We start from the raw sequence: 109,374 nt of genomic DNA on the forward strand, positions 1-109,374 counted from the left end.
TTTTTTTTTTTTGGAAGAATAAGTTAGAGTTGATGCCTATATAAAGTTGTGGAGTCGGTACAAGATTTTAAACTATTGCTAGTGTTCTTCGTGCTAGTTTATAGGTTATATTTTACTCCTAAAATTTATGTATTTGTACTTAGTATAACATAAATTTACTAAGGTTAAAAATGAAATATAAAGGGGTTCTTAACCCCTTTTTACAGATAGATCACGTGTATTGTGTTTACAGTAGAAAACTAGATAGGACAGCTACTATATTATCAACAAATTAAAACGACCTCTTTTGTACATATGAAATTACTTTGACACTGTTTGTAAGATCTAGGATAGCTACTATATTATCAACAAATTAAAACAACCTCTTTTGTACATATGAAATTATTTTGACACTATTTGTAAGATCTAACAAGATAATAAATGATGTAACATTTATTGTTCCTTTCGATGGTGATGTCAATGTAATTAGCCTACACAAGCAACTCCTAACAACATGTGACACCAAATCGTTTTCTAGAAATAATATTAACCATCGCCTTGAGTGAAAATGCAAATAGGTATTTATTGTTCCTTTTGAATGGCATTTTGTTTTGTTTAGATCCTCTTGATTTATAGTGGCCGATTCAGTTAGATCTATCCTTGAAGATTTAGGTACGTTCCATGAACATAGATGACATGTCATAGTCTTGAGATAATAGATTGAGTCGTTTGAATTGAACCAAATCCTTCTTTTTTTCTTGTATACACGAGTTTAGCGTACATAGTCACAATTTCTCAAAATAATGAAGTATTTTCATATGTTAAAGAGAGTTAAGGATCTATCCAATAGAGCCTTGCCAGGTATCATGATTGATGACCCATAAGAACTGCCTTTAATTTCTTTTTACAGCAGAGACCAGAAAAGAAGCATTCACCTTTATTAATTTTCACAGGGATCATGTAAAAAGAATCTGAAAAGATTGATAAAAAAAAGAAAAAAAAAAGTGATGGATGAAAAAGAGGAGGACAGAATATATTGGCCTTTTCTTTCACGGCAGCTTACGGAAAGAATTCTCTCTTGTTTGACTTGACGAGCCTTTTGGAAAACAACACTTTGTTTTGGCTTGTGATTGACAGACATTGAATTTAAAATAAAGAAGCCATAGTAAAAGAATAACTAGGCATGCAATATATCCTCAATCACTGCCTCGTTTGCTTGTAGAGATCCGGGTTTTGTGTCCCCATGATCTGAGGCATTGGTCCCCACCATGGTGGATTATCTGCTCAACGGGATAGGCAAAAGATAGGGAAGAAATTACGAGGAAATAGTGAATTCTCTTTTGATGTCATCTTGAGCACTTGCTTACATGAAAAACAAAAGAGAAAATGGGGATTTCTCTTTGATGTCATCAAGTCTGTTTGGTAAGTATTCTGTTTTTGGGAATAATGTCTATTCACAAATAGTTTTTTTTTTTCTAATTTTGTTCCTTAAACGAGGTTCCGAGTATTTGAACGTGTTTAGTAACGTACAAAATTTATATTCTCGAAAAAGAAAAAAATAAGAATGTGTTTGGTACGACTTTTAAATTTTTTTCTGTGATATAGAATTTCTTTTAACTTTTTAATAATTATGTGAGGTTTTATTTTCTTTTCTTTTTTTCTTCTCTTCTTCCTCCTCCTCTAGCCGGCAACCTCACTAGCATCGGAGGAGCCTCATTGGACCTCGTCTCTGGTCAATTGCCAGACATCGCCAAGCGTGACAACCGACTAGAGGAGGAGGAAGAAGAAGAAAAAATGAAAAGAAGAAAAGAAGAGAGAGAGAGAGAGAGAGAGAAGAAGAAGAAGGGAAAATGCCTTGATTTTAGGATTGTTTTTGGGAATAAAGAAGTAACTTGTTTCAACTTCTTAATTCTAATCCAAATCTATTCCCAAGAATTGACATTATTAAACGAATTTATGTTCTTTTGTTCTCCGGAACAAAAGAATAGAGATAGCAAAGAATTGTTCAGTTACCAAATAGATCCTTACGCACATATTTACTTGAAAAACTTAAATATTTACTAGAAAATCTTTTTAAAAAAAATTATCTATATATGATTGTACTAGAATTAAACTTAGTTACAATTTGTCATATCATTTCATAAGCTATTTTAAATAAATGTTTTTTGGGTTGGAATTTAATAAAGATTTTTAATGCACCTAACATTATCAAAGTTTTCCTCGTCATATAGTTGATTGTTTTGAAAAACAAGGAAAAATTCTTCCAACCATTGATGCCTCCACTGGATCGGTAACAGCAACTGCACCACCAGCACCACCACTAGCACTGGCACCACCAGCGCCACGTCTATCACTGACTGTATGGAGCTTGATTCTGCATTTGGGAGAGAATGAAAGTGGTGGTGGTGACCAAGTGACGAAGGTTTAGGCGAAGAGTGGGAGGGCGTATTATCCGTCTGGTCAGAGTTTTCATATGTGCCTATTTTTTGCTAAAGGAGGAGGAACTTTAGGTTGATGAAAAACATGGCCTAACTTATGATATTGCAATTTAGTATATGCAGCATGCTGCAAATCAATCTTTTTATCTTCTTTTTTGGGTGACCGATGAACTACTGGAGCCCCCTTTCGCTTACGTTAATTGGAGTCACACGACCCTCCGGTGCTCGGTATGCTCGGTAGCACTATCGGGCCTCACGACAATTGCTATTTAGACGTAAAATCTCGGAGGAGACTAACCAAGCATCCCATCGCTAGGGCCCCACTAAATCGCGATAACAGCACGGGGATTCGAACTCTCAACCGCAGCGTTGCAAGAGAGGACGAACACCAACATGGCTACCCACGGGTGGGTGTTGCAAATCAATCTTTCATGTCCAACAAATTCAAAGTTTGTAGATTTTCCGGCTCATCTATCTCAATCGACAATAAAGTAAAAGATTGCCTTTAGAATCTGATTAGCTAGAAAAAAGAATCATGCCCTTTAGACTATTTAAGCATTAATTCCTGAAAGTATATATCTCGTCAATTATGCATTCAATTAGAGACCAAATTACAAATAATGACGCCCTTGTTTTCCATTGTCCCCTTCTGAAAAAGAAAGAGGACATCGCCGAGGCACAAGTATATCCTTGTCCAGTTGTAAATTCATAACTCTGTCCAAGATCAATCGCCATCACGACCCTTGGCCCGGTGTTGAATAAAGCAAGCATTCCTTTTCTTACTTTATTTTTTCCTTTATAATTGGCAAATGAAATAAGCATCTTTGTAGGTGAAGATATCTAACTGGAGAAGATTCATATCTGAAAATTTATATATTTTAAATCTTTTTTTTTAAATTCATCTTTCTCCTTTTCTGAGATGAGCGGATCGTGATTGAAAGCATTATTTCAGCTTTATGTCTGTGGGAAAGCAGGTGGTGGGATAGACATCTTTTCACATTGGGAACGGTGAAGAAAGCAAGCATGCTTAATCACAACAACGCTCGACGATTAAGAAGGGTTCGACGCCGCCTGTCATTTCATTCCTAGTCTGTGGGTTTGGGAGAATTTCGCAAAGCAACTTTAATAATTCCCAAGGGAAAGCATTTCGCAAAGCAATCGAGAGTAGAGTCCAAAGTTCCGGTGCTTTTTTGTAGATTTTCTCATAGATGACTGTATTGAATTCGGCGATGAATTTGGGTGTCACGCGTGGTTTTGTTAATATGGTACACTTTCTTAGTACGTAGCTTATCGTTTTCCCTTCCGCAAACTGCGGCTTCCATTTGTTTTTCTTCAGATTACCTAAGTTCTTGTCGTTAAGTTCGTTTGACTATAGAATTGCATATGCATACACATTGAACTGACGTGTGTCAACCTCAATGATGGTTGCTAGCAGAAAAACAAATGGTGGGCGTGATAAGAAAGGTGCGACGTGTTTTTAGATTATTCCTCAATAATTTGCTGGAAAAATAAACTTGCAAAAGTATTCTTATTCACTCTCTCCCGGACTTTTTGCATATGCATGTTAGTTTTGTTGCAATGCAATTTATACTTCTTATCGATAGGATGGCACAGGGTCTTGCTCCTTGATGAGCAAGTGGGGGTGGTGCTCTGGTGGGGGTTGCACTAAACAGCGTCCTTAGGCCGTCAGAGGACTTTTATAATTTGAGCCAATATTTTATTGGTAGTTTGAGTTTGAACCCATAAATAGTTATTTGAGTGGCCTAGAGTCTATATATAATATATTTCTCTTGTAATTAAGAATTGTAATAGAGATGTGAGATGTGCTAATTAAAGTGAAATCTTCTATTGGATATAGCTCTTGTTTAATAATGATCTGAGATAAATCTTGTATCTCAATTTCTCTTTCTCGCTTTGATTCTCTATTTCGTTGTATTTGTGCGCCTAATCCTAACAAGTTTGACAATCGAGATGATGGACGGTTTGTGAATACAATTTTTCTAATGTACATTGAGACAAATTTTATAGGGTTTGATTTTCTCTCACTGATAATCATATTTCTTAATAGCATATATTTTGGGAGACATGAAGCGAAAGCTTTTTCATTTTAAGTTTTAGTGTCCATTTTCGGTTGGTTTTGAGTTAGCAAATGCCAAAAAAATAGGATTGAACTTAGGGGTGAGCATGGTTTTAAGGTAGAATCTACAATCGAAGAACCTAAGCGGTGAGAACCTATTTGGTTCTAGGTTTCAAGGTATGTAGGGTATTTTTCATATTCCAAAACTTGGGGAACTTGTTTCAATGGTTAGGTTCTAGATTCTAGGTAATAAGAACTTGGAACCCGAAACAAGTTTTTGTGTTTTTCTTGATCTATATCTTCATGAGATCCTATGGTGTTCGATGTTATTTGATGATGAATGTGTAATTTGGAACCATTAATTTGAGCTTCCATTTTATAATTGAAATTTTTATTTATTAATGTTTTATATTCTTCATGTGTATGAATATAAGTTGAAGTCAGTAGATTATAATAGTAAGTAGTGGTCATTAAAGGTAATAATTCATTACAATCATTTAATTAATAATACAGGTGGAACCTATGTAGAACCTGGAACGATTTTGGAACTTGTGACATGATAGATTTGAGGTTTTAGGATATGTAAGATATGTTTTAGATTCCAAAAAATAAGGAAACTATTCTATTGGATAGGCTCTAGGTTCTAGTTAGAACCTATACGGAACTTAAAATCGTTAATTACTAAATGAACTCATGTTATTATACTTAATTTCTACTGCAAAAAAAAAAAAAAAAAAGCCCCCAAATTGCGGAGACAAATTGCATTTAGAAATGTTTTGCGAGGTTAGACATACATGGAAGGTTTGTTCATCATCCCACATCGTAAGAGTGTAAGATATTAGATTAGTTCAAAAACTAAGAAAATAAAATAAAATGAAAATCCAAGTAATTCAAATGAAAATTAATAAGTGATAATCTAATGGGAGAAAAGTTGGTTAGTCTTGTTAGTTTAGGTTGATAATCTTTAAAAGAGTTAGTAAATATAAGAGGTGCTAACTAATACATTAAAATTGTTGCTCTATAGAATAGTTGGTATATTAGAAAAAGAAATTAAAAATCGATGAGTCATTTAAATAAAAGTTGATAACCCCAAGAATAATTCGCATTTAATCTTACAAGTTGATCGAAAAATTGACAAAAAATGATAAATCACTCTTTTTCTTTTTTTTTTTTTTTTTGTCTAAAGAAAACTATATTCATTACTCAATAAGATGCATTAAAAGTATATAGACTTCATAATAAAGCAAATTGAAGTAGAGCAAAGCCCAAAATACTTGTTGCAACTTACCTTTTTTGTTGGAGGGGAAAAGATATAAGTTTAGGGGTATTGCCTTAAAAATAAGTCTACGACCCTTGATTAGGCGTGGGCTCTTTCAAGCCCATATCTTGCGATATGTTTAGGTGTTCAATTATAACTTCAATTGATGGTATGAGGACTTTCTAATGAGAAATCACTACTAGTCTATTATAGTTGGTTAAAACCAAGTGAGGCATTGGAAATATACCTTACTTTCTATGCAACCAAGGAATGTAGAGTCAGTGATTTGACTACACTAATTAATCAACTAGTGCCATTTTGGTATCTAACCTTATTTATTTCAAGAAGATGTTTGTCTGATAGTTTGGATTGATTTTAAACTTATCAATTAAAATTCGAGGTGATCATATCGATGCATAGTCATTAAAAATATAATGAACAAACAAGGAAGCATGAAAAATAATTGCAAGAAAAAACGAAAATCTAATGCTAAGAAATAAGGAAAATGCCAATCCTAACTAGGTTAAAGGGAAACCACAATCAACATATTGAAAGTACACAATCAAGTAGTAATCAAAATAGAAATGTGCAAACAACGATCTAACATTTGTTTCTAAGAACATTCTAGTCCTAGTATAAAGCTTTAAGAGCTTGTTCAATTTTAAGCACAATTTTTTATCGATGATTTTTGCACATTTTAATAGAAACTTACTCTAAAAATAATTTTTAATTTTTTTCTCTAATTTTAGAAAAAATAATTAATTTTTAATTCAAAAACAAGGACCTAGATCGCAAGGCCATCAGCCAGATTGGGCCTGATACGTGGGCCTAGTACAGCCCCAAAATCAAACCCAATTTAGAAGGAATTAAAATAAAACAAGCCTGGCCCAAGATTGCAAGATAAACCCACCTTCCCATGTGAGCCCCAAATTCTAGTTGAGCCCACACATGATCGGCCCATTTGACCAAGCCCAAGTTACTAACTATTTTAAGAACTAAACCTTGAGTAACCAAGCTGGTCTGGACACAAACAAGCCTGACCGGCTAGACTAGCACCGCTCGACTCGGATCTAGCCTGGCCTACCTGGCTCACGGTCTCCCTCTACTATGTAGCTTCACTGCCACAACAGAGACAGCCGTGGCCCGTGGCAATGGATGCCGCTCCTCTCCATCAGGCCAAAGGCGATTCACGGCATTGCCTCAGCCAAGCCGAGTTGAGCGCTCAGCCCTTGCCTGGCCGACGACGCTCCGATGATGACGGCTGCAACGGGATATTCAAGGGACACCCCTAAATCGCAAGATCCGTGGCTTCCACGAAGTGTCACGATAGTGGCCGTTGATTGGGGAACACTAGCCACCTCGGCGGCGATGCCCCGGCCTAAGTTGCCATCCTTGATTGACCTCGACACACAACTAGCCAAGGACACCCCCTCAATCGAGTGCAAACATAGTGAGAGAGGTGGCGGGGGCATGGCAAAACAACCGCCACCGTGCTAAACATCACTGGGATGCCTTGATCGGACGACGTTGACTCAACGTCGTCCAAAACAAAGAAAACAAAATGAGATCTCATTGTGACATTACCTAGCATTTGTCTCTAAGAATATCAAAACCCTATTGTAAAGCCCTAAAAGCTTGTATAATTTTGAGCACATTTTTTTATCAGAGATTTTCATAAATTTTAAGAGAAAACTCCTTAAAAATAAGTTTAAAGCTTTTTCCTAATTTTAAGAAAATATTTTTTTTAGATTTTTTTTTAAATAAACATTATTACTATTATTGCAATTGCTTCTAATGCCTATATGCTATGCAATATAATGAAAATTATTTTTTTAGAGTTAAAATTAATCCCTAATTATCTATGTAATTAGTGAATGATTAAACAAATCGTTAACTAGTGGGTTTTGTCTCGTGGTCACCATTCTCGTATGGAAAATGAGAAGTGGAAAGTTTGATTCCCCATCTTCTTAGGGGGCTAGGGGTGTAATTTCAAGTGTGGGGTTCGACTCTTGCTTTACAAAAAGAGGTAAGGTAAAAGTTTATGAGTGAGTTGATAGTTACAAAAAAAAAAAAAAAGTTGCCAAAATTTAGGTGTCAAGCAAAATAATTGGCGATCGATCACTAGATCTCGTAAGGACATTTAGTTTCGGGTGTGGGGTTCGACTCCCGCTCTATAAAAATAGACAAGACAAAAGTTTTTTAGTGAGTTGATAGTTAGAATAGGACAAAAAAAAGTAGCCAAAATTTAGGTGTTTAGAAAATAATTGGCGATCGATCACTAGATCTCGTATCTTCATCAGCGATGAGCACAGTCCAAAAATTCCTCCTTTAGGAACTACGGTATTGTCAGTTGGCAACGCGCACTTAACTTTAGCTTCATCTAAATCATTGTAGTATGGAGGCTGAATGAACATGGATTTAACATTTGGGATAGCGAATCTCGGGGTTCAACAAAACAGTAGGGTTTCTACGATCACCATTGAAGTTGGAGGTAAAGAACTTATACATGAATAGAACATAGAAACATCGAATTCTCAAAAGCATATTTATTATACTCCTAGATTTAGATTAGGAGAGAATGACCCGCAAATTTAAAATTAGATCATGATAGTTCAAACTCTCAAATCTAGAATTAGATTGAGAGAAGAGAGCTCCTGGGATATTTGATTTCAACCCATGAATTTAAGCATAATACAAAGAATCAGAATATAAATAGAGCTATTAGCAAATTCTGATTGCCCATCTACACAAAATTAAACAAATAATGGCTATAATAATTATAATAATAGAATCATTGCATCCCCTCCTAGCTAAGATGGATGAACTTAGACCCTTGAATTTTGTTTTATTTTTTGTATGTGTTGGATATTTCGGCTTGTTAGTGAAGTGAATCAGGTGTACAAAGAACTGATAAAGAAGGCTTTCTCTTCAGAGCGGCATGAACATGTTGTGCCGATACTTGTGTCGCTTTGACTCTGTTGTCGAATTCGAATCCGCGAGGAAATTCTTGTACCACTTGGCCGATTGCCTCGGCGTCCTCTTCAGCGTGTCGAAGTCGACGTGGTAGAGCCCGAAACGGATCGTGTAGCCATCCAGCCATTCGAAGTTGTCCAGTAGGGACCATATGAAGTATCCTCGCACGTCGGCTCCTTTTCTGGATGTACAGACACAAAGACAAGTTAAATACAGCAAAGTTACGACGCATATTAAGCTAAAAACAGAGCTAACTAAACACCAGATGATGTCAAACTGGATAGGAATCCTGAACTAAATTACGTTACCTCATTGCATTGACTAGAGCCGACAGGTAGCTCTTAAAGTACTCGACCCTTTTCGTGTCGTTAAGTGAATCGGCAATGGGAGCATTCGATTGAGCATATCCTAAATCACGTCATATGCAAGAAAATGAGTTGATATTGGGTTCAACGACGGGCACTGAACAAAAAAAATCATGGAAACTGGAGAAGGTGTTATCAGGATAATCTCAGGAATTATCATGATAATCCCAAACTCACGGAATCTGTAAGTCAACAACGCACCATTTTCCGTGATGAACATAGGGGTGTTGTTGTATCTTTCCTTGACGTACATCACAGCCATCTCCAACGCACTTGGAACAACGTAAAAATAGGACACTGCAGTCTGTTTAGGAAAAGGATGTGAAAGATTCAATATACTTGAGCAAACTAAGCATCTTTCTTTCTTTCTTTCTTTTCGACCCTTCACATACCAAGTCCATTGTCTATTTTACCAGGAAACAATTCTTGTTGATCACTGAGGCAATATTTCCGAGTCTTAATTGTTTGAGCGAGAGACAAGAGGCCGAATTCTTAAGCAGAAAACAGGATCACACTCTGTACTCTATTAATTTATCTTACCGTGTCTCCGATAAGAGTCCCGTCTTTTTCTCCGGTGACATAAACCATCGATTCCCCAAGAGAATAAGCAGAAGTGCAAGGAGAGAACATACAATCCTTAGCATAAGCAGCTGTGTATTGGTTTATTCCAATAAAATCCAATTTATTCGACAGCTTCTTCCTTTCTTCTGCTGAAAATACAGGCAGTCTTGCGCCAATAATCTGATGCATCTCAGGAGGGTAATCACCATACATGATGGGGTCGAGGAACCTGTATTATCGATGTAATTATTTGAAGTAAATTATCAGTGAAATAAGGAAAAATTATGGAAAAGCAGTGCATTAGCTATAGTTAGTATGATCACAGTTTAATTCACAGACCATGCAATCTGGAAAGCTAAAGCCCGTTCGGCCGCCAGTTTGTCAGCTGGAGTGTTGGTGAGGGGCACGTAATACGGCGCAGATATTACAATCCCTATCATACCTCCTTGTTTTGCCTAACTCGTGTAAGAAAAAGGAACAAATAAAATCAACATCGTTATTAACATTGTGTCAATTCTAATGGAATTGACAGTTTTCCCTGAACTCTGTGCTGCCTTTAAGAGAAACATTTAGTGCATGACAATTAGAACAAGTGCGAAGAAAACACACCTGATACTTATTTCTGTATATTTCGACTGCAGCCGCATGAGACAACACTACGTTATGAGTGGCAATGTAGGGTTCCATGAACGAGTCTCCGGTAGAGCAATTGCCTACCGGATAAGAACAATGGCCCGGAGGGTATGTACCCTCGAAATAAGCATAGTATGTGAACATATTCGGCTCATTAATCGTCGTCCAATACTTTACTCTGTCACCAAACGCTTCAAAGCAGACCTCTGCAAAGTGTGCGAAATCTAGCCTGCAACAAAATTACATACACGAGAAAAGTAGATATATAGATTTACTCGATATATAGATTCCAATGATATAGACACTACAGCATTATCTCCGTGAGAGATAGTGTGGTAAGATGCTTACTGTATTTCGGAACTCAGCCAAGAGCCGTAGCGATCTTCGAGAACTTGAGGATGTTCATAGTGATTCAGGGTAACAAATGGCTCGATACCTTATTAAAAGGGGAAAAAATGTCAATTGTAGGTAGTGAATTCTGAGTGCAGCAATTTTTACGCAGACAGCAAAAAAAACAAGGGGATTGCAGACTATACCTTTCTGCAAAAGGGCATCAATGAGGTTGTTATAGAAATTAATACCATCGGGGTTTGTCTCACCATATCTTCCTTCTGATGTCCAAAAAATTCATTGGTTATAAAATATCAAGATAATATGAAAATGACCATGTATGCAGAGCGAGTTTCTAAGAAAATATGGAGAAGAAAAAATGCTGTATAAAGAGCTTACGGGGGAGGACTCTAGACCAAGATATGGAAAATCTGTATGAATTCACTCCAAGGTCCTCCATCGACTCCACATCTTCCTGCAACATCAGATATTATTGGAAATCGAATTGAAGGATATAACGATTAGATTGGAATTCAAACGACAGCAACTGTATTCAAGATATAAACATATTCGTTATATTTGATTAGATATGTAAATATTGTTTCTCCAGGGTGGCCTAATTTCGTCTAGAGAAGTTTGATAACACGTTGATCGAGCAGCTGACGAAGGTTTTCTGAGATACATCATTCGAAAAGAGGAAGATTCATTACCATGAATAGGTGATAATGATCATCGGCTACATCGGCATTGCTTCCATCTTCTACCTTCCCTGCTAAGTAAAGCAATGTTTACTTGTTGGCAAGAAGCAATTGATGAGAGTAATATTGACGCTAGATACACCAAGACTGGTTTACTAAAATTTTCTCAACAAAAAAAAAAAAAAAGTAATAGGATATGCTCTTCAATAAAGTTCACTCATCGATTTCATTTTGACACACATATCATATGTTTTAGCGAAGTTTCTTTATAATTGTACGTAATCTAGCTACCTTTCCCAGCACTTTTTGGATCTAATCAGAACTATACTTTTCCTATTGAGAACGTTTCTTTTCCTTAATCCGTTTTAATTAAGGAATTAATGCAATGTGCACGAGGTAATCCTGCACTGGATGCACGTGAAACCCTAATACGCCAATGCCATCATCAACCTAGGAAATCCATGGCATGCTTGAGCTAACACGGCTTAGTTGGAAGACGAGTCACGTGTCAACTACCACTCTCCTTCACGATTGCTTTGACTACCGTTACTTCTAGTCGACACCTAATGAAAACATGCATAATAATATTATGATAAATTAATAATAGAAGCCGGTGGAATTGGAGTGGCAGACAAAGAGGACCAACCAGCTTTTACTCCGACAAAAAAGCGAAAAATAATTTATAAATTGAGAAAGTCCATAGTTTCTTTCTCTATGGTGTATGCGTACTAAACAATTACTAAATACTAATACTTTCATTTTCTTAATTAATATTCTCGATGCTTAAAAGAGTAGAAAGTGCTTTTTCAAAATCGTGCTAGATGTCTGAACAATCGTACTCAGCAACAGTTTCAGTGCCTAATCGACACATCGATGGGTTTATGAATGATCGGTTTCTATATGTTCGACATTACTTAAGATAAATTGTGTGTAACAACATTATTAACAATGTCAAACATATATTTGTTATGAATACATACCTGGGATGTGTGTGTATACATCCCAATTGCTCAAACTTTTATTTCCGGTCAAGTAGGCTCCTTCAATCTGGGAACAAATAGTGCAAAACGTATTTGTCAATTATCAAATACAACTTATTAATAGTATCTCTCTCAATAACATTGGGAAAATTCATAAATTCAGAATTTTTTTTTCTCAATGGAATGTTTTATAGGACACTAACATATTTTATCTCCTTCTCAACAATGTAGAAACCCTTGCACATAATCTCCATCTTGAATAAATAAGATCTAGACTTTGTCTTTGCCACCAAATGTAATTTAAGACCAAAACCACATACAATTCCTCATCTGAGTGCAAAAATATCCTACTAGGTCAATGCCCGGATAATAATAGATCAAACTATATATGGGAGAGTAGAGAAAAGAAGAGATGAGCAAAGTCAACAGTCAAAGATTTGACCAACTCTTGGCACTTTAAAAAAACCCAAAGGGAGAAGATGAAACTCACTGTATACCCTTATCGATGACAAATGTCACCACTTACATATTTATTAATTTTGAAATTCAAAAACCAAATTGGAATTAATCTTGAGATTCTATACACCAGCTCAGCTTGGAACATGACAAGAGGATAGAGAATCTCTGTATACGACAAAGCTCATCAAGGTCGAATCCCATATTACTGCGTGAACTCGTTCCATCGGATCAAGTTCGTCGTGTTTCAAGAACCTGTAAAACTCGTATCGACATGCAAATAAAAGAGCATCCCTATCGCCCGTAGAACGAGCCTATACAATACTTTTTTTCTTTTCTTAACCTGCAATGCGAGGGTTTAAGCCATCATGCCCAGAACAGACGTCTTTGTCCTTAACGTGTGGATCGACACCGTAACAAAAACCATTGGTCCTACAAGCGAAAACAGTACAAGCTATATGGACGAAGAAGACATTGCTGCACGATGCTCTCAGCGTCGATGACATATAGGATGCCGAAGGAGCAGCTATTTGTCCTTCGAGAGAAAACAGTACAAACTATATGCACGAAGAAGGCATTGATGTACGGTGCACTCGACGTCAACGAACATAGAAGACGACCAAGGAGCAGGCATTACCTGAAAAGAAGAGGTGGTGGTTCCGAACAAGAATGATGGAGGGAACTGGCTTCTGTCGACGCCATGGCAACCCACAAGCAAACAGAGAAGGACGAAGGAAACGCAGGCGGAAGCTTTGACTGCTCTTTCCCTCATCCTTTTCCCCTAGAACACGTACCGTTTCTGTCTAAACCAAGACGAAGAAGCAATGGGAAAAAAAAAGGGAAGGAAAATTTTGCATGGACCGTTTGTGGAGACAAATGGGGTTTTTATAGGGAACGGTCCTCGACGATTTGGGAATTTTCTTTTCGTTTTCTTAGGAAAACGATCATTTGTTGGGCGTTGAATCGTCGAAGTTGCGTTCAAAGTTAAGCAGCTTTGACATTAACCCACTGATGAGCACTCCAAAATGCTGATGTGGATTGAGGAAAATTCGTCCCCATTTGCTTATCCTTTTCCGCAAAGCAGTTTAGTTAAGATAATTATCATTTTGTGCGCTATGATAAAATAATAGTTTCATGATTACAGAGCCGGATGATGCTGATTGCCTAATCTAAGACGTCGGAAACGTGAGAAGTTTTTATTGTTCGTCTTGTTTCTGGCATAATTTAAGGGAACTTGATACCCCCAGAAACGAGGAAAAACAGATTTTAAGGAATAAATGAATCGAAGAATTGGATCTATGTCCAACTTATGGAACTTACTAAGAAACGGTGTCTTGTTTTGGATCGGACCTAGTGGCATATGAAATATTGAAAGATAGAGCCAGTTATATCAAAGTAGTTCTGTTAAAAAAGTCGATATCGGAGAACAATATAAGTTTTGTAGGTGGCTTTTGTCCATGTGCGGCTAGTTTGCATTTTCATGACACATCTCTTTCATTGATTAGTTTCAATCCACACATCTCTTTCGTGTGGATTGAAACTAATCTATCGAGGAATTTTCCTACCTTAGGACTATATCTTAGACTATTACAATTATGGCCGTCTCTTACTAGACTTTAGTGCCGGCTCTCATGTCATTACCTTAATTTTTTCAGTATTAGGCATGTGTCAGCCCTTATATATAATCTTATAAATTTGCGATTTTTTGCTTTGCATCGAATTAAACCGCACACCTTACTGCTTGTACAAGTCCCCATCGGTACCTTTAATTTTCATTCTCGCGGACGTGCTCTTAGAATATAGCCAATGCGCCAAAGTATGGAAGGGATCAGACTCGACACTCGATTCCAATGCTGAGTTAGAACCCGTGGCACGACCGTTGATTAAGAAAATTCAGACTGTCAAATTCTGTGTCAACTTCGAACTCTCGGTTATACATAAGTTTGTGAATTGTCCAATGGTTGAGTGAAAATGGCTGAAAAGGCAGGGATTTCCATGAAGTGAGATTCAGTGCTGCTTTTTCTGAAGTGTGATATGGTCATGAGTCAGAGTTCATCCACACAGAGAGAGAGAGAGAGAGAGAGAGAGAGAGAGAGAGAGAGAGAGAGAGAGAGAGAGAGACTGGTAGTTATTACCGGTAGCTATATAGTTGGAGAATTGTTGGCCGCTGTGTTATCAACATTTGGACTCGGTCGAGTGGGCGCCTTTCGTTGAACGCAAGTCTTTGATCAATTTTTGACTTCTTTCTTTCCTAATTTTTTCAGTGAGTTAAAAGATCAGAGTAAGATTATTGTCTTGACCGCGGATGCATCACTTACAATTTCACACGATTGGTGTTTATTGGAGTCATTTTGAAAGTTATTAGCAGAATGTGATCAAATATGACCAACCCAACGACATCAATATTGCTCATCGAAAATCGATTTTTCCCTCGGTTGAGGGAGGACCAAGTAATGTCCAAATAAAATAGGACTAAAGTCTTAATGTGACCGTGCGAGCATAAGGTAGGTCTGATATGTTGTCAATTCCCATAAGTTGTATATCGAAATTTTGGATTACTCATATGGATTTAATTGAATATTGTTCTATCAGAGCGCCTATTAATAACTTGTGTTAGAAATATTGAACACAGCTTGTGTTCTTAAATAATTGATAATGAACTTTCGTGAGGGACATGTCCTATATCACTTTCTCCTTTTAATTTGAAGCAAGTTTCATTCTTTATTCGTCAAATGTGATTCTCAATCGTGCTATGATATCTCTCCATGCTTTATTTTGCATAATTTAGTCAATAATGTACGACCCCAAAAGCAAAAGATAAAATATATATATATATATATATATATATATATATATATATATATATATATATATATATATATATATATATATATCAATCTATGGTCTTTTCACTTGCCAAACACGTTGATTACAATCAGTAGATTATGGCCAAAAGTTTATAGTTGAGTGTGAAGTTCAAATTCATAGAACATGATATGGCAATTGGACAGATATCAATTTTGTATTATCGATGTGATTTGTGTGGGAAGAAATATACATTATGCACTCTATTTGTTTCGCGAAAAATAAATTATTTGAATAATATTTTTTTAAATGATTACTTATCTTATTTTGAAAAATGAACAAATAAAAAATATTTTCATCGTTAATGAAAATGTTTAGACATAAATTGTTGTCAATTTCATTGGCTAACTATTTTAAGTGATGCGAGTAGTGATTTTTAATAAAATATTTCTCGAATTATTCATATTTTCGTGAAACAAACAGAGCTTCGATCGATCACACCACGTTAATTTAACAATGCAAATGTCAAATTCATGGAAAATGCGTTTGGATTTTCTATTATCGATGTGATTCGCGTGAGGGAGAACGGTACGCATGGTTCTTGCTGTCAATCACACGCCGATGGGGTCTAGCAATTGAAAACGGGCACCCAGCGAGAGGACAAGAACAGGCGATGCGCGATATCATCGAGAGAGGGATAATTCAGCAAAAGAGAACCGACGACTAATCGACATGGGGATGACAAGACTACCTTTTTAACTAGGACGATTTATTATGGATTGCATCCAATTTTCCACGAGATCGCACTGGCAGATAACTTTTAGTTGACTAAAAAAATTTATTTTGGATCGCAGCAACACGAGGGAAAAAATCAATTAGGCCTCGACCGGTCCAAGATATAAAGTAAATCGCTTGCTCAGGCGCGTTCGATTTGTGCTATAGGCTTTTTGTCTCCTGATTGAGTCTGATTCTAGATGGTGTAAATACATATATTGGAGGGGAAGAAATGTACGTCATGTTAAGTATTATATATATTGCACTTGTAACTAAAGGTTGATATAAAACATTCGCACGACTCCATCTATATATATATGTATACAAAACCCGACACTTAACTCAAGTTATACCTAAGTTTTTTGGATATTCGAAAGTGGCTTCAACAGCGGCCAACAACAATGAACCGGACAAGAAGTTGAGGGGCTTGGCGATGAGGTTCTCCCAAACGTGGAGAGCCTACGAGAAGAGCCAATCGAGATGGAGGTCTTGGTCTCAGATTCCGAGTCAAAGTCCTCCTCCTTGGGAAGCGCATGGGGGATACCCTCCGGGCATGCCGAGCGGCAGCGTTGCTGCGAGTGCCGCCAAGCGCCGTCTCGCCTCCTCGGATAGATCCTCATCGTTACGGTATCTAGTGGCATCTATCCGGAGCTGCCGGGAGAACCCGCCTCTGAGGTCCCAACTGAGCATCTTGAGCGGCGGTAATGGCCAGATATCATCGAGTGCCGCTGCCAAGCTCGCCGGATGATGACGACATCATGTCGTCATCGGAGAAGGTCCTGCTGCTCCAAAGTTCCGGTTATTATTACCAGAACCCGGGATGTTATTATTCCCTACAGGTTGAAAATTTCATTCATCATCTTAGAAATGAGCTCATCAGAGTATATGCCGCCATGGGCTTCTTATGGTTATGGTCTTCGCTCAGAGAATTATTCCTCAGAAATTGATAATTTGGTGGATCACGTCAATGAGAATTGGGTTGTGATGCGAGTTGTGTCAGTTGCCATTTGATTTTTAGTGAAGTGCATGATGAACTAAGGACATAATATATTTCTAGTTCTTTTTAATTAGTATAGCTAGAGACATATGGTTTATTCATTTTGGATTTCACTTTTTTTAGTTATATTGATTTGAGCAATTCCTCTACTTTGAGGTACTAGGGCTTGAAATTGATGTGTTTGATGGACATGGCTGTGCAAACAGAGTTTGTTTGATGAGATTAAAAATGCACACTTGGGAGATTCGCATATGTTCTTCATTTTGAAAGTTAAATAATATTTTTATTGGGACCCCAAAAGTATTTTTTTGGCATTCTCAATTTGCCTTTGATGTCCCAGAAGCTATTTAGGCTGCGCATGGTAACTTTCCCCAGCCCAACAATTTCTATTCTTTTGTTCCCCGGAACAAAAAAAGAATAGAAACCCGTTTAATAATGACAAGTTGGTTTTTTGTTCCCGGGAATAGAAAATTAGCCCGGGAATGCTTTTGGAACAGAAACGAGAAGTAAAAAAAAGTTACTTCTCGTTCCCGGCCAAGAATTCCCAGGAACAAAAATAAGAAACAAATTGGGCAACCCTAATTTCACTTTCGTGATTTCCATTTTCACCTCTCCCTTTGTCCGCTTGCCTCTCTTCGATCTCATCTCCAGTCGCCTCTCTCCGGTCTTGTTGCCGCCGGTCTCGTTGCCGCCGATCTTGTCGTCGCCGATCCCGTCGTCGCCTGGTCCGTCGTCGTGGTCTCGTACTCCGATTGGGTCGCTCTCTTCGAGCTGGTTGCGTCCCCCCGTCACCTCCGCCTCTCTTCGGTGCCGCCAATCCCGTCCTCTCGGTCACGGCGCGACACTCCGGTTGGGTCGCCTCTCCGAGCCAATTGCGTCCAATCCCGTCGCCTCCGCCTCTCTTCGGTGCCGTCAATCCCGTCGTCTCTGGTCGCGACGCGACACTCCGGTTGGGTCGCCTCTCTCCGAGCCGGTTGCGTTCAGTCTCGTCGCGTCCGCCTCTCTTCGGTGCCGTCAATCCCTTCGTCTCTAGCCGCAACACAACACTCCAATTGGGTCGCCTCTCTCCGAGCCGGTTGCGTCCAGTCCCGTCGCCTCCGCCTCTCTTCGGTGCCGTCAATCCTGTCGTCTCTGGTTGCGACGAGGGTGATTGTGATCTTAATGAGGATTGTTGTATTCTTCTGGGGAAGACAGAACTGGCCTTGAAAACAGAGGCCCTTACTGCAGGATCTAATATAAGAACGCTGCATTCTCTCTCCCTGTGGTGAAAACAGAGAACCCTTCTTTGCAATTTGCGAAAGAGAGGTACCGTTCGGAGATCCCCATTTCTTGTGAGGTTTTCTTGTGATGTCATGAGCTTGTCCGTGGCTTTGTCGTGAGGAATTTTTTTTTTTTTTTTTTTTTTTTTGATTGGTTCGACCTTTGTTGAGATGGTCTCGTTTATATTGAAGGAGTGATTGTAATTGTATATCAGGTTGCGTTGTTAAGGGCTGTGATTGGTTTGAATGAATTGAAAGCCCTTAATTTTTTTCAGCTCGTCTGCGGTGTTATTTTTTTGTCGAATTCTCTTGGGTTGATGGTGCAATGTTTTCTGGGTTTTGACTGATCGAGGGTCTGCTATTTTTCAATGTGTAAAAATGTAGTGCAGGCGGGCGGATTAATGATGAGGATCTATACGACATCACCTTCACTTCGTTGGATTATATTGTATCAATTAGCGAGAAGTTAATTTGATTTGGTCAATTATCGAAGACATAGCATTGAGTTAGATATGTCGAGCTGCCTCGATTACAACCTTTTTGCTCACATCTCTAATGATAAAGTGTTTTGTGTGTGTGTGTATTTTTTTCTTTTTGGTGGGGCGGGAGGGTGAGCTATTGTGAAATCCTTACACCGAGTGGTGTGATTTGCATTGGTGGTTCCGCATACTTCCGAGACTTCGCATATCATATATCATATGACTATTCACTATAAGAAAGGCCAGAGCCGAGAGTTGTAGAATTCTCGAGTGGACTTGTGCTTATCTTTTGTCGATTTGCTAATAATTTGTTCTCGAGTCGGTTGGTCATATATGGTTTGTTGCTTTGATTACTTCTCATTGTACATGTTCTAGTTTTTCTGAAGTTTAATCTGCCACCTGCAGTGCCATCGCCTTCGATCGCCTCTCTCCAATCCCACTGCCTGCAATCTCGTCGCCTTTGGTCAAGTTTCTCCGGCTCGCATCGCCTCTGGTCGCGTCGCCTCGTGGTCGTCTTGCCCTAAATCAGGTTTGTTGCTTTAATTCTTTCTCATTATACCCGTTCTAGTGGTGATTCTGCTATTTTTCTGAACTTGAATCGTGTCGCCCGTCGCGTTGCCTCGTTTGTGCTCGCTTCTCTCACGTTGCTTCCCCGTGCTTGTGTTGCCCTTGATCAATGGAGGGAGAGTGGATACCTGGACCTAATGGTTCGGGATATGCATGTTAAATGAAGGAAAGCTTCATTTCTTGGATGTAGATAAGCATGTTGCGCCTTATGCACATATATTTACTGAATTTTATGGTTGATTTAGATTGAATAAGGCCTATGCGATCTGTCTCTCTCTCTTTTGATATGATGCTCGCTCTTTCGTATTTTCCCTATCAATTGCATACCTGAAACTCTGTTGTAATCTGTCAATCTTTGCTGAAGTATTGATTACTAGAACAATATGTTTAGTTTATTATTTTTATATGCCCGATTCTATTTGTCATTGATGCTTATGTGAAGCTTTATGTACTTCATCAAACTTTTTGTGGCAATTTTCTGATCAAGAAATATCTCATAGATTCAAAGTTATATCTATCTGATTCGTTCATGAACTAGCAAGGGATGCCCAACCTTACAAAACTATAAAGCAAAGGGGATGAATGCTTATAAACGAGAGCACCTTAATGAGGATGCCGCCTTATGTGCTGATAATTGCTTTGATTTTTTATTTAACGCAAGTTTGCAATGCTCATTGTCTTTCTTGTTGGAGTATATCATGGAGGAATTAGAAAGTATTTCTGAGATTCTTTTTCCTAACTTCTAGTCTCGCATCAAGTAGGAAAGCAAAGAGGTAGTTAGTCTGTTATATGTAGACAACCTTCTGCTCATCAATGTAATCATGTTTTCGTTAATTTGAAGCTCATTCCTAGTTGATTCCTTTCTTGTACCTCGATCCTTCGTTATTGCTGTTAGTAATGAGTAAAGTGAATCACTGCTGTAATTTGTTGTTATCATGTGTGATTAGTTTGCCTATTAAAGCTTATTGTTGTATCACTTCCGTCCTCACTAATGGCTTTGTGGTTCAATTATCTCGGTCCTTTTTGTTTGAATCTTGGTTATGAGTCTAGAGATATTGGTTGTCTTCTGGTGTGATGTTGTATTAAGCTTTCCTTGCTTGTCCTTCTCTTTAATTGTGTTTTCGTATGATGAGGATTCAAGTAATAATAGTAAAGCTGGTTATCTTGATATGATGTTACTGGTGCAAACAAATGATTTAGTCATGCTTGGTGAGGAACTGATTTTTTGCTGGATGTTATGTTTAGAGTCACGGATTGAGCTTAGGATTCGACTTTAGATTCACACAATATGCTTAGATCTAGTGATTGATGATGTTATTGGATGATTTTTTTTGTGGATTTACGATCAATGATCATAAACTTAAGGTTGATTGAGCTTGATTTGTATTACTCTGCAATTTCGTATCTTTGTGATGGACTTACTGTTTTGGCTGAAACAAAGTGCTAGATGAATTTTTTTGACCTCGAGCCTTTCTAGACATAAAAATACACTTCTAAAGCTTCGATTTGATATGTTGTACCCCATAATGGATGTCGTTTGGTTGCTGAAAAACACATTTGAAATCTGTCAATTCTGCAGTAGTTTCAGCTTGATTTGTGTTTACTGATCTTGCTGTTTTCCTGTTTTGCTAGTTCTGTTTTGCTGATTTTGTTGGTTCTTTGTTTACTGATCTTGCTATTTTCCTGTTTTGCTAGTTCTGTTTTGCTGATTTTGTTGGTTCTTTGTTTACTGATCTTGCTGTTTTCCTTTCTTGTACAGGAATTTTGCCCTTTATGGAGATCCGGATTATCCACTTGGATCTACGTAAGACGAGGTTGTAGATGATGCATCACATGATGAGGCGGCTGAGATAAACATGATCAGGAAAAATATTGCAAATATGATAGCAAGGGATCACAATATGCAAGAAATTCCATGACTTTTTATTTCCGACTTTTGTGACGTGCTTTTTTTTTTTTTTGGTGAAAACTTTTGCGATGAGTTTGTAAACTATTATGAATACATTTCTATTAATAGTATTAAGGTCATCCAATTCTATCTCTATGAGCATAAATGCCATTGAATGTATCATAAATATGGACAAATAGAAGAGAAGCAAATGGTAAGCTATTGTATAGTTGACACTTCAAGACCTACAAACTGAAGCTTGTATGCTAGTCAAGAAAGAAAAAAAAGCAAAAGAGGAGAAGAAAAACACCTCTCTATATCAAAATTACCCAAAACCTTATAACGACATCAAGGTAATTCGGAAGAAGCAAGGTAAAAATTAACGTCAAGATGGAATGCATCGACAGTTCAAAATGCAAGAGATCGAGGTTTTTACTAAGTGTTTTAGGAGTATACTATGAACTAAATGCATAATGACAATAAAGCCACACCATGCATGCACCATTCCAACAGTTGAAAATTTCCAACCCCAACCCGACATCTATGTCAAGATTAGAAGAGACTAAAATCCCTAAGCCACGCATGCACTAGAATTACAATTTTTTTTTTAAAGAGTAAAAACTTAGTCTCAAGGAAATGAGCATAAATTAATTTGGCTGACAATATCACGTGTGCTTTTTTTGCAATATTTGCTATACCAAACATTAAAATTCGCAAAAAGAAAATATATTATTGAGAATTATAGTTCAAAACATTAGTTTGTGAATACTGATTCCCACAAAGCGCTACATAAATTCAATACGCTATAAAACATATGTAAAGATCCTCACACATAGATATAAAATAATAGCTCACGTTCCATTACAATACCACCTATGTTACAAGCATATTCGACTACAATGCTTACACCTAATCAAATGTATTATTAATCTAGTAATATTTTGATCTTGCCAATTTTTATGTAATATCTAATTTATTCATTTTTTCTTATTTTTAATTTTAAAAATAAAATAAAATTTGGAATAGAAATTTTGTGCAGTTATCAAACGTGTTTTCGTTCTTTTTCTATTCTAGAAATAGAAATTTTGTACAGTTATCAAACGTGTTTCTGTTATTTTTTTGTTCTAGAAATATAAATTTTGTACAGTTATCAAACGGGTTTTTTGCTCGAAATTGTTCCCGTAATGAATAGAAATAGAAAAGAACTGTTTCTGAAAAAAATTGTTCCCCAGCCAAGAAATGTTGTCATGCGCAGCCTTAAAGGGTCCATCGGTAACAGAATGCATTTAACAACTACCCCTACGGGGTATGCTTGATTCGTAGAAAACGAAAAAAGAAAATAATCGTAGTATTGCTTTAAAAAATAACCAATGAAAAGTATTTTCATTGTCAACCGTTCATTGATTTTCTAGAGATTAAGGGTGCGCATGACAAAATTTCTGTTTCTTGATTTCTCTGTTTCTCTGTTCCTCGGAACAGGTTTGGAATAGAAATCTATTTGGTAACGCGATTTGATTTCTCTATTTCTGAAACAGATTTCTATTCCAGAAATAGAGAAATTAAAGAAATCATAAGTTGAAATTTTTAACTTCTCAGTTTCTGAAATAGAAATCAGAAATTGAAATCAAACCATATAAAAGAATCTTGCGCTTTCTTGCTAACTTAATTAACTCATAACCACAATTTCACAAATTATTGCTAATTTTATTTTTCTTATTTTACTCGTGTTTTTTTTTTGCATTTTTTTTATAATTTCCTTTTTAGGATGAAAAGCAATCGAATGGGTCCCCAATTTTCAAAAAATGACCAAAGTTCTTACATGCTTACTTAAAAACAATAGGGCTCTTTCCTCCTAGAAAATGCACGTGCATGGCCAGTTGAAGAAAAAGTACTTACATAATAGATGAATGAAAAACATGCCTAGAAATTTAACGTTATTTTTTTACAGATTCAAAATTCTTGCAAAATCAAAATAATTAGATTGTTACACAATCTTGAATTTTAATTCGAAGGCAAGAGATTCAAGAGAATCTCTCTCTTTGCTATGCAAGGGTTATTAAAGGTTCATTGAGCAACAATAAAGAAATTATGGATGATCAATTGGACTGATTCAATTCAAGAATCAAAATAGACCGACCTTCCCCCGATTGGTTCCTAACCATAAACGTTACTTTAAGGTAGAATTCTCATATATTCCTTTACACCATTAATTTTATTTTGTTGATAATCTTGTATATACTAGTTTTTGATAAAATGACAATGCTGTATATGCGTCATTGATGGCACCTATATTCATGTTTCCGCAGTACTTGTCTGAACCTACGTAGGATGAGCTTGCGAACGATACAATGATCGAGGAGGGAAACCAAATAAATACGCTTAGGAAAACAATTGTTAATAAAATGGCAAAGGATAATAATATGCCGGAAATTCCATGAAATTGTATTTTCAACTTTTGTAATGTATTAGTATTATTTCGACTATTATTTTGTATTTAAGGATTTCTTATGTTGTTATCTAATCAATTTATATTCCTAGAAATAGAAATTTTGTTCTATTATCAAACGGATTTCTATTTTAGAAATAGAAATTTTGAATTGTTATCAAACGGATTTCTTTGCTTAGAAACTTGTCTGGGGAATATAAATTAAGAAATTGATTTCAGGCCAGAAATCAATTTTTGTTTCAGAAATTTTATCATGCGCAGCCTAATTTTACTACCCTAGAATCGCAGCGGCATGCTGTCACCTGATCCCACAGAGTCAGCAACCAGCCTTTGAATCCCTGACGTTCGATTGTCTTGTTTCGCCCTATAAGAACTTTTGGTTGCCCAAATTTGCCCTCTTTTCTTTCGAAATATGTTCAGTTTCCACCCAACCTTCCGAAAATTACTGTAATCTCCCCCAGTAATTTTTATTGGGTCTAAATCTCCCCTTGTAATTGAGTGAAGTAAAGTAAACTCGTAATTGTAATTAAGAGAAATCCAATTGTAACGAATGAGGTTGTTGGCAATGGTAGCTCTTAGTGTTCACTCAGCCACTTTCATCTAAGGAAATATCCATTAATGATAACTAGGCTTGTAAAATGAGTGGATCAAGTTGGGTTTAGGTTGGGTCGAAAATGGTTCAACTCTAATTGACCCATTTAACACATATTGATCCGTTTTAACACAATACAATTTTAATGATTCATACCGCATTTAACTTCAACCCTAACCCAACTCATAGTTAACCTGCTTTAAACTTTTCATGTGAACATATAATTTGCATTAAATTTTATTTCAAATTAAAAAAACAAACAAAATAAAAATATGTTAAGAAATAAAATACATGACATAGTTGAGCTTTTGAAAGGCAATTATGTTTTGTCTAAGGACAAACATCACAACGAGTCATATGGTTGTTGTTCAAAGTGGGACCACTGTTTAAATCAAATCTAGTCTCGAATTGGGCAAATGACCAATAGCCTCACATTATATATATCAAAATTTAAGGTACAAGGAATGGTGAACCAAATTCAAAGTTACAAATCCCATGCATAGCATTGCAAATATCATCTAAATTCATGTGGAATCAAGTATGTGCATAACACATGTATAGCACCTGTGAATGAAAGAACTATTACTACATTAAGACCTTTATTTATAGATAACTAGTCGCAAAATCGTACTTCGCAGGAATACACGTATTAAGAAGCTAGTGAAGAATCCGCGTGAAGTGAGCTTGTAGGTCCACGTTCCAATCTGAGCTCCTATAAATTTAAATAGTCTATATAGGTAGATATGTGTATTTTGCAATCTTTCTAAATAAGGCATTAGATACATCCACAGATAAGTATACTATCCAATTTCCAATTTGGGAAACATAAGTAATTGTTTATGTATATTCCTTCATCACCAAATTCGTCGTGCCGACCCAACCTTGAAAGCCCTGTTTGCGGGTGTGTTGTGGCTAATCAAGAAGGCGCGTAATTTGCTTGTCTTCCAAGATCAGAAGCCCCGTCCTAGCTTGTTCACAGACGATGCAACCACAATGAACTCCCTCTATGAGAAATGGCACTTGGGTAAGAAAGGAAATGGAACAGAGAAAGGTTCGCTACCGCACTAGTGGATTCCTTTGCTGGAGAAGTCCCTCAAACTCAATGTGGGCAGCTCGTTGGGTGTAGGGCTTCACTGGTCAGGTCGGTCGCAGGAATCCTCAGAAACTCCCGTGGACTCTTCGAGAAAGGCCAATCAAGTTGTGGATTGGATTCAAGACTAGTTCTTTTTCTATTTCTTGGCTTTCATTATCCCTTATTCCCTTTAGTTGATTTTATGTTCAGATTTTGGAAATTCATGAAATGCAGCTTCTCATGAGTATCGCAAGTTGTTATTTTCTGACCAAAAAATTCACTCGATCGCCTTCATCTAACTATATAATAATCTATTGTGTAATAGTATATATTACATAATCCATAATGTATACAGAAATTCCAATAATGATACTAGCACATCTTTTAAACTTCTAGATACTATATTTCAACAAACTTTGAATCTCCTAGGTATGTCTCTACGCATATTTACATTATGCTGGGAATCGCTATAGTTGCCATTTAATTTTTAGGGAAGTGTATGATGAACTAGGGACATAATATTTATTGTTTTTTTTTTATATATATAATTAATAGAGCTAAGGACAAGTAGTTCATAACTTTTGGATTTCCTCCCAAATAGGAAAGTCATTGGTTTGCTGTTTTGTTTAGTTATAGATATTTCTTATTTTGGTTACCGGTTTTTACTCTAAGGTATTAGGGCTTGATATTAATAGTTGTGCAAGGAGATTCCTTTGCTGAGATTAAATTCTATATGTTTTTCATTTTGTAATTTACATAATATTTTGGTCCTCAATGTCGTTGCTCGCTGCCGGCTAATTATTTTTTGATGAAATTGCTCATGACTAGGCCTTGTATTCCCCAAATGCGCCCTCGACACAAACATTGCTTTCTTTGTGCTAACAAATAGGGTTTGTTGGAATTAGGGTTCCGAATTTGGAACCACCAATTAGGTCTAACCATTGAATATTTGATAGTAGATATGTCGTCTTTGGCAGTAAGCCTTTGATAAACTTCCCTTTCAATTGAGAGCATCTTTGATATGGTTGGGTTGATTATACAGCATAATTGTGAAATTGCACTTAAGATCATGAGGAAGAAGAATTGTAGGCACAATCCACGGATATACACTGTATTTGCAGTCCAAACCAAAAAGTTGACTTACCGATATCGAATCGCCTTATAGCGCATTTGAATATAGTATGGCAATGACAGATGGGACGTTGATGATCATGGGGAGGTGAGAAAGCGGTATACTTGGGGAAAAGAAAGCAATGGTATAATTGGAAAGAGAGAGAGAGGCAGGAGAGTATCCTCAAGAATCGGAAAGAAGCGTGCTTTGAATTTCCCTTATTTAAGCTATATAATTGGAAAGCACATGTTGGGACATGGATGTGGACATCCAACGGACCAAATTATTGAAAGAAAAAATTGGAAAAATTTATGATTCTTTTGATGTGTCAACAAACACCAACATGAATTAAGATCAAATGAGTGAATAATGGAAATAGTTTAGATTTTGAAAAGCAATACAAACTAAGATCAAATGAGTGAATACAAGAAATAGTTGAGCTTTTGAAAGATAATTAAATTTGTTTTATTCCTAGACAGATATCACAACGAGTCATATAATTGTCGTTCACATTAGGGACAAATCGTTGAAATCAAATGTAGTCTTGAATTGGGCAAATGACATACAATCTAATATTAGGTATATTGAAATGTAACATATAAGGAATGGTGACCCAAATTCAAAGTTACAAATCACTCGCATAACATTGCAAATATCATATAAGAGCGCGTTTGGTAACGATTTTATTTCTGGGAGCAGATTCTGATAAAAAATGATTATTTTTTATTCTGTTCCCGGGAACAATTTCTAAGCATTTTAAGCCGTTTGGTAACTGTCCAAAATTTGCGATTCTAGAATAGAATTGTGTTTGGTACCGTGCTCATTAATTCTATTCCAAATCAATTTCTTTTAATTTTTAAATATTTTTTCTTCTTTTTTTCCTTTCTTTCTCATGTTCTTCTTCTTCCGGTGGTCGGTGGCCGGTTTGGCGACCGACAAGGGATGGCGACGAGGCCGCCAACCTCAACGGAGTGTCACCGGCCCTCGTTAGCCAAGCCTCGCCAGTGGCCAGGCCGGCAAATAGGCAAGCCTCGACAAGGTGGGGCAAGGCCCACCTGGCCACCACCGAGCCAAGTCGGTGGCTCGGCTTCGGGCTTTGCTTTGGCGAGCTTGCCAGACCGGTTGCCGGTGACCGGCGGCGGACGGCGGCAGACAGCAACCGTGAGATGGCGGTCAATGAAGAATAAGAAAAGAGAAGAAGAATAAGAGAAAATGGAAGAAGAAGAGTTGGTTTTAATTCTTAAATTTGTTCCCGTAAACAAGAATCAACGAGAAATTTCGAACCCCTTCCCCTACCTGGGTTGAGGGGCATGGCGCGAACCATCTTTTTTTTTATTTATTTTTAAATTTTTGATTCTATTCCAAATCTACTTCCGGAACAAAAAAATAGAAATTTGTTCTCAAGAACAAAAATTTTATCAAACGCGATTCTGTTCCAAAACTCATCTCGAGAACAAAAAATCAGAATCAGACACTATTTGGATGGTTAGTGGCCACCATTGAAAACAGTGATATCTTCTTTTTTGTTAAGTTCTTTCTTTCCTAAAAAAAATCCATCTTGGATGGGGCATGTGCTATGCACATGTTTAGAACTAGTACTACATTAAGCCCTTTATTCATAGATAACAAGTACAGAGCTACACTTTGCACGGATATTGCACTTGTTAAGAAACTAGTGAAAAATGCACTCAAAAGTAAGTTAGTAGGGTCCACATTCGAATTTGAGCACCTGCAGATTTTAATAGTTTACATGGGCAGATACATGTATTTTGCAGGTCATTATATACATCCACAAACAAAAGAAAGATGGACTTAAATAATCTAATATATTGCCTACGGATTATTACTTCAATCTCACTTGTAACAGCAATTGCGCGAGAAAACCTCTTAAGTAATACAAAATAGAAATCCTAATCGTGGATGTGGGCGTCGCCCTTCCTAGAAATACTCCGAGGGCATTCCATGGAGGTTGGTGACCATCATCCAAATTGCAATTTGTAAGTATGAAGCTTCCGTGATAACGTAGATTTGCTTTACATGGGGCCTCTTTTTTTTACCCTTTTAAGAAGGAACAAGACGGCGGGGCATAGCAGAAGTATTTACCTTGTCGCATGTCCATTATATCACTTAGAGAATATAAAATTATAGGAATAATATTTTTGGAGTGGAAAGCTATGAAATAATTAGTTTCGTAAATCCTCACAGGTAGGGCAATTTGGTTGGAGTATCAGGGGATTTTCGGTACTGTTCTAGAAGGACCACTTTCATAGGTCAAAACTCCAAACTTAACTAGTTCGTGAAGCTTGTAAGGTGATTATAAGCCTTCTAGTAATCAAATCTCTGAACTGATGCACTTGGATTATTGGAAAAAAAGGAAATAAATTGCATTGTATCATCGATTAATTGGGTGGACAAGAGACGTGATTCTCTTGAAAAAACCAAACAACATTTCATCATATTATCCTTATATTTCACGGGACATGCCACATTTTATCATTTTTTTTATAGAACAGGGAACGGAGTGACCTAAGATATTTTAACTAAAAAACTTAAGTATAATAGGTTGCAAGATTGACTTTCATGATTCAATATTTAAAAATAAAAAGAAAAATAAAAAACCTATTATATGTACTTTGGTTTAGTAAAATAAAACATGGGAGTTGCTGGCTTTGGGCTTTATTCGGATGGGCCTGCTTAGCTTGTGTTGGTCTTTTGGAACCGCACGCCCACCAGTCACACCTTTAGACCGATATCAATGAGAAGCCAGTGTTAGAAAAATCACATCTAAGGATTATTGTGCTATGAATTATTTAATATTTTTAGTTGACTTATAATTAAATGGGTCAAGTTTTTTGAGCAATTATGGATACTTTGGGTTTGGGCTATCTCCCTTTCTCTGAGGTGAATCGAGAAAAAAGTTCAATGATTATTTTGATAGAGAAAGTTAATTCAATAGAGTGGCTATTAATTATAACCGATGAGATGATAATGATACGTTTATCGTAGTATAAACCTCAAAGAGAGCATACTCAACTAAGGGGCATGGGTAGAGATGCAAATTGGGTGGGTAGTGTCGGATACCTTAGAAAAAAGGTCCAGAGAGAGAGAGGACATAAAATTATAAATTCTTGGACAATTTTACTAAAGTGAGGATGTAAATATATCATCAAATAAGAGTTAAAAAAAATTCAATTTTTGTTTCGGGTATTTTCTTTTTCTTTTTGAGATGAGTAATCCTTATTTTTTTTGTTGGCATTAAGCCCGGTTTTCTGTGAAGATCATATTTTAAATTTTAGTAAAGAAAAAAAAGACAAAAAGTTGAGTGATTAAAAAAAAAAGAAGATAAAAAAATCCTTGTCTCCCGCCACCGATTAACTAACATGTGGTTCAAAACTTAACCAACACAAAAACGCCCCTCACCATCATCAAATATCCTCTGCCCCCCCCATCTCCTTCTTCAACCTCACTCCCATCTTCTCTGCAACACCCCTCTGCTCTGCTCTCTCTCTCTCTCTCTCTCTCTAATGTCTTCTTCTTCTTCTTCATCTCCATCCTACTCTCTCAACCCCACCACACTCTCTCTCCACTCCAAACCCCACCACCACCACCTCCACCCATCCTCCCTCACCTTCCCGGCCTCCAAGCCCTCTCCTCCCTGCCTCTTCCCCCGGGCCCACCGCCACCTCCGCGTCCTCTCCGCGTCCCCCGGCGGCGGCCCCGGCTACGGCCTCGAGGAGTCCCGCTGGCTCCGGGAGGAGCAGCGCTGGCTGCGCGAGGAGCAGCGCTGGCTCCGCGAGGAGCAGAGGTGGGCCCGCGACCGGGAGTCCCTCCTCGGCGAGATCGCCAGGCTGAAGCTCCGGGTTCAGGCCCTGGAGCGTGAGGTCGAGATCCCGGGCGGCGATCCGACAGGGGAGGCGGCGAGCGCGGCCGCGCTGTTGCGGGTGCTGAGGGATAGGAGTTTGATCGCGGAGAGCGGGTCGAGCGCGAGTCCGATGGTGTTGGAGGAGAAAAAGGAGGAGGAGAAGGAGATCGTAGTGGAGGAGAAAGTCGTCGGGGTTTCGAAAGGCGAAACTAAAGAAGAACAGAATCGGAGTGAGAAGAAGAAGATGATGGCCAAGACTACGAGGAGGGCATTGAGAGTGGGAGCTGAAGGAGATGAGGTTCAAGCGATGCAGGTCTGCTTGCAACCCCTAATTTACAAATGTTGCTTGAAAGGCGAGTTTTTTGCAATTATAGATTTCCTCTTTGTTCTTACATTTGATTGTTTGGGAGTGCTGAATAAGGATTATGAGTTAGACTGAAGATTATACGTGAGAAGTGTATTGTCTTACCCGTAGATGATGTAAACTACTTGCGACTCCATAGGTCATTAATCTTTGGGCGATTAGCGAATTGATTACCGAGGGTTGATCTGCAATCTTTGGATTATGTCCGCAAGGATCACCAAGTCACTGATCCGGTGACGTCCCAGAATATGAAAAGTTTGATGTGGGAATGGGTCGGTGCAGTTTTTCAGATTTATCGATTCTGAGTGAAATGAACTGATAGTTAGTACCACCAGTTAAGCGGATGGAAGTTATGGCAGTTCTAAGGTACTCGTAGGTTGAATGACTTTTCGAGTGGTGTGTCTGCTAGGAAAACGAGTTTAGCTTTTGCCGTTTCACGTGCAAGTCAAAAAGATTCGTTAACATGCCAAGTAGAACATGTTACATTAGGGGACATTAACGTGAATTGAAATGCTATGGAATTGGGTAGATGCAATTTTCTTTGGGAGATTCATTTTTGAGCCGAAAAACTGAATGTAACCCTGCTAGTTTGATTCAGACTCAATTTAAAGCTTATGGTTGGTTATCTAAAAGAAAACCAATACCAGAAGAAGAACAGGTAACATGGTCTATATTCGACAAGGAGGGGTAAGTGAGGACCATGGCCATGGAATTCTTCTTCTCTTCCATTGTCAGACTCTCCATTTCTGTGCTGTATCTTTCCACTGAATTGCCAGCCTGTCTTCTTCTGATAGTAATGATTCTCTCAAAAAATGCTTCGTTCTGACAGGAAGCACTTCAGAGGTTGGGATTTTACTCTGGTGAGGAGGATATGGAGTTTTCCAGCTTCTCCACTGGGACTGAGCGAGCTGTGAAAACTTGGCAAGTAAGTTGCGAGATCCAAATGTTTGCTCTAGTTCAACTCAAATCAGTCTAATTTCTTTCTCTGTTCATTCCCATCCTCGATAAAATGATGCTGCTTCACAGGCCTCAGTAGGTGCTAAAGAAGATGGGATAATGACGGTTGAACTTTTGGGAAGGCTGTACTTCGGGGAAGAAGTAAGAACACTTTCTACTCCGTGCCTTTAATTTCAATCTTTGATCATACCATTTTTGAACTTCAAAGTTTCTCACCGCAGCTGGTTATTGTGAAAATTACAAAATTGGAAAGCAGCTAGAGAAAATTAACTATAAAATAGCCAAAGTCCTAGCTTCAATATAAATTGTTCAGTGAGTATTGGCTAAGCGTGTTGCTGCTCTCCAGGATGGTGCAAATGGAGTTGCAGCTTTATCAGTGACTGAAATGTCGGAAATTCAGCAGACGGTTGTTAAACAAAGTGATTCAGAAGTTGAAGTATCTCAACATCGAGTCTTTCTACTTGGTGAGAACCGATGGGAGGAACCCAGAAGACTCGATGGCAGAAATAGACAAGTTAGTGAAAGCAAGAGTGGCGACACGACGACAAAGTGCCTCGCTTGTAGAGGAGAGGGTCACATAATGTGCACAGGTATCACTTGCGGTATCCCTCTTCCAATGTTATCCCTCTTAATCCCCTACATAGATGATCAAACAGGTGCTTGAAAATGGAGAACAATTGAACCATGCTTCTGCTTTAGAGCTTTCTTTCAGTTTGGAACTTGCGACTCTTCTGAATTAGAAACAGAGGTGTAAGCCATGCTAGCTTCAGTACCGCTCATATCCTAAGCAGTTTGCAGTATTTTTACCACTGAATTCATGCTGTTTAGAACACAAAAGTCTCATGAATGGAAGTGGCAGAAGAGAAAATAGTCATTGTTGAGAAAATTCTGTTAAGGAGATTCATTATTACTTGTGGAGCCTGGCAATGATCGATTAGAAGTTCTTAATTCTGGGCAAAAGTTGAGTTGAATGCGTGTTGGGACAGAAGCAAATTACGCCAAAAATCGCAACTGCAGATTCTACCAAATAGCAGCAAAACCTGCCAAAAAACAGATTGGAATGGGTGTTGAGATCTGACCTTGAATATGGGTTCGCTTATCCTCTATCCAACATTTTGTTCGAAATCGCTAGCTGTTATAAGTCACTCAAGTTTCTACTAGAAGTTGCAGTCTTAGTAACACGTTCTTATTACTTGCAGAATGCGATGGGACAGGGGAGCCAAACATCGAACCACAGGTAAAATGAGGAATGGATGTTTTTCGCTTATTTTACATTGTTGTGTGTGCAGCTTTCTGAGATCAAACTTACTGAGTTTTTTGCATGCAGTTCATGGAATGGATAGAGGAGGGAGCAACATGCCCTTATTGCGAAGGCCTCGGTCATACAATTTGTGATGTATGCAAGGGGAAAGCTGTGGTTTAGGCAGCATATACACAATTTTGTTCAGTCCTTTCAGTTATATAGAGCATCTTTTATATAGATGTATAGCTCCTGCACAGCAACAATCACTACCTACGGTAGACAGTATCATTTGTTGAACTCAATTTGAGGCTTGGCTCTGCGCTACATGACTGCTTCTAAGCCTAACATCAAGCTGTGATGAAGTCATTTTCAGGCTTCGACATAGAATTCTTCGGGCACATCGTGACGTCCTGTTTTTGACTAATCGTTGAGCTTGAACCTTCTCTGAACCAGGAAAAACAAAAGGGAGAAAATCTTTCTGAAAGTAGGATCAGAAGATGTTGATCCTTGAACAGGAGCTAAGGTTTCAGATGAATGAGCATCCTTGAACAGTTGCACTATAGATTGAGCTTTGGGGAAAAATTGTTGATAAGAAATGTGCATCATTTATGAGATAAAATAAGTAGAACCGATCCTAGTAATGCCTCAAGTATATGATTGAGACATAAATAATTCAGAAAGCTAAAATTGCAAGAGAGGAATCGTGTTCTTCTACATAGATTTCATGATTCTTTCAAGCAAGATGAATGCAAAATATGGATAATCAACTAAGTCATTGGTGCCCATGCTCGAATTGTGGTGCTTGGGCTCAAGCTCGCAGAGGTCAAGCAAGACCCCAATGCTCATGTCTAAATTCCCAACGCATGGGCTTTATTGAAAATTAATCCAGAAAAAGCAAACTGTTTGTTGTAATCAGAACATCAATGTAAAGAAGATGTATTATCCTTCATTTTACAAATCTTGAAGAATAAGAAAATAAGATATAACATAAAATTAGAGGTGAGGTACAGATATCCGAATCTCCTTTAAGGCAATTAGTTTCTGCTAATGGTACCCCGTAAATTCATGAACTATGCCTCCCAAGATACAACATCTTGAGTCTATTTGGATTAGCACTATGCAAGTAGGGCTCGGTCGAACCATTCAATTGAACTAACACACCAGAAAAATCAAAAGAGTAGAAAGGATATCAGAGCTCTTTTGGAATTGAACTGGGAAAACCAAAAAACCAAAAAACTCTTTTGAAGCTTTATGCTCCCATCTATTTATAGAGATTTTTCACATCTATTTATAGAGATTTTTAGTTTATGTATAGAAGAGATACATGAATTCAATAGATGCATGTATTCACGAAATTCATGAATCAAAAGACACGTGAATTCAAGAAATTCGTGAATTCAATAAATATATGAACTAAAAGATACATGAATGTAGGAAATTCATTAATTCAATAGATACATTGACAGAAAAGTTTAGGAAATTCAATAGATATGTGAACATAAATAACATATTTTAATTTATTGGTTTTCGTTGATCCATTAACCATAATTATAACAAACTTAGGTCAATTGAGGTTAGGCTCGGGTCGAGTTATCCATAGATTTCTCCAAATTCAGACACTAGAGTTTAACCCTTTTAAAAAAAAAAAATCATTTTGTTTGTAGCTTTGTTTTCATAACAAGTGCTAATCTTGATCTCTTTGTGAACAAAATAGTCATCTCTATTCTACAGTCTAGAATTGAACATCAAAAAATTGTAAGTAAACCTGATCAATAGGAGAGTAGCCACTAAGTGCACTCATATGCCTCGTCTGAATTTTTTTAGGCCTGCTGCTGAGCATGTCTTAATTGAAAAGAGATTTTAAAATATATTCTAATGAATTTTACTTTGATATCTAATATTTATCAGCACTAATTGGATAATAGGCCCAATTTTCTAATATACTAGAGGAACATTAATAAAGTAATACAATGAAAAAACACAATTCCTAGAGTTCTTTTTTTGTTTATTTTTATTTCTCTAAATTTTTTAGCTGACAATTTATAAATAACAACAAAAAAAGACCAGGCTTGAACTGCCCACGTTTCCACAGAGACGAGCCTAGACACCCGTGAAACCTGCATGCAAAGCTTGGACAATAGGGGTGTCAAAACCGAACTGTGTACCTGAATCATAACACGACCTGACCTGATTAAAAAATTTCGATTCAAGTTTTGTTTTTGTTTGATTAAATGATTATAATGGGTAGTATACTTGTTTCAATTCAATGCAGGTCATGATTTGAATCGAATCGAAACACTAACCCAAAAAAAGAGACGATCATAAGCATAGGAAAAAGAAAAAACCTGTATATCATGCGAGTTGTGTTTTTATATAAATGAATACTCGAAACCTGATTTTGATCCGTGATTTTGGTTCGTGCTCTATTTGGATTTTGTGTTTGGTCATTTATGAAGACAAACACTTCATGTTTTGGGTTTGGGTCGAGTAAGCTGGAAACCTACCCCGATTCGATCCAACTCGACCCGTTGACAGCCCTACGGTGGATGGACGTTCGAGCCCGCCTAGGTCCGCTCGAGCCCGCCTATGTCTAGCCCGCGAGCCACCTTCTTACAATTGCAAAATATCGAAAAAAAGATTTATTTTAATCGAAGAAAAGGAATTTTTTTTTTTAAAAAAAGGCAAATTTACCGTGTCTCGTTTTAATCAGAAGGATCAAAAGACTCTCCGTGGGGATTCCGTTAGGGCACCAGAGCTACGCCGCCGGCTCCGCTCCCACCTCGGCCCCCCCTCTCTCTCTCTCTCTCGGCTTCAGATTCGGCCCGCCGCCGGCGACGGGCAGCGGCGGCGCCGACCTCCGACGGAGCGGTAATCCTCCATCCGGCGGTTGATTTCTCCTTCCCGCCGAGCTTCGATGTGCATTTCTCTTTTCAACTCGATTCGGTCGATATGAGCATGGTTCGAAATCGGTTGTCGATTTCGCATTTTATCTGCGGTTGGATTTTCGGAGTACGCGATCCCAATGTGGGTGTTACTCTGGGTTTTTCCCCGTGGATCGAATGCAAGTGATAAGCTTTTTTGCTGATTTGATTTTGACGGAGCAGCTGGGGAACTAGCGAATTCCCGTTCCTTTTTTTTTTCAACTTTTGTTACGGGATTTGGGTCCCGGAAAATGCGCTATCAAAAAAGATTACAGTGGAAATAGAGCTGAAGTGGGTTGAGCGCATAAAATTTATGAGGATAGATAATAGTTGAAGACGAGTAAAGAGCGAAAATTGTTGGAGACGTTTTTTTTTGGGTGGAATTTTTCATTTTGGAACATCATTGATGTCGGTTGATGTCGTGAGATACTACCATTGGACTTGCTTTTCGCACATTGGTGTTTTACAATGAGTTTGCATTTGGGGGCAATCGTGCCCCCTTGGCCCCTTATGTTGTATCTGTCCATGGCTGTACTGGGTATGTCTTGTAAAATACTGTAGTCATCGAATTTGTATAATGTTGTGGTGGCGAGTGATATTAGTTGGAACTTTCTGGTACGTTGAGTGAGGAATATAGTTTCCACGATACTTGATATCTCTCTCAGTTTTTCTGTTTTGAAATTTGCAGGCGAAGTGTAGGTTTGGCTTTGGGTTGATAGCGGATGCATTTTAGGTGTGGCTTTGATTGTTATGTTGACGTATTGAGGAATTGTGTCTCGAGGGGCAATTGATGCCTGCATTTTGGTTGTATGAGAACATGGAATGGAGCAGTGCTGATCCTGAGGAATTTCTCTTAAGTGAGCACGTATATGATGGATAATCTGGGGAGAGGAGAGGAGGTTGATGAATTTCAGTTCAGAGGATGTTCTGACAGAGATGCTGTAGATGCCCACTGTTGGGAGATATAAAGAGAGACTATACCATGGCTGTAAGTTAACCTCTGAAAACTTTTATATTCTTCTCCTAGATAGCTTCCATTACAATTCTAGCACTCATTTTTCTCCTTACTAAGCTGATTTGTAAATTTCTAAAGTTGTCAATTCTTTTTCAGTTATTGGTTGCCCGTGGAGATCCATTTTTAGCACCTCTGTTGTCCTCCCATGTTTTCCTTCTCCAATTCATGGACAGTATCCTTGACTGTGTCAAGCGCAATGTTGCTGATATCCTCTTCTCCAAAACCTATATTCATCCTCACCCACGGTAAAAGCTTTATTTGTGTGTGGCTTTATCTGTAACAGATAAATGTTAACTAAATGAGATTTGTCATTCTCATCATGCTGCATGTTGAGCTTGCTAAACTCATTTCACTTTGTTGTTATCTACGGTGTAAAGAATTTGTGAGCAAAATGGCCTTGCTTTGCCTCTTGAAGATGCTGTGGAAACTCAGCAAAACTGGATGGCAAGAGAAGATTGCTTACCAGGGGAGGATAATTTTAAGAACAACAGGAACCCAAAGGAAGTTTACAATGTTTTGGATGGACTGCTGAAAGGCAATTTGGAGCGTCTAAAATCAATGAGGTTTGGTACATGAATTACAAGTTGTTGATGTTGAGGCTTTTGTGTGCTGATCAACTTCCTCTAGAATGAGTTCCCCCACTGGAAATATGTGCTTTGATTGCATCAGGTGTTGCTTAGTTTATGCTTTTTTTGCCCTTGCAAAACTGAGTCACAGGCATGAGCTTCTAGTTTCTTTCCTTTGCCATTTTTCATTGCTTTTATAAGGGAAATTCAATAGATTCTATAAAAACAATAATGCCATTCTGCCAATGATTGTGGTTTTGTAATGTGATCATTCTGTATACGTGTCTGTTACAGAGAATATGAGGCATCCTTGTGTAGGGGTAAAAAGGTCCTTAACTTTCTAGGACCATATATGATCAGGTTTAGCAGAGAAAAAAGATATATAGGTAATTGTGTGTGCGACATCATGAATTGGTGAGTCCTTTGAATCTCTCTTCATTCATCTCTGAATCTGCCCGCTTCAAGGTTGATTTATAAGTTGGTTTCCTATGTTTATTGTGGACATCATTTGTTTCCTAGAATTTGATGACTCAGTTGTTATGAGTTACAATGGACGATGCTTCTCCTGTCTCAATGTATCACTTTGTAAGCATGTCAATGTGCTTGTCATTGTATACTGACAAGAAATGTCCATTTAAGGAAGGTTGGGTATTGTATTGGTAATTGTGAGTTCTTAGCGATGTTTAGCTTTGTCTGATCTGATATTCAAATTATTGATGATTATCATGCTGAATATATCTATTTGGGCTACTGCAGTCAATGGACTTCTGTCAGGTCGTTGTAGTCAGTGATATAATTCCTTTCACACTATTTTTTTTTTAATAATGATTTTCTTTCTCGAAATTTGCAGGGAGAGCACAGACGTGGCAGGCATGGTTGATGGTGGGTACAATTTAGTGGCCAATCATGAGGATCATGAAGGTATATTAAGGAATTTGTGTTCAGAGGGTAAGCTGGGGGCTGCATTATGGTTGCGTGAGAAAATGATACAACGTGGTGCTGTTCCTGATGTAGTTTCTCATAATTATCTTCTGGGTGGATTGTGTCGAAGTGGTAACTTAGAGGAGGCAGGTTTTCTTTTTGCGGATATGTTGAAAATGGGACCTTCTCCCAATACTGTATCCTTCAACAGTTACATCATGGGCTATTGCCGTTCTAATAACGTGGATGGTGCTCTTTATCTCTTGTCTTCTATGGTGAGTTGTGGTGTTCAGCCAAATCGTGTAACCCGTAACATACTTGTGCATGCTTTGTGCAAGAGGGGTCTTTTGGAGGAAGCGAGGAAGCTTCTTGGTCAGTTAGTTAATGAGGATAATGACAAGGCAACCTCGGATTTAGTCGCATCAACTATACTGATGGATGGTTATTTTAAGAATGGTAATGTTCTTGAGGCAGTATGTATATGGGACAAGATATCTCAGGAGAAAAATAAGATGGATGTGATTGCTTACAATTCTTTTATCCATGGACTTAATTCAAATGGGGACATGAGGAGTGCGATTGGTGCATTTTGTCAAATGCTGAAAAAAGGTTTCCATCCTGATGTTTTTACTTACAATACTCTTTTAAGAGGATTCTACGAGGGAGGAAAATTGTGTGAGGCGTCCCACGTCCACAGCATTATGTTACTGATGGGAGTTGCTCCGGATCTGATCACTTATAAAATAATTATCCGAGGCTTATGTGCTCATGGAGATGTTGAGAAAGCATATGAGTTCCTTAAGCTTATGTTAGAGAAGTCGATGGTGCCTGATCCATCCATATGGAATTGTGTTATTCATTGTTATGGAAGATGCGGTGATCTTGGTAGAGCGCTATTTGTTAGGGATCAGATGTTGGCATTTGGCATTGTGCCAAATGTTTTTACTTATAATGCATTAATAGATGCACAAGTAAAGAGGGAAAATCTTTCTGATGCTTACCTGCTCAAGCAAGAGATGCAACAAAATGGGCTTTTCGCTGATGTGGTTACTTACAATTTGTTGATAGGTGCTGCTTGTAACTTAGGCCGGACGCCTTTTGCACTTTGGTTATACGATGAAATGCTGACAAGGGGGTGTGAACCGGACATTATAACCTATACTGAACTAATTAGGGCTTACTGTGTGAGAGGTGACTTGAACAAGGCAGAAAGGCTTTTTGAGAAGATACAAAAATCTGGAATACCAATTAATCATGTTCCCCTGAAGATCCTTGTTAATGGATACTGCAAAATGGGGCAGCTTAATCTGGCTTTTAACCTCTATAAGAAGTGGCTGTCGAACTGGAACTAACTTCCCACTTTTTATGTTAGAGAAGTTGGTATTCTTGCCACATGCAACTGCAATTTCTCTTGGGCATTATTCATGACAGTGGCTGTTTCCACATGTAGTGGCTGTGTACTGCACATCAGCTTGATCCAAGGTGCGTTTATCTTGTATTGTTTCGAAAGTTTATTGAATTTTTTCACTCCATGCCTGTAATTGCGAGAATGTTTTGAGGATTGTTATTATCTGGCTTAAAGATTTGAGGGTTGCCACTTTTTTTCTATCATTCTTTTCAGTTGTTTGATAGGATGATTTCGACTCCTGCAAATTTCTTTACAAGCTTATAGAATTCAGGACCTTGAAAAAACAATGGCTTTCTCAATTTACTATTAAAGAATCTCCAAAAGTGTAGTTACAGGTTTTCTAGACATACAATTATGAGACGATAAATTCATGTCATACAATGAACCCTAGTGAGTGTGGTCATTGACCATTGACCAATATTTCATCTTTCTTTATTTTTCCCCCTAATCCCCCTTTCTAAGAGTAAATCATTGTTAGATTTTTGCTAAGCGTTTCATTTTAGCAAAAGAGCACTTTTTGCTGTTTCTGTTCATTTCTCCTTGTGAGTCGTTTCTTTCCTTTTTTAAATTTCATTAATGTTGCTTCATCAGTTCTCTTGCTTCTTGATTGGAATGCCTAAGTGGTCGTTCGTGTTTTTGACATGGTCCACTGGATCAGTTTAAATTTCCGCTTCACAGTTCTGTTTTGGAGGTATAATTCTCAGTTAATAAGAACTTCTGTCTGTCATGTATGAAGCTAAGCATTCAATTATGGTTCATCAGGATTTTGGATACCATGACTGGGTGCCAGGAAGGACTTAACCATCAAGTCAAGAAGCAGTTACAAAAAATATCTAAAAGGGATTCCTCCTTTAGTTTGTCCATGCACAATGTTATCATCATATCGAATCAAACTTTCCCACAGGATATCGTATGCAACATGGTATTGGTATGCTATCTGGTTGGGTTGGCCTCCTTTTGAAATGGTGCGTACTGTGTAAGAAAATCACGAGTTACAGAAGCAAATTGCCGATTGAGCTAGTGCTGTCATTTAGAAGACATATGACGGCCTATAGTGTATGTCACCTGACTCTTGCTAAGTGTTTATAATCTTATCGCTTGCGAATTTGGCTATTCGTTGGCACTTCTAACTTCAACTAAATACATGTCATATTTCTGCAGAAAGTTTCATGCTGCAAGAACAATATAATGCTGCATAGGGAATGCATCTAGCTACAAGTTCACATTTGTGGGAGTGGAGTGTCATCCCAAAAGACAAAAAAAATAAGGTAAAAATTGTGGTCTTGATTTTGGATTGTTATGTGTAAACTTGATTTCTGTGGAGTAAATTGAAACGCTATTATGTCATCCTACTTCTTATTGGAGTACAGGTTTTATTTAGATCACTATATGTAGCAGTTGCTGCTTGGTGACATGTTCTATTTACATGCAGAATTTGATGGAACTTGGGGAGCCATACATTGAAATACAGTGCATGGTGAGTTGATCGTTTGATGTTGCATTGTTCTTTTCATTTTGTCACTATATGCAGTTGGGAGTCCTTTCAGTAGAGCACCTTTTATGCTTATTCCGTGTGCGCAATATTTTTATTTTTAGCAATTAATAAGCATCAATGTCAAGTCTTATTTAATCTACTAAATTACTTTGTTTTCTGTGAATATCGTCCTCGAACTCACTTTTTGTGTAATTCAATACTCTTTTACTTAATGTAATTCAATAATTAATTTTTCTTGTCAAAATGTTGATGTCACATAATTGATGTCTTGTGCCACCACATACACACAAACACACATAGGTGCTCTCAAGTCACACACACCGCTGTTCCAAGCTCTTGCTCTTCATCTCTCTCACATCACCATTTTTCGATTTCTTCAATTTGTGGTCAGGTTTCCTCTGATTTCACTGGATTGTTGGTTTTTCCAGGAATGTTTGTGTGGGTGCTGAGAGACAGGCTAGCTGCACGTTTTGGTGCTACAGACCTGCTTGTCTAGGTGGATGCACAGGCTGTTGTTCAGGCTTTCAACAATGTTGACTTATCAAAACACTTTCATAGACAGTACTTTGTGTCCTTGCAGGGCCTTGCGGATGCTTATTCTGGAGATGAGCTTGTGCCATCGCAGCTGCATGGTGTATATGTGCGAGGACGTGCTGGCTAAACACGGGTGAGAACAGAAAGAAGAGCTTCTTATCTTCTGGACACCGCTGGACTTCATTGAGGAGACCTATTCCTCTGATGGGCTTGAGTTACTATCTCTGGTCACTGTAACAAAGCCAGTCATGGTATGATTTAGATCGCTCAGTTTTGCCAGTGTTTTGTCTTCTAGACTTATTATTAGAGAGACTTCTCAATGTACTAGCATGGTTTCTGAAGCTGCTGTATTAGGGGCTATCGAGCAAAAACATTTGTAGCAGGGACTACCTGACAGCTATTGCACGTTTGTAGTTCATTGCAGCTAGTACATGCACATAATTTATCGATATATATGACTATATGATGCATTGGCATTTGATGTTATCCGCCCCTAAGAGGATTTTACCAGGGAGCTAGCAGCACTTGTCTGAGACCTCTCCAAAGCTTTTAACAAAATTAAATGTGTAAGCTTTGTTGTATCGGTGACTCTTAGTAAATGTCTGGTAGAGAGTATGCTTGTTTCAGCTGAAGTAACATGAAAAAAAAATACTTTTTTCGCTTTTCCACCACCATTTTAAATTATTGTTCAAATTTTTAAAAAAATGGGTTGAAAAGATATGTGAATTTATGTGTCAACATTTGCATTTTGTGGAAGTGTCATTATTTAAGATTTAAAAGAAGATAAAAAGCACATCGCTAAATTTTGATTAAACAGAAAAAAAAAGTACAAGTAATTCAGAAGGATTGTTCCTATATGCATTGATAACTTTTGTAAAAGAAATTACAGAAATTATTCGTTCCATATGGCGAATGTCCCATAATATATTGGACTTTTCTTTTTTTTAATATGTAAATGCAAATGTAGGCTAATGAAGTGCATATCCTAAATGTAAAATCAAATATCCCAAATTATATCCAGTGTAATGTATTTATTCTAAATTTTTTTTCCATGACATCAAAAATTTCAAACCTATACATATGTGATATTTATCTTTTGTCAATAAATAGCTAAAAATCCGCTTATTTGGAAGCCAAAAAGTCAACTGTGTTGACACAAATTATATTTTGGTTGAAAAATCATCTGATAGAATATTAGCTAGAATATTAGCGAATTATAAATGCATCACATAAATAACGAGTTTCGGATTTTTACGTCACAAGAAAAAGACAGGAATATTGGCAAATTATAAATACGTCATATAAATAAAAGTTTGGAATTATTATGTCATAAGAAAAAATTTAAGATAAATGTGTCAGATTAGGTACACTTTGGAGTTTTTATGTTAAAAAATATGTTCAAAATAAATGTGTCACAGCGAGTATAGTGTAGAAGTTTTTGATGGATTTTTCCCTATTGATTATTATATTCCTAATTATACTAGTGAGTAGGGACTACTTGTTACATAATTGCTTAGGTAACCAACTACTCAACTTTTTCTCGATAGTAAAATTTGCAGTGGGTTCATCGGTTTTTAGTTAGTAACTATATTTAGAATGTGTTTGTTTGTTTCATGAAATATTAATTTTTGAAAAATATATTCCTAAAATGATATATATAATATATATAAAAAAAATATATATATATTTTTTTTTTTTTTTTTCGGAGAAACCATTTTGGCCGACAGCCGTCACGTAAACCCCCAGGTGTCGCTAGCGGGGAAACCACCACCTCAACGCCACACTTAACTCACCACACAGCGCTTCAACCTCCTTGCTTCGCAGGGCTTTGAACCTTGGCCTCCTCAGTGGAGGACAAAGGATCTACTATCTACGCTGTAACGGCCGGTGGTTAAAATAATCGCTTTTGTCCTTTACAAAAACGAACAAAAATCAATAAATGAAAAATATCTTTATTGTCCATAAAAATATTTAGAATGTTGTTTGATTAATTATTTCAAACGAAATAAGCAATCATTTTCAGGATAATATTTTTCAAATCATTCATTTCCTGTGTAACAAATAGATCAATATTTTCATTTCCTGCATAACAGATAGATCAATATTTACTTTTTTTTATGAGAGGATTAGAGAAATAGCATATCTCCATTTGTTATGACTTGGCATCAAATTTGTGTACTTGCCTACATGGTGAAACTTCAAAAGTATCTATGGAGAAGTCACCAATGATTTTACATTTTGAACAGACGAAGGGGGTAATGCTGCATAAAAATTTGTAATAATGACCCTTGTCAAGGAGAATTGAAGAAAGGATCAAGCACATTGCATCAAGAAAGGATGGAAGTGTGATTTTAGTCCTAAGTACCGTTGTTGATGCAATTTGATCCTTCGATGCGAATCTTCTTTTTCGATTTGTGCAATCCAATTCTTTTTGCCAATAGTTAACTGAAATGTGGTGCTGAGGAGGCGCTTAAAGGTCATGATCAGCTGCAATGTATGTCTAAATCTGACTTGTTTTCAATCAAAGGTCATGCAAGTTCATGTGAGGAGCTAGCAAGTCAGATGTGGGCTAAACGTGGGAGGAACAATATTTGTTCTTACGTATTCAATCATCTAACTTTCATTGTTTCAGTCATTGATGCCAAAGGAGGAGGAATATGCCTTTTGCAATTTGGATTTCTACTTTGTATATATAGTTGTCCTAGAACACTCAAAATACATAAACTTGTTTGAGTTTAAGATGGGGTATTACATCCCTGGGAATGTCAGATAAACAATAAGAAGCCCCTGGTCATGGAGTCCTGTCAAAATTTCCCCCTGAGAACACACTGTCAATGAAAACATGTACGAATTGCTTGCCAAATGTGCCGACTAGAATCGAGCCTTGATATGTTTGTATGAACCTCAACTTGTCATGTGCATATGAAGATTGGAGCCATCAATCGCCTAAGTCGGCGAAAAAGTTGTTGGCATTGCCAACATCATTTCCTTTGCCTGAATGCTTCTTCTTGTTCCCTGCAACAGGTTGTAAATTCCTCCGTTAGATATCAAACCCAAGAATAGTGTGTCATCATGGGCTCTTTTTTTTTTTTTTTTTTTTTTTGGGGGGGTGTGGGGTTGGGAGGGAAGACGAGAATCATAAAGGAGCATTCGGTATCTTCTGAGGCACCTATTCATACAGGTAATTCAGGTAATTATCATCAAGAATATAAACTTTTTCAGCACGATTTACTAGATACGATGAAGGAACGCTCAATCCAGTAAAGACTATCAATATGCAGTATGCACCCGGTGCCACAAGCATAAAAATATCCAAGCAATAGATACCTTTGCTAGAATCGGGAGGATTCGCATCCACATCCATCTCATCGCTATCACTGTCGTCTATGGCTGCTTGACTTGATGGAGAATCTTCAGACCCTAGTATGTCATTCAAATCCCAGAGCTGCAAGAAAGATTAGGAGAATGATGACTGCCCAATAAACTGCCTAGTGAGAAAGATTAGGAGAATGATGATTGCCTAATAAACTGATAAGGGAAGACGGAAAATTTACTGTAAGTAGGTACATCTCCAAATCATTCCTCCACTACCTTTTGAGCAAATGTACACTCCTATTTTCCTCACACACATGCAGTCTTCCATATGCCTATAGAAACGCAGAAACACACACACATGCATGCGCCCACACATGCACCGGGCAGTACACCCCCACTAACAACGCACAACTGCTTATGCACGAGCACATGCATGGGGAGAGAAAGAGATTTTTTTTTTTTTTTTTGGAGGAGGGGGGGAGAGAGAGAGAGAGAGATCTACACACCTTCAATGTCTGATCATGCGATATGCTGCCAAGAAACTTTTTATCATGAGAGAAGGCTACAAAATGCAGACAAAAAATGACACGGTGAACAAGCTCGCAGAGAAATAAGTAAAACAAATGTGGAAAGAGTCACTATCTAAAGAAGCATTGCTAGAATTCCTTAAAATTCCAACATGTTTTGCCAATTGCAAAACGACTAGAAATAAACTGAGAAATCTTTTCTGTGTAGTTTTACAAAGATCACATTTGGAGTGATTCTGATGTTCATAGACAAATATCTGTGCACTGCAGGGCTGCATCATTACCAAGGCGCTCAATAGGATGATCTGAATGCTCTGCAATCGGTTGGATGATTCTGTTGGGTAATATTCCTATCAGACTACAGATGAATGGGACAAAAACACCAGATCAGAATGCAGCGTGACGTAAGAAGGGTGCAAAATAAGTATCAATTGCCTGCCAAGTGTTCTCCAACTACACTAGCATTCTCACCTGATGAGTCCGTTCTCAGTTCCTGCAATGATCCTATCCTCATCAAGCTGACAATTATGACGTTAAGACATTAGACAAGTGCAACCCCGCTTGCTTCAGAATCTTATAATGTTCAGAATTTAACCACTCACCTTCAGCAACGCATCAACTGAGCTGGGGGAGAGATCCACAAAGCGATCACTTAAATCAAAAAAGTAACCCATCATCAATTATGCTTTCACTTACATATAAATCCTGTAGACATACAAATTTCCAAATGTAATAGCAAAATTACTACCTGCAATCCTTGAAGAATCCCCATGAATATAGTAATAATGTTCCACTTTGTGTTCCACAAACAACTTTCCTTCCATTCTGGCAAACCATATTAGGATCAGCGTGGTTGACAACAGTGCAGAATCTTGTATTGAGGGTCATTTCTGTTGTAATTACCTGCCTATATTGCATATGGAAAGGGAAAATATGCAGGCATGCGTGTGCAGTGATACTGGCAGTGCAGTCAAGTAGATAACATTTTACAGTATAAGTTTCCAAGCAAGAATAATGGCTCAGATAGCACATTTCTCTTAAAGATAATGGCTACAATAGGTTCGCACGCAGGCACTCAAAATCCCCCACCGCCAACTGAATACAGGTTTCACCTTATAAATGGTATAACGTATTAATCAGGAGTATGGGAGCAAAACCCAAAGTGATGTGTGCTGAAACATGAGAATGGAAGGGAATGAATTCAAATTCCATTCTTTGGGTAATGTCACAAGAATCAGTATATGCTGCTGGCAGTCAAGTGTTGATATCTACCTTCATAATGACAACAGATAGTAACTCATCTTCAGAGAACTCGGACCGAGTTTGGACCTGTTGTTCAGACAGAATAAATTAGCATATTACAGAATGCAAGCCAATGGGAAGCAAAAGAAGCAGCACTAAAATAATGCTTGTTTACAAAACTTTTAGGAAAGTGAGAAGCTTACTTTATTACTTCGAAGATTGCAAACAGATAGAGTCCCATCTCCACTAAGTAACATGAAAAAACAAAGATAATGCCATTATGCTTTAGGAAGCGCTGTCACATGTGTGACTAGGACGGACAGTCTATCTTCAAAGACAGTCAAAGTCCATCTCCAAGCAATATTAACGTAGACAAGCAATAAAAAAAATCCCAGCCATTGCCAAATACATTGCATTGAAAGAACCACCTTGTGACAACAAGTTTCATGGAATCAGATGCAAATGTCATGTCCGATATGAAATCTTCATGGGCACTAAATGTGTTGCAGCAAGAACGTTGTCTGGTGTCCCAAACCTACAACCAAGTGATCCATCGAAATGTTGGTAATAATAAGCTAGAGCTAACACTAGACACTATAATTTTGAAGCATGCGCTTCTAGGACGTGATAGCTACAAATATGCCAATTCTGAAGTAGGACACACTATTCTTATGTTACTTATTTATTCTCATCACTGTTTCTTAAGGGCACTTTTCCACAAGAGGCTTGAACAAAAGTAAATCAACAGAAAAACGATGGAGAAGGAAGCTTAACAATCAAAATATATGCATTTATGGAAGAGAAAAGCTTTCCTTGATTCTAAAATTTATAACTCAGACTATGGCACTCTACATGAAGCCCAATAATCAGCACCTTCCTGCATAGCTCTGGTAAAACTGTACAAGAAATTTGAATCAAAGAGAACATTGAAGGGACAATCAGAGCATAAGCACCTTGATGCACCCATTATCATCTCCCGTGGCAATAGTAGACTCCGTCAAATTGACCAACCTATTGACAGCAGCCCTGGTCCCCAAAGTTAAAAACTTTCAGCATCAACTCATGCAGAACAGGGACATGGACAAGGACAGAAGGAAGCACAAACACACACACTCACTCGTGAGCATTTTCAACTCGAGCGACGACGGATCCTGTCTCCACATCCGTTGCGAGAATCGAGCAATCCGGAGAACCGGTCAGAATCGCTGATTGCATGCCGCATCGCACAATGCAAACGGTGAGACTAAAATTCAGAACAGCTATTCTCTTTCTTAAACCCCCCCCAAAAAAAAAAAAAAAAACCTCCTTCAGGTAAAGAGAAGGAAATTCAAGCAAAAGCATCCACCTTTCCCATCGTTGATAAACCGAACAGCCCGACAAGACTCGCCGTGCGCTCGCACTTCCAGCAACCTAATCGCAGAACATTCGAAAACCTCAATCCACCATTAAAAGACAGGCACGAATTGCAAAATTCCTACAGAAATCGCAGCGAAAAGAACACGGCTTTTTACTTTTCCGGCGAGGAGCCGTCGCCGTAGCGGTACCTGCAAACATCGGAAAAACCGAGTCAGAAACGGCGCGAATTCGATACGCTCGAGAGCCGGAACTGAAATTACGAGTCGGGAGCCCCGAAGGTCGGAGGAGGCGTTTACAGGAGGAGGTCGCCGGTGATGAGGCCGGAGGCGACGAGCTGCTCCGATGGATGAAAATCGACGTCGAATGCGAGGTTTCCGAGATCGATCTCCATGCTTTCCTCCTTTCCTTTGCTCTACAGAGCAATTGATCTTGCCTTTCTGCTGATTGCTGCTAAACCCTAAACCCTCAGGGGAGAGATGATGAAAGAAGATATTTTTTTTTTTTTTGAGATAATAACATAAATAGGTGCCTAAACTTTGGTTTAATATGCGATATCGCCTTTAGATTTTTTAATTTGCGACAAAAACTTTTCCTTTTAATTTGTTAAATTAACCTAAACTGTTAATAAATGTTCGATTTAATCCTTATCCATCTTTTCACTGGTGTAATTTTCGCATAATTTAAAGATTTAATTAAATATTTACCAATAATTTAATAATCATATTAAATAAATTAAAAGTGTAACAAAATTGCATATTAAGCCAACTTATAAGATCACATTAAATAAATTAAAAATTTAGAAATAATATTATACATTATAGAAAGTTTAAAATCATAGGCGAGGCCCATTTTTGGTGTCTTTTTCATTGTTATTATACTCTTTCCTTATATGACTAATATTACTTTTGTATACTTGAGTTCTATGGAAAATTGCTTTTTGGTCGTAGTTATGGTGCGCATAAAATAAATTTACAGCATACGAAAAACTATTAAATGAAATTTTATTTATATAGCCATAAATAAGATATATAAATATGAACGTGGGGAGATTGATGTCTAAATTTGAGAAATATGACTAAATTTGATTTAGTGGTCATGTGTAAAAAGTTAACTTATCAAGGTTCATTTTTAGCATGAGATCCAAGGTGTAGCATTTTATGAGATCTAAAGAAATGAAGAGATTCATGATATATTTAGTATTTGTAATATATAATGATACACCCCCTATCTTGATACGTTCATTAATATTTAATTTAGCGTTAATATCACAAAAAAACTCCAAATTATACCTATTATGACACAAATACCTTGAACTTAAGTCATAAACTTATCTATTATGACACATATACCCAACCTTTTTTTGTGTCGTAAAAAGCCTTGAATTTTTACGTCACACACGTATAAATTTGGATTCTTTCGTGACAAGATAAATTTAAGATTTTTGGTGACACAATGAGTATAATTTGAAGTGGTATTTAGCCTTCAACTTTATGATAAATACAAGTCCTTGTTAGTTAGACTAGTATTATCTCCCTACGTTACCTTCCTAAAGACTCTTTACAAGTTCATCTCTATCCATTTAAGAATGTCAATAAGCTTTGTCATCGTGGCTATAGGCTATCGGTGCTCAATTCAAGCAACTGCGGAGTCCATTCGAGGAGTTGTCCTTTGAAGTTTTAGCACTTCCTGTGCAACTCAAAAAGAAAAAAAAAAAAAACCTAACGAGGAACTTGACCATCACTCAAACATGTTCAGCACCTTCGCCATGCCAATGCATCTTTCGCATCATCACTGTCAGTCAGTGTTCCCAAATCGACTCCACGCCCGTCATGTAATCGAACATGTTATAAACGAGCCGATCAGCAGCCATTACTGCTTAATGCTTTAGGACAGTGGAGTCAACTACATGTGAAAGGTATACAAGCACGCCATTCCTGGACTTGATGGAATGAGCACCGTAACCAAAAGATGAAGGAACCAATGGAGTACAGTGTTAGCTGGAGATCTTAACATTCCTCCAACTTGGCAAAGTCAAAAATTCAAGAAAAGGTTACATTTGAGAATCTCACTTTTTATTGTCTTCAGTTCTCAATCACCGGTCCCGGTAATCAAGAAAAAGAACGAACCCAATTTGTCATCAATCTCCCATTTGGGACATGGAATGGGAATCCGTACCATATGTCGTGCTTAATTTACACTACCAGGTCGAATCCAATCTTAGTAGTTCCAAGGGGAAGACCGCCTGCGACATACCTCCAGCAAATTCTTCCACTTGAAGAGAGTTAGAGGAAGCAAGCACGCTATACATGCTCTTTTCCTTTGCGGATAAACTCATAATAGATCATTGGCAGGAACAGTGAAAAACGGAGTTCCCAAAGCAACTTGCCTTCTTCACGACTTGGCAGGGTTGGCAGGGTCTCAAAGGAGCAGAAGGAATGTGCATCCTGTCCATTGTAATAATTGTAGGAGCCTCGAGAATGGCCTTGCGTGGGTTCAAAGCCCATTGCATGCTCCAGATGGAAAGCGGCCTCATATACATTAGTGATCGGAAGTGACCGTCCATTGTCCAACCCTCTGGTGTCTGGAACCAATACCTGTTCACAGAGAAAAAACTATCGAGTTACTATACATTACATCGGAAAGAGCACTTGCCTAGTAGTAGAGTCACGAGAAGAATGATGGGCACATATAAAAGCATACAATTTTCCATACTCTGAATCAATAAGCTGTCCACAGTTAAAATTCCAACAATGATACCTGCTCCATGTTAGGATCTCCTAGATCTATTAACAAGAGAGATTGTGAGGTCAAAGTAGACCTCACAAAAAATGAATTTCCCATTTCCATACCCTATCTTGTTCAAGTTTCTGGTGGAATCATCGCAAGAAAAGACAAAAGTCTGGTAGCAACATTGTTGTATAATGTTTATTTAAGAAACTAGAAACATCAACTAGCTATTTATAAAGAAACATCAACTAACTAGAAACATCAACTAGCATCATTGCATGCACGTAAATATGCAAACTTCCTTTCCTTCATTTCTTCTTTTTTTTATTCTTTTGTGATGAGTGCCTTTTAACATTTCTCTGCAAGGATATTAAGATAATAGTCATAAACAAAATCTTCCAAGCTATCTTCTTCCCTCCATTAATGAAGTGGTTGAAGGTCTGTTTGCTCTAAGGGCATAATCTGAAGAGACAAGAATCCCAAATAATATCTACACACAAGGTAAACCATCACATCATGGAGAACAAAACACATCCCGCGAATCCATTTTAGAAAGTGTAATGACGATGAAACTCCACCAACCTCTTCAATCAAAGGCTAGAAACCAAGCAATTAACTTGACAAACAAAAAAACTACACCGAACACAAAGAAAACCTCCGGATATGACTACTTTATTCAAAATGAGAGAGCAAGGAATTACCCATATCCTTCTTCAGACCAGCCAGCAGTGAAAATTCCTTCAGCAGTGCCAAATGCTTCGTCTTTCATTCCAGCGAGGATCATTGTAGCTGCCACAGCATAAGTTACACCAGTCCATACTTCTCGCGACTGCATGCATGTCTCATCCACTTTTCCGTTGGGATTCATTCCATTCACTGCACCCATCCTTCCACCCTTCACTTTCATGACGTTAAAATCATATACCTTCTGTAGACTGCTTCTTATTTTACATTCATCAAAAAGCGGAGGCAACCCAGATGAGGCAGTGTACCATTGCCCTGCAAGCTGATCCGCTTGTATAGATTTACTATTACTACTTGACCCGCTGTCATAATTAAAATATGAACCATTCCATAGCTTTTCTTCGAATACAGGCTTAGCCCTCAAAAAAGTGCTTTTGCACCAATCAGCGAACTCCTTGTCTCCCAGCTGAAGGGCCATGGCACCTGCAGCTTGAAGTGCAGCAAGCCACAGACCACCACAGTACGCACTAACACCATGAACCGTCCAGGCATCATATGTTTGATCTGGAAATCCATCATTTTCAATAAGACCATCATCGTCCCGATCAAACTGTGTCATGTACTCCATAGCAGCACGAACAGATGGCCATACATCTACACCAAAGGACATGTCTCCTGTCGCTGAGAAATCTCTATATACTTGAAGCACGAATTTTGGGTTCAGATCCTTCCACTTGCTTGTGTCATGAATGTTATAGGCATTCATTTCATGCCATGGATCATGTGTTCCAAGATCATGAGGAACTGCACCTCTAGCCTTACGAATTCCCGACTTCCCCTCGGCAAGAAATTTCACTTTTCTTCCATCCTCACATAAGACCGCTTTAGCAAAATCACGTTGAATGCTAAGTTCAATTTTGGGAAACAGCTCAAGAAGGGCAAAAGATGCATAAAAGTGTACATCATACGTACACCACATAATGTATTCGACCCCTTCCAAGTACAAGAACCTACCAACGTCATCCATTTCAGTGTGCACTTCATGCACTGTTGACAAATGAGAAGAATTCCGAGAATCATCCACATTCCATGGGGTCATTGACATATCTTCCCCTGATAATTGAGGGAAAGTTTTTGTTTCACTTTCAACGCTGAAAGTATGCTCTACTCCCCTTTCTCCACAGTTCAATTTGGCTTCAACTACTGATTTATCTCCTTTTTCCATCTTCCTTGCTGGATGATGATCAACCGTCATGCCTTCACTTGGCAATGAGTCTAAAATAGTTGCAAAGAAACCATATCATTGTTCAGGCCAAAGTGGAATTATAAGAGAGTTTTTACTTTTATAAGTTAGTTATTCATATGCAAGAGCATGAATTAAAACATTCCCAAAAAGGACCAAATTGGAATTATAAGTTAGTTATTCAGGCCAAAGTGGAATTATAAGAGAGTTTTTACTTTTATAAGTTAGTTATTCATATGCAAGAGCATGAATTAAAACATTCCCAAAAAGGACCAAATTGCTTCTTTTCATTTGTTTAATACTCAAAAAGAGAACAAGAACCTTCAAGACAATATGCTATCACGAGTCTGATTTACTTGTTTTCATCTCTTTGTATTATCTTATTTTCCTTTATTCCTGCCCATGAGTGTTCTGTATGCATCTGTTTGTGTCAGCAAGTTAATTCTGCGTGTGCGCGTGTCCGTGTCTGTGCGTGTGTGGAGGTGCATGCATGCATGTTTTTCTTCTTCTTTTTGAGGGGAAGGGAGGGATTAGGGAGATGGAGATGAGGGGTGTTTCCATTTAAGAAGTGTAGAATACCAATCCAAACCGTTCCACCAGCAACCAAGAAGTAAAGCTCGTTGAATAGAGTAAACTTGTACCTGCAAAGAACAAAAAGATGTTTGGATACAGGGCTGACAAAAATCAGAATGCTTGTGCATAACCAGATATAATCATTTCTAGAGTCATTTTCTAATAGGTGAGTCATGCTGTGCTCCAGCCTATCCATATTGCAGCCTCAGCCTATCCATATTGCAGCCTCAGTGGAGTCATCACCAAATAATCCAGCTTCTATTAAGATGCACATAATTTTCGGTTCAGTGATGCCCAAAATTAAATTGATGATATCCTTTACAAGCAATGGTTCAATAACTTCAACTACCTATAGGTCCTTCAAAATTCAAAGACCTATCATAAAAGTCTTGATGAGAATTAAGCATCTGTTTACACTAAATCTATCATTCTGTCAGGTCCACCTTACAGCCTGAGTGAAGTGCTTGTAATTTGCTCACACAAGCAATCTCAAGGAACGCAATGCATGATAAGCAGAGCTTCTCATCCCACTAACATGGTGCATTGCCCAGGCAAGATGCTTGACAAATGACACATATATACACGAAATAATGAGTTACCATTCTGGAAGCTTATCGTCCTTAAGAATAGGATCTTGCCATTTTTCAATCTCTTCTTCCCATCGTTTATAATCTGACAAAGCAAAATTAAAAGGTTAGGATGAACCAAAAAAACAAAAGACCTTAACTTGAAATCTCAGTCCTAAAGGTCTCTATGCACAGTGACATACATCAAACACATATAAGAATTAGGAACCCTCCTTTACAAGTTCCAATATACAAATTGCAAAGGAGAAATTTTCACCAAGTCCTAAACCAACTGCCTAAAAAGGAGTGCAGAAACCCGAAAAGTGATTTGACAAACCAAGAAAATAAGGGAAAAGAATTGAAGAAACACAAGTGAAGAGGAGATTACTTGTTAATGCATCATGAACCAAGTTCACAGAAGCTCTTTCTGACGTCCCATAAAATTTAGTGTACCTCCTGTAAAATTGCAAAGCATGTCCATTAAGGAAATCCAACAAACTAACAAGAGTAGTAAAACATTCAACCTAGATGCTTGTATTCCATGACCAAAAATTTTCACACATCACACTCAGTTAGCCCCTCCAAGAAACATGAAACAACAATGAAAGGTGGGTACTATGGGCACACAGAACACACCATGCTTCTTTTATTAGATTGCCCTATCTTACCAAAAAGCAAATGCACATAATTTTCAATAAAGTTTCTATTATCATATAATTAAATACATAGATCATTGAATGACATAACATTTCAATATATTTCTTGCAGTTATATCATGTATCTTTCCCCCTTTCCCCTGGATACCAACAGAACCAATGGTATCCGAGTTAATTTATACTAGCAAATGAGCACATGCATTGCGTGTGCACGGAACTGAAATTCAAAAGATTAAGCAAAATCACTTTGTTAAGAAATATTAAAATCATTCATTGATGGAAAGAAATAACTGATGAAAAAACAAAAATTCAAAGAAATTGAGAAAACATTTTAAGATTCAAAATCTCTTACGGAGGTTATTATAAGATAGAATGAACCATGTGAGAGATAAAATATAATTATCAATTTACGCATTTGTCCATTGACACAATATTTATCAGATAAGTAATTAAGAATATTTGAGAAAAAAAATGACTGAGATTTTAAAAATAAGAGGTTCTCTTTGCTTTATGTAGGCAGCATATACAGACGAAAATCAATTCTTCATTTAGAAGCTAATTACTAGACACGACTTGTTTTCCAAAACATTAAGATTTACATGGTTGTAATTGAATCCGTGAAGTATTTCCTATCCAGCTTGAGGCTAATTTCGGATATGCTAATTTTTCCACTATATTATTATTAAAAGGGTCTTATTAGCTAGTTTCCTCAGGACATTGGTTAAGCATGCTTAATAACGGATGTGTTGATTTCAAAGCATTGCCTACACAGGACATGTGAAAAGCAATATTTTGAGAACTGCAAAAATAATCAAGTTACTGTAAAAGTATTCCAGTGGTACTCATTAACAAAATCCTTATTACAACAAATAAATGTCCATATCTCGCACCCATTTCAGAGCTATGCAAATTCTGATTCCAAGTACCATATGGATAATATGTACTCTATATGTGTTTGGATCAACTATTTGAGCCTCAATCCAGATCTCACCCCAGATACGTCCGCTCTCGCACGCACATGTGCACAGAGAGAAAGAGAGAGAGAGAGAGAGAGAGAGAGAGAGAGAGAGAGAGAGAGAGAGAGACCTATTATAGGAGCTTCCCTTAAGGAATTTTACTATTGGAGAAGACCAAGCAAGACCGAACACAACAGTGCACTTCCCATGGGGTTCCACCCATGCAGTGGCTGACACTGCAGCACAAATTGTTTCTCCTGGTGATGATGGCGTGCTTTTCCCAGAATTGAAGTTCTCCCTATCGAATTGACCATCCTTGAGGCACAACCAAATGAAAAGACAATAACTTAGTGTGAGGAGATTTTGACACTGCTTCACACAATTGGAGAAACCAGTTATCTTAAAATTCTCTAGTTTGATAATATCAGACATGAAAGTCAACCTTTGGCAGAAGACAAAATAGAAGTTGTAAATTTTGAATCACGGCTGCAAAAAGGGTGCAATGAATCCAATCAAACATGCAAAGGAAGAGAAAATGTATGTCCAGTCCAAAAATATAGCTCCCAATACAAATAAGAACACTTACTTGAGCCATAGTATCCCACATGTCCTTTGCAGTGATAGAGCTTTCTTGAGAAAGCCCAAAGCAGGGCAAAACAGTTACATTCACATTTTGAGTTTCACAGGCAGCTATTGAAAAAGTCACAGGTGGGCTCCCTTTTGCAGTCCTGGAGCAAGTGCTTAAGCCTCAGTAACACGTGCAGTTGTCTTTAAAAAGAAGGAAAGAGGAAGGACAAAGCCAATGACGACACAGAATACAGTAAGAACTCCCATCTCCACCTCTGACATGGTTTTAATGACTTGCCTGTGATGCAGAAGTACACCAGAAACTCCATCTTCTCCACTAGCGAAAAAAAAGATGAGTCCATAGAGTACATATCAGCACATGCTGCAGAAGAAAAAACTAAGTGCGTAGAACTAGATACTCACATAAAGGGTTCATTTTCATGATCTCCTGACATGTGTGAGACCCCTCCAACTGAGTTCTGTAGAAGAAAAAGATGCATCCTGACTTAAACAGAAAAAAGGCTTACTGAATTTCTCAAACAGAAATAAATGCCTACCGCCCATGTAAAGAGAAGGCTGACTTTTGCCCTTTCCTTTCCAGTGTTGACCAACTAAAACAAAAATAATAGCTAAAATGAGCAAACAAATAATGGCAGTGGACCAATAAATTATTTGGCTGACACATATCATATTCAAAATAAGGAATTTCAGAGATGGCAGGATCAGCAATAAGGCAGACAAGAACGTATTGAACAGCCCAACAATCTATCTCAAACCAAATGTGCATTGTTCCCTCAGTTCCTACCACTGTATAAGCTCATTCTACCGGTAACTTAAAAAATTGATCTCCCACCGAGCTCTATTTTAACCGACCATAGAGGATCTCCTATACGTAATAAAAGCTGAAAAATGTCCACGATAGAATCCATAAAAGTTGTCAGTTGCATTGTGAAATTTGCAGCTTCTTTGATAGATTCAAGGGAGAATAAGAGTCTCCCCACTTCCGGCTAAAGGAGAGCTTTCTCTGTTTCTAATACTAGGAATGATTGACAAAAAAAAAAAAAACCCTCAGGGTTGATTGGTGAAAACTTACATGGTTTACACCTATTCCAAAACACTAAATTTTAGCTCGGTCGATCATGCTAGATAGACTGCCCACCAAGTCAGGATGATTAAATGAAATCTTGGCTGCAATATGGAGTTGCAATATGGAGTTTGCTCTATGTTTACGATACCCGAAGCAAAAATCATCGGTTAGCAGAATCGCAAGTTTCGATTGAAGTATGAGATTGATTTTAGCTAATTTTAACATCTCAAAGTCACCTGCGACTCGTATTTGTTATTTTATATGGGTTAACCATCATTTAAAAGAAATTGTGTTCAGAGTTAGCTGTGAAAATACATGAAAGGACTTTTGGTGCTGCCAGAAAAAGGAACTTTGTGTAATCAAGTTTAGGAGGGGGGGAAAAACTGTACCGTGTAAACAAATACTGCAGCAGGAAGACTGCTATCTCTATAATTATGAGGTACAAATGGTGATATCTGCCGGCAAGACACCTTCAAATCTGGGTCTGGCTCACCTGATAAATAAGTACTTCAGTATGACTAAGAAAGAAATGCACCTTTGGAGAAAGATGCAAATCATTAGCTGAATTTTCCAAACCAAATGACAAAAACAACGAACCATCATAAACCGTCCATGCTCTAGGAAATAGAGCATGGTATGTTGAACGCTGACCGCCTCAGATTCCAACCCCATGATGATATACCTTGATCGTTGTTTTTCCTGCAAGATCAACAATGCTAATTATTGGGCCGAAAATAAAAACATAACACACAACCCTCCAACACCTATTAATGATTCTCTATCCAATCTACCTCATGCGTATGTTGATATACCTTCATATAACCAGGAAAACACTTCATCAATTTGCATTAGACAAGAAACCAGTCTTCTTGGTTTATGAATTTAAAAGCAGAATATTAGTCTCCTGCTACAGCCTAGCATACTAAACAGAATGACAGCCAAGAAAACCAGCAATCCTTTGGAAGTAGATATATGATAGCATAGTCAAAGAAACAAAAACAAAAGATAGAATCCCATCCTTCAATCAAGAAACATTAATGTCCTGCCCAAGCTAGTTTATCTTTTCAAAGAATGTGATTAGCAATTATACGATGGAGTGCCAGAAAGTTTCACATACAATTCATAAATTTTTTCTCGGAAATATAGGAGTGCTAGCTTGTCAGGAGAATATCCCATTCTTATTCTCTTTTATTGCTTTCCTTTGGTCCATGCCTCCACAACCAATACTATAAATGTGACAAAACAGTTATAAATGGTGGGCAGGATTTCACATTAACAACATAAAGGGCCTCGTGAGTTCTTCACTACAGGACAAGCAGTAAGATCATCAGAAAAGATTCAAATGCAAAAGTTTTTCATCTCACCCTAGCCCTTCGTGCTGGCCTGGAGCCAAGACTGATGCATAACTTTTATTTCCCCCATCCCGAGATATGAAAATCTGTAGAACCCCAATAACCAAATTATCCAACAGAAGTTCAAACATCAAGAGGGATGACTTCATAATTTAAACATCTGAAATATTTGGATTATCTAAATTGCATTATATCATCAGCTGTAAACTCACTCTTTAAAATCAGTTACATCATCAAATATAAAACCAAAAAGCATACGATAGGTTTATATACTATTTGAAGAGCAGAGCTTTACAGAGAACTGATTAGCCATGACAGGTGAAGCTTCATGTGTACCAGGAATTATTTGCCACTGCCTGAACTCGCCTCTAAACCCTCTGGATATGCTACCACTTCTGCAAAATAAACCCAATGAGATAAAAAGATAGAGCAGTTCTATGAAGGGATGAAAAGATCATGCTTTACGAAGAACATACCCCATCCCTCCTAGAGGAACCCCTTGAGATGCAGATGGCTTGCAACTCCCTCGCGTGAAAGGATCAATAGGTGCTTTCTGCACATGGCGTATAGAATATCAACAAGCAAATTGCAATGTCACAACTTACTACAGAGAATTGATATCTCATAGATAAAAAAGGAAATTGCTTTAGCTAGAAGGGAAAGTACCCTTCCATGGGATGCCTCTTCTCTAACATAAGACCATAGGCGTACGCCCAGTCGAACCTACAAATTTAGGAGATCAAAAAATCATGAAAGATGAAAAAGGCCAGCTATAGAATCCAAGGAAAAGAAAGGTAAGAAAAGCGCATGCGGAGATACACGGCATCACGAAGAAATAGACACAAGAAACAAATGTAAGAATGATAGAAGATGTACCATTTGTACAGCCTCCCTAAAGGTGATGCTGAACTCTTTGAGAATATTCGCATGACTGTCTAATCTTCTTCTCCATGCTTGCTCCGGAGGAGCAGCACTATCGAAGTCAAACTGTGAAACGCCCCATCAAAATTCATCAGTAAAAGGAAAGCCCAAGATCGAGCACCCTGACTCCTCAGCAAACAAACAATACCCAGAAAAGAAAAAAGAACACAAGTTCAAAGAAACTTCGGATTATGCATGAAAGACAGGAACTTCTGAAATAAGATCCATGATACGCTCATCACGCGCTTCAACGGAAGTACAATGCCGAACAAATACCCATCTTCCTAATGATCAACTGCTTGCTGAAGGTGATACAAGCGAATAAAAAGCTATCAAGTTACGGCACTCGATCCCTGCCACTTCACTCGAATCGTCGCCGGAACAGAATGCCGAATTCCCCCAAGCAAAGAAAAATCAGCAAAAACAAGAGCGCACGGTTCCATCAACAGGTAAAGAGGGGACACTCGCCTGCTGCAGAGTCGATCTGTTGATGTACTCTTCCGGCGGCCACGAGTGCTTCCGGTAATGGAACAAGCTCCCGCCCATCATCTCGACCAAATAAAGCAACTCGCACTCCCCACCCGAGAAAACCACCGCCCCACCCACCGCACCACCGCCGCCGCCGCCGCGAACGAGCTCTGGAAAGAAAAAACCCGAGCTCGATTCAGCTGCCGCCGCCGCTCACCACCGAAGCAGAACACGACCGGCGCCGGCCATTCCCCTCCCGCCGCGCCGGAACCTTCACTATCCTCTTCGCCGCCGGTCGGAAGAATCGCCGGGATCGGAGGTGGAGGAGAGTCCAATCCGCGGAAATATCAGCCGGGAATCGGCAAAGATCGTCCGACAAAAATGGAAGTTATAGAGAGAGAGAGAGAGAGAGAGAGAGAGAGTTTGATCGGGTCGGAGCGCGGCCGCAACTAAATGGAGCGACGGTGGTGGTGGGGGAGTGCGTGGAAGGGAGCCGGCCGCCTCCCTGGGACTCCCCAGCACCCGTGTCCGTTGGGCGCCTCCCAGCTCGCCACGTGGCGCAGTGCAAAAAGGCGAACCCGGTTCCCCCACCCTTGTGCTTTGGTCTCCAGCCATCAGTTCTAGAGTAGATAAGTTCGGAAGGGAAAGTAGTTTCCGGTTTTGGAATTTGTAACTTACCATATTTATCATCGAATCTCTCCTATTTTCCAGTCCAATTGGAGGATTTACTCAAAACTTATCTTTTGTTCTTTTATTTGTTTCATTTTTCACAGTAAAATAATATGAGTGATAAAACGATTTAAAGAAAAGTACGAATGAAGACGGGTCAAAAGCGAATATGGCAAACCCTGACCGATAGAGAGTCGTGAAGCGTCTGAATGTGATTGAACAGATCAAAGAAAAATAGAGATTAAAGAAGAAAAATTGGAATTTTTAAACTTTAAGAATCCGGTTCCAAATTCAGTCCGATCAGTTTGATTTCGAGATGGCTCTGCTAAAAAAATACAGAGCGCATCGGATGTGAAAGATCGAATAGTGATGCGCCGTTGTCCGACTCTCCCGACCGAACGAGTCCGTAGAACGAGTCCCATACCGGAAGTATCGGGTTGCTTTCGAGTTAGTTAATGGGAGACAGGGATTGATCGATGGCGGGGAAAAAGAGGGGCGTCTGCGCAAAATGGCAGAAATGCAGGGCCTCGCGAGTGGAGCCTCGTTGTAAGGTCGCTTTAATGCGAGAGGGACATTTGTGCAAAATGGCAGAAATGTAGGGACTCGCGAGTCAAGCGCCATTATGAGGTCGCTTTATTTGACTCGTCCTCATCCGAAGATCGTGGGGGAGGGCGCGCATTGCAAAAATGAAAAATGTGAAGGCGACGGGGCTTTTTGACTTTTCTTGCCGCTCCATTAGGTCAGTGGAAATTGCAAATGAGGTCGGCCATTTCCCTTTTTTAATTTTTTTTTTAATTTCTGAATTTCTCTTTTCCAATGTGCGTTTTCTTTTTTTCTTCTCTTTTTTTTTTTTTTTCTAACTTTTTCTTTTGATGGAAGGTTAAGGTCAAAAGAAAAACCTTTTGCAAACATGAAAAGCTGCTTCAAATCGGAAAATCGAATTAACTCGGATTATATGCTCTTTTGAGTTGGATTTGCGTATCTGATCGAATCTCTCGACTTGCGGTGGATCCCTTACCAATGAGCTCTTTATTTCGTGTTGGATCAAGACTGTACCGCATCGATGATGTCGTGTATTATGCATGCCTCAGTGACATAGCCTTAGCTTTTACTAGCCATTCTATTCCGCAAAATGATATTCGAAATGGGTTTTATAGGATGATCTTCTAGATTTTGTTGTGATATGTTTTTTTTTTCTTTTTTTGTCCGCTGCTCATGCGTTAAGAAAGTCCAAGTTAGACCTTCGAGAAAGCTCCTCTTTGTACATCTTCTAGTCGTGCTCGGTCCAAATTGCTGAAAATTCTTCATCACCTCGTTCATTGCTCTGTAAGGTCTTCTCCCTTCTAGAAGCGAAAGCGCTTGAACATTACCGACATCATCAATGCACTATTTCTAGTCCTTTGGTTTTGCCAAGTTCACCGAAACACGGCGATCCCCTCGAGTCGATTCATGATTGCAGAGTCAACATGACTGCTTACTTGTCTTCTATGTGATTGCGAGTTCAATTTATGTCGTGAGTGAGCATATGGACGGCTTATGTCGCGTTGTTTGGCCACTAGCATCTTGGTGGGTTGTGACGATAAATCTGTCAATCTTTGACTTTTGAATGGCAGTTGATACAAGATAAGTATGACTCAATTTGAAGATCTTGTAGCGAGTATGTGATCTTATATGGTGCCGTCCAAGAGGAGTCACTAGTGTTGGTCGCCTCTCCTCGCCCTTTTACTCATGAAAAGGAAGAACCCTTCTACCCCTTCTTGAACTTTAGCATCATAACACAATTGACCCCGGAACTTTTTAAAGTTACATATTATCCTTCTCGACCTCGATAGCGTTACAAAATGGCTCTTCAACTTTGAAAGTCAAAATTTAATTCCCCCAAACTCTGAATTCCGTTGCGGTAGTCAACTAGCGTGTTTCCATAGTCGTAAATTGTCATTTCAAAATGAACTAACTCAAATGTTTGACCAAAATAAGCTACATGGTCAATGACCTCAAAAAGAGAGAGAGAGAAAAAGGATTGATGGTTGACTAAATGAATTTTTGGTCAAGGTAAATGAATAATTCTACTTTTAAGGAACATTAAGCGGTTCTTCTAGACGAAATAAACTAGCGATTATAACAAAAACCAAAATTAACGGAAGTAATCTGTAATTTTTCAAAATTCCAAGGCTACGGCGTAACATTGCTAAAAATGATGGAATAATCTGTAATTTTCCTAAATCATTGAGTAGTTACGCAACTGTGTCAAAGTTGATGGTCTGAAACACCTTGAAATTCGACAAAATTATAATTGATACCCCTGCAATTTATGAATATTACTCCAGCATCCCCTAATAGAGCTTTGAAGCTCAGATGAGGAAATGAGGATGTGCCACGACAACATGTGGCAATCTTGACAATTTGATTTTACAGTATAAGTTTATCAGAAATAATGACAATGATGATGTTGATGATAGCAATTGATGTACTTCATGATTAAGTAAATATCAATAAAGCTTGCACTAGTTCTTAATTTTCAAATGCAAAAGCAGATAAAAAAATGTTGACGTCAATCTTTGGTACAAAGTTAAGTCACTTGACTAGTTTATCATATCACCTTTGCTTGCCGACTGGATTAAGAAACCAACCATAATGAAAGAGAATCTTGCCATAAAATAAAAATAAAACCAGCATAGTGTATATAGAATAAAAAAAAAAAAGGGACTCCTCGTATTTGTATACAAATGGATCGAACAAGTAAGATGCCTCGAAACTCTTGGATAACTTTAGTTAGAACAAGTTAACATATTAGTTGTGTCTACCTGACTTTACACTTCGACTCGTTAAATAGTCCAAGAATTATAAATTTGTATAATAATTTATACCTTCAATATATTATAAGTGTTGTGCAGAGCAATCCACCTAAGGAACATGTCCGTACTGAATTTTCAAAGATATATATATACACACACAAAATAAGCATGCCACGTTCGGACCGACGTAAATTCGATAAGATCCGATGACGATGCAACCCGATTATAATATAAAGGGGCGAACCGTCGGCATTAGAAAGGCCGGTGGGGATGAGCAATTGAGGTTCATTTCGGACCACCATTCGGATGGAAATATATGAATTTATTTTATTATTAGCCTCTGCTTAGATGGGTATTTTTTTTCTCTTTAAAAAAAAAAAAAGAGAAAAGATGTCAATAATTGAGCACGCCAACGAGGAAAAACAGCATCGCCTGCCTTTTTTGAGTAGTTTTTCCAACTAAGTCGGCTTGTCTTTTGGTGGGCATTCAAGCAAAGTGATCGGTTTCTTTTGCTCCTACTCTGTCCTTAGTCGGCGAGGTGTGCATCTTGTCCTAAAGCGCTTGCGTGCCCTAGTCCACCCTATGATAAGTCCTTGTTCTTTGTTTTAATAATGGATTGGAATCCTCTTGCATTTCGCACTCTTTACGGTCGGGTCACAATATCCCCTCAAATTTGAATACATCAATGATAAGAAAATCGAACATGCATCGTGAGTTGGGGCGTCGCCAAATCTGATGTCGTCGAGCCTAGGCTTGGCCTCGGGCGATGTTGTGAAGTTGCCACCTCAATGATGGCGAGGTCATAACCCCATCGATCCCTCCTCTCCTCTGTCCTCGACTAGGTAAAAGGAGGAGAGGCATCGGGCCTCATACGCCCCTAAAGGCTTGGCGATGATGTTGGGACGGTCGCAACCTCAATTGCTGCGGCGAGGCAATGGCCATCGGGTCGCGACGATGGGGAGGAGAGAGAGCACGACTGCTAATGGCAACCAAATCGACGGCGACCCAAGTTAGCAACTTGGGACAAGATGTGATGACCGCAACCGATGGGAGGCGGCGCTGGCGGTGGAGAGAGAGAGAGAGGTCCAAAGAGTGTTTGGCAAATTGATATTTTGATGCAAATTTCTCAAACAGAAAGGAATGTTTTGAACTAGGGAGTAACTTTACCAGATAGAATTACCCCTGAATGTAGATGATCTCGTTTCTTTAATACAATATCTTCGAAACTGTCCAAATTCAAAATAAATAATATGAGATTGAGGTCATTGATGTTGAAAACGATTGCCTTCCATAAAAATTCAACAATTGAAACTTCATGCTTTTGAAGGCATAACGCCCACCTTCGAAGTTGATAAATCAATTACTATAAACCCGGCCAATGTGAGCATTGCATGATGCAATCATTCGCTTTTTCTTGGCATAAATTATCAACAGCTACGAAGAAAAAAAAAATAAACCCGTGATTTAATTTTTTTTTATGAAGCATGAAGTCTCTCGTTCCATCTTACCACACTTAGTCAAAACCTTTGAAGTCGATAGGTCATTATCGCCATGAGGATCAATATAAAAGATCTCTTCAGTAATGCCTATAGGAATTAGCAAATTGACCTAGTTTTGACAAACAAAAAACAACAAAACTCGTAGGCTACAAGAAATGACACACGTAGAGTCGTTTCGTGTACTCAATAGGGAACGACGATCCATCAAGTAAGATTTACACCACATGCATGATTAGAAAGAATCACGACAAACCTTGATCCTCAATCAAATAGGCGTCCCTATGAAAGCTCACCTCTTGACATGTAAAGTATCGAATAATGTCATATCTATTGTGATTAACTTTCCATATGATCCACATGCGGATCATTATTAGTCATTTTATACTATCCATTTCTTAAAGCTAGGTCAAAATTTTATAAATCAATTTCTAAATCAGTTTTGGCACGCTTAACAGTATTATAATACAATTTGATACATAATTTGGAGACATCAAAACACTCAGACTTTATCGATTAAATATTATAGTGTAAAACGGAACATCAAGGGGTGGTGGCGCAGTTGGCTAGCGCGTAGGTCTCATAGCTTCTGAGTTATCCTGAGGTCGAGAGTTCGAGCCTCTCTCACCCCATTCCACCCTTTTTGTATTTTACTCTTTTATTTTATCACTTGTTAATTAATCTGAGTAAAATTAATTCGCTGAAAATTGCACAATTTGCAGTGGTGCTGACAGCCGAGTCTCAGCTTACTTTTCTATGCTTTTGGGCCAACCTTTATGCTCATCAAAACGCAACAGCTTGGTACCGACACCAACTTATTCTATTACAAATATCAGCCTTACTTGCTTAGCTGGAAAAAAAAAAAAAAATAGAGGAAATGTGGGGCATCTTTTGTGAAAATATGTAAATTGTCTAAAGTAGGGGTACATATGTCGGACCCACCTAAATTGGAATTGCTCAAATAGGATCGGACCGGCCGATTTGGTCCGGTTCCCAATTCCATAAAAATCGAATAGGTGATTCTCAGTTTGGTTCCCAATTTCAAAGGGAAACCGGACCAGACTGAATCATTGGATTGGATTGATTTCTTTTTTTTAAAAATATATTTTTGATTTCTAAAAAATAGTAATATAACCTAAAAATAATAACAACTCTTGTATTTTTCTTAATTTTTTGCTAAGTGATCGATTCTATGGAACCGGACCAGACCGAACAAGATCAGCCAGTCCGGTCCCCAGTTCCAAAAATTGGGAACCAGTCCTCTTGATCCACTTCTCGATTTTTAGGTGAAATCGGACCAGATCAGGAATTGATCACTCCTAATGGCTTATTATCAATTTGTTTTAAGCAACTTATTCGAATTTTTTCTTTTTAAACGGTGGATAACGGGTGAGACCATGCAAGATATATAACAATCGACTTGTCAAATCGTACTTCTCTTTTTCTAGAAAAATTTTAAAACTTAAAATATTTTTTCCATTTTCAAATTTATTTGAGGGAAAGTAAAAAGTAGGGAAAAATATGACTTTTCTTATAAAAAAGGTGGTTTTTTTTTTTTTTTCACTTTCAAACATGTAGAAAGAGTTACATGTGTATGCATAACCCTTGCACTTGCAAAAATATCACCCAGCTTAGAAGGATGGTGAGTCACTGGACAAGAACTCCAGAAGTACTGGTTGCCCTGAAAATGGAAAAAGGACAAAGAAAAGCAAAAGATAAACACCAGAAAAAAGACAACTACTGCCTTCTGGAACAAAATTATCATTGTACATAGCATCGAGAACAAAAAGATGAACTGGTATATGCCAGGCAAGCTTCTCAATCAAAGATATGTGCTGGACAATGCAATAACATCAACTGTTATCCAGTGACCATCACCTCCCAAGAATCCGAGTATGAACAAGCGGTTTCGGTTATTATCGCTTATCGATGGTCGCGACTGTAATCCTTAATGGCCGTGGCCGTCCTTCCTCCCTGTTGCGCCTCCAGAATGCCCGTTTCCACCAAACTTCGAACCCTCTTTGAATATTCGGACAATCCTCACCCGAGTTCAGGAACCTCTCGAACCAACCAAGGAAAATCTCCTGTTGCTGAGCCAAAGGCAGAGTGAGGATCATGCTACCAAGACCCTCTTCAATCAGGTGCCGGTCGAGACCCTTCGACGCCTTTCTCATCCATGGGAAATCCCCGTAAAATGGGACCAGCCATGTTTGCAAGAGCAGGCTCCTCGTGTCCTTTGGGACCAATATCTGCCCCTTCCCGACGCCAACGAACAATCGGGCTGTCACTCGGCTGACCTCGAACCTGTGAATGGCAGGGACAGAAGAATGTGCCTTGGAGAGTTCGAATTGAGAAGCCCATTTTCTGAGAAACTCCTCCGCAATCTGCCGGTCTATGAGAATGTCCAGCATCCAATGCAAGTTATCGGCCTGGCGTGAAATCTGGCCTACGTCTGTAAAATCTGATGCCATGGCCTGTAGGAAATGATGACGCAGCGATTGAAAACACATGTCGCATGCTGAATATAAAGATTTCTTTCGCAGATTGCCAAGAGAGGGATTCTCCCGGAGCATCTTCGAGACAAGCAATTTAATGTCCCGCCTCGCCCTCTCGTCTTTTCCTCCCAGAACTACGTGTAAAAGATTGAGCAGCACATCTCCATTCTCGCTTCTTTCCTCTCCCATCCCATTGTTGACTTCAAAGAGACTCTCTTTAGAACTTCAGCTGCCCCAGCTCCATCAAGACGGAGTTCGGTTAATAACGAAACCACCTTGTCTTCTTCATCCTCAGACCATGGAGCAGCTTCTAAGTACTCCAAACAAGATAGGACCCCAGCATCGAATCCAATGGCAGCTGACACCTGTAGAACAGTAACAAGATCAGAAACTATAATCTTTTACAGTCCATGTCAGTTGGTTCCATTTAAATCTCTTTTAGAGAGAGAGAGAGGGAACAGAAGAAAGTATACAAAAATTTGGAATTCGACCCATGGATGGAATGAAGCGACTACTAGATTGAACCATCACCTTCAAGATACCAAGGACTCTGGTGACATCCTCCTTCATAAGCTTCTTCCTCAAATCCTTGCAATACATCAAGCGCAACGTCTCAATATACACCTCAACATCGTCACAATCAGCGATCTCAACGATGTATGGCCCTGAAACTCGCTGCTGCTTTATCCATCTGTCAGACAACTTCATTGCGAAAAAGCGACTATGTGCCATGAGTATTGGCCTGTGCACATTCATGCTGACGGTGATCCCGTCCTTGGAAGTCAATGCTAGCTTTATGTCGCTTGATGAAGCATCATTAAACTGGTTCCCAGGACTTCTGGCGGCTAAAATATCTGATAATCTTTGCATAGCCAAGACCTGCTTGTCTTCGGCTGATATTTGGAACTTTGGCGCTACAGGAACGGAAGGGTTTGGAAGAATGTGATTACTAGATTGGATGTCTGCCTCGTTAGCCATCATCTCAATTAAGGTTGGGCTTGATCGGGGTGGCGGTGACATTGGGTTCAACAGCCCAGCTGTGAGTGCAGAATTGAATTTTGTAAAGTTAGAAGTGAAAGAATTAAGGGAAGTGTGGCCATTGATGGGTGGTGTTGGGGTAGTCGTGAACTCCATGTCTAATGATGGTTTCTCCAATTCCAACTGCTGGCAAATCATGCAATCTGCAATGTGAAAGGAAAAGAATGCTGTCAAGTATGTTCACCTAGGTATTGTACTTTATGTCGAGCTTCTGCCTATGTAGTCAACAATTTTCCCAGCTAATAAAGGAGAATTTGAAAAATCACAAATGGTCACTAAAGAATGTCTCTCTAGCTAATTATGTAAAGACTTATAGATACTTTAACATTCCATATGCTTTAATCCTTGCTCAGGAAACATCCAACACCAATACACGTTTCCTTTTGTATTGCCTGCAACCAAGTTAACTTATGTTGTATATCGACAGTTTCTTAAATTATCAGATATGGAATACATCGTACGCTAACAAAACAATTAAAACCAATCTTGCTCTCTGATACTGAATAAATAGCAAGTACATGGAATTGACGAATTTCAAACCAAGCAATGAAAGTAATAGAATACTTCAAGTAACTGAGACAAACCAGGAAAATGACAGTTTTTTTATTTTTTATATAGCATTAAAAAAATCGAGTCTGAACTAGAGTTTTCAAATCCAATGCTGGTCAAATTGAAAATTATTGGGAAAATATTAACCAAATGGCAAGGACCAGCACTTCTCCGATTCAGTCGCCCACAAATGGGAAATTATTAACCAAGTGAAAAGGAACAGCACTTCATGGACCCAGTTGCTCATAAATATACAACAGAAACATAAAGTAATGGCTTGTTAGGGAATGTTTCTAAATGCAAAGAGAGAAAATTTGGTCAATTGTTTCCCAATTACTGCTTCAGAAGTATTGGACACATTGAAAACTATATCATTTGTTTTGTTTTGGGGGGTTCCCGCCGCCTGCATTGGGGAGGGGGGTGTTTGTCTCACTTTGCTGTTCTCAAAATATTAGAACACCTGTGGAAAGACTGATTGCAAAAGATACAATAACCATTTGAAACCAAAATATCAAAAAGTATAGAAGCTACAGTTGATGGCAGACAACCCCCAACCAAGAAACCCTACCCACAAAATTTGCAAACCCCTCCCCTTTCTTCTCAAGCAAAAAAGGGCTGACAATCAGCAAAAGGATGATAATAGGTAATTTTCAGGTAAAAAAGATTTTGCATTTGTCCATAATGACTGCCGAGATTACACATAGTCAAGTCAGCAGCAACACGGATTTTCACCCAATAGTAGGACAATATGTGAAGTTTATCTTCTAGCACAGATATCATCGTTCTTCAAATTTCAAACTGTTGAAGCAAAGATACTCTCACTATCTGATTTTCTAGAACAGTTGACAGATGATTCCCCTCAACTTGCAGTGCAAACTAAAACATAATCTGTTTCCTTAGCAGAAGCAATGATTAATAACTATCAGAAATAAATTATCTATGAGAATAGAATCTCTCGACTGGATTTACAAATATGGGAGACAAAGTTTCCAAATGCTAAAGAACAAGATCCAGATGTTTAAAATCAAAATATCTGATGGCTAAAACAACGTCAAAAGCAAGCTTAGCATCTCTTTCACTACTCAATGGTGCCAAGAGCAATAAACATCAACCATCCATACGTCACCCCCTTCAAGGGTCTAGTCATACCAGGCCAAATATTACAAACCCAACAGAAAGCCAAGCTCCTCGCAAGTCATTTTGCTATACGATTCGTCGCCAGATGTCATACTAGATTACTCCAAACAAGACCAAAAAAGATAAAGAACAATATCGCAATACTCAAGGGAGAAAATTTAATAAAGTCCCAACAGTCATATGCTCTTTTCCACCGTTCCCTTCCCACATTTATAGAAACTATCCAGAGGGAAACAAGACATCTTTTTAACTTCCCCAAATCTTTGCACGAATGCCATATAACCTCCTGGAAACTCCAAGATCCTCCGTGTCCTACTTATACCAGAATTACTCGAAAACTAAATCCGAACTCAACAAAACCACACATAACACGGCTCAAGCTACCTTCTTGGGCTACACTAGCGCGACGCGAAACCGAAGAGTCCATAACGCGGGTGTGTCGCGTGAGCGATTCAATGCAAACCCAGAACCCAGAAGGCAAACCCCGCAAGCGGCGCAACCTCAATACTCACAACACGCAAAAAAAACAAGAACTTGCGACATGGGTCGCTCAAAAAGTGTCACTTGCACAGAGCAAACAGAGGAAGGACGCCGAAGGGTTACGGAGCAAGTACCTTCTCGTCACTTCGAATGCCGCTGGAAAGCAGATTCCATTGACGAACGCTTTTCAATGGCCATGAGCAGGAAAAATTTAAAGGGAAAAAGAAAGGGGTGTTGGCTTGGGGATGAATCCAAAGGGAGAGAGCAGCTCAGGGAAGATTCAGGGGAATAAAAGCTTTCGGCTTTGGAACCTCATTCAACTCTAGAAAACATCGAGAAGATTTCTTGCTGGAAAGAGCTTGAGGGGGCCTTGCTCATCTCAGCTTCTTTGTCAGACAGAAACCACCTCCAAGAAAAAGCAAGAAAAAACAATTATTTCGTCATTTCTTGCGCGCTCAAAATGAAAACTTTAAGAGATCCTGAGAGAATTTATATATAATATGAGACGCCCATTTACGTTTTCATTTGTCCGTTGCTGATTCAGTCTGTCTGTCTCTCTCCTTCAATTCCCCAATTTGTCTAGTATCTTTGGGTACTGGGATGCATGTGATCCTCCCTTGGCAATATTAATTGGGCCCCAGGCCATAATATATAATATATATATTTTATATAGCAAGACAAGAAATGACATCTGGAATTTTGTTAGGAGAAACGTCACGGAAAAATAATAATAATATCAAACAGTTGTGAAAAATCATGTGGATTCGACGTGTTTATGTCTTGGTAAATTTCCGGATTTTTCGGGCTAAGGGACAGACACATTGCACCCATCGCGAGATTTAGAGGAAGTAGAATGCAAAAGCCTATTAAGAGACCCTTTATTGCTGAGGTATGGACTATAGAATGATTGGACTGATCATATTTTTCATGTCATTACTTAGGCTAATATATGACGAGATAATTATGATATTTCTTAGTGGGATACAACCAATGGAGCTGGAGTTGCCTCCACCCTTCCCCTCTCGCAATTACCGGTGCCAACCCCAAGTGATCTAAACTCGTTTGTCAAGAACAGGTCCCCGGCATTAGATCATTTCCACCAAGGTCAGCCGCGAGCCTCAAGTCTTTTCGCAGAGGAACTTGAGGCACGTCATCGTCATCTTCTCGTCGTGGACACAATGGAGAGAGAGAGAGAGAGAGAGAGAGAGAGAGACAATGACGGAGGTTGAAGTAGATGATGTCGTAGTGGAGGACGATGACATCGGAAGGGGCTGATGGAGACGTGCACTAATAGTGAAGAGAGGAGAGAGACGAGGAAGGGGGTGGGATTAAGGATCTTGAATGACCTTTTGCAATCAACTGAAAAATAAGTTCACGTGACGCTTCTCTAATAGTAATAGTACGTATATCGTGCATGGAATTGTTTTTCTTTTCATATTTTCGAAACATTACAAATCATTTGCCTTCGTATCAAAGACACTTATGAAAACAACTTCCTAACCTATTAGACGATGAATATGTCATTTAGCAGCACCGCTAGTATTGGAAGCGTCCTTCAGGAACCGCAAGGGATGGACGAGGCCTCGCGACTTCCACTTATGCAAGTTATGTGGGGATATTGTCAACAGTCAAGCGCCTTCATATTCGGCTCAAAATACCCATTTTAAGGCCCTTTCAAGAATGCGTCACATACTTGGACAAACAAGCACGATATGTTCACGTGCATCCGAGCATGTGAAGACTAAAAATAGGAAATAACCATGAAATTGGCCGACCCTTTGTTCTCTCACACAGTACCCGCCTCTCTGCCGGGTGGTCCAAGCATATGTAATTTCACGGTTGGCTGGCCATTTGCTTACGCAAGATTGAGATCCTAGGACTTAAAGTGCACTGTCTCATTCGATCTTGGCGACTTTTGGATGGGACATGGACCGGGTTCATTTGTGGGGTCCTTTCGCGTTCTTGCCCTGAAGTTATGGGATGTCTCTGGTCCTTTTAAAAGCAAAGCATGTCCCCATCTCTTTGGCTTTTGCTCTTTCACCATGTCAAGATGGTATGCGGAGCATCTCTCGAATCGGACAGCGTTGTTTCATTTATCAGAGATATCTATGGCCTATCAAATCTCGACAGCTCAAGACAATTCGCATGAATCGTTGTTCAGCGTGACTACCTAAATGAGGCCGAGCCGACCTTATTGAGCATTTACGTTCTTCTTACAGCAATGGACATTTTTTGTTTTCAATCCTTTCCTGGAGCTTAATCCATATCAACTTGAGAAAAGAAAAACCAAGGACTAACAACTACGAATGATGCAGAGCATACCCACCAGAATTGCCATTTCTTCATTAATCGTACCCGCCAAGAAGACAAGCTCGATCTACAAAATACAAGATCTCACACCAACCAACGTACAAAGTGCAAATACCTTATAACGTGCTCGGTACTAGCAAAATTACACATGAAACAGAGATCCCGATACCCTTCAACAGAGGAGAAGGCAAAAGATTATTTGAAGCAACTCAACATCAATGAGTATCGTATACTCGCAGAGAGCACCTCAAGAATAGTGGGCGAGTCTGTCACTGGATACAACATAATTATTATGAGAATTGTACAAAAGACCAAAAGAAGTAGATTGATAAACCGAGAAGTACGAGCCCTCGAGGCTTGCCACTGAAAATTGGTGAGTCACGAGAAAATATTGAAGCAAATTTTGCCAGAGAAGGTAATGATGAAAAAAAACGTGAGCCTAGTATCTGTTCCAGTAGGTCCTGCGTCTGAACCAGTTGTAATCAGGCAAACCTTGGATTGGGCCCATTGCAGCAATAGCAATATCCTATAAAGCAGAGAAGGAAAAAGACAACATGAGCATGCCAAATCAAGCCTAAAAAGCAACGAGGAGATCAGGTATATTTCTCGTTCTCACCCTATCATAGATGAATCTATTTGCCACGCGTTTGATGGTGCTGGCATCAACAGCATCAATCCTGGCGAACAATTCGGCGAAAGGAATTCTGCGGCCATAAGTTAGAAGCTGCAAGAACAGAAGATAAGTGATATGAGTCATCATAGGACTGCACCATGAATTTCTGTGCAACACATCGTACATGGTCAGCTATGGAGCTTAGATGCATAGATTGCCCGGATAATGATTATGGTGCCTCATCTGATAACAGTATACCTCAAAACATACACCATTCTCATCCCAAAGAGTACATCACGTATTGCAGTTATAAATCAACAGAAGACAAATTTAATAAATCAAAAAATAGAGAAAGCACACTAATTTATTTATTCCACGGAAATATGTAGAGAGCTGCAAGAGGGAGCACTTAACATCCAAAATCTGAATGCACTATAACTGGTACATTGACAAAACTTGATCATGCGCACCCACCTCTTCATGTTCTTCAGGAGGTTTTTTGCGTGACCTAATACATTTTTTTGTTTTCCTTCATAATTTAAAACGAGCCAGGAGATCCATGATACACAGAGCTTCCACTCCTTCCAAACAATCATTTTGGCAGACAACTCTTTATTTTATATCTAATTTATTTATGACAATTGAATGAAGCTAGAACAAAAAGGCCACAACTTCCAGTCATCCAGCATCGTTGGTAAGAAAATAACTGAGACAACTCTGAAGTCAAAGCAATGAACTAACTTAATTTATAATATGTTAAGATTTCATACATCGACATTTGTTGATAAGTTGATTCATTTCAAAGTGTTGATACAAAAGGCTGTATTCCTGCTTTGGTTTATCTCGAAAAATGCTTGCATTCAGGTTTGAATAATATTATCTGTATCAGTTGGTAAACTTTCAAAGATGTTCTAATACGACATGTTATCAAGCGAGAGCAGGGATATGACTTTGTCACGCAAAAGCAAGGCAGCTTTTATGTCTCTCAGTTCAAGAGAGTTATTCAAGTTCTTAGGAAAATTAGAAAGCAATTCCATCATTGTGGGGACAAGCAAACACTAGTTTATCAGTGCTATCACTAGTAGCTACTTAGCCACTGCTCCAACACCTTCTGCAGCTAATAGATAACACCGTAGAACCATAATTCTTAGTAAACATTCTCTCTTTAATTTGTTAACAAGCCACCCTAATTTCATACAAGAGTTGGCCCCAACTCATTTGACGCAATACAATAAGGTGACAATATGTGCCCACAAAATCACAAAACTAACATTTTCTATACACTCTAAAAAATGAAAGCATGTGCTGGTTAATTTGGTACTAAATATCTTCTTTTGGATGGATAAAATGACAATAAAAACTTAATCTTCCTCATTTCTACAGCCATGACATTTCAAAACAACTAAAACACATTTCGATATTGCCTTTTGATACTCATTAGGCTTGAAGAAAATTGGGCAGTTCCAAACTACCAATGGCTGTAACCTCAGTGAATTGTCAAACTTTGAGATAACAGTATGAGACATTTTCTAACAGCGTTGGCATATTCCATTTTCTATGGAATATGACATAAAAAAAGAAAAAGAAAAAAAAAGAGAGACTTTTGAATCATATGCAGCTGCCCAAAAAAAAAAAAAATCATATGTAAAGTACTAATTCATTTTTTATAATAAAACCATACCTGGCGTCCAATATCTTCAGCCACAGGACTTGTTCCATCAATGTGAAGCAGCAGAGAAGATTTCAACTGCAGCAGAGGACATGAATAAGTGTAAGGCCATTAGAATAAGAAATAATCGCCGTAATTTTTGTTTTGCTGACATCATTTGTATCACAAAATATTAAACAAGCCTGCATTTCGAGATCCATAAGCAGCGTGCTTCAGATAATAAAGCAATATTTAGTCTGCACATAATTCCATTGAAAAGAAACGGAAAAAAAGAAAAAGAAAAAGAAAAAAGGGGTCTCCACTTGAAAAACAGCATCAATATTAAGATGCTCAAGCAATTTCTTGGATGAAAACACATTATCTCTGGAACATTATTCCCTCTTTTAGCAAAAGAAAAATCAATAGATCCCCATCATACTTATATTTACGCAAAATAAGCATCTGTAAATGAAGCCCAAAGAGCACTCCCCAGATGTTACTCTCAAAAGGCAAAGGAAAATAGCCTATGGCCTAAAATTTAGAATAAATGGACCTTCTTTGGGTTAAATTTCAAATCTTTTCTGGAAAAAAAAGAATTCAATTTCACCACAGATTTCAAAATCCATTAGGACAGCAGTAAGAGCTCCTATGGTCCATGGGATGAATTGGAGAGAGGTCAGATCTAACTTATGCATAAAATGAGAATAATAGCCATAATATAAAAATAAGGGTTATCCTCATCCACGCAGAAGATGCTACCCCACCCAAGATAAAACCCTGCTTTATGGAACAACTTTCAAATTAGAAGCATTTCCACCATAAGGTATGTTTACAATTTACTGAGGCATGTAGAAAGTATAAATGCAGAGAGTTGTAAGTGGTGAAAGAGTACCTGATTTCTAGCTCGGATAACATCAGCTTCAGAAACACGATGGGCCAACTTGGTTGTCTCATACATTATTGCATAAGCCAAATCATCTAAGCAATCCGGCTGAAAAAGAGAATTAACATTCAACTCAAAATTCTTTACAATGAGTTCAACTTTGGCACAACATATGTGATAAAAGCTCAAAAGATCATGGTTGTCTGTGGTTGGAAATCTAATCATAGGATGGATTTTCTAGTATAATCAAAGGCTTTGTTCCATTTTTTCATCATCTCAAAGATCTTCAATATAATCTCATTCTCAGCCTTTGAAAAATTTCATCATTCTTAAGAAGCAAAATACCGGGACTATTCCACTTAGCAACTACCCTCTGCTCATTTTAGTTTCCTTCACCTCCACGCAAAACTTTCAGACCCTAGCCATCTTTAACCCACTCCTTATGCTATGACAATGAAAGATGAAAGATGAAAGATGAAAGATTAAAATAAGAGAGTGAGGGGAACAGGGTGTGGTCACATCATGAACAGAGGAAATTATATAAAGGTCAGCCATATAATTTTTCAAAGTGTCCGAACTTCTCTTAAGTTTCATCCTCCCATGCATGAAAATGAAGTTCAAATAACTGTTCCATTCTCTTTTCCACTACCCACATAACACAAAGTCATACCCTATTTTCACATGAGTATGTTTAGCTCACCTTGGCAACAGCATAAACACCAAAGAGACCAGTGTCCTTATAGTTGGTATTGAATGCCATCATAGATTCTGCTATTTCATTAATTGCAACTCTTTGTGCCAGCTCAGAACTGTCGAAAAGTTTGTAACAAATATTAAATGACACTACTGCACCATGTAAGTGCTTGAGAACAAGTAAAACTAATTCTTGCTGTACAAGTACTAAATTAACATAAATTGCCCACCCCATGTGCTTTCCACCTCCAGCATTTTTGTTCCATGAGCCTAACATTGCCTGCATCACCATCAGAGCGATGGAATCTGGATCTGTCCAAGATGCTCCGCTGAAAGCGACTGCAAATTGTGCCAGAGGAATATCGTCGTCGATTATCCTAACCTGTCATTGCATTACTTCAAAAATGAATATATCATGGGAAACATATGATACAGCATCATATCATGTTAAGGGCCTGCTACACAAAATCAAATCTCCCACCTCCGAACCAGTGAAAATCGCAGGCTCTTTTACAACTAACTGGGAAGCAGTGGTTGGATCTGCAGATAGCTTCGTAAACAATTTCTTTACTTGCTCAACAACATCTTCGTGCTTCACAGCTCCAGATGCAGCGATAACCTAAACCATCAGAAAACAAATATCGAGTTCTTAAAAAGAGATGCTTGGGGCAGCTAGTACCCATCACTACCTACTGGAGACAATAGGAGCATTTAGTCAATTTAGAAAAGAAGCCACACATCATACTCTCATTTTTCATGTCCTAATTCTTTTCTTTTCTTGTCATTTGCTCTTTTCTTGGTTGTGAAAAGAGAAGTAGGATGGTAAAGAACAGGCAAACAGAAAGGTTGCATTCCAAATATTACCATTCTAGGAGCTGTATAGTGCGTTTTTATGTAGTTCTGAAGATGTTCCTTTGTAATTGTCTTGATATTTTGAGCAGGTCCAAGAATAGTCCTTCCCAGAGGAGAGTACTGGAATGCTGTTGCATGCAAATGATCAAATATCACCTCCTCAGTTTGGCCTTCAACCTACAGCATTTAAAGAGACAAACTTACTGCAAAGAAAGCATCATTGTGAGAGAGGCTCTCAGCATTAGAATGCTCAAGGCTAATGAGGCAACTAATAACAAATGACAACGCCTCACGACAAGTTCAAAGCCAGTTAAAAAAGCTGAGAAGGTACTGCAGTTCCCTTACCAACTATTACTATATTCTATTGCAATGCCAAGTATAAGCACCCTTTATTAGGCTTCGTTTGTATTGCGAAAAATGAATGATTTGGAAACCGTTTTCCTAAAAATCATCGCTTATATCGCTTGAAATAATTAGTTAATTAAAAATATTTTCATTATCGACAACAAATCATGTTAAACACTTTCATGGACGATGAAATATTTTTCCTTTATTCATTTTTGAAAGTGAGACAAGCAATCATTTTTAGGAGAATATTTCCCACATTCATTTTCCACGAATCAGTTCAGATTTAGACAGCAGAAATATCTGATAAAAGATTAAATGGACACTCATGCCACCTAGGTAGACTGATTCCCAACATTACCAACAAAGAAAGGAGTAGCTCAAAACAATTATGTTAGATACAACAACTAAACTGAACTAGATACATGGACTGATCCGATGAATAACAAACAAATTCACAGAACGCTGCATATCAAAGGGTTACCTCTTCCATCTCACGTAAGATCACATCACGCTCCCGGTTAATTCGGTTCTCGTCAAACTTGGAGTTCTGCAGGATATCGGCCAGAATGTCGAGGGCATTGTTGATATCCTTATCCAACACCTTGGCATAGTAAGTGGTCTGCTCTCTAGAAGTGTAGGCATTCAAGTGACCTCCCATGTTCTCTATCTCTTCCTCCAACTGTCTTGCCGTCCTCTTCTCAGTCCCTACAACAAAGCGGAAAAGGAACCCCAAAAGAAAAAACAAAAAAAAGGTCTCTGATTTGAGCAAATTTCAATCGCCAAAAGCAACAGGAACAAAGAAATGGCAATCGATTCGATACCCTTGAAGATCATATGCTCGAGGAAATGGGCGGTCCGTTGGTGTCGTCGGTCTCGAACCGCGACCCGGCGTCGATCCACACCCCGACGGTGGCGGTGCGGGCGGCGAGGCTCGACTCGGTGGCGATGCGGAGGCCGTTGGAGAGCGTGGTGACGCGGGTCTCGGGGGCGGCGAGGACGCGGGTGTGGTCGGCGACGGCCGGGTGCGGGGAGGCGTACCGGAGGAACCGCGGATCCGGGTTCTCCAGCTGCCTGATCTTCGACTTCACGGCCTCGGCGAGGCGGTCGTAGACCATGGCGTCGGGGGCGGGGGGCGGGGGCGGGGCCGGCGGCGGGGGCGACGGCGGGGGCGGTCGATGCGGATCGGGCGGCGGCGCGGGGAGGAGGAGGAGGCGGCGGCGGCCCCGGCGCGGGAGCCGCGGGAGCGGCCGGCGAGAGCGAGCAACTGCTTGATGGCCATGGCTCGAGGAGTGGTCTCTCTGCGGGAGAGACGGGATGGGGGTTGGGGTTAGATTCTTGTAGGGTTTCGATTCGACTCACCCCTGGTTCAGTCGATCTCTAGAGAGAGAGAGCTGCTGACGTATTCTAGAGAGAGGGCCGGGAAGACCGGGTGTGCAGGCCGAAACGACGAGCCGTTCTTGGGGTCACTCCCTCTAAAAACGACATGCGTTCCTCTGCCGTAAGACCTTCCCTCTTAATTACTAGTTCATCATGTTTTGTTTGACTTCGATATCTAAAACTTATCGCAAAAGTACTAAAGTATATTAAACTTATCAAATTAATGCAATCAATTTTTTCTAACATCATAAATTAATTTAATGAAATATGTTGATGTGGCATTTTTATTACCTTTTGCTTTAAATCTTATTTAAATAATAGTTTAAAACTAAAAAAAGCTAAAATAATTTTTAAAAACAAAACTGGAAAAATAAAAATAAAAAGGGCAAGATTGTGGCTGCGTGTTGCCATTGCCACCCATCGCCAACCCCCGAGTGAGGGCTTGCATTGCTGTAGCCAAGCCTTGTCGACCCTCGCTAGGTTGAGTGAGGCTTGCCTAGATCTAGGCAACATTGGCCCTCGCTTGGCCCTATCACTCGAGCCTAGTGAGGGTCACTGGCCATCGCCTGGGGCAGGCAAGGCTTGCTGGCCAAAAGCGAGAGATGCGTCATCCAAATCTGGGTGAGCCGCACTAGTGCCAATCGAGATGTCGCCCAAATTTGGGCAAGGCCTTCGCCATTCCCTTTGGCAATGGTAGCACCCAACCACAATCTTGCACCTTTTTTTTTTTTTTTTTTCAATTTTTAGAATTAGTTGAGCTTTTTTTATTATTAGTTTTTTACTATTATTTAATTAAGATTTAAAGTAAAAAAAAAATGCTACGTTAACATTTTCGTTAGACAAATTGATGGTGTAAATGAAAAAACTTGATTGCATTTTTGATATATTTTATGATTTAATTGCACTTTTGTAACAAGTTTTAGGACTTATAGTGCACATATCTCATAAATTAACTAACTGACGAAAATGTCATGACATATATGCACAATTATTAACTTAACAAAAAAAAAAAAATCGTCCTTGACGAGACCTCCTTTTATTTTGAATGGGGAGGACATGTAAATCGGACGAATTTTAGAACTCGACTATACTGACTAAAAGTTTTTAAAGCTCGATTGTGCTTTTAGTATCGGTTTCAAAACTTCAATTATACTTATCTCTATCCGAAGTGTTAATGGTATATATTAATGTAGACCAAATTCCAGTTGTTTCACGAAAAATAAATGATTTAAAAAATATTTCTTTAAAAAGGATCTCCTATGTCATTTAAAATAATTAATTAATAGGAAATATTATCATTATTCATAAAAATATTTTTCGTCATGGAGATCCACATACTTTATAATATTTCGACTTAATTAAAGATAATTACATTGAGGCTAGTCGTATGTCAATTTGAAGCATCATCGAAGGAATAGAAGAGAGGGAGGGATAAAGTAGTGGGTGATGATAGTGAAGGGCGACTAACGACCCTAAACGTTCAAGCACGGTTTGCGGTGGTAGTAACCAGTGTAATAATAGGAGGTTTCAAGACTCAAGAGGCCGAAGAAATGGCCCACATGATCGAAAGGTTGATGAAATGGTGCGCACATACCACTGAATATTTTCTCGAAAGCTTGAGTTGCTGCACGGTCTCGATCTCAAGTATCGACTGTGACACATGAATGTTAAATGAAAATCAGTTTGAGACCTAAAAAACGGTGAAGATCGCCTTCTTCCCCTTTCATTTCCTTTGTCAGCTTTCTTTCGTCTGCTCTTTAGGATTACCATGAACGGAGGGTTACAAATTACCATGAATTCCAACACATCCGTGCGGCAAATAGAAAAAATTTCGAAACAAAATGCCATCGCCTGCTTAACAAGAAAACTGAGAAGTTGTTCAAACATTGCTCGAACGTTTTTCAGCAACCTTCCCTGTTTTTGCATGGAAAACTCGATGGAAAATTCCCAGCAGCAAATTAATAAATTTTGATCACAAAAATGATATTCCATATTTAGATCTGAAAGACGTTGCGTTTGGAGTCCTTGTAAATTTTGGCCGAAACATGATATACCTCATCATATACTGTTATGTACTTCGACTATTTCATCTAGACACCAAACTGACCAAAAGTTTAAAAATCCAACATCTTGCTAAACAATGAATCATGCATATCGTCTCACATCGGATTCGCCGCGGTTGCGAGTCGGCCTGGTTCCAAGCGATCCACCAATAATGCCATCCATGAAATGCCTGTTTTCTTCTGGTGATGTGCAGGTAGCTTGAGCTTTTGATTCTTTCTTTTTTCTCCTTCTGTCGTGACTAGACTTGCACTTCACCACCAGAAGTTGTAGATGAAGCATCAGGAGGGTTGATTGAGATCCAGAGCAGAGAGACGGTGATGGAGACCAGGCCTGTCCAGACGTAGACAATGGTCGGGACTCGCCCTCTCCTGCCCATCAGCCCCTTGGCGAATGGATACATGTGAGATAACACCCAGAAGCTGAAGAACACCCCTCCCAGGAGCTTGCTCCACTGCGGGATCTCGCTGTAGATCGTCCTCGAGAACCCGATCACGACGGCCACGATGTTGATCACCATGATGGTCAGGGGCATGAGGAAGAGGCTCGTCCACTTGACCACGTAGAGGTCGGCGTAGATGTCATCCTCGTCCTCAGCGGCAGATTTGGATGTCAAAGTGAAGGAGATCTCGATGCCGGCTACCACCTTGAGCAGGCCCTGGATGACCGCGGCGAGGTGGGCACTCGTGCCGCCTATGACCCAGAACTGCTCATTCCGCCACCATTCCTCAAGGCCGACCCCGGACCACTTCACTTCCAGGAGGGAGATGAGGGTGAGTGTGACCGTGATGATGAGCAGGTACATGAGGAACGAGACATTGAGGCTTTGGACGATGAATTGGCCCGAGAAGAGGGAAAGCGCGGGGAGGAAGCAATAGACCGAGAGGAAGATCGAGGTGAACGGGTATATGCCGACGTTTAGGTACGCGATGCGTTGCAGGAACTTGAGGCGGCGGCTCCCGAGCAAAGCATTGTTTCGAGAGAAGAAGATCTCTACGGACCCAGTGGCCCATCGGAGCACCTGGTGGAGGCGGTCGGTGAGATTGATCGGTGCGGAGCCGCGAAACGAGTCGCGCTTTGTGATGCAATACACAGACCGCCACCCGCGGTTGTGCATACGATATCCAGTGACCACATCTTCCGTCACCGACCCGTAAATCCATCCTATCCTATCGCCCCATTCAGTCTTGTCTTCATACCTATCGAAGCAAAAAGGGTAGGTTACTACAAAATGTAGATGACAGAAACTGTTCCTTCAAAAGTTAACTGGAATGACTTGAGTTGATATTGAAAGCAATTACCAGCAGGAGATGACGGCCACTGCCTCAGCTACTGTAGGCGCGTCCAGTGGCGGGCGAGGAACAAGAAGGGCTCCGGGAGGCCTGCCGTTCTTTATTGAAATGTGATCGGCGAGTGGTCGCCCCTGAAACTCCGCAATGGGGATCGATTCGGTGAGAAAGGTCGAATTTCCAAATCTCTTTGGTAAACATAGGTCGGGGTGTGATGTCAGCGGTTGCGTTTCCGAGTCCTCATCCTCGCCTTGCATCTGAACATTCTGAGCCGGAGTCTTGATTTGTCCAAAGAGACCGTCGTACTCGTTTGCCCTTGGCGGTAGAAACCCGTAAAGTGCGAATCGCCGGAACATACAACCGGTTCCCACGTATACCGGCCCTTGGAGACCATCGAGCGCTCGCATATTACCTGTCACGGCCAAAGTAGAAAGATGAAACTTCACATGTTGGTCTGCAGCAATGCTTATATCTTAGAATGTCGCCGGATTAAGTGATTCTGTTAACCCCAGAAGACAGAAATTACCATCAAAGAAGACAGTGTTGTGATTGGCGTATCGATCTGATGGATCGATCCCTTCAAATCTCTGTGGAAACTGAATGTAGCAAATCCGATCTCCGCCACGGTCCATCATGAAACACATGCCCTCTTTGATAGCTTTCGAGTTGAATATGTAGTGGTCGCAATCCAAGTTGAGTATGAACGGTCCGTTGGATATAATTGCCGATGCTCTAACCAAGGCATTCATCGCTCCGGCCTTCTTGTTGTGGTCGTACCCGGGCCTTTTCTCCCTCGACACATATGCAAACATCGGCAATCGAATGTCGATACCCGAGAAATCCAATTTCTTCTCATCCGGATGGCCCATCACGGGGTCATTCTCCGGGACCTTACTCATTATCTGCATTGTGGAGAATGAGAGAAATGGGAATTGCGTTTAGTACCGAATCGAAACGCTCAGTGATTTGATAATTATATCGTTACCTGCAATATTCCTGCATGGTCTCCTTTAGCGTGATCGGCACTCGAATTGAACCATGTCCCTGGCCAATGAGTCCCATCAGCCATCCATGTAGCCTTTGTGACCTTGATCGGTTCCTGCGGCAGGACTCCTCCATTCTTTTCCCGAGCGAGCTGCTTCTCTTTCATTTCTTCTCTCGCATTGTACGAATCGCAGCGTCTTCGTATCACCTCGGGAAGGCCATTGATCCTGACCTTAAATTCATCATACTCCCTCTTGATCCAACGTCGGTCTTTCACGAAATCAAGCCGCTTCTTGTTCTTTGTGGGGTCAGATTTGAGACTGAAGTAACTCTCCGGATTTCTAGGCTCGATGTTGTGCTTTCTGCAAAAGGGCACCCATACCTGTTGCAATGGGAAAAAATGGCGGACAAAATGTTCTGTAACATAATCTGTCTTACTTCATCAAATGGATTTGACCACTGTCCAGATGGTTTATTCAAGTAGAGAAGTACCTGAGCGAAGTTGATGGCTTCAGCCATTGCCTCGAAGGTGAGAATCGCCCCGCCGTCATCCGAAATGTAGCACGAAAGCTTCTCAATGGGGTAATCAACTGCGAGAATGGAGAGGATTGTGTTGGCGGTGACAAGAGGTGGCTCTTTTTCTGGGTCAGCTGTCGACACCATCACGTCCACCCCAGGCAAGTCGGACCGGCCGTGGGGATTGGATGGGGAAGGCCTCTCGAACTTATCGGTGAGGGCCGCGAGATCGGTCGCTCGGTTGATGGGATTGAACTTCGGCAATACGTCCAGCAGCCACGAGAAGGCGAACCAAAGCTCGCATACAATGGACATGCCCCATAGCCACATCGCGTCTTGATTCGGGTTCGCAACTCTCCAGTAAAGAAACAGAGTTAATGCCACCATCCGCAACACTATCAGCAGCCTGGTACCAAACACACAAAAATAGCACAAAATTTTCATTGCTTGCCAGGAAATTTTTTGTGATTAGATTCGAAAGAATCCGTTTATAACTTTGCTGCAATAATCTGCTCATTTCAATGTGCTTGTTTGGCTGGTTCATGTTTAAAATGAACTAGCTTTATGAGCTGCATTTGATATGTAGTATGCTCCTATCGAGACCTCTTTGGGACTAAGGAAGGGACATTTCTGGAGCTACCTATGATGTTTCATGAATTTGAGTTCATGAGAGTTTCGATAAGCATATGAACCTGTAAGGGCTAAGAACACCAGGTGGAACCTTGATCTTCCTAGTGAGAGGCTTCCATGGTTTGTCCATGAAGTCCTCCATGCTCATCCCACCATCATAAGCATCCTCCTGGTCATCTTGCCAAAATGCATTCCCAATTCCATACCTCCCTTTGCTCTCAAACAGCCACCGCGTGTGGTCGAAGTCCCCAGTCTGGCTCCTCAGGAGCATCGACTTGTTGTTTGACTTCATCAGGGACAACCCGCGGTCCATTTTTGCCCTGCCGCTCCCACCACCGCTGCCACCCCCGTCTCCCTGCGGCTGCGAATCGGAGCTGAACCGCGTTGACTTGTACCCCCTCGAAGCGTCTCGTTTAGAGTCGGAGGATGTGCTCGGCCCTGGCGACTCCGCCATGGGCTGATTGTCCGGCGTGGGCGGCATGAGCACTGTGTAGTTGATGTAATCATTCTGGCCCATGAACTCGCCGGACATGTCCAGGTCGTCGTCTCGGGACAGGCTGACAATGCGGCCGCTGGACGTCCGTCTAGAGAACTTGACTGCCTGAGGCGGTCGGCCCGCAGCCGGTGACGATAGGGAGGATGTTCTTTTTGTGGGACTTGAAGGGGTTGCCATCCTATGTTTACCTTGTCTCTGTGCATTCAATCTTTATTAGTCTGAATGCAAGCCATTTGTGGGATTTTCCATGGGATTGGAAGCAGCAATTCAATATCCTGGGTCATGAAAGTTGTTTGAGTTGCTAAAGAATTGTGTTGAATGGATGGAAAGGAAAGAGCTAGGAGGCCAAGTTTGTTCCCAATTTAGTGGCTTGCAGCTCCTTACTATAGTTAGGTTTTTTCAAGAGGAGGTTTTTACCTAATTTCAAGGTTGGCCTCTCTCTCTCTCTCTCTCTCTCTCTCTCTCTCTCTCTCTCTCTCTCTCTCTCGTTTATAGCGAAGCGAAGACAGAGTGAGGGAGAATCTTAAAATGAGGGTTCTCTTTGGGATTGACCGAAAGATATAACATTTTAAGACGACTTTGTGTGATCTAGAAATTCAACATTTTTCACATTTGTCGCTTGGGTCAAAGATCAGCTGGTGCATTGTTGAGACAAGTGAACACATAAATGACCAAGTTTTAGGCGTGATAGATTTCTGGTCTAGTTCGGTTCCACTCATGAATGAGGAATTGGACCAATAGGACTGGTTCCTAGTTTTTGGGACCGGGAGTGGAACCACTTGGTCCTGGAATTGGACACTGGTTTGGTCCAATTCTCGGACGGTCTAATGGAACCGGTGAAAGAGGGAAAGGAGATATTCAATCATTAAGGTTGGGAATGGACTTTCCATCTCTTTCGAAAGAACAATTAAGAATGTCAAGTGTCTCGAAGGTGGTTTAAGAACAGTTGGATCAGTTCATCTGGAATCAAAGAAACAAGAAGCAACTGCTCGAGGTAGCGACACCCATGTACAGAGCCTTCTCTTGCATTTGAAAGATCCCCAGCTTTCTGAGGACTGACCTGAATCGAGCAAACGAAAAACATCGATAAACGAACCCAAGGCGAACATTCAAGCTCGCGGTGAAGACTAAAAATCCAATTAACCAAGGCTACATAAGCACCATCGAAGCGAGAGGGAAAGAGCAAGGCGTGAGAGCTGAGAGGCGAGAGAGAAAGAGCGTCGAGCGAGGCCTAAGAGGTGAGAGACGATTAGGGTTTGCCTCAGACGAGTTGCTAATTCAAGCGAGAGGATGTGATTCTTGCAAATGGTGATTGTGAAAGAGGGTCAAGCTGTGAGAGAGTAGAGGGAAACAGGAGGCGCGCGCGAGGCGAAGGCTTAAGTGATCAAGACTAATTATTAGCTTTAGGTTTACATTTAAGAAATAAATAAAAATATTCAGTCTGCTCAGGTCCGGGCAGTCTAGTTCCCTTCGGAGCTGGGAACCAAACCAAAAATCATTGGTTCCAATTTTATGGAACCAAGAACCGGACCGACACTTTCGAAATCACTCAGAACTAGCTGATCCAACTGATTCTTGATTCAGTCGGGTCTATCTTGTTCACCCCTACTCAGTTATTATTACATTTCGTTATTTCGATCTCTTCAACAATGGGCCCTCTCTTTACGTTGGGATCATCTACCTCCCTAAGATTACATTGGGGCTCCATCGCCTCCATTTTCATTAGTGAACGGCCAATCTCGAGCTTCAACCATCAGTCGTTGCACTCACAGATCGCTTGGAGGCTCATTCTATGCTCAAGCTCGCTACAATGGTGGCAGGTGTTGAGGAGGTCGAAGGCATGTCTGTGACCCTACCTCGGTCGACCTTTACTAACATAGGTTTGTACGTGTGTAAGCTATGGGCGATATAACATACCAAACACTGAAGTCGGAGACAGAAGTATAGATCCTTTTCCAACTAATTAACCGTAAATCAATGATGTAAAATACTAAAAAGAACTTAGGGTGATTCTCTAAGATTCTTCATATAGATTGGCTGGGAAGTACACAAATAAATGATGACTAACACTGGCAGTCACTGCATCCCTATGACAAAAGACACATTTTCTAACCTATTGCTTATTATGTTTCTTTAGGCCTAAGTTGGATCCCTCCAACAACGAGACCGAGCTTTGCGGTGTAATCATCGACCTCCTTAAGACTGCATCCTTGTGAAGATGAAGATGAAGAAATGAATCAGGATACAGCGAAAGCAAAAGAAATACTTCGAATTACTCTATATCAACATGATTGTAGAACAAAGCTTCTGTGATCAATGACAGCTTTTGAATACAAAATCCTCTGTTTTACATCCCCTGTTTCTATTTCTCTATCACAGCATGTATCAGCTACACAATTGCAGAGCATCCATTGATGATTGCTCTCTAAGCTTTCTCTCTCTTTATTTCTTCTCTCTACTCTTTCTATATATGCTCAGCCTTCATCGAGGAGGAAGAAGACTACTTAAAGAACGGAAAACAGAATACAGCTCATAAAAGAAAAACAGAATTCAACTAACTGTTTCTTCATTTGTTTTTCCACTTTCAGCTGAATAACCACACACGTGCTAGTTTAGATCTGTTATAACTTGGCGATCCATGTCAATCTTCATCTCAGGCTTCTTCTTCATTGATGTCAATCCAAGTGTGTCTTCACCACGAGTTCTCCACCGTTGATCACCAGCTCTTTGTTGCTTTTCTGTCTTTTGTTTTTCCTCACGTGTTCTTTCTCTATCTGCTGAATTTATAGTAACTGATGATTGAGAAGACTCAATTCCTTTATATTTAACATCCCCCCTCAAATTGGGAATGGGTGGAAAACCAAGGTCCAATTTGGTACGTAATTGACAATGTGAAAAACGTGAGAGAGACTTGGTGAAAATATCAACAAGTTGAGAATTGCTTGGGATATATTGGACATGAGGGATCCTGAGGAGACTTTTTCTCGAACGAAGTGGAAGTCCACTTCGATATGTTTTGTTCGAGCATGTAACACAAGATTGGCAGTGAGAGCAATGACTGACTTATTATCACAGAACAGATGTGTGGGATGAGTGAGAGCATATCCTATGTCTCGCAAGACAAAACTGATCCATGTAAGTTCAGCAGAGGTTGAAGCAAGAGCATGATACTCAACTTCTGTAGAAGATCTACTTACTGTGGTCTGCTTCTTGGCTACCCAAGAAATAAGGTTGGAGCCAATATAAGTACAGAAACCTGTAGTTGATCTTCGAGTTTCGGTACATCCAGCCCAATCTGCATCTGAAAAACCATACAGATGTGGAGAGCTTTGAGAATGAATGAATATGCTAAGACTGATAGTGCCTTTGATATATCGCAGAACCTTTTTAAGTCTATAAAGGTCTGCAATAGTTGGTGTCTGTAATTTTTGACAGAGTAAATTGATAGCATAGGCAATGTCAGGGCGTGTTAAAGTGAGATACTGAAGAGCACCAACCAGGCTGCGGTACTCAGTAGGATTGGATAAAGAAGCATAATCATTTTGCAGAATGAGAGGTCTTAATGGCAGAGGAGTGGAAATTGGTTTACATTCAGACATTTGAGCTCGAGTGAGAAGATCACTAGCATATTTGGTCTAACACAAGAATAAATGATTAGAATTTTGTTTGACTTCGATGCCAAGGAAGTAATGTAGTGGGCCAAGATCTTTCATGTGAAACTTGAGACTGAGAGAATGAATCAAACCAGAGAATAGTTGAGAGGAACTTCCAGTTAAGACAATGCCATCAACATATAACAGTAGAAGAATGGTATCTTGTTTATGATGATATATGAATAAAGATGGATCTGTGGAGCTGCAAAAGAATCCATATGCCAGTAAAAAATCACTGAACTTATCAAACCATGCTTGAGGAGCTTGTCGAATACCATAAAGTGACTTTCTGAGTAAACATACATGAGAAGGTTTCTGTGGATCTTGAAAGCCAGGAGGCTGCTCCATGTGGACTGTTTCATTAAGTGTGCCATGTAAAAATGCATTCTTAACATCAAGTTGATGAATAGGCCACTGTCTCATCTTTGCTACAGATAGAACTATTCTAATGGTGGCATGCTTGATTACTGGACTGAAAGTCTCTGTGAAGTCAATTCCTTCTTCCTGATGAAAGCCTTTAGCAACTAAACGAGCTTTCAATCTATCAAGGCTACCATCAGAGGCAAGTTTCGTTTTAAAGACCCACTTGCAGCCAATTACATTCATGTATTTAGTTCGAGGAGTTAAGTCCCAGGTTTTATTTTGATATAATGCATCAATTTCTTCTGTTATTGCTTTATGCCAACCTTCATGTACCAATGCTGATTTAATTGACTTTGGTTCAGAAGGTACCTCATAGACAGCAAGACATGCATACCTAGGATTAGGCTTGATAATTCCAGATTTGGATCGAGTCTACATTGGATGACTGGAAGTTGCTTCTTGTGTTGAGAGACTGGAAATGACCCCTTGTGATATATGAGAAGGGATAATATGTTCAGATCCAATACTTGTATTATAGGGTATTGATGTATTAGTAGTAGACATGTGTTCATATTGTATAGGTGAAGATACTTCATTGTGTGGTGTTGTTGTAGAAATGACATATTCTTGTGTTATTGCTGGTTGTAGTGATTGAGCAGTATAGGGTACAGCAATTTCTGTTGAAGACTGTGAATTTATTGCTATATTGTCTTCATTGAGCTGCAGATGGGCTGCACATGTCTGAGAAGAAGTAGAAGGTATAGTAGAAGCTGTTTTATTGCTTGCTGACTCTTTTAATTGTATTTCTTCTGCCCATAACTGATATAGTGTTGTGAGAGATGCATACTTTGTTAGGCACGGCTTAGTAAAAGGGAAAAACTTCTCATCAAACTTCACATGTCTACTGATATATACTTGACCTATTGAGGGTACAAGACATCTGTAGCATTATGGTGTTCACTATAGCCAATGAACACACAAGTGAGAGATCTTGGATCAAACTTGTGCTGAGCATAGGGTCATAAGCATGGATAGATGATCATAAGTTGGTTCTTGGTGATACAGCTTTCTGTAAGGTGATTGCATTTGCAATTTTGGTGTTGGAAGTAGATTGATGACATAGTTAGCTGTAATAAAAGTATCAACCCAATATTTCAGAGGAACTTTGCCATGATATAACATGGCAAGACCTAATTCAACAATATGTCAATGTTTTCTCTCAGAGATACCATTCTGAGCAGGTGTATAAGGACAAGAGAGATTCTGTTTGATACCACAGTCTTGTAAGTGAGCTTGAAATCTGTGGCTAATAAATTCTCCTCCACCATCACATTGAAAGATCTTGATTTTTTACTCAAATTGGTTCTCTACTTGCTTTTGAAACAGAACAAAAATCTTATAAAAGTCTGACTTCAATTTCAATGGATATACCCAACTAAATCGAGAGAAGTTATCCACAAACAGAACATAGTATTTGAAATTCTGAAATGAAATCACAGGTGATGGACCCCATATATCACAATGAATTTTCTGTAGGGGCATAGTTATTACAGATTCGGATGATGGAAATGGTAAAGCTACAGCCTTAGCAACTTGACAACTACTACATACATTCAGCATTCTACTGCTACATTGAATGAGTTTTTGATTCTGCAAATACTTCAAGATATTCAAATTGGTGTGTGCTAATCTTTGATGCCATGTGTCCTTTTCTATTGCTCTGTGTTTTTGGGCTAAAAAGGCTTGTGTCGTTTGTGAATTCACTTGGTATAGTCCTTTAGTTTTCCTTCCGAGCAGCAAAGTTGTGTTGGTCCAGTTGTCCTTTATATATACACCAAATTTGTCAAAAACAAATGAGCAAGGATAATCATCTGTTAACTTGGATACTGACAAAAGATTTTTCTTTATATCAAGGACAATTAGGACATCATTTAGTGGCAACAAACTCTTTCCAGTATGTAGCAATGTATCGCCAGTACATGTAATGCATGTGTGTGATCCATCACCAATCATGACAGTATCATATCCAGTATATTTAGAAGAGTTATGAAGTATACTGGAATTAGCTGTGATATGTGCAGTTGCACTAGTATCTGGATACCACTCGCTGCCTTTGACATCTTCAAGATGTATAGCTGCCAAAGCTGTTGGTATCTCCTCAGCTTGATACGAGTTATCAAATCTATACCAGCAGTAAAGCATCATGACCTAGTTTCTTGCAGATTTGACACTCTAATTTTATGTTACTAGTTGCCTTCTCATCCTGCATACTCTTGGAAAGAGTTAGATTAGAAGGGTAAGACTTCACTTCTTGATATCTCTGTGATGGGCCAGCATAGGGATGAAATCCTGAGGTGAAACCAGAATCAGAAGAATTTTGATAAGGTTTGGTTCTCTGATTTTCTTGCATATAGCTGGTATTGTTAGATCTATAACCTAAATTGTCTCTAGGGTATCTAAATCCTCGGCCCCTGTTATTAAGAAAACGTCCCCTACCATAGCTACGGCCTCCTCTGTAATTACCTCTTTGAGCTGCAAAACCTGAATTTTGAGATATGTACTCTCCATTAGTTGTTTCTTTAAACTGTGCTTGAGGGTGTCTTTGCCCAAAGTAAGCCATATTGGAGTTAAATTGGGTCCTGGAATAGTTCTGCATTCTTGACTCAAACCTCTCTAATTGTGCAATTACCTCATCATACTCAGGTTGAGGCTTTAGACAGTATATTGTTGTTCGGAAATTTTCATACTCAGCTCCTAGCCCTTCCAACACACCAAATAGCTTGGTTATATCATCCACAGGTTTCCTATAGCATTTAACTGATCACATATGTACTTGTATTCTCGAAGATAGACTGAAAGAGCTCTATCATGTTTTTGACAGGCTTGAAGTTTTCCCCTTAATTCGAATTCTCTAGCTGCTGATTTTTGTGTGAAACGATTCAGAAGTGTCTGCCACACTTCATAAGATGTTTCTAAACCAATTATTAAGCTCAGTATATTCTCCGAGACAGCTCCACTTATCCATGAAGAAACCAGCTTATCATTTTTTGTCCAGTCAATATAGTCTGGATTTACAGCTTCAGTCTCACATCCTTCAACTACATTTTGCAGCATTCAAGGAGGTGATGTAATATCACCATTAATAAAGCCAAAGAGTTCTTGGCTTTTCGTAAAACCTTTGGATCTGAGCTTGCCACAAGAGGAAATTGCCTTCGGCAAGCTTAATTGTGACAAAGTTAGAGATATTCACATGTATAGGAAAGGGATACTTTGGTGCTCTTACTGCCATTGTTGTATTTTCTCAGCTTTGAAGAAGGAGATAGCAATAGTGTTATAAAGAACTAACACAATTACCGTGATATTGCAATCTGCTGCAACTTCAGCTTCTTCTTTCTCGATCTAATGAATAGCTACTGAATAGATCCCTCTGGCAGATATGATCGCCTGCTAGATGAAAACCTTATGAGAAATCCAAGGTTAAATGCGCAGCAGCAAGATGATTTCTCCAGGATACTAAGCTCTGATACCATGTGAAGATGAAGATGAAGAAATGAATCAGGATACAGCGAAAGCAAAAGAAATACTTCGAATTACTCTATATCAACATGATTGTAGAACAAAGCTTCTGTGATCAATGACAGCTTTTGAATACAAAATCCTCTGTTTTACATCCCCTGTTTCTATTTCTCTATCACAGCATGTATCAGCTACACAATTGCAGAGCATCCATTGATGATTGCTCTCTAAGCTTTCTCTCTCTTTATTTCTTCTCTCTACTCTTTCTATATATGCTCAGCCTTCATCAAGGAGGAAGAAGACTACTTAAAGAACGGAAAACAGAATACAGCTCATAAAAGAAAAACAGAATTCAACTAACTGTTTCTTCATTTGTTTTTCCCACTTTCAGCTGAATAACCACACACGTGCTAGTTTAGATCTGTTATAACTTGGCGATCCATGTCAATCTTCATCTCAGGCTTCTTCTTCATTGATGTCAATCCAAGTGTGTCTTCACCACGAGTTCTCCACCGTTGATCACCAGCTCTTTGTTGCTTTTCTGTCTTTTGTTTTTCCTCACGTGTTCTTTCTCTATCTGCTGAATTTATAGTAACTGATGATTGAGAAGACTCAGTTCCTTTATATTTAACAATCCTGAGTCAAAAGACACATTTTCAGCCTGTGTTTAGTACATCTCTTTAGGCCTAATTTGGATCCCTGCAACAACGAGACCGTACTTCCTGGTCTTATTAACGACCTCCTTAAGACTGCATTCTAGAATTCCGTCGTCTCCGTTCTCGTTGTAGAACTCCCCCATCTTGATCTCCAGCCACCCATCTCCATGCTCCCTCATCGACCGGGGCTCCCCTTCCCGGGGGTCAAGGATCACGGTTGACCATTCTCTGTGCCCGTGGCTTTCGATTGACACGCGCGACTCCGCAGGCCCATCAAATCCACCTCTATACTCTCCAAATCGGAAGACGAGGTAAGCCGCGTACCTTGTTTCGGTCGAGAGCATTTTCATTTCCATTCTTCCTACAATGTGAAACTGGTCAACGCACAAGAGCTGAGGCACTTGACCGAACCTGTTAGAAAGAAGAGCAATGGAAAAGCACATTGATGGATCAAGAAGGTTATTCATGCAGAAAGAGCTATTTGTTTGTAAAATGAATGATTTAAAGAACATATTTCTTAATTATTTCATTGTCCATGAAAATGGTCAGACGTAGAATTCAGTCGACAACAAAAGCAATTTTCATAGATCAATAATTTCAAACGATATAAGTGAAAATGAAATTCTAGGCATGCGAGAGTGGAGAAAAGTAGTGTATGTTTAATTTAACTTGATGATAGAAGATAAAAGGGAGAAGCGTAAAGGACCTGGAATTTGGTTCAGCAATCCATGTCCAGTAACGCTGGTCAATGGCCAGCTCCCTTGCCCCGATCATAAAGCATTTCTTTCCACTCTTCTTATCCAATGAGGAGATCAACAAGACAGCATGATGTCATAGATAATTAGAGATTTAATACTAGTAATTCGATGTTAATCGAGGGGGAGGGGGGAGTATTGCGAAAAAGAAAGTTTGTCTTCATAGACGTCCTCTATACTTCAGGACGCACAAACAAGCCGGGACACTTCACAGCCTCACAAGACAGCTAGAGCGGAATGCATCCATAGCATCGGCTGCAGCAGAAAAGAAATTTTGCAGGCGTCCATTGTACTTTGGTCGGTGAAATTCAGTGACAAAATCCTAATAATGTTTAGTTTAATCTTGTACAAACCTCTGTTCAATCTGAGGGTCCTCAAGATTTGTCAAGAGGCCTTGCTTTCATACTAGACAGTATTATTCAATAAAAAAAAAAGAGAAAACTACAGGATTATTCTACAATCGGGCTGTTATCAGTTTATGCATTTTGGTCAGTGAAATTCAGTGAAGAAATCCTAATAATAGTCAGTATAATCTTTTGCGAACCTCAGTTTGCTCTGGGGCTCACCAACATTTGTTCATGGAAATTGCTTCTAAACTAGACAACATCATTCGACCCACCAAAAAGAAAAACTAAACTAAACTAAGGCATATTTCTACCATCCAGCTCTTGTCAATTTATCTCAAGCACCGATAATGTCTACAAAAATTTACAATACTTTCGGACCCAAAAAAAAAAAAAAAACAAAAACGAGCATGCCTGATCTAAGTTCATAGCCTCACTCATCGTTTCCCATGGTCAATTACTTCAATGACCACTTCATAATTCAATCTTCTTAAAAGCCTCCCAAGAAGAGTAAAATGGCTTTACCTTAGAGATAATCCTGCTCTATCTATGCAGATTCACCACACCCACTCAACTATGCCAAAAAAAAGTTGCATTGAAGATCAAAGCATCACACTGTAATCGAGCGCTAACCATGTTCCGGTTCCGGCAGAGGTGGAGGTAGAGTGACTTCTTGCTCGATATCTGAGGGAGGACGACACCGTCGCGGTGGTCGGGCGGCAAGAATTGGCGCCACACCTCATCTGAATCTGCGATCGATCTGAAGACGGGGGAGACACACGCTACCCTGCAAGCGTCTCGTGGAGTTGTGGCTGCGAGAAAGATGATCCGAGAGATCACTTCGTTGCCCAGAAGCGAGAAGCCCCACATCCCTTTTCCTCTCCGTCCTCTCGTTTCTTGCCCTGGATTTCGCTGGCTTTCTAAGGAAGATCAAAAGATAAAGCTGTCGATTGGGTCCATGCCAAAGTCAATGGGAGATTGATTAAGAGATAAATGCATGCGCCAACCCCCCAAAAAATCCTCACCACAACTTTTTTTTAGAAAATATAATTAAATTTTAAAACTCGCCGACTTGGTGCCACGCAGTCCCCTTTGTATAATTTGACTGGCGGAAATTGCCATAAACCTCTCTCAATTTACCTTTTTTTTCTTCAAAAAGAAAAGAAAGTTGGCCCCTTTAATGGTTTTTAGCCACTTCTATGTTAGTTTTCTGCATTTTTCTTTGTTTTCCTTTATAAGTTTTTTTTTTTTTTGGGTGCTTTTTGAGGTGTGGTGACACATTAACGCTGAAAATCAATTAAAATGCACAAATTGGATGCTTGATTTAATTGAATTGATTCGATAGGTTTGAAGGTTTGCTTTCACTTGTAAAAAGCTTTACCCTTTCGTTACCAACTTTAAGATTTCTACTGCATTAATTTCTAATTAATTTGTCCATAACCAATCACGAGATTTTATAATGCATCTCAGGTCTATTCCTTCATCAGGCAAAACTCATCATTTACTTAACAAAATTGTGTCTTGATGTCCAATTTTAAAGAGGTGAGCAAAATTACTAATACGACAAAATTAACAAGTAGGAGAAATGAATTCTTTTAAATATATAGATTAATAATCAACTTATAAATTACTAGATAGGAAGAGTTGCAAAATTACTAGTCATTAACCTTGTAAGGAGGCGAGACAAAAGTCTGAAAGTGAGAATTAGAATAGGACAGAGTATGACTAACAAAAAAAAAAAAAAGACTTTCTTTCCTTTAGAAAAAGCTTTAAACCACAATTAAAATTAATAAATTTTTGGATATTACTACATGCATGAAACAATTCTCACGAAACTTTGAAGCATCTTAAGCTATATTTGATCGTCTAAATTTCTAATCATGATAGGACTTTATCCGATTTATATCTTCTTCTTTTTTATATTCGACTTTATTCTATATTGAGTAGACAACAAACACAGAATATGATAAATTTTATCCCGACTCTCAAATACAGTCTTAAAGAATAAAGAAATAGAATAAAAATAAGGCATACAAAAAAAATTACCAAAAAAAAAAAAAAAAAAACTGCTCTAAAAATTAAGATTTCCAACAAAACTGAAGGTCATATGCTCAATCCCGCTAGCTGTATGCAATCACGATCAGCTAGAGCAAAGGACAGTTTTTGGTGTAACTTTTAGAATTCTTTACATGGATTAGCAATCAGCTCATCCATGTGGCAAAAAGACATGTCCATCCTGCGATCTAGTGCATTTCTTGAGGCCTAAGCTCGATCCCTTCAACAACAAGACCGCTCTTGTAACTGACAACCTCCCTGAGGCTACACACCAGCGTCCCATCGTCTCCATTTTCATTGCGGAACTCCCCCAGCTCGATCTCCATCCATCCGTGCGCGCGCTCACGGACCGCTCTAGGCTCGCCTTCCCTAGGGTCCAGCGTCACGGATCGCCCTTCATCGAGCTCCTCGCTGCCGATACAGACGTGCGACTCTACTGGCCAATCGAATCCCTCCTGGTGGCCTTCGAACCGGAATACGAGATAAGCTGCATAATTCGTTCCAGACGAGAGCATTGAGGTCTCGATCCTTCCTATGATGTGAAACCACCACACGTACTGGAGCTGAGCCACTTCGTTAAACCTGTCCGAGGATTCACCGTTAGGATTATTACCAAAGAGTGTCCCGAAACATCTTTCAGAATCAATTTTTCAAAAACCTGGATTCTGGTGTGGCGATCCATTCCCAATAGTTCCGGTCATCTCCCCATGCGATTGTCAGGTCTCTTGCTCCCAACATAAAACACTTCTTTCCACTCTTCTTGTCCAACGAAAGACTCTACTCGACAACATATACGAATTTGCAGATTACTCACTTGCAAGTCGCAAATGAAGATGCAAATTGACTTTCCTATCGAGTGAATGAAAAACGAGTGTAATGCTATATGTCGACAATCGGCATCGAGTTATGCTACATGCAAACAATTCCATCGAACAGAAGTTACGCGAACGCCCTCTATACTTGAGTCAGTGAAATTCAGTGGAGAACCCCAATCTTATATTTCAAGAATTTTCTCATATGGACCCTGGTTCGATGCAGGCCTCATCTGTCTTCTTCTTAGAATAAGATTTCTCAAAATGTCTGCTAAAACCTATGACATCGTCAATGATGTTTGAACTAGTATAAACTCAATTCAGTGCGCACAAACAAGTTAGGATACTTCACAGCCTCACAAGACGGCTAGAGCGGAATGCGTCCATAGCATCGTCACGGCTGCAGCAGAAAAGAAATTTAGCAGACGCCCATTGTACTTTGGTCAGTGAAATTCAGTGACAAAATCCTAATAATGTTTAGTATAATCCTGTACAAACCTCGGTTCAATCTGAGGGTCCCCAAGATTTGTCAACAGGCCTTGCTTTCATACTAGACAATATTATTCAATCAAGAAAAAGAAAACTACAGGATTATTCTACAATCAGGCTGTTCTCAGTTCATGCATTTTGGTCAGTGAAATTCAGTGAAGAAATCCTAATAATGTTCAGTATAATCTTGTACGAACCTCACTTCGCTCTGGGGCTCACCAACATCTGTTCATGGGAATTGCTTCTAAACTAGACAACATCATTCGACCCACCAAAAAAAAAAAAAAACTAAACTAAACTAAGGGATATTTATACACTCCAGCTATTGTCAATTTATCTCAAGCACCGATAATGTCTACAAAAATTTACATTGTAAGAATGCTCGATCTTTCGGACCCACCAAAAAAAACGAGCATACCTGATCTAAGTTCATAGCCTCACTCATCATTTCCCATGGTCAATTACTTCGATGACCACTTCATACCCTTTGTAATTCAATCTTCTTAAAAGCCTCCCAAGAAGAGTAAAATGGCTTTACCTTAGAGATAATCCTGCTCTATCTATGCAGATTCACCACACCCACTCAACTATGCCCAAAAAAGTTGCATTGAAGATCAAAGCATCACACTGTAATCGAGCGCTAACCATGTTCCGGTTGCCGCCGACGGGGATCGGATGGTCGCAGAGGTGGAGGTAGAGTGACTTCTTGGGCGATATCGGAGGGAGGACCACACCGTCGCAGTGGTCGGGCGGCAAGAATTGGAGCCACACCTGATCTGAATCTGCGATCGATCTGAAGGCGGTGGAGACAGACGATACCCTGCAAGCGTCTCGTGGAGTTGTAAGAGAGAAGATCCGGGAGATCACGTCGCCGGGCAGCCTCGAGAATGCCATCGTCCCTTTTTCTCTCCGTCCTCTCGTTTCTTGCCGTAGACTTCACTGACTTTCTGCAGAAGATCAAAAGGGAACGAGTAAAGCTGTTGATTGGGTCTACGCCAAAGTCCACGGGAGATTAATTAAGAGATAAATGAAAGCGCCAACCCTAAAAAATATCTACGCCAAAACTTTTTTAGGAAATACAATTGAATTTTAAAAATTATTGACTTGGTGTAATGCAATATCTTCGTATAATTTGTAGAATATTCCAAAGAAGGGTTTCAAGTTTCATCATTTTCTTAAATAATGATATGAAGTGGATCTTATTTCAAATAAGTACATGAAGTGTAATTATTTTATCAAATAAGGACCTGAAGTATATATTGTTTTAAATAAAAGTTTGAAGTGGTCCGTTTCAAATAAGGGCCTAAAGTGACCATGTATGTTTTAAAAAATGGTCTACTTTCCAACAGTTAAGGGTATTTTTGTCATTTGTCATTTTTTTTTCCTTTTTCTTTCCTTTTTTTTGGTTCTTCTTCCGGCAATCGACGATGCCCACAGAGGACTAGGTAAGGGTTGCCTTCGCTAGCAAGAGCCGTCCACGTAGGCCACAAGCAAGGAATGGCCTTGCTTGGTGAGGGTCGAGACCATCCTGCCTTAGGGGAGGCTGCCCCTCGCGGCCATTTGCGAGGTTTGGCACTCGCTAGATTTGCCGAGGGTGGCCTTAGCCATGATCGGTGAGGGTTGGGCGACCTCACTAGCCATTGGTAAAGGATAGTGAGGGTCATAGAGTCTTCACCGGCCTTTTATGGTAAGGGTTAATACCTTGAAAAACCCCAAACTAGTATACTTATGACAAATTTACCCTAAATTATTTTTTTGACCATGAAAAACTCCAAATTGGTACACCTATGATAAATTTACCCCGACTGACCATAAAAAAACCTAAACTGGTACATTTATGATAATTTTACCCAAAGCTAATTTATTCGACCGCAAAAAACCATAAACTAATAAATTTGTGACAAATACACCATTCGTTAAATTGAATTAATATCACAAAAAAATCACAAAAATTGTAAACTGTGACAAACGGAACGTAAAATCCCAAATTGGTATACTAATCAACTGTTACGTGTCATTTAACTTAATAATTTGATAATAAAATTTAACGAAAACTAACAGAGAGTAAATTTGTCACAAGTGTACCAGTCTGGGGTAAATTTGTCAAAGGTATACCAGTTTGGGATTTTTGGTGGTCAAAAAAATAGTTTGGGTAAATTTGTCACAGATGTACCAGTTTGGGGTTTTTCAAGGTATTAACCTTTATAGTAATCACCATTTGATGCCGAAAAGGAAAAGGAAGAAAAGAGAAAAAAAAAAAAAAAAGGATGAAAACGCCCTTGACTAGTCAGAAAATTTAGCTAGTCGATGGCCAATGAGGTTTCAGCCTTTATTTGAAACAATTAAAGCAACTTTAGGTGCTTATTTGAAACAACTAAGGCTATTTTAGGTTCATATTTGAAAAAAAGTCTACTTCGGGTTTTTATTTAAGAAACTGATTGCACCAAGTCCTTTTTTGAAATTTTCCCTATAATTTGGCTAACGGAAATTGCCATAAACCTCTCTCTCTCATTTTACCTTTAAAAAAAAAAAACTGGCATTTTTAATGATTTTTAGCCATTTCTATGTTTCTTCTAAGTTTTCAGCATTTTTCTTTGTTTTCCTTTATAAGTTTTTTTTTTAAAAAGCTTTTTGAGGTGCGGTGACAAATTAACGCTGAAAATCAATTGAAATTGCTACATCGGCATTTTTCTATTATACAACTTGGATGTTTGATTTAATTAGATCAATTTAAAATTTTGGTTTCAAAAGTTTATGCTTTCGTCATCAATTTTAGGATTTCTACTGCATTAATTTCATTAATTAATTTGTTCAAAACCAGTAAGGAGATTTCATAATGCGTCTCAAGGCTATCCCTTCATCAGGCAAAACTCATCGTTTCCACTTAACGAAATTGTGTCTTGAGTCCCAATTTCAAAGAGGTGAGCAAAATTACTAATATGACAAAATTAACAAATAGGAGAAATGAATTCTTTTAAACATATAAAGTTACTAATCAACTTATAAATTACTATAAAAAAAAAAGTGGCAAAATTGCTGATCACCAACTTACGCTTCAAATGAAGAAAATTACTAATCCGTGCGAAAAAATTACTTCCCAAAATAAATTTGGATTTTCTTTCCTTTAGAAAAAGCTTTAAATCACATTTAAAATTAATAAATTTTCGGATATTACTATATGGATGAAACGATTCTTAAGCAACTGCGAAGCAATTAACTGAAAGAGCAAAGAAATAGGAAAATAAACCGACCAAAAAATATATATATTAAACAAAAATAAGGCATAAAAACTGCTCTAAAAAATAAGATTTCCAACAAAATTGAAGGTCATACGCTCAATCCCCCAGTGTATACAACCACCATCTACTAGAGCAAAAGACGATTTTTAGAATTCGTTACATGGATTAGCAATCACCACATCCACGCGACAAAAAGGCACGTCCATCCCGCGATCTAATGCATTTCTTTAGGCCTAAGTTCGATCCCTTACAACAACGAGACCACGCTTGCATCTGACAAATTCCCTGAGGCTAAACTAGACAACATCATTCGACCCACCTAAAAAAAAACTAAACTAAACTAAGGCATATTTCTACCATCCAGCTATTGTCAATTTATCTCAAGCACCGATAATGTCTACAAAAATTTACATTGTAAGAATGCTTTCAGACCCAAAAAAAGAAGAAGAACGAGCATGCCTGATTCAAGTTCATAGCCTCACTCATCATTTCCCATGGTCAATTACTTCAATGACCACTTCATACCCTTTGTAATTCAATCTTCTTAAAAGCCTCCCAAGAAGAGTAAAATGGCTTTACCTTAGAGATAATCCTGCTCTATCTATGCAGATTCACCACACCCACTCACTATGCCAAAAAAAGTTGCATTGAAGATCAAAGCATCACACTGTAATCGAGCGCTAACCATGTTCCGGTTGCTGCCGACGGGGATCGGATGGTCGCAGAGGTGGAGGTAGAGTGACTTCTTGCGCGATATCGGAGGGAGGACGAGACCGTCGCGGTGGTCGGGCGGCAAGAATTGGAGCCACACCTGATCTGAATCTGCGATCGATCTGAAGGAGGTGGAGACAGACGTACCCTGCAAGCGTCTCGTGGAGTTGTGGCTGTGAGAGAGATGATCCGATAGAACACGTCACCGGGCAGCCTCGAGAATGCCATCGTCCCTTTTTCTCTCCGTCCTCTCGTTTCTTGCCGTGGACTTCACTGACTTTCTGCAGAAGATCAAAAGGGAATGAGTAAAGCTGTTGATTGGGTCTACGCCAAAGTCCACGGGAGATTAATTAAGAGATAAATGCAAGCGTCAACCCCCAAAAATATATCCGCACCACAACTTTTTTAGAAAATATAATTGAATTTTAAACCTCACTGACTTGGTGCCATGCAGTCCCCTTTGTATAATTTTTTTTTTTTTGAGCAAATCCTTTTTTAATGATTTGACTAGCGGAAATTGCCATAAACCTCTCTCTCAATTTACCTTCTTCTTTTTTTTTAAAAAAAGCTGGCCCCTTCAATGATTTTTGGCCACTTCTATGTTTCTTCAAAGTTTTTGGCATTTTTTTTTGTTTTCCTTTATAAGTTTTTTTTAGCTTTTTGAGGTGTGGTGACACATTAACGCCGAAAATCAATTAAAATAGTTATGTCGGCATTTTCTATTACACAAATTGGATGTTTAATTTAATTAAATTGTTTCAATAAGTTTGAAGGTTTGATTTCACTTTTCGAAAACTTACGCTTTCGTTACCAACTTTAGGATTCCTACTGCATTAATTTCTAATTAATTTGTTCATAACCAATCACGAGATTTTATAATGCATCTCAAGTCTATTCCTTCATAAGGCAAAACTCATCATTTACTTAATGAAATTGTGTCTTGATGCCCAATTTTAAAGAGGTGAGCAAAATTACTAATACGACAAAATTAACAAGTAGGAGAAATGAATTCTTTTAAATATATAGAGTTAATAATCAACTTATAAATTACTAAAAAGGAAGAATTGCAAAATTACTAGTCATTAACCCTGTAAGGAGATGGGGCAAAAGTCTAAAAGTGAGAGTTAAAGTAAGAATAGAGTATAACTAACAAAAAAGAAGAAGGACTTTCTTTCCTTTAGAAAAAGCTTTAAACCACAATTAAAATTAATAAATTTTTGGATATTACTACATGCATGAAACAATTCTCATAAAACTTTGAAGCACCTTAGGCAATATTCGAGCGTCTAGATTTCTAACCATTATAGGACTTATTTCTAACCATTATAGGACTTTATCTGATTTATATCTTTTTTTATATCCGACTTTATTCTATCTTGAGTAGACAACAAACGTAGAATATGATAAATTTTATCCCGACTCCCAAATATAGCCTTAAAGAATAAAGAAATAGAATAAAAATAAGGCATACAAAAAAAATTACCAAAAAAAAAAAAACTGCTCTAAAAATTAAGATTTCCAACAAAACTGAAGGTCATATGCTCAATCCCGCTAACTGTATGCAATCACGATCTGCTAGAGCAAAGGACAATTTTTGGTGTAATTTTTAGAATTCTTTACATGGATTAGCAATCACCTCATCCATGTGACAAGAAGACATGTCCATCCTGCGATCTAGTGCATTTCTTTAGGCCTAAGTTCGATCCCTTCGACAACAAGACCGCGCTTGTATTCGACAACCTCCCTGAGGCTACACACCAGCGTCCCATCGTCTCCATTTTCATTGTAGAACTCCCCCATCTCGATCTCCATCCATCCATGTGCGCGCTCACGGACCGCTCTAGGCTCGCCTTCCCTAGGGTCCAGCGTCACGGATCGCCCTTCATCGAGCTCCTCGCTGCCAATACAGACGTGCGACTTTACTGGCCGATCGAATCCCTGCCGGTGGCCGTTGAACCGGTATACGAGATAAGCTGCATAATTCGTTCCGGACGAGAGCATAGAGGTCTCGATCCTTCCTATGATGTGAAACCACCACACGGACCGGAGCTGAGCCACTTCGTTAAACCTGTCCGAGGATTCACCGTTAGGATTATTACCAAAGAGTGTCCTGAAACATCTTTCAGAATCAATTTTTCAAAAACCTGGATTCTGGTGTGGCGATCCATTCCCAATAGTTCTGGTTATCTCCCCATGCGATTGTCAGGTCTCTTGCTCCCAACGTAAAACACTTCTGTCCACTCTTCTTGTCCAACGAAAGACTCTACTCAACAACACATACGAATTTGCAGATTACTCACTTGCAAGTTGCAAATGAAGATGCAAATTGACTTTCCTATCGATAGAATGAAAAACGAGTGTAATGCTATATGTCGACAACCGGCATCGAGTTATGCTACACGCAAATAATTCCATCGAACAGAAGTTAACGCGAACGCCCTCTATACTTGAGTCAGTGAAATACAGTGGGGAACCCAGATCTTATATTTTGAGAATTTTCTAATATGGATCCTGGTTCGATGCAGGCCTCATCTGTCTTCTTCTTAGAATAAGATTTCTTAAAATGTCTGCTAAAATCTATGACATCGTCAATGATGTTTGAACTAGTATAAACTCAATTCATCCGGGACATAACCACTTCCAGGCCTTCATTTTAATAGCTGATCAAATCACATGGCACCCCGTCAGACTATACCCAAATTCTCTGGGAAACCAAAGAAGAATAGAAAGACCCACTCGGATTATGCGCAGTAGAAATTTCTCTAAACTCCTCTATGCGAAACCATTCAAAATCGAACCCTAACCATGACTACAGCAACCAAACGCTAGGTGGACACAAGCCATCGATTTCTGGAAATTGAGCTTACCACGTTCCGACCATTGATCGGGACCGGATGATCGCAGAGATGGCGATAGAGAGACTTCTTGGGCGAGATATGCGGGATCAGGTTCTCGCAGTCGGAAGGCAAGAACTTGGTCCACACCGAATCTGAATCTGCGATTGATTTGAAGTGCCTGGAGACGGCCGACATGTTACAAGCATCTTGTGGAGTGGTGAGAGAGATGATTTGAGCGATTTCATCTTCGGACAACTCTGGGAACGCCATCTGCTTTTCAGACAACCCTGGGAATGCCAACTGCCTTTCCCCTCTGTTTTCTCTTTGCTCGCCTTGAGCTCTGCCTTCCTTGACTAGATCGAGGGAATAAGTATAGCCGTTGACCAAGTCTGCGTCAACGTCACTAAGGGCAATTACTTTTTTTTTTGAGGCAATTACTCTTTCTTCGGCCAGAACATAAACTTTTCATTGCTAACGATGAAGGGGATAAAATGAAGTTCCAATATCAAGACATAAAATTAAACGTAGTGGAGAGGGGGGACTCTTTTTAAAATTCAGTGGTAGAGAATCCATCCGGTGGGTCTTGATAATCCAGTCTACAGCTGATTTGCATTTCTCGGCTCATGTTTTAAAGCAACCCATGTAGTTGACCCATTAATAATCTGGAGTCTTCAATTATGGACCAGGCGGCCCAAGGAATTTCCAGCCAACCCGTCACACATTCCACTGCTTGAGAATTATCTGCGATAATATCCACGTGTAGAGACTGTTCAAAAGAGTTCAGTTTAGCTCGTGCGGTTGTACTTGCCTTTCTCCACGATCTTTCCTTCAACCACAATAAGGCTTCTCGGACTGCTAGGGTTTTTGCAATCAACACTGTAGAAGCTTGGATCTACTTGGCAAAACCGTTGACGACGGTTCCCGTTCATCTCTGCATATTCCAGCGACCGATCCCTCCATTATCATACTGCAGTAGGAGCTATTGACGTTCAGGGAGTTCAACAATGGTAGACTCCAATGCGTCTGCTCTGGCATTGGTTGCGTCTCACCTTTAGTCTCTTTGGGGTGCCATTTCGCATAAAGATGGATGATGGAAGTGGCTTCTTTGATGATAGATCTTGGGTATGGCCTTTTCCCCGAAACACCAAATTGTTGCTTGTCTTCCAGATCTGCCATAGGATCCCCTCGAACAATGCTTTTGATTTTGGGTTTGTGTTCAAGGTGAAGAAATTGAAAACCCATTTGTCGATTCTAGTGATTGTTGTGGGGGGAGGCATGTACTTCCATTTTGGGATCTAACCAGGTGTTTGTTGTCCAGTCGCATAATGTGAAGTGGTGTACCACTATCCCCGAAGCTTAGCCGCACAGTGAGCAAGTTGGGTCAGGTATCATCTTCCTTCTATACATATTTTCCTTTGTTAAAAGTGCATTGTTGCAAATACTCCACAATAGGAATTGAGCTTTTGGGAAGATCTATAGTTTCCACTTATTGTTCCATAGCGTTTTAGGGGCTTGGTAGGATTTTGACAATTGTTCCTCTGTTTTGATACTTATGTATTATATTGTAACTGCTCTTAACTTGATAGATCCTTGCATTGTTTGCTGTCCACACTAGTTTACCATGTCCAGGGTTCAAACTCAAGGGGGTTGATGTGATTTTGTTGACAATTCTTTCCTAAAAAATTATGTTCAGTTTCTGGGTATTCCATTTACCTGAGTTTTTTTGTCAATTAGATCCTCGACCAAGTGGGGGTCATTTGGTTTGCTAGTCCTCCAATTTTTCCAGAGATTAACCACTTGTCCTCCTTTACTTGGATTGTTCTTCAATCCCCAACTTCCCATTTGATTTCTGGTTCTATAATATCTCTTCCTATTAAAATACTTTGCCACCTCCAAAAAGGTTGAGGACCTTTTCATGCACTCTAGAAATTTCCTTTCAAATACTCCACCAGCTTATGGTTTTAGAGTTTTCAATGGAGGAACTTTGTACTGGGTGGATGTTTGAAAGTTCAAGGGTTAAATTGGAAAAAAAAAGTTTAGTAACCATATTAAATAGTCAAAAAGAAATTCATAGACCATCCATATCATTATCCCTAATTTATAGTGACTAGCCGTATGTGAAATCATTCAAAATACGTTCCATTTAATTAATAAAGGGAAAAAAATATGTGACACTCCCAACACGTTACATCTAACGCGGTTACTAAAATCTTTTTTACTTTTAAGTATGCAGAAGCGTATTTGGACCAACAACAACCCAGGACATACGAATTCAAAGACGCACACAAATAATAAGCCAGGCAATTTCATTTCTTTTCTTATTTATGTACTTTAGTCGACCTAGGTCGCGTACATCAGGGGATCATAAAAAAAAATTTGTTAGCTATACAACTTCAATCGAGATACCATCTATCTACAAGGTCACCTATCTCCCCTGCACAACAAGTCCAAACTTCACTCTTGGTCCTCTAAAAATGCTACCCCCATTCCCCTATAGTGGCCCTACTCACTCCACAGAGCTGTCACTATCCCAAGCCCATTGTCATCATACAGTGGAAGGGGACCCACTACACACTCGTCAACCCGAGCGTATAACGCTACAAAGCCTAGGAGCACTGGTCTTGTAGGTGCTTTGACATTGATCATCAGCCTAGAGACGACCTTAATAAGGACGACGTTCGGGAAGTGAGGATCGACAAACTTGTCCCGGTGCCAGGGAAAGTCCATTGGGGCACCATACCTAGTTATGGGGAAGGCAAGTGATCATGACATATCTATCGATCTGAAAATTAATGTTCATCCACGAGTAAACATAAAACTTAGCAAGTAACTACCAACAAATCTACATTACATATGTCAATAATGGCACATGCAAGCAATTTAGATAAAAAAAATTGTATAAGATCGCTTTAAAATCAACTTACTTGTGAACCTCTTTCAAAATCAAAATAGCTGATGAAAAACATTTTCTTTGAAACCAGTAGATCAGCAAAGTTCAAAAGAAGTCTGAAAATGCCAATGGTCATATTTATTGTGAATTAGTTGCCAGTTGCCATCATATTATGAGGAATCCTATTACCTCGGGCATCCCGCATGTGAGAACATTTGAGAGAACTGTGTTACTGTCTCCAAACATTCGGAGGAACTTAGTTACTTCTCCAAGCATTCTTACTACCACCCGAGACATTGTTGTCCCAAGGACCGACGGCATTCCAAAATCAAACACTCATCCCATGATGCAATAATTCAATAATTCAATAATTCAATAATTCAATTTAAACATGCCATCCACTAAATAAAATATACAATAGCAGTTTAGTGTCCACGATCAATATCTTTGGTAAACTAGAGAAATGACACAAATATTTAGTCAGCAATACCAGTTCAAAAGACAAATTACAAAACAAGAGTTCGTCTAGAATTGACAAAAGGGGCAGCTCACTCGTTTGTAAATATCAAGGGCATTCGCCAAGCAAATCAGTTCCTAAAATTTTGAGACTTTAACAAGATGTGAATGAGACTCCGAGGAATGTTTTTCATGAGGAACTCAAAACCCGATTCAGCTTGTACGGATCCCAATAATTATATGTATTTCCGGTCAAAGTAGGGCTAATTTTTATGATAAAATAGATTTAAAAAAAAAAAATTGGCCCTTTCAAAAGTTCCAAAAATCCTGGAAAAATTACATATCATAGTTCAAGATGTGATCTAAAACTTTCAGGAAGGATGCTAGTTCCAAATTATTTATCAAAATTTCTTTAAAAAATGAAAATCGAGCAATTGTTCGGTAATGGTTTGTGAAAACAGATTTAGACCTACATAGTTTTTGAAATATATTTTGCACATATGAAGTCCGAAAAATCTAAAATTAAATTATGTCATAAAACAAGGTATAACACAACTTTTGTGAAGAAAGTCCCACCCCCTGATTTGTACCACAAAAACCTACACAAAATTGGTAAAATCCTGCTTACATAAATCGACCCAAAAATAGTCGTAACCTTGGATTCGTCCACAACTCATGTCAATTAAGTCCAAACTAGCTCACACTTCAACATCTAGCAATCCAGCAACTTATCCATAAACTCATTGAACTAGAATCTCAACAACATTTGTGATGCACGTTTTTCGATATCGTCGACTAACACAATTAAGACCGAAATTAATCAGGGTGATTAAAACTTGAGGAAATTGGCCTCGACGTACAGAAATTAACCTATGTAGCATGAACGTGAAGTAGTTCACTAGCCTCGAGTCTGAAGTAAGTGTCGACACAGTTTTGGCAAGGTCTCAGGAGCTTGGTTGCGGTCGGGATCCCTAA

General features: G+C 39.2%; 10 protein-coding genes and 1 non-coding gene across 17 annotated transcripts; 3 read left to right on the forward strand and 8 right to left on the reverse strand.

Moving 5' to 3' along the window:
• Positions 1 to 8,320: 8,320 nt before the first annotated feature.
• Positions 8,321 to 13,592, reverse strand: LOC104456038 (beta-glucosidase 18). Of its 2 annotated transcripts, XM_010070748.3 has the most exons (12): positions 13,386 to 13,592; positions 12,293 to 12,359; positions 11,325 to 11,383; positions 11,014 to 11,089; positions 10,821 to 10,895; positions 10,633 to 10,720; positions 10,261 to 10,513; positions 9,991 to 10,106; positions 9,631 to 9,880; positions 9,292 to 9,394; positions 9,034 to 9,133; positions 8,321 to 8,906 (listed from the first exon to the last, which is right to left on the reverse strand). In XM_010070748.3, the coding sequence occupies exons 1-12, from the start codon at positions 13,518 to 13,520 to the stop codon at positions 8,681 to 8,683; spliced, it is 1,548 nt and encodes a 515-aa protein (XP_010069050.2). In that variant the 5' UTR covers positions 13,521 to 13,592; the 3' UTR covers positions 8,321 to 8,680. The 2 variants fall into 2 exon arrangements, with proteins under 2 accessions (XP_010069050.2, XP_039155299.1); XM_039299365.1 differs by lacking the exon at positions 12,293 to 12,359 and having other exon boundaries at positions 13,386 to 13,551.
• Positions 13,593 to 30,210: 16,618 nt separating this feature from the next.
• On the forward strand, positions 30,211 to 33,551 carry LOC104456039 (protein disulfide isomerase pTAC5, chloroplastic). Its single transcript, XM_018859921.2, has 6 exons — positions 30,211 to 30,913; positions 31,794 to 31,889; positions 31,991 to 32,062; positions 32,268 to 32,511; positions 33,121 to 33,158; positions 33,249 to 33,551. The coding sequence occupies exons 1-6, from the start codon at positions 30,263 to 30,265 to the stop codon at positions 33,342 to 33,344; spliced, it is 1,197 nt and encodes a 398-aa protein (XP_018715466.2). The 5' UTR covers positions 30,211 to 30,262; the 3' UTR covers positions 33,345 to 33,551.
• A 2,336-nt stretch (positions 33,552 to 35,887) lies between these two features.
• Positions 35,888 to 42,506, forward strand: LOC104456040 (pentatricopeptide repeat-containing protein At5g24830). Of its 4 annotated transcripts, none has more exons than XM_018861778.2 (10): positions 35,888 to 36,032; positions 36,774 to 37,073; positions 37,197 to 37,345; positions 37,478 to 37,663; positions 38,517 to 40,069; positions 40,758 to 41,051; positions 41,157 to 41,263; positions 41,366 to 41,472; positions 41,919 to 41,986; positions 42,071 to 42,506. In XM_018861778.2, the coding sequence occupies exons 2-5, from the start codon at positions 37,068 to 37,070 to the stop codon at positions 39,937 to 39,939; spliced, it is 1,764 nt and encodes a 587-aa protein (XP_018717323.1). In that variant the 5' UTR covers positions 35,888 to 36,032; positions 36,774 to 37,067; the 3' UTR covers positions 39,940 to 40,069; positions 40,758 to 41,051; positions 41,157 to 41,263; positions 41,366 to 41,472; positions 41,919 to 41,986; positions 42,071 to 42,506. The 4 variants fall into 4 exon arrangements, with proteins under 4 accessions (XP_018717323.1, XP_010069053.1, XP_010069054.1 ...); XM_010070751.3 differs by having other exon boundaries at positions 41,428 to 41,472; XM_010070752.3 differs by lacking the exon at positions 41,919 to 41,986 and having other exon boundaries at positions 41,428 to 41,472.
• Positions 42,507 to 44,672: 2,166 nt separating this feature from the next.
• Positions 44,673 to 48,946, reverse strand: LOC104456041 (WD repeat-containing protein 55). Its single transcript, XM_010070753.3, has 15 exons — positions 48,761 to 48,946; positions 48,620 to 48,652; positions 48,454 to 48,518; positions 48,226 to 48,313; positions 48,062 to 48,134; positions 47,537 to 47,643; positions 47,312 to 47,354; positions 47,139 to 47,195; positions 46,615 to 46,691; positions 46,469 to 46,517; positions 46,338 to 46,384; positions 46,151 to 46,224; positions 45,846 to 45,901; positions 45,352 to 45,469; positions 44,673 to 45,039 (listed from the first exon to the last, which is right to left on the reverse strand). The coding sequence occupies exons 1-15, from the start codon at positions 48,853 to 48,855 to the stop codon at positions 44,963 to 44,965; spliced, it is 1,059 nt and encodes a 352-aa protein (XP_010069055.1). The 5' UTR covers positions 48,856 to 48,946; the 3' UTR covers positions 44,673 to 44,962.
• A 1,345-nt stretch (positions 48,947 to 50,291) lies between these two features.
• LOC104456042 (non-lysosomal glucosylceramidase) lies at positions 50,292 to 60,835 on the reverse strand. The gene is given in 19 exon segments (XM_010070754.3): positions 50,292 to 51,058; positions 51,893 to 53,150; positions 53,698 to 53,759; positions 54,291 to 54,363; positions 54,646 to 54,713; positions 56,000 to 56,184; positions 56,456 to 56,597; positions 56,735 to 56,773; positions 56,860 to 56,915; positions 56,994 to 57,047; positions 57,913 to 58,016; positions 58,121 to 58,178; positions 58,180 to 58,222; positions 58,888 to 58,961; positions 59,171 to 59,270; positions 59,352 to 59,428; positions 59,542 to 59,598; positions 59,752 to 59,862; positions 60,265 to 60,835. Coding segments are annotated over 19 exon segments (2,895 nt in total). The 5' UTR covers positions 60,346 to 60,835; the 3' UTR covers positions 50,292 to 50,805.
• A 4,936-nt stretch (positions 60,836 to 65,771) lies between these two features.
• On the forward strand, positions 65,772 to 65,856 carry TRNAM-CAU. The gene is given in 2 exon segments: positions 65,772 to 65,809; positions 65,821 to 65,856. It is a non-coding gene; the product is annotated as a tRNA-Met (tRNA).
• Positions 65,857 to 66,945: 1,089 nt separating this feature from the next.
• LOC104456043 (BTB/POZ domain-containing protein At1g63850) lies at positions 66,946 to 71,016 on the reverse strand. The gene is given in 4 exon segments (XM_010070755.3): positions 66,946 to 67,907; positions 67,910 to 68,084; positions 68,251 to 68,900; positions 70,828 to 71,016. Coding segments are annotated over 4 exon segments (1,635 nt in total). The 5' UTR covers positions 70,871 to 71,016; the 3' UTR covers positions 66,946 to 67,140.
• A 2,226-nt stretch (positions 71,017 to 73,242) lies between these two features.
• Positions 73,243 to 79,671, reverse strand: LOC104456044 (probable mitochondrial-processing peptidase subunit beta, mitochondrial). The gene is given in 11 exon segments (XM_010070757.3): positions 73,243 to 73,759; positions 73,850 to 73,957; positions 75,528 to 75,593; positions 76,387 to 76,485; positions 77,078 to 77,186; positions 77,301 to 77,452; positions 77,552 to 77,689; positions 77,935 to 78,099; positions 78,752 to 78,975; positions 79,092 to 79,124; positions 79,127 to 79,671. Coding segments are annotated over 11 exon segments (1,440 nt in total). The 5' UTR covers positions 79,386 to 79,671; the 3' UTR covers positions 73,243 to 73,672.
• A 1,987-nt stretch (positions 79,672 to 81,658) lies between these two features.
• On the reverse strand, positions 81,659 to 86,002 carry LOC104456046 (cellulose synthase-like protein D1). Its single transcript, XM_010070758.3, has 6 exons — positions 85,190 to 86,002; positions 84,474 to 84,903; positions 83,983 to 84,363; positions 83,524 to 83,899; positions 83,010 to 83,409; positions 81,659 to 82,907 (listed from the first exon to the last, which is right to left on the reverse strand). The coding sequence occupies exons 1-6, from the start codon at positions 85,798 to 85,800 to the stop codon at positions 81,950 to 81,952; spliced, it is 3,156 nt and encodes a 1,051-aa protein (XP_010069060.2). The 5' UTR covers positions 85,801 to 86,002; the 3' UTR covers positions 81,659 to 81,949.
• Positions 86,003 to 93,220: 7,218 nt separating this feature from the next.
• Positions 93,221 to 105,405, reverse strand: LOC120287724 (F-box protein PP2-B11-like). 3 transcript variants are annotated; one of them, XM_039301023.1, is made up of 4 exons: positions 105,084 to 105,405; positions 104,361 to 104,479; positions 103,906 to 104,284; positions 93,221 to 93,831 (listed from the first exon to the last, which is right to left on the reverse strand). In XM_039301023.1, exons 1-4 carry the CDS (start codon positions 105,321 to 105,323, stop codon positions 93,823 to 93,825), a joined length of 747 nt encoding a protein of 248 aa, XP_039156957.1. In that variant the 5' UTR covers positions 105,324 to 105,405; the 3' UTR covers positions 93,221 to 93,822. The 3 variants fall into 3 exon arrangements, with proteins under 3 accessions (XP_039156957.1, XP_039156956.1, XP_039156955.1); XM_039301022.1 differs by lacking the exons at positions 93,221 to 93,831; positions 103,906 to 104,284; positions 104,361 to 104,479 and adding exons at positions 96,978 to 97,547; positions 97,624 to 97,742 and having other exon boundaries at positions 105,084 to 105,404; XM_039301021.1 differs by lacking the exons at positions 93,221 to 93,831; positions 103,906 to 104,284; positions 104,361 to 104,479; positions 105,084 to 105,405 and adding exons at positions 96,978 to 97,547; positions 97,624 to 97,742; positions 98,912 to 99,261.
• LOC120287725 (F-box protein PP2-B11-like) lies at positions 93,249 to 96,048 on the reverse strand. Its single transcript, XM_039301025.1, has 3 exons — positions 95,544 to 96,048; positions 94,518 to 94,606; positions 93,249 to 94,222 (listed from the first exon to the last, which is right to left on the reverse strand). The coding sequence occupies exons 1-3, from the start codon at positions 95,778 to 95,780 to the stop codon at positions 93,823 to 93,825; spliced, it is 726 nt and encodes a 241-aa protein (XP_039156959.1). The 5' UTR covers positions 95,781 to 96,048; the 3' UTR covers positions 93,249 to 93,822.
• Positions 105,406 to 109,374: the final 3,969 nt, after the last annotated feature.

This window comes from Eucalyptus grandis, chromosome 8, assembly GCF_016545825.1.
Source record: "Eucalyptus grandis isolate ANBG69807.140 chromosome 8, ASM1654582v1, whole genome shotgun sequence".
Taxonomy (NCBI): Eukaryota; Viridiplantae; Streptophyta; class Magnoliopsida; order Myrtales; family Myrtaceae; genus Eucalyptus; species Eucalyptus grandis.

What these genes read in the sequence shown, in the direction of transcription:
- LOC104456039 (XM_018859921.2), top strand. Translation starts at nt 30,263, where the DNA reads ATGTCTTCTTCTTCTTCTTCATCTCCATCCTACTCTCTCAACCCCACC. An exon ending in GAGCTGTGAAAACTTGGCAA is followed by an intron (nt 31,890 to 31,990) that starts GTAAGTTGCGAG and finishes GCTGCTTCACAG; the next exon opens with GCCTCAGTAGGTGCTAAAGA. An exon ending in GGCTGTACTTCGGGGAAGAA is followed by an intron (nt 32,063 to 32,267) that starts GTAAGAACACTT and finishes GCTGCTCTCCAG; the next exon opens with GATGGTGCAAATGGAGTTGC.
- LOC104456040 (XM_018861778.2), top strand. An exon ending in TATATTCATCCTCACCCACG is followed by an intron (nt 37,346 to 37,477) that starts GTAAAAGCTTTA and finishes TACGGTGTAAAG; the next exon opens with AATTTGTGAGCAAAATGGCC. An exon ending in GAGCGTCTAAAATCAATGAG is followed by an intron (nt 37,664 to 38,516) that starts GTTTGGTACATG and finishes CGAAATTTGCAG; the next exon opens with GGAGAGCACAGACGTGGCAG.
- LOC120287725 (XM_039301025.1), bottom strand. Translation starts at nt 95,780, where the DNA reads ATGTGGGGCTTCTCGCTTCTGGGCAACGAAGTGATCTCTCGGATCATC. An exon ending in TCTGCCGGAACCGGAACATG is followed by an intron (nt 94,607 to 95,543) that starts GTTAGCGCTCGA and finishes TCATTGGATAAG; the next exon opens with AAGAGTGGAAAGAAATGCTT. An exon ending in ATTGCTGAACCAAATTCCAG is followed by an intron (nt 94,223 to 94,517) that starts GTCCTTTACGCT and finishes TCTTTCTAACAG; the next exon opens with GTTCGGTCAAGTGCCTCAGC.
- LOC104456041 (XM_010070753.3), bottom strand. Translation starts at nt 48,855, where the DNA reads ATGGAGATCGATCTCGGAAACCTCGCATTCGACGTCGATTTTCATCCA. An exon ending in ACTGAGAACGGACTCATCAG is followed by an intron (nt 46,225 to 46,337) that starts GTGAGAATGCTA and finishes ATTCATCTGTAG; the next exon opens with TCTGATAGGAATATTACCCA. An exon ending in CGCATGATCAGACATTGAAG is followed by an intron (nt 45,470 to 45,845) that starts GTGTGTAGATCT and finishes TCTTTCTTGCAG; the next exon opens with CTCTGGGATTTGAATGACAT.
- LOC104456038 (XM_010070748.3), bottom strand. Translation starts at nt 13,520, where the DNA reads ATGAGGGAAAGAGCAGTCAAAGCTTCCGCCTGCGTTTCCTTCGTCCTT. An exon ending in TTGGTCTAGAGTCCTCCCCC is followed by an intron (nt 10,896 to 11,013) that starts GTAAGCTCTTTA and finishes TTTGGACATCAG; the next exon opens with AAGGAAGATATGGTGAGACA. An exon ending in TATGTTCATCACGGAAAATG is followed by an intron (nt 9,134 to 9,291) that starts GTGCGTTGTTGA and finishes GACGTGATTTAG; the next exon opens with GATATGCTCAATCGAATGCT.
- LOC104456046 (XM_010070758.3), bottom strand. Translation starts at nt 85,800, where the DNA reads ATGGCAACCCCTTCAAGTCCCACAAAAAGAACATCCTCCCTATCGTCA. An exon ending in CAACACTGTCTTCTTTGATG is followed by an intron (nt 83,410 to 83,523) that starts GTAATTTCTGTC and finishes TGGCCGTGACAG; the next exon opens with GTAATATGCGAGCGCTCGAT. An exon ending in GTGGCCGTCATCTCCTGCTG is followed by an intron (nt 82,908 to 83,009) that starts GTAATTGCTTTC and finishes TTGCTTCGATAG; the next exon opens with GTATGAAGACAAGACTGAAT.
- LOC120287724 (XM_039301021.1), bottom strand. Translation starts at nt 99,160, where the DNA reads ATGGCATTCTCGAGGCTGCCCGGCGACGTGATCTCCCGGATCTTCTCT. An exon ending in TCGGCGGCAACCGGAACATG is followed by an intron (nt 97,743 to 98,911) that starts GTTAGCGCTCGA and finishes GTTGTCGAGTAG; the next exon opens with AGTCTTTCGTTGGACAAGAA. An exon ending in ATCGCCACACCAGAATCCAG is followed by an intron (nt 97,548 to 97,623) that starts GTTTTTGAAAAA and finishes ATCCTCGGACAG; the next exon opens with GTTTAACGAAGTGGCTCAGC.